This window comes from Toxotes jaculatrix, chromosome 16 (assembly GCF_017976425.1).
Source record: "Toxotes jaculatrix isolate fToxJac2 chromosome 16, fToxJac2.pri, whole genome shotgun sequence".
Lineage (NCBI taxonomy): Eukaryota > Metazoa > Chordata > Actinopteri > Toxotidae > Toxotes > Toxotes jaculatrix.
The window spans coordinates 16,193,315-16,337,493 of record NC_054409.1 but is presented as its reverse complement, the minus strand read 5'-3'; the positions used below and the strand labels follow the sequence as shown (position 1 = coordinate 16,337,493).

Sequence of the window (144,179 nt, the reverse complement as noted above, 5' to 3'; positions counted from 1 at the left end):
AAACACAAACACACATGGACACACACACATACATTTGCAGACTTAGGTACAAAATGTACAAGTAGAGATGCATTCGAAGAAGCATTGGCTACTTGCACATGCATACAGTAAATCCTCAATGCCAAATCATGCCCTCACATATTAGGGCATAAATAAATGCTAGGGATGTCATGATAACAGAAATTTGTTAGTTGGTACCAATACCATCAAAATTCGACAAGTCTCAGAACCAAATTCGGTACCACAGCACACACACACACCCCACCATATAGTCATGTTAACCTAAACAAGATAACGTTAGACTTTGTAAACGTTGTGTGTGGAGCAATGCTACAGTAGATGCCAGGTGTCGCAATTCACAAGCAAAACATCATTTTGACGACATGTTGTTAATATAAAGTTAAAAACTGTGTATGGATCCATGTGTCTGTCTTTGAGGTGTTGTCTGCACTGGCCCCTGATGAGCTGCAGCATCAATTTGGTACCGGTGTATCAGTTCTCGTGACATACCAAATACACACACAAGCACATGACCACATGTGCACGCCTAAAAATGCAGATGCACAAAAGTTCACACATTTACACACACATATACACAGGGCCAGAGCGCCTAGTTATCTTGGAGGGAGTCTTGACGTAATGTGGGCCTAATGTAGAGTGACATTTGTGATGTCAGATTCTTTGCACCACCGGCTGGGTAGTTAATGGCCATTAGAGGCTGCACAGTAGCTCCGATTGGTGTAGGAGGACAACGTGACCCAGTGTGTGTGTATATGTGTGTGTGCCAGTGACACCTTCATGTGATGGATAGTTGAAACAGTGACCCACCCAAACCAGACATGGACCGTGTCAGACGTGTTTATCCCAGAATCTTCTAAATCTTTTCTACACTTGTAAACCCACCTTACAGGACAGTGTTTATGCCTGACCATATTCTCAACCATCCACTCACTCCAGCTTTCTGGCCACATCAACACATTTACTGAGTTAACCATCCATGAATGTCTACATATCAGACCATGACCCAACAGTTAAGCCCGGCGCCGGGGCCCCTGTGTGCCGCACACGGAGCAGGCCCATCCAACCGTGGCCAAGGTGGGCCCCAGCCACTGGCCTGGGCCAGACACAATGGGCAGGTCCGATGGTTTTGAAATGATATCTATTACTGCTAGTGACAGCAGTCCCGGACAGCATGCTTTGATGCTCCTACAGACTGACAAGCCGAGCAGAGTGACGCTGATGGCTGTGGGCACAAATCAGAATCGCTTTACTGCATCTGCAGCACCCCGGCGCCGCTACGCTCTCCCTAACCCCAGCCCCAAACCTCTGCCCTGCTCTATCCCCCCCAATCTGAGGGTGAGAAGTAGGGAGGAAAATCAAGGTAGGTAGGGAAGCAAGAGAAAGAAACAGAGTGTGAGGTGCACAAAACACAGCATATGCATTTGTGAGTTATCAGTCGGTCCTGAAATTCTCAGCAATCTGTCCCCATCACCATCTATATCACTATATCCTCTTTCACCTAAATGTCACTGCCCTTCTTCATCCAGCACATCTGTCACTCCTGTGTTGTTTTTTTTATTTTCTCTCTCAGAGACTTTGTAGGTCTTACTTTTGACTGAGTTTGTTTTTGAAGATGGAACAAGTGAACAAAGACAGAGATTTAGGAGGGAGGCGGAATGAGTTAAAAATGCAAGCGTAAAGAAAACAAAAGAAAGAACAAAGACAGAATTGTCAAGACATGGAGCAAACTTCTTAATACTTCCAATGAGCCATGCTACTGGAATGGATCACCCACTGGGGAAAAGAAACTAGTTAATTCAGGATGTGTTGACATTTCTTTGGCTTCATGCACCTCCTTTTCCACCTTTAACTGAAAACATCTTGTGCCGCAAAATAAGGCTGATCTCCTCTAAAACATAGGCTTAACTTTACAAATTGATTCAGGAATCTAGTTTTAAAGATTGAAACAATTAGACAAAAAGAATCCTATGTCCTGAAGCATGTTAAAAGATGTATTCTAGACAATCCACTGATGTTTGTGGTCTTTCTATTGTTGCTACTGTACTTACTTCCTGCCAACATACAGTTCATCTATATCTTTAGCAACACACATATATTATGTATGTCATGTATCATGTACAGGTTGCCCACTGGTTCTGTCTGAAATCTCATCAGTTAAGTGATGCTGTGGTCCCAAGATCTGAGGTCTGATCTGAGGTAACACGATAAACAATGACACACAAACAAGCACACCACTAAAAACATAAATGCATGTCTGTGATTTAAAGTGCGCATGCCACACAAACACACATACACATAAACACTGGCAAACACAGCTCAAGAGAAACACAACGGTGAGTGAATGCAGGCGATGAGGCCACAGTGGTGTCTGACTGTGTATCTGTGTGTCAAACACACTTCCCAGCATCTGAGCACCAGCACACGGCTCCTCAGAGGGATAAAGGAGAGGTAGTGGTGCCCACTCAGCTGAAAGGCCTCTGGCCACCATGCCAGCACAATCTCTTCAGCACTTCGGGACCCCCATCGCTCGCTGCATCTCCCTTTGCCTCTCTGCCTCTCGCCTCTCCCCCAACCCGCGTTTATTTCTGTCAGCTTCCATATTCTTGTCTTCACAGCGTGTTTGCCCGTACGCACAAGACATTTCTAGTCCGTGCAGACGAGGCGCTGCCGCCGACTGTGGGGACCCCTGGTAAGATGGTAAACAGGCACACCAGCTTCTGCTAGCAGGCTCCCCAGTTGCACTCGGGGCCTGGGGACATGTTGGAGTCAGACCTTCCCCTTATTCTTATTCTCTACAGGGACGATCAGTGGGCCTGTTAAGGCCCTGGTATGACACCGCCTGTCCCATATGATACACCAACACAGGCACTTGGCTCTTCCCCTGCGGTTGTACGGCCTCCATATGCGCACATCACTACAATGAGGGTCCTTCAGTGAAGGCCCCAGCTTTCCTGATATTGGGGTTATTATCTGGAAAGATTGTTGCCAGTGGACAGCAACAAAAGGTCAAAGGAGCATTCACTGATCATGGCCGTGATAAACACTACAGGAAAATAAAAGAGTAGCGTTTTTGTGGGTTAGAGCACTACATTGTCATATATTAATGCAAACACTGAAATTTATTAAAAGTAAATCTGTGGTTAAACATTGTGAGGGGGTTCTGTCATGAGTGTTCCCTATGTTACAGGGATGAAGAAGAAAACATACATTCATTGACCTCTGAGCATAATAGAATGTGTAGATTGTTTTTCCTCTTACCTCGGCCCTTAAGAAAACTGAGTGAAAACATTCCATACAAAATGGGACATAATTATGATAACATACTTATTTGTAGCACTTCAAATGCTTAGATCTCCAACCGAATTTAATGTCAAGAAAATCATTTGTAGCAAAATCCTATTTTTACTGGCCTGGGATGTATTATCAAATTAGCATTGCCAAACCAACATCACTGACAAAAATGAGAGATCAATTGTGTGAAAATGTCGTTAAACCTGAGAGAACACCTTTAATGACAAATTTTCCCATCTTTAATTCAAAGCCATTAACTAACCAAAATACTAATGTGACCGTCATCAGTATCATGCATAATTTCTTTTTAAACTGAATCACCCTCAATTAAATCAGAGAAACAGCCCAGCTCAGAATCCCTGCTTAAATATTAAAAAAAAATGTACTCTTTAACATGAGCAGTTCTCTCATGTTTAACTCTAACTACCAGAGAGAGCAACTCTCACTGTGATTCAGGGTCATACAGAAACTCAGCAGCCTCAGCTTGAGGTTGTCATGACCTATTAAGGCTGCTGTTAATTAGGAGAGACCTGAGTTCAATCCTGTAACGAATCACTGAGGTCAAAGCTCTAAGCGGCAGTAAGCATAATGAACATATGAATCATATAGGAGTCAAAAGGAGGAAATACTGAGGAGGGGTGGGAGAGAGGAGAGTGATAAAAAAAAAAGGTGGCCAGTGTAAGCAGGTAGGTTGGATTGCATGAAAAACAAAAGAAAGAAAATGCTGCCAAACAAAATGAAAAACTGAAATAGACTGAAAAAGTCACAGGGATCAGATCTATAATCTAAATCTTTTCCATCCTATCCTGCCCCTTCAGTGGGTTGTTCAACCCATCCAACTTCCTGTAGTCTGTATAGTTTCCTCAAGGATCTTTTCTGATGGACGTGCTGGAGCCAGAAGGTCCATTTATCTGCCCTTTAATGAGATGAGCAGGAGGGACGGCTTCAGGAATTGATAGCTGACATTCTTGTAGGTCTCCTCCTGCTCCTACCTCTGTACAGCAGTTAGGGGAGGTGAAGGCCATATATAATGACCATCCCCAGTGTACTGATTTACAGTGCTGACCCTCGGCACGCCCCAACTGTGAAAACAATACTCTCTACACAGTGCAATGAAGGAACATACAACAGAACCCAGGAACTGTAGCAGCCATTTCTGTGGCCAATGGATAAGAAAAGATGCAGACATCCAAAATTGCTACTGAGACAGATTGTTTGTGTTCAGTTAAACACAGTCAGACTCATTTTTACTTTCCTAACACCAATTAGACCAAACTAAGTTTTTGCACAGTAAAAATAAATAAATAAAATGATCAAAATCTGAGTTTACTGCAGTGAAATCCTAAAAGTTGCACGTGAAAAGGCTGAACAAAAATCTGATTGGAAAGTCTGACTTCTTTATGGATCAATAAAGGCTGATGGAAACAGTTTTTCAAACAAACTGGCATAGTCTAAACCCCTTGTGGCCCAAGGGTAAAGGTTCTGTCCATGAACTACAGTGACCGGCAGTTTGCATCTGGCTGGAATCCTTTGTAGTATGTCATTCCCCATCTCGCTCTCCCATCATTTTCTGTTGTCTTGCTACTGTCTGCTCTCGGATAAAGGTATAAAAAGCCTAAAATTAATAAAATAATAAATCTTAATAAATTTTAAAAAGCACAGCATGAAGAGGCAACAGACAAAAACACAGCATAGAGTGTTTGGACAGAAGAATATAGAGGAGTTGTCCCTTCCGGAAAAAAATTTGGATTTTTTAAATTTTGCACAAGATTTGGATGGAAATATAACTACAGATCCTGACATATCCAAAAACTTACACCTACAGGTTCAAAATCAAATTTGAGAATGAAAGAAAGAAATAAGTTCTCTTGAGTCAATTATCAGTGTACAGGGTCACTGCTGGCCATATGCATGAAACAGTCAATTAAATAGAAACACAATTGTGAAAATAGGTGACAGAGATACAAAAATACTGACTGAAAGAGAAACACAAGCCTTCTAAAATGAAAGAACTTTTTGTTTAAGACTTTACTGCAAATTTGTTGGTCCTGTTACAGCATGGCAGAGGGACTCAAGTTGTGTCCCTTATTCATAAGGCCCGAATGTGGACCTCCACAGCCTCCCCACAGCCAGTGTTTTCTGGCAGGTCATAAAAGATAACTGCGTTGCGTGGGCTTTTTAAGAGTTAGCCAACGAGTGCTCCAGGGTGGTCAAAGGGACTTAATGTGTGTTTACCATGACACAGAGACAGTGAGACTATACCTAACCGCCCAGACAGCAGATAAGACATCAGTCTACCCCACCTCTCCAATTTAGGGAAGAAGGGAAGGATGGAAGAAGAGGAGGGGTGGTTTGAGGAATGCGAGTTGGTTGCACCATTCACTGTGCAGTAGTTTGAGGCTGCACGCACCATAACTATCCACTGAACAGAGTGTGTGTGTGTGTGTGTATGTGTGTATACTTATGTGTGCATGTGTTTCTGTGTGTGTGTGTGTGTGTGTGTGTGTGTGTGTGTGTGTGTGTGTGTGTGTGTGTGTATGTGTGTATGTGTGTATACTTATGTGTGCATGTGTTTCTGTGTGTGTGTGTGGGCTATGTCAGGCCCAGACCCAGCAATCTACAGGGAGTCGTTGCCCTATAGCCCCAGTCCTGCTATAACTTCATTAGGTGTATGTGGAGGTAATGGCACAGTGGTCCAGGAGCTCGTAACATGGAGCCAGAGGCCCATCGGCTGCCCGCCAGCCCAGGCCACACAGATACTGCACTGGTATGCTGTATAAGCTCTGGTTATATGGGCAGAATTAGCGTTTAGTGAGAAGCCACTGTAATTTAATATGATACTGTGCTTATAACTTGAAGTGAGTGGAATTTTTGAACAACATGGGGATTAAATAAGTAGATTAATTCTCACCAGACATATATAATTTTGCTGGGTAATGTGAATAAAGACTTAGGGCAAATGTAGACCGAAGAAAGTAATTGATTCTAAACTCGAAGACAATCCATATCTTTCACACCACTGATGTAATAAAGCTGGTCCAAATTCTGCTGACAGTCAGATTGTGGTTACTACTTTGTTGGAGTCAATGAGAGACTGAGCAAAAATTTGCTGCTTCTTCAAAAATAATATATTAAACTCCAGGATAAAGCAACATAATCTTAAAATGTTGCACCCCAAGGTGTAACAATCGATTCCAAGTGGAAAGGATTAAATTGCATTATGTCATTGTCTGTAGCCTATTGTTTGGTTAGTTGTCACTCACCTTTGGAGCCAGCCAGCTGAACACAAAGTCAGAAAAGAAGTTTCTATATACCAGGGATGTATAGAAATTGTAAAGTTATAGACAGACTGTAGATTTTACATAGAAATGAGAAAGTTTCGTTTTTCTCTTTTTATTTTTTAAATCTCTGTCTTTTTAAAATTCTTTTATTTTAACCCACAATCTTCCTGACTCCTGGTTTTCTGATTTTTTTTAATTCAATGTCATGAGAACAAAACTTTAAAAATGCTTCTTAATATCATATGTAAAGCATGAACCGGCACTTTGCTGCTAATGCAAATGAACATTCAGTGTAGACTGAGAACTGACAGGGCTCATTCACCACAAACTACGTGTCGTTTCTGGTTTGTTCTGTAGACTAAAAGGTACAGCTCATCTGAATAATCAGCCTGGTCACTGACAGACACACACGCACACACAGAGTGATTGAGTTGCACATCCCATTTCCCAAGCAAGCCTCTGTTTATTTATTTGCTATATGTCTGAACTTGCCGGTCTTGATGTTGTTGTGTTGTAAGTGAGTCAGAAAGGGGCCCTTTATTAAATCACTGGGCTTTCTTGCTGGAGTGAGACTATCCCACAGATCTATGGTAATACACAACCTGGGGTGGAGGACAATTCCATTAGTGGAGGACAGGGGCTGGGGCTGATAGCGCTACAGATAGGGCCCCCTCCTTTCTACAATACCTCTTGGCTGACTGGCCGTCAGCCTCTTTAGCCTGAAGTTTTATAGAGCTAATCAGTGCTGTTTGCACAAGTCGGTATAAATCTACCCCCTGCACCTGAGGGGTAGATATAGAACAATGTATTGTCATCATTATTCAAATACCTAGCTCCTGAGAAGATGTGTATCATAGAGAGAATGTAGCAAGATAACTGACAGAAGGGAAATGTTGCCTTTTTCTTCATTGTTTTGGCCCTTTGTTCCTATTGCTTATAACAACATTGTACTCACCAAGTTAATCGCTAAGATCTGGGAAGGCAGCAACATCGCTGGTGAGCATTCAAAGGGTCATAGGGGTGTTGAGCAAACTCCCAGGTTAATCACGGCCTATTTGGAAGAGAAAACAAAGGCAAATAGTAAAAGTATTACCCAATATGTCCACTGCAAACATTCATCTCAATTTACAGACCGACACCCTGGTTCAGCTTTACCTTAGTTGTGTGACACAGTTATATTCAGTGAGGGATTACTAATGCTATTTCGGGTGTTCTCACTTTTGGTTTTACCTCTAAATGAAGTGGATAAATTTTAGCTTGTTTACAGCTTATCTGATCATTTGAATGCACATGTTTCTTGCCCAGTTGGACATAGGGACATTGCCATGTTCCCAGACCCCAGCAGGCACATTTGTATGTACAATAACCAGTAGAAATGATGGGCAAAAGTATGAAAATAAGACTTAAGTTGCAACAAGTCATAATTTTCCTTATTTATTATCAATAATGCACTGTAAGACAGGCACAGTATATACTGTATATGCTGTTTAGAAGCACTCCCAGCACACTACTTTAAATAAGTAAAATTTAGTTTACATTTTTTAACTGACCTTTGCAAAGTTAGGCCAAATGAATGAGCAAGAATAGGCCAGGCTTTGGTAAAGCCTGCGATGAAAGCCCACCACTCTTGTTTTTATTGTCCACTCTCCACCAGGCGGAGTGTTGTGGGAACTCTAGAGAGTTGTTGCTGCTGTTTGATCACACCATGGGAGTCTGACCTGTCACTAAGTGGTGGCAAACATGGCCCACACACAGAGCAGTGAGCGGCTATGCATGTGTATGTGCGTATGTGTTTCCCACACACAGCGCCACATACCTCACTAGAGGAGGCAGGTCACAACGTGTCAGAGTGTTGAGGATCCATAATGGCCATTTAGCCTTCAACAGCTAATATCAGCACTGCTGATTTACAAGGAATTGGGCTGTTTGGTCGCCGGACTAAGGAGCTGCTTTTATTGGACCTGTTTGACATTAGCTGGTAAAAACATCAAGCACAAAACATAAATATATGTACTTGTCATATACAAAATCATTTTTAAAAATAGAAAAAAAAATGTTTATGCATAAGCTGTTCCAAGAACCAGATGTCATACCAGCATGTACCATACAAGCTTCCATATTAACTAGCATGGCACTGGCTCTGGTAACCAGCTGTTTGCAGCCAGGCAGAGTGACAAGGGACCGGAGGGAGCCACTGAAACTCCAGGGACCATGACAGTAGCGTGGTGACAAGTGACGACGATGCCCTCCCTCATGCATGTGTCCCCACACCGCACAGGACAGCACCCTCAGCAACAAGACAAGACGGAGATCACGCACCATGCTAGGCTAATAGCCACGATATGCTCTGCTGAAGTCAACTCTGATAGAGAGCTGGCTCTGTGATCACTGCTGATAGGGGAACAATGTGACTCGTAGATGTCAGATTGCATATACGGAAATGGCGACTTCACTTGTCTGCTGAATGGTTTGTGTATCCAGCAATGAAAACTTGAAAAGAAATTTCAAAAACTCCAGACTTAGATAAATAAGGATCAGTAATTACTTAAGATTGGTGGTCTGCAGGATTTGACCTCAGATTCACTTTCACCATGTAGTGTTGGGAAGTCTCACACTGGTGTTAATGGAGACTGTGTTTGGTGTTTGTTAAGATCTATTGCAGAGGCATTGTGTAAACAACATGTGCATGAAGGTTGTGAGTACACACACAGATGTATAAAATTTCCATTTTGGCTTTTAAAGCTTAGAGTCTTTGCACACAAACATACACACTCTCTATTTGCCCCTGTGACCAACTGGAGACCAGAGAGACATTGACATGACCCAGATAATAGGCCCAAAGTCTTGCCTCCACAATTTGATCAATTTGCAGTTTCCTCACAATCGCAGCCACTGCGCTGTCCCCCGCAGCTACTGCGTAGCCCCCCACGCCCAGCCATGCAGACACATCACTGCTCGCCACAGAAAGATGCTCTGCCTTTCTCCCCTTTTCCCCCCAAATCACTGCTAAGCCTGCGTGATGCCTGCTGCCGGGACACAAACGTGCTCTTGCTCCTGTCATTTCTAAGCAAGCACAGACAGGAGGGAAAAAGGCTGACAGTTTGTCTTGTACCATATGCCACGTGGCAGCAAAGCCTAACTGATATGGCCGGAGTTTGGGCCACAGCCAAGGGCTCTTTTTTTTCTATCTATTTTATTCTCTTCTTCCTTGCATGTGCCTGTGTCTTGGGCAGAAATGTGAAACAAAATCACTGTCTGGCCCTCACCAGGCTGGATTTACTGTCATGGGCCCAGCCAGTGCAGGGAGCTGCTTTGATCGTTATTTGTGCAATATTTCAGACAGTACTCACGATAGGCCTGTGGAAGCCACTGATCGCTGATATATCCTCTCTCCAGCTCATGTGAAATTTGCTAGGCTGAGGAGACTCCAAGAAAATACAACACTTTTTCCAAAAGAAAAAAAATGTTCTGAAGTAACAATCCCCTCATTCTCTTTGCCTCAAGACATGTTAGTCTTAAGTAAAGCCTTTCAACCACGGTTTCACCTGTGGGGTCTTTCCATACACAGTACGAGGACTGGAATTTGAGCACGGTTGTTAACAGTTTAGAATTTACTTGTGTGGTAGGCTTAGGGAAGGCAAATTTGTTGCTTGTGACGTTTTTAACCCTTGAGGAGGAGCACTGCTTTGATCATTTTCTTCAGAGTAGAAAGACAGGTCAGAGACCCTCAGGCCATCAACAAATTTCTGAAAACTAAAATTGTTGTTTGTTCACAGCCGCCAGGAGTACGGCAAATAAATGCATGTGAGTAAGTGAGTGTGTTGCTTTGTCTGCTGAAATTGTGGGAAATTACCAAAGTGAATATGATAGTCTGCTTTGTGTTCAGGAGAAAAAGAGACAGAATTGTGCTTTCTCACTGTGAAAGGATTATGCGGAAGAGGCATGACCAGAAACAGGTGGGGTGATGAATGACACCATCATCATCCTCAGAACTGATGATCTGAGTTTGACGTCTGACTGCGAGAGAAGTTAAACATGTTCAGCATTTTTTTTTTCCAAATTATGAAAACATCTTAGACCTCACTCAATGTGTTTAAACACACTATAACTGTTATGATGAAAATTTGAAATTCCTTGTCCAGTTCATGCTGTTGTCAGCAAATTATCTATTGTGTAACAGAACACAGAATCTAAATTTGACCAGTATAATGAACATTGGTTTACAGTATGTCTTGCAAACATTGGTGCAGGAGTTTTGATACAGTACAATTTGAATAAATTTGCACGGAAGACATGATGACAGCTATTCTCAGGGCTGAATTCAGCACATTCTAAGAAACAGAAATGTATAGCTTTTATACTACTTTACCATTATCATTCTGAAAAAAATAAGCCTGTGAATTTCTGTTATAGATGATAATTTTCTGTCTGTAAAGGGGGCCAAACGTTCACTCTGATGATGATCCAAACAGTGTTTCCACTGAGAAACCAGCTTTAGTGTGATGCTGCTTTCAGTCAACACTTCACCGATGTGTCATCCCTCACAGCAGCTAAACCTGAAACTGGGACAAAATGGTCACCATTTTCGCTCCAATGGTTCCCTTCCCGCCTTTGCCGAGGCTGGTGCAAGAAGGCAGGAGGAAGCCAGGAGTTGATGAAAGAAATGACAGGTGAGTGACAGATTCCTTGAGGAGCAAGGGGTGGGAGGTATGGGGGGGCAGCAGAAGCGTGCTAGCCAGCGAGCGGCGGCGTAGTGCCACAGGTAAAGAGATGCCAAGGTGGAAGATTGACGCACCTTGATGGCACTGGCAGGCAGATGTGACACAGGTGAAGGGCAGAGTTGGGACGCCCTCCAGGCTCCTCACAGCTGCTTCTTTGCCCCTGTCAGACAGATGCACTGAGAAGCAGCCTTACACTGCAAACAACGCAATCATGTGTGTTCATTTGCGCAATCATGTTCACACTCAGTTTTGCTTGGCCAAGAAGACTTGGAGCAAAAGAACAAGTCTAATTCCAGCTCTCCTGATTGTTCTTCAGTAACTGAATTATTCATTTCTTAATTCAATACTTTATCAGAAATCTCACTGAATACCAAGACACTCATATAGTTGCTGTCTTGGTAGCAAACTTTGGCTTTTTGATTGCATGAAGGCCTCACTCTGTGTGACCTTTCAGTATACACATTGAGAAATTACGAGATTCATAAACTCACCCAAAATTATTGGCTACTGACCAGCTTCTACTATCACTTGTTTCTCTAGCCCCTCCTTACTTCCATCCTTACTCCATAACAGGTGCCTGATGAACCTATTGGCCGTGTCACTCTCTCTTCCCCTTCTAAATGTCCATCCTCTCTTCCTTCTACACCCATTCTAATTAAATTTTATGTTCATTTAATTCCAGATAACCCTAACATTAGCAGTGGATTCTAGCCATCTTCCTTCTTCTGAATTAAGTAATGTGGAGCCAGGGTAGACATCTGTGGGTGATGCTGTGCAAATAAAGTATTTCCTTTGGCTTGACAACATCTTATCTTTGTTTTTGTAAACCACTGAGAACGTAGGCGACATGTGAAAAATACTACAATTTCCCCTGCAGCATATCATGGGTATCAATTTGCAGCATCATACCACAATGCCAGTAAAAAACAGTAGATTATAATCATTGGGGGGAAACACATTTTATCTATTAGTTCATGGCAGGAAAAAAAAAATATGTAGACTACACATTAGCATGTCTGAAGAGAGATGGTAACAGAAAGGCAAATGAAAGTAGAGGTAACACAGCTGAACAGTGTTAAAGCAATAGTTTGGCATTTTGACACTACTCTTGTCTACATGCTAAATGTGAAGCTACAGCCAGAGGTCAGTTAGCTTAGCTTAACATAAAAACTAAAGCTCACTGAATAACATGCCACTTTGTTTAATTTGTTTAAAAAAAAAAAAAGAAAGAAAAATGTGGTTTTATGGAGGTTTATTAGTATAGTATAGTTTTTTGTTTCTGCACTTGCTTATTTACCATCATCTTTGTTCCAAAAGTATTAACTGAGGGACTGTTACTGAACAACTTAAGCCTACCAGCCAAAACAGTGATTTATTAATATATAATCCAAAATGAACTTATTTAAAGAAAAACACACAACGCAATGAATGAAACTGCCTAAACAATAGATGGCATCTGAATGGCATCTAAAAACAATAATGCTTTTCTCTATGCAGATGAAATATAAATTAATCAGAAGTGTGATATTTTATTCAGGGGGCCTCAGTAGCAAGAGGGGCACCCATCTGTCTCTCATCTCTCTAGTCAGCCATGTCATGTGGGACTGAAGTGAAAGAGAGCCTCTCTGATTGTCTGCCACCCAGCTCTTTGCTGCTGCTCAGTGTCACTGCCACTCACCCGCCGTTCTGATGTGTTCGTTCCTCTCCACCTCCATTAACGTCACTCTTGGTCAACACGCTCGCAAATGGAAAGCTGTACAGGCCTCCGAAATAGGGAAAAGGGAAACGCTTCATTTATGTTTTAGGTGTACATGGACACTTGAAAGGCAGAACAAGAGTGATATATTTTTTTATTTCCTTAAGTAGGCCTGCATTAACGAAAATGTCTCTGAATTTCAGCTACGAAATGTTATTCACGTACCCTGAGGAACTAGTCTACAACTAGAATGTCCTCCAGTTGTTGTCCTCGTAGGCTAGCTTAGGGCCCACTGTCAGTGAATGGAGATGTTTCAAGCAGACTGAGTGACGAGGTGCATAAGAGGTCAGCATTCTAAAGGGGCGACCAATCGGATCATGACCCATGAGGGACAGATATGGGCAAGGGATTTAGCCTCAAAGGTCGCACTGGGGTCAAGGAGTGTCTTGCATTCCAGACTCCTAATCCTCTCCCTGCAGTCTGGAACGCCGGCCTTCACTGCCCCATACATGCATGCCCACACACAAACATGTACAACTCTCACATACTTAGTGTCGAGTCTGTGTGCCCCATGTGCCAATGAGCACAGGTTGTGGTGATAGATTGGATAAAGAGACTTAAAATAAATGTATACCTCCCAGCCCCAAGCCCTCCTCCTCCTTCTCTGCCTTAAGCAGAGAAACCGTGGGCTTTGGGTGCCCTCTCCACTCAGTTCCCTGACCTTCCACTTATCCACCCACCTCCTACCGGGCCATCAAGTTTCCCCCATGCTGAGACACCGGAGTGCCGGGGATGTGGGTAATTTGTCAGGGCAACCCCCCCCTTTTCATGCTTGTGTGTGTGTCAGCAGGCAAGCATGTGTATGCACCAGGGGCTTTCTCCGGGAATCTCTCAGACCATGTCGCCAGTCCAGGCGGTCCCAGACAAGTCAGTGTCAGTGGCTGCGTAAGCAGTGCTCATGCTAGAAGCTGTGTATTGGAAGCTGGGGCATCCTGGTCTCGGCAATTTGAGCCATCCATCAGCCCGATGTGACGTGCATGCCACCCAACACTGTGCAGCATTTGTGCTCCCCTCCCCTTAAGACTTATACATTACATGGACAGACACAGTATACAATGGAGACTATACACCCCAGATGATTTTGGAAGCTGAACCTGTTGACATTTACACTGCAAATCCCACCACACACTCAAAGCGCACAAACCAAGTGACAAAATTGCTCAGTCTGTGACCTGGAGAGCACACAACACAGCGGTTTGAGTGCAGCTAAGCACACCAGGCATCAGCCACCTACTGTTTGTGTTGGAGTGACCCCCCTGCTGGGCCTTCATTTGTACCACCCACCCCCCCAGCTTCCTATCCCACTACACTATACCAAACACAGCCAAATAAAACACAGGCAAACATAATGTAGCAGCATGTCAGTGGTGGGCCCTGGAGCAAGGCTGAAACATGAACCACTCTGTACCAGCCATTAGGACAAGAGTAAACGCAGCTACAATTTCTTCTTAGCCATCCAGCCCTTATGTTGTCCAGTGCAGAGCCCGCGAGTGTGTGCCAGCAGCAGATTGAGTGATGTATCCTGTGTGGCTGTGGTGCGCACAGTGGGCCAGAGAGAAGTCCCAGCAGGGGACTGCTTCTCCCCTGGCCCCCAGGCCACTGCACTTCATCAATCTCTCCACTGGGAAAGGCCTGCCACTGGATCACAAGGGTTTCACACACACAGTTGCATTCACTCAGAGAGAGGAAGCAAAAGCAGACAAACCGAGGTATACATAATCCAAGGAATATGGGTGAGTGTTTAGGAAATTAGTTTATGTATTTTCTAACACAGATTCAGACATTTTTTTTATTCAGGTCAACAACCATCAAGGTGTCATCTTATCAGTTATCAAAACTGTTTTAAATAGTCTAAAAAAAGCTTTAACTTACATATTTTTTGTCACAGTGATTTAATAAATAATTTGTTAAACACAAATCTTTCTTAACTCAAGAGAGCCAATAAGTGACAGCTGACAGACTACGAGGCATGTTTTCTGTTCTTGGGTATGACACTTGCCTCCATAATTAAAAATCCGGGTACAAATATAAAGTTTATAAAATATTTAAACACATATTCCGAACAAAAGGACACGAAGGAGATCTGAGGAGATTTGTACAGTTAATGTTTTGTTTTGGGGGTTTTTTTTCTTAGACTGATGTGGTGTCAGTTTTCCCACAGTTGGTCGGAGGGCCCATGCTAAGAGAAAGGGTGTGGTTAGAGAATTCTGGCGCTGGATCCCATAATTGGCTGGAATGACAATGATGAGGTGAGAGGTGATAGCTGCTGTGTTCAGGCCTAACTCTTCTCACGGTAAGATGTACTTTTGTCGTCTAGCAGCACTGAAAAAAAACCCAAAACACTCCAGTCATCAATATAGCGGTCATGTCCCACATGACACTAACGCAATAAATGAAAAAGAATCAAGAGACATTTAAAATGTGGTCTGGTTGTTTTGTCATCACTTGTTTTGCTTCAGTGGGAGGATTTCTGTCTGCCTAAGTGCGGGGGACCTCACTGCCTCTGCCTTGGAGACAGAGTTAAAAGGAAGCATGAACACACACAGGCACATGTAAACCCACATGCTCTGGCACAGTTCCTGACCTCAGTTGGGGGCCTGGTGAACAGATTCAGTGAAGGTGAGAAATAGCTAGCCTCTCCTTGTGTTGATGATGACTCCAAAACTTGAGAAACATGTAGGGAATTTCTCATGCCTCAGCGGGAAGCAGGGAACCCCTCTCACTCGTTCACTGAGCCCTCTCCGTTCTACACAGATAGATTTAGAAGACATGTTAGGCCAGTGAAAACCCTCTGGATCTGAATCTAAGGTAGAAATTGTGTACTGTGTGCTTGTCATATAAGAAGAGGGTACTTAAAATGTGTTTCTAAATTAAAAAAAAAAAAGATTAAGTTTATAGCTGAACATTATATGAGGTTGACACATACTGAGCAATAGGTGGAAATTGTTAGTAGAATCAATTCTACTACTATGGTAGTAGAATCTATGGAAGATTTTTTCAGCTAAACAAGCATTTAAGAGTTGAATCATTGCATTGTCAAGTCAAGAGGAAGCTGTGGAAGGAAAGACTGAAAGAATGAAGGAGCAAAACGGAACAAGAGCCAGAGCGGGTGAGGAGAGTTAGTTTACAGTGCAATCAGCATTAAGGAAATTGGTTTGCACTAGCGCTGCGAGTGGAGAGAGGTGATTGATGCTAAGCTAGGCTAGCGGGAAGGAAGTAGAGAAATTAGCAGCAGGCCAGGGCACTGAGAGCTGTCAACTACTTCCTGGTCAATCTGGGGTGTGAAGTATGCATCTGCTGCCAACCCTCATGTACCACTTGCACTGGTGCAGATTTGCACATGGACATGCACATATTTGAAAATACTATACACACATACATGGCAGGAATTTTGCATTGAGTATGACCACATGCATTTAGAGCATTACATGACCACGAAACCTGAGTACAACCTGTCTCTTCCAACCTGAAACTCGAGTAGAATATTTTGATTTAAGAGTGACTTAACACCAAGGACCTGTATCTTAATGTGACAACTGTGAGCATAAGCATGCTGGGAAGCGCACATACTTTGACATACAAACACAGACATAAATTCATGCACAGGCACACACGCTCACATAAAACACCAATTTCTGACTACTTTCAATCACAAAGAGACCACACGACCCCTTTCTGGATCTAGGCTCACTTGCCTCTGCACACAAGCCTTCAACAAGACATCACAACAACACAGCACAGTCTCCGGGGCACTGTGTCAAAACTTGGCTCCATGCATGCCAAGAGTGCAGCCACATCAAGCCCCTGACAATAGCAGTAGTAGTGTACATGCAGTGTAATTAAGCAAGGCAACAGAGGACAGGCACAGAGGAGGAGAAGACACAAAGATGCCCTTGATGCTTGGGTGTCGGCACTGACAGCATTTCCTCTGACAGCTTCATCTCATCGGCCACCACAGAAGCCCTTACGTCTCCTGACATGTGCTTTACTCATCCCTGCCCTGCTTCTCTGTTCTCTCAACATGACGGGAAAGAAGGGATGGTAGGAGGGAGAGTTGGAGATGGATGGAGGGATTTTATGATGGCCTGTGCTTGTTTGTATCAGAGGTCAAAAAGAAAAAGAGTCCATGGACATACTTGTCGCTGGCCTACAGTGGGGCTGAGAAAGGACCCTGTTCAAAAATAATGAACCAGTTAATTGTCATATACCTCTTTATTGAACTTCTGTTAGTGTTTACAAAGTTGATGCAATTTTATACTTTAATTTTACTTAAAGCCAATACTACAGAACAGAGAGATGATATGGGAAACAGTACTGTATGCACACGTGGAGATGTTACAGTGTTCATCTGTTAGATTGGAGGGAGACTTGAGAGGGTGAGCTTAACCAAATTAAAAAAAAAAAAAAAAAGACAAAAAATGGAGGGGTTTTTTTTGTTTGTTTTTGTTTTTTGTTTTCTTTGGAATTCAGAGAACTTACCCTTTAAAGAAAGACAGAGAGACAGAGAGAGACTAACACACCAAAAGAGAGATGACCATTTTACAGAAGCTCATCTTTTACAAAGCACTCCATTCCTCTCAGGCAGGATTGAGTTAACGTCCCTTCCCTCCCTCTCACCCTCTCATCCCTCCCCTGCCCCTCCCGTTTCTCAGTGACTTGCTGGCTTGATTTATCTGATGGAAGGAATTCTGCACAGGGCTCTGGCTCTGGTGGTATCCCTATACTGTAACCTTTTCCCCCCACCAGATGTTCCTCTCTCAAAACACGGTAATGTTCATCCCCAAATCCCCGTACAAACATATCAAGTGGTCACTACATGTTTATTCGGGCCATGACCGACAGAAGTGACAGGGACAGCGACATGAGTGTTGGGGGTTGGAGAGCAGACAAGGAGGACAAGGAAGGGAGAAGCAGGCAGACAGACAGACAGACAGAGATGTCAGACATATGCTCTCGCCAGCTGATGACACCAGGATGACCTGGAGGAGTAAGGGGAGATCAGGGGCAGAAGGGGGTTGATAACTCCCACAAATGTTGTAACGGGTGATACTTTGAGTTCAGCAGTTTGCTGGGATCTGAGTGCCTGTGCTGATTTATTGTATCCTTACCTTTTTACACAGAATTTTCCTTTTACATGCTTTTTTGATTCAGTGCTGAGCGTTTCAATAAGTGTTGCAGAAGGCTTTTAGTGGAGCTGCTGTAAAACCAGCTTTTATAAGGGACAAGGGCTTGACATGCTGGATAGTTATGATTGTAAATATGTAAATTAGAGGTCCAAAATAATTTAAGAAAATCCCATTTCTGCAAATTCAAGGTTTTAAATTTGTGTCACTTTAATTCTTAAGATCCTGAATTGAATAATTTTTATTTTAATGATAAACATAGATTGAATTTTAAAAAATGTTCTTCTACCTGACCTGAGTTCTGCTACCTGACACAAACTCTGTGGGTCCCATATTACTGACAAAGTTCCCACTTTCTTGTTCAATTGTCTGCATTAATGTCTGTCATAAATTGCAATTAAATATACAATTTATCAGTGTCAGAGAGAGAGTAAAAAAGCAAAACTATAGCTTCAAATCTTGTCTCAGGTGTGGAGCCTAAATTTGGATGCACCAACTGGATTAAGCCAGTCAGGTCTTAAAGACAATAATACAAGCCTGGTTTAGGCCTCAATTTTAGGCCCAGCAGTAGCATGCTTCACACAGTAATTGTGCAAATGTATGTGCTTATATTTCTGTGTATATATGTGTTCCCTTTATAAGGAAAGCAACATCACCAACAAGAGAGGGGATGAGTAGGAAAGAGAGAGAAAGGGAGAGGGATGATGATGATGATGACAATCCTGATGATGATGATGGGGGGTAAGCTATGTCAAGGCCCTGACAGCTTTGACCGCCTCAGCCAATATTTGTCACTTTCAGCGTGCATGAATTCTTGATTTGATGTGCCTTAATTGATTCAGCTCTGCCTGGCACTGTCTGTCTGCCTGCGCCCCCCCCGCCCCCCCCCCCCCCCCTCCACCCCACCCTCCACCCCACCCTCACTCGCTCCCCATTTTCTCTCTCCATCTATCTCTCTTTCTATTTATCTTTTTGTTTCTCTATCTCTCCATCTATCTAATATCACAGGGAATATGGAGTCTAGACAGACTAAGATGAATGGATTGGAGGAGGAAGAACAGCCAGTGATGCTGCCCTCCCTGTGACCTCGTCCATGACACAATGAGCCCCAAATGCCAGACATGACGGAGGATCAAGTGCTTCAAAGTAAGCCAGGCAGAGATAAAACCCAACAGGCCCCTTGGATGATGAACGAGTTTTGTAGCAGGAAAAAGCCATCGTGTAGCTACCATGACACCTGGGCTTTGCCGCAGAGGCCCAACACGTCGCATCATGTAGCTCAAGGAGGAAAAAGAGAAATGAACCATCCATGAGCTTAGTTGAATGCTAGGATTGAATCACTGCCTTGAGCCAGTATTGAGTGTATAAGCAGTATTAAATTGTCAAGATTTAGATTTGTAGTAGGACGTGTGTTTACTATACAGATATTTAGCAACACAAGCATGTAATAATGACCACTCTGCATTGATTTTTTTTTCTTCATTCAGTTTTTTTAATAATCAGTTTTTTTAGGTGTTTAGTTCCCAATTTGGATTTAAAATATCCCTATCAGCTCTATGTGCCCTGTTACCATGGTGTTCAGACCAAGGTTAACCATTCTATGTTTCTCACAATGTGTCTTTTTTCAGGCCTGCGTTGTTGCTGGGCACATTTACCTTGGTTATTCTCAAATAATCCATGACCACTACAGAGAGAAACACAGCCAAAATTGATTTCCTCTTCCTTTATTGCAATGGCAGAAGTATGCAAGGTTTGAGTGGTTCCCACTAGAAGTGATGCCCTCCTCCTCTTCATAGCCTTGGACCAAATGAATGGTGAGAGAGCGAGTGGGACCAACAAAAACTTGTTTTGTAAACACCTCACTCTGCCTGTGTGTATGTGTGCGTGTGTCAGAGGGGGTGGCGATGGTCATAGACTGTTTCAATGACAAACAAGAAAAAATCTTGGAAAACCTCATCACGTTGAAGTATTGCAAAAAAAAAAAAAAAACAACTGATGAGGATTACTTGGGGCGCAAGGTACTTCAGAAAACATAGTGTAAGTGCTTTATACAGCACAACATCCACCTATTGTACGTGTTTTGAAAGCTGGTAAACTTCCCATAAGACACTTTGAACAGAGGGAAACATGCTCAGCCTTCCTAAGTGAGAGCTGCATCATCCACGTAGAACAAAAAAAGCTAATAAATGTGAAGATGCTCTCATGCTTTTTACAGAAAACATAATTCTACTTTATCTGCTGGTTCACATTGGGTCTATTCAAGTAATGTGAGATACCTTTAATCTCAAGCCACGGTCCCCTGTTTTATGATGAGTTGTGGGTAACACTCAAGTGGAGAAATAGAGAGAGAAGCACTTTCTTTACAATAAAGCACAGAAAGCCAGTGCTGAACCTGTCAGCTTGAAATTTAAATGCATACTTGACTGCTTTTTAAGTGTGTGCCACTGATATCCTGCCATTATGTTAAGGCTTCTTTGAGGAGTGGTAAAAGCCTGAGAAAAACTTCTTTCAGGCAAAGATCAGGAAGGTGTAATCGCAAAGGAACAAGTTGTAGTTTTATTTTAAAAAAAAGACCATCTTGTGTTCCAGCCCTTCTCTCCTCCAACCCCCGCGCATTATGTTGCTGTGCTGATGTCACATTAATTATGCTGATCATAAACTGCCTTTGTTTGTCCCTCGCTCCCTCCCGTCAGTCATCCCTCTGCAGGGATGAGCAGAAGTCACACTAAAAGCCATCTTTCCCATGTTTTCTGCATTTTCAGGTCGTTCTGCAGATAACGCCAGTCCCACTGGAGGCCAAGGCGACTCCTCTTTTCCTTCGCACTCCAGTATATTAATTGCTTTTTAATGTTTCCCTTCTCTCCCGAAAGTTGTTGCATACCAACAAATCAACAACAATAAGGTTCTTTTTGCTGTTGCGGGCCACAGCCAAGACTAAAAGGGTACAGTCACTGAATAATCCATGCAGGGTGCATTGGAATGAAGGCTTCAAGCTGGTAACAGAGGAGATGTAACAGGAGGCCATTTGGCTTTCTTTCTGCTTTGTCCCAAGTGTCCTGTGCTCCCAGCTGTGCACATGTTACAGAATGGGACTTTGGTGCGAGCGAGAATGGGAAGATGTAACACTGATCCAACTAATCCAGCTAACCCAATTACGCATTATGACATGCCCTCTCCCTCTTGAGCCACAACTTCAGGCAAAATTAGAGTTTTTAGCATTCATTATTAATCTACATGTTTATAAAAAAATACGCCCCCGTTTCTGCATAGCCTTTTAGACAAAGTGTAACAACCCATTATGTCTGAATCTCAGAGAAATAGATCATACCATATGCTGATAAACATTATATTTTAAACAAGAAAACGGGGAAAAGTTTAATGTTTTATGAAACATTTTACTGTGCAACATGTTTCAGTTGTGTGCTAAACCATATTTAAACAAAAAAGTTATAGCAAAAAAAGTACATGGTGTACATGGTGTGATAGTGTGGGACTAGGTTTATTGTTTAATTTTGAAATGTTACCTGAGAATGGTCTGCTGTTTGACAGAAGCAGTCACTCCTCTGGGAAATGTTTGCTAAAATATGTCTGCCTTAAAACTATTGAGATTGACGATTGAGATTGAGAAAAAAAAAGAAGTCTAGTAACAAATTATGTGATTAATTAATTTGTTGCAGGCTTAAGCAGCCCTTTGAAATTTCTCCTCAGTAGCCTGCAGTAGAAATGAGAGCTCTCACTGCTTAATCTCCTAACCTACAACTTGCCTCTGTAACATGATTCTTGCTCATAACATACAAGGGAAACACAGGCGGAGGTAATCAGACATACTTCCAATTTTATAATATGAAAGAGGTCATAACTTTACTATAAGATTAGCAGACTTACTGTAACTAATGACATTACACATTCAACAGTATCTGTGATTTGTTTAGGATACTTGGCTCCTACTTTACTTGGTACAAGTGCGTCTTTGTCATACTGAAATTCAATTCCCTGACATTGCAACGGTAGATTACAGTTTAGATGGTATATTTATTTTTTGTTCTTGATGTTTATTTTTCCTTCCTAGTAACAGAGAATATTTTTAATGATGTAGCTGATTGATGGAAAACCAGTCAGAAGAGTGTAGCTTTAGTAGCTGAAAAAAAGTCTTTAAAATCACCAAACGTAAGAGCTGAGAAATTGATCCTTTGTAGTAAATTTTAGCACAAATCATTGCTGAGTGTATTGTCATGTATTAGTTCTGTATTGTGCACATGGTACTATTTTGGCTTTTGGTTTCCATACAACTCTTTCTGTAACACTAAGCAGTAACTGTGAGTACACACTTCTATGAAATAGAAAACAAAAGTACAATTTGTTTGGAAACACACTAGCCAAAGCAGCAACATTGCGTTGAGTGAGGAACGCACGGGGTGCAAGGGGGGTCATCAGCGAGTGTTTGGAGCTTGAGTTACAGGGCCAGCATCTGCCATCCGGCCATCAGGCCCTCATATCCATCACTGGCCAATGGCATGGTGCAGCCCGGCGTTTGTAAAAACACCCAGAGGAAATGGAGTCTCTGGGCCAGACAAGAATAAAATTAGCTTGATGACTAAGTTCCTCCTCAGGTCCCAGCGGGAATAGAACTCTGCCATTTGTTTTCATTACTTCCCTTGGCTGTAGAAGGGAGGACGACGTGTGTGTGACTGTGTTTGTGTGCATGTATGTTTGGCGTAGCGGCTGCATGTGTATGTCTGCATCTGCTTCCATCCCTGCGAGAAAAAAAAAAGTACTGCACAAAAATGGCCATTTTGTCATTTCCAGTACTGTATGGGTTTAATCAAACATATTCACTCGTAAACACTCCATTTTATTTCCAAACCTCCTTCTGTATATAATATTTGTGCTCAGTCTGTAGAGGTGACATTACTGTTTGGAATTGTTCCACCACCCCTCATGGCATACAATATTGGCTTTGGTCGTTTTATTGCATTTGCCTCTAGAATATCTAATAAACACACTAAGGTTATAAAAATTGATTTGCTCGCAAATGTGTTTTCATTCATTACCAATGCTATGACCTAAGCCAAGTTTTGCTGAACTAAATGCGCAACCAGCTTATTTTGGGCGGTTGATATTAATGCCAAAAAGCAAAAGCATAATATACTTTGCCACTTGTAGCCAATGATCAAGTTATGAAATTCATAGAATAAAAAAAAAAATTCCATACATCTCCAGTGTACACACCCTTACATTCTCAGCATATAATCAGTTAGGCTTTAAAAGATTATTCAGCTTGCAAATAATGAGACAGTTCTGCTCGTGCAAGTAATAAAGATCACTGAAGCAGAATAAAGAGCAAATTAAAGCAAGGTAAAGAGCAAAATATGATAGAGACAAAGTATGTTAAATAAAAAGCTATACTATGAATACTAGGTGAACCGTCATAAATGTCTGTATTTCTGATAATGTATACAGTATACATTTAAATCTCTAATTCAAGCAATTATAGAAATATTTGCTGATAAATACAGTGTCTATTAAACAGTAATTGGCAGCTAAACAGCAACCTGTGCTATTTTAGTATCCCCGTATGCTCACGGAGCAGAATGATTGGCCTTGTTTGTACTATAGAAGTACAAAATAGAATCAGAGAGAAAGCAAGGAAGTGGAAGCCCTTCTCTTTTGTAAATGCAGAGACAAACCTCAACACACAGAAATAATGTCAGCCATATTTACTGCTGTCAAGCTGTGAGTGCACTGCCGAACTTCAATCTGAACAAATTCATTTCTCTACTTTGACGACATTTTGTCTTGGTACATTCTCTCTTTTACACACACACACAAACACACATACAACTCTCAGATTAGTTCCAGCTTTTACCCAGGGTGCCTGTTAAAGCTGAAGTGAAGACATCTTGTACTTCTTTAAAGCATGTAGCATTAACACCTTTGCCCCCTGTGTAAACCCTGAGTGCTGATCCACAGCAAAGAGTGAGACGTACGCAGCTCTTTGGGATGCAGCAGTGGGCGACCCTGTGTGCAAACGTTACTACAGCACAGCACAGAGCAGCACTTTTCAGTCAAAGCTCCAAAGGAAGGAAGGAATCAGCAAAGGGGATATAGGAGGTGATGGAGAAAATGAAAGTGTGTGGATATGTGCATGCATGTGGGAGAAGGGCTGACTACACAGGCCAGGAGGCTGTGAAGCAGAGGCCTTGAACCAGAGGTGTGAACAGAGAGATCCGCTAACACATTTGGTACATAACTACTAATTTTTCAGTTTTCAGTTTGCCAAAGCTTCTATCCATTTCTGTCTTCTTCATGTGTAGGCTGAATTTGTTTTTACCAAGTGGGATCATTAAAGAGTCATTTCACCCAAATCATACCCACTTCTTACTTAATTTTAGTGGTATGTAGCCATGAAGTCAGTTTTTATTTGCCCACTTTTTAGTCTATGAGATATCTCTCTCTACCCCAAAACAATGGAATTTTCACTGGAATTACTTTCTGGAAAAACAAAAACAGGCTCTGTCCTGTAAAATGGATATCCAAAATGTCAATTTTTTATGAGCTAAGAATATCAGTCCTGTTTATATCTTTGTGATCAGTTCATTAAGTTTAAGATGAGGGAGAATTTTCCTAACCTATAAAGAAAACTTGATCAGAAACTCAATTCAAAGTCACCTAACAACATATAGATACATGGTTTTTACTGGCCAGCGACTATTAAAACTGTTGACAGTATCCTGAGTAACAGGGAGGATGACACAGTATTGCTGATTTTTTAAAATGTCATTTTTTAATGCTTTGAACAACGCAAATGAAATTCTATTCACCTTCATGTCTTGGGGTAGCAGTGAAAATAAGAGAGATGGATGTCTCAAACCTGCCAAATAAAGCCAAACTATCCACACGGTTTGTCATTTGGTTGATCAGTTTGCATGTATATTTACATATGCAGACTGACCATAGCATAATGGTCCATTTAAATAATTTAAATGTACATTTATAGGAAGACAGAGAGAACACAGATCTCGGAAGAATTACTCCACTTCCCAGAACCACTGTTGGCTGAAGGGGGGGAAGTGATTTTCTCTAATGTATCTCTGTGTTGTGTCTTTGTCCTCCTACGATTGGCCTGCACACCAACAGTTAGGGGTCCTGCAAAACGTGGGTCAAGGCAAGTGCGTGTGCGTCTGTCAGACAACAAGAAAGAGAGAGAGAGCAGGGGAAAGAGAGTTAGCCAGTGACAAGGAAGTCAAATAAAGGGAAGAAAGGCTCCATTTCCCCAGCTAAATGTACCCCAGGGAGGCGTAAGGGAGGGAGAGAGAGCAAGAAAGAGAGAAAGGTTATGAACCGACAATACTCCTGCAAGGCTCCAGATTTACAGCTACCAAGCCCTAAGAGCTCTGCCATGCTTATTTCTACAGCCAGTTAAAACAAATTGCAGCCATGTTTCAATCACCCACATCCTCTTCTTGCTCATCCGCTCTGGCTGGGCTTTTGGCTGCTGTGTTATTTCTCTCTCAATTACTTCTGAATAAATACTTTCCTCTAGTGAGGCAATCTTCATCCACTGGAAAGTCCCCACATGCTGTACGTACACCCACACTCTCCCCAACCCCAAGTACTCTCTCTGCTCCCTTCTTTTCTTCCTATGTCAACTCAATCTTGGACCCAGAGTGATGTAAAGAGGAAATGGAAGCTGTTTTGAGAAGCTGTTGGCGGTTTTGATTTTGTTTACTTTCATTTTGTCATCATTGTGCAACTTTTATTCTTGGAAACTAACAGGTTGGTTTGAATTATCTGCAGCTCTTCTTTCAAAAGAAGAAGAAAAAAAAAAGCAGCCGCTGCAAAACATGCAGTTAGTTCCACACTGAGTGAAATCTCTGACGTATGGAGGCATGAATGAGAGCACATAAAACGAATAAATACTCCCTCTTTTGTATGTTTGATTGCAAGTAGTGGTAGAAGCGTTTCGTAACCTGATACGCTGTTTGATTTGGGCTCAAATGAGAGAGAGCAACGTCGGGCAGAAGGAGCAGGGTGGGGGTAGAGGATGGTTGGGGGCAGGTATGGGGTCACAAGAGTGTCTTTTTCATGTTGCAGATTAGAAGCAGATGTCGGTGGGATTACACCGCCAGTGTCATCACTCACCCCACAGCCCCACCTCCATCCATACATACTCATAGCACATACACTCACACATGGAAAGGGTAAGAAAAGTTTCATAGTGCTCTCAACAGTCCATGCAGTTACAGGGCGAGCGAGCAGCATCAGTGACTAATGTGGTGCCACAGCTAAATTATCCTACTTCGGAGAAAAGTGAATTGTATGAAAACATATTGAGCATGGAGGTCTGATTCTTGAACATCGATTCCTGAAGAAATCCTTCAATTGAACATGTCCTTCAGATAAATCAGTCAAATCAATTCAAAAGCATGAATAAAAGACATACACACATGCTAGTACACACGGATATGAGACCACTGAAAAGCATTTGCTGGAATGTGATTTACATGGAAGTGTTTAACCACCAAATACTGACTTATTGCTTCTCTAAAGTTAATCTTAATCTAGATTTGTACAGTTTTTGTTGCTTTTTTCCTGGTGGATCAGTTTGAAATATTGCCAGGGCTGAATGGATTTCATTACTACTCCGACACAGCATGGAAAAAATAAAGCCTTCTTTTTTTATTCCTCTGGGAGGACTGAGTCTGGCACGAAAGACAGGAATCTAGTTCATGAATGAAAGGATCCAAATTCGCCAAACTAAATACATACTGGATCCATTTTTTAATGAAAGACTCCAACTAAACCAAACACTTGCTCCTTGAATGACACTAAAAAATTAATTCTAATTTCTTATAACGGTGATCAATTGTCCATGGTCATATTGGCAGAGGAAAGAGTTTTCACAGAGCGTCCAGCCACCAATCAGCATTTAATGAAATGGTTTGCGCTGGCAACTTTGACAACTTGGTTTGTGTGGCCTTCAAAACAGAAGTCTGAAAAAAATGGTACCCTCTGATGATTATATATTGCTCTGATGATAACTGTAACACTGTATGCACATCCCTCTCTCAGTTCTCTACATCTTTAATCTCATGTCCACAAACCCACCCCCACCACTGACTTCAGCACCATGCACCCCCCAGGGCCTTGAAGTGGTTCTGGTCTGGAAGATAAATGATGTGACTGAGGAAGCTCTACAGAGAGCTTACTGGAGCACCTCTAAAGACTGATGTAGAGAACTGATAGGTTCTAAGCTTGAGATAGTTGGAACCACCAAATATGTGTGTGTGAGCATATTACACAAGAGTATACATGTACAAATATGAGGAAATATGTGTATGTTCACCAAGCCTCTTAGCATGGCATTAACAGGCATGGTCTGCTTGGTCTTAGCTGTTTGATGTCTGCAAAGTGGTGTTCTGTGTTGCTGGTGCAGAGGACTGGAGCCTGGAGGATCCATAAGAGATAGCTGTGAGGGAAAAGAACTGAAACCCACAGTGCTTATTGTTCCTGACAGGAGCCACACTGAGGCTGTGAGTACGGTCACAGCTGCTGAGAACATCGACACATCAAGATCTGGCTTTGTTATTTTGACCACTGCAATGGGCTTGTGAAGCCTGGCAGCCTTTTTCTGGCGGAGGTCAGGGGCCTTGACCGGATGTCAAAGGTAACTATGGATCAACTATGACTGTAGGCATTCATAAAAGATTTGCAGTCATGTGAATATGGGAACAGCTTAGCTTTGAGGAGAGATGGTTTGCTATATTCATGTTTAGGCCTCTGGGAAGGAGATCTAGAAAGAGAAAGGGGAACATGCGTATCTGTCTACAATATGTTTACTTAAAATCGCTATAAAACTCCTCACCACAGTGTAAATGTCTCTCACTGACTGTTAATGGTTCAGACTCATGGGCTTAATCTGTGATCCTCATGCGCTTTAGGACCCAAAGTCCAGTTATAAATATTAAAGGTGTTTGATATGATCACAGGAGCTCAGATCAGGCTGGTGAGATGATGATTAAGATCTAATCTGTAAACTCCAAACAGTACTAGATAATGTGTTTGGACCATTAGTCCCTACTAAGAGTTACAACTGTCACTATGTCCATGCATGGTGTTAATAGGCTTAATGTAAGGATTTCAGACAACAGTTCTTAAGGACCACTGATAGACCAATGATGCCACAAGTATCATTACAGTTAGACTTATTTCATTTTGTTGTTGTTGTTGTTGTTGTAATTAGTTATATAACTGATGATGGTAGCAACAGGGTAAATTCTAAAATATAGAGTAGATTTCCGTCTACTTGTATCCATCAAAAATACTTGTAAGTTCATCATTCCAAACAGTCACATACACAAAGAAAAATCACAAGAATATACCATATTTCCAGGGGTTTTATCAGGAAGAGGACACGGAAGCTTATAAAGTGGACTTGATATGTGCCTGTGTGTGTGTTCTGAGATCACAAAGTGTGGACAGTAGAGGCTCCAGTCAGAGTCTAAAGATGGGAGGAGGTTTTGAGGTGCTGGTGTTGTAGCAGACAGACTGGTGGAGATTAAAGTACTTTAGATAGACAGGAGTTCAAAAGACAGCAACATGGCAGATATTTGTTTTGTTTTTTTTCTGAGAGGAAGTCTGAAGATTGGCAACCATAGCAGCACAAACTTACATCTCAACAAACTATTCAGCCAAAAAAGTTTATTTTAGATTGCATAATTTCATTCATACCATGTACTACTTCAGTTATCATTTTTATGCTTTGAAAGTTAAATATGTTAATTTACTAGAATAATTTATATATTTACTGGAACAATCGCACCTTCAAGGTCTACAGGACAGAGGGTGTTGTAGTTGTATGCTGCACAGACGGTAAAGCCTGTTGTGGAACATTTGTGGTTTGTGATGTTAGGCTTTAAAAATAAAATTTGATTTGACCCCATGGTCTGTTCAGAAAATTTAGATTTTGGAACTCTGTGACAAAGATTTCGGAAGTAAATATCAGAAGCTCCTGTATCTATTCCTGGCAAGATGTGTCTAAAGCCCTGGCATCAAATCGACCCTGTGTTCTTGTACCTCTTTATCTTTTTCTTTTCAATAACAGATGTTAAAACACTTCAACCAACATAGAGTGTTACTCACAGGACACTAGTAGAATAATGGCAAAAAACAGAGACATTAGAGGCACGAGACACAACCTAAATGCTGCTTGTCATGACCTATATTTAGTTTCAAAGGGTAACTCTGTCTCCTCTTATCTGCTCCACTACATGGTGACTGCATGCAAGCCTTGAGTGCTTTCTGAGAACAGCCCTAGAGCCCCAAGAGCCTACTCTTGAGTGACTATCTCCATGCTCTTGACCCAGTAGTACAGCATGCAGATAGCCTTAACTATGGTAACTGATGCACAGAGACAAATTTCATCTCTTCAAAACTCCTGTTGAAACTCTTCACAAGGTTCTGTTTTTCAAGTGGTTTGTTTTGGCTTCTGTTGATATTTGGATCAGGATCAATTAAGAAAAAGTGAGCACAAAATATACAGCTCAAAAAAAAAAAAAAAGTTCTACAGAAAAGAGTTTACAAAATGTACAAAAATTTGAAACAAAAAGCCAAACACAATTTATCTAACATTTCCATCAGTGATCAGATGCATCCTTGAATAACCCATATATTTAGACACTAGACACTACTGTGACTGGCTAGTGTGACTGTCCATGATGACAGGACACTATTAAACGACATTGTGTCATCATTGGCATCAGCATCTCTGTGTAATGTTAATGCTTCCACTATATTATTTCAGGGGGGCATAACACCAGGAAACCCTACTCTCCACTGAAAACGTGCCAAACATGCACATCTTGCAAGGTTTATGCATCATCCAAGTATCATATGATACTTGGATGATGCATGAACTATGAATGATACTTTAACCCTATGACTGAGGCTGCAGGAGATAGAAATTTTTGTGTTGTTACTTTTCTTATTTGTGTGATTTATTTTTACTCATTTCAGGAATGCTCATGCAGCAACATATTCTCCTCACCTGTCTATTGTGTGGGAAGAGAACAATATGAGCCTTGTGTTACTCAGTGTGAATGGGAAGCTACATGTCACTACATGCAAGTATCATCAAATATGAACTTATATCAAGAAGGTTTTAGTTTGACATGGAGTAATGATTTGGGGACAAACCAATCACATGCTCCAGCAACCAGCCCTGACAGCAGTTTTTGTTTCTGCAAAGTACAGCTTAAGTCCATTTATTTATGTTTAATTTCTCATCATTGCCTTGACCTGCACCCATATTGTGGATTTATATCTCAAATCTGCTCCCTCTGACCTACAATTAACCTTAATGAAATCAGGAAGATGCACTCTTTTGTGTTTCTATACTTCTCTTGAGTGTGCGTGAGCGTGCACAAGCATGCATGTATGTTTTTCCACATCCTCTCCCTCCCCACTCTTTTCATTTTTATCTCCTCCATGTTACTTTTCAGCAATTGAAATCAAGGTAATGACTGGGCAAGGAAAAAGAATGTTCTTTCAATAGATAATTAGGGAGATTGGTTTACCAGGGCCACTCAAAGCCTATTCAAATGCAGGGCTGAGGCCAGGCCTTGTTGTCTGCTGAGCCCAAAAGGCTCCCAAGAGAGGCATTCGCCTTGGCTTCATTTCTCAGAGCAGGTGCCTGGCAGGTAGTCAATGGAGACGGCCAGTTGAGATATATAAGAGACCCATCCCCCTGGACAAGAGGTCAACATCACAGGTCAGGGGTCATGAGCAGAGGTCACAAGGTCAATGTTTAGCACACAGGACTGGCCAGATGACTGAAAGTGCATCCTGGACAGCCAGCTATCAGTTCTATGACTGGATGTGAGTCGGAAGTGAAGGAACTACCGCTGATGACTGACAGCTACCTTTTCTTTCATCTTTGTCTAAATAGATTATCTGAATTCAGCTAATGACACACTAAATTAAAAGACAACACACCTCACAGGCTTCAGCTGCCCACTCAACATTCTTCATTAGCCAAATTCAGCTACTTACTGTTTGTGTCCAGTCAAAAATTCTTCTACTTTGTCTTGTAATTTCCCTTTTTACATTTGAACTATGATGTATAAAATAAGAATTTATCAAACAGCTCACAAGCTCACAAGGATAAAAAAAAATGCAGTGGCTTTTCTTGTTTCGGTTAATTGTCTTGTGACCTTGATTTAGTCTTACTGTATAACTCATAAAAGTTATACAATTTATAGTGTTTTTTTATTAATTAAACTTTTTAACAATATTTTGCATAAACTCAAGTGCACCCAGAATTGATTGATTCTAACCATCCTTGGCATTCCCATGGATTTTCTCATCATAACATCAGCACCGACAGCTTCACTGGACCATTATTATTTTACATTAGATGGAGACTGGTGGTCCCAGTTCACAAATAAATATGCTTAGAATTCCTTCCCATCAGAAGGGCGGTGCAGGATTAGAGGTCAGAGGTGATGTGCACTCTAATTTCTAATTAAATCTCAGTGTGGAAAAGTGATCTGTCATTGCCCATAGGCTACTATTGACAAGGGCTCAGCTACCACGGCTTCACACGTAAAGGGATCAACCCCCCTGTACCTTCATACCCTTACCAGTCACCGCCCCTGGACTCCAGCCACCTTGGGCTCCCTGGCGGCACCCCAAGGGAAACACTATATAAATGTCAATGTACTGAGAAACTGCTACTGAAGGAGCCACAGCCATCATACAAGGGGAAAGAACATGGAGTCCTACAGCAGTTTTTTTTTTCTCTCTGTCACTCTAGTGGTGGTTCCTGGAAATGCAGGAGTGATTTAGGGTCAGATCTTCTTACATAGCAGTGGACCTGAGCTTCTGTGATATGTAACTGAAACTCTGTTGGGTTGGCAAAATGTGCACACCCAATCTCTGCTGGGTGTGCATGCACCCATCCACATGTAAGGGAATGATTACAGAAGTTATTACAGTATACATACAAATCTCAGCTCTAAGCCTATGTTGTAGACACTGTTCAGGTATCTACAACCCATTCTTCATTAGCATTTGTGGCAATAGGCAAAGCAACATATTCAATATGCATGTCAATTTTTCGTTCTCTAATCAAATAGAAAGCCTGTGAAGTAAATATCTATTTTCTTACAGCCTGGCTGTTTACAACATGAGGGACCGGCTATATAAACAGTGTGTGGCAAATGAGGAATTTCTCTTAACATATCGGCCTGGCCAGCATATGCTAGATATAGGAAACCCATAGCGTCAGTGGCTCCATATTGGCTGCAGAGGTCAAAGGCTAGGGAAGGTCAAAGGTGTCATCCTCCTTTCTCATCATGAAGTGCATTAACATCTTCTCCCTGTCCCGTCTTATCCAGATGGCTGACCAGGCCACAGGACAGATGCCCCATTTTAAAATATCTCTGGGATCCAAAACGCACCATCGAGAATAAATATGGCTCCATCTTTAAGACATCATATTTCAAAGGAATATGGATATGGATACGGGTGGATGTAGGGTGCATAAACCCAGGTTGTGTTAAGCATGCCTTAATTGATTCTCTGTCCTGTTGCAACAGCTTGCTCTTCTTAGTTTGTGTTGTCACTATTTCACTTTTCATTTATTTAAAGAAGACAGTATTAGAAGGAAAAGTGATAGATTTGAGACTTCATGCAATATGTGAAAAATCATTAGATTTAGATAGACATACCAAACATCCCACATTTGTGATGCTTAGTACTCAGAAAGAAGTGTGCTTTTTTCCAACATTACGTATTTTTTCCCAATAGTAAACTAAACTTAAACATAAAAGAATGAAAAAAAATGTTGAGCTTTACCAAAGTCATCACATAATGAACAAATGTTGGACATTTTTCAACTACCGCACCACTGTTGAAATCAGCAGACTAATTAGACCAGGTTGTTGCTATTGGCACCAGACCACAATCCATGATCAGAAAAAGACAAGAAAACAGGCCCAGACCTTACCAGGAGGAAGTGACCTCAGTTGTGTTGCTAAGTAATTAAATCACAGGGTCTTGGAGTGCATATATGGCATTCTTCCACATTTTGTGTGAATATGTCACATGATAGCCAAACCCACATGATTAATGTTGTAGAAAAGTTGGCTGATTGGTTGCTTTAAAAACTGCCATAAAAATGTCGACGTGTGTGATAATTTTTCTCCGGATTTCTCAAAGTTAGTCAATCATCAAAACTCATCATTCACTGTCCCGGTCCAACCAATCAGCAAAGTTCATACGCAGACGATCCCACCTCTCAGAGACCGTCATTATTTTTACAGAACCAAAACCCTTCCAGGCATGCTCGCAGTCAAACGGATGGAACGTGTCCAAGCCAAACCGACCAAGGCACCCTGCCGAGAGCTTTGGGTTGGCTCTTAAGCAGCTTCTAAGTCACAGACACGCATTTATGCTTGCAGAGAGCAGCAATGACTCATACACACTTTCTCATACACACATCTAAACACACACACAAACATATACGGCACGTTACCCTGCCCGGAGACCTCTGACTTGAACCTGCTGCTCTCACTCAGCAACACATAAATCACTGGGCTCTCAGCAGCACTGCTGGCCCTCAGTGCCATGCTGAACTTGACTCCACGGGAATAAAAGTCAGTAACTGGATACAAAAACTAATCCAGGCCAGAGACAATTGCTGGCCTACAGAGGCCCTGGAGGTGCTGATACCCCGCTGTAACGGTATGCCGTCTCTGTCACGAGACCTTTGACTTCTGCACTAAGGCGACACAGGCCTGCAAGGTGCTACTGGTCAGAGAACAGAGGAACAGAGAAACAGGGGGAATAAGTGAGGACACGAGAGAATGGGGGTGATGAAAACATAACCTGCCAGGTCGCGTTCACTCTCAGTCTCGCCATCTGTTTCTCTAAATACGTCAACTCCCCCAGCCCTCTCTCTGTTGTCAGGTATAATGGAGAAGTTACACATCTAAAAGACTAAAAGGCTTTATTTCACATTTTGTTGTTTTATGCCCCCACTTTCTCTCTCACATTCACACTGGTAGAAAAACAAGCACTGCATCTGCACAATTTTTAAGTAGTGTACACTTTAAATAGCAGCAACATCATGTTACAATTATATATGGGCCTGAAACATTGCACAGTCTACAGACAATAGTGTGTGCAGTATTTGTTCTGTTGAGATTTAGTGAACAGTATTATGTTTCTGGGACACTGGACTACACTGTTGAGCCTTCTGGAGGTGTTGCCTAATTGAACCATGTACTGATGAAGAACAGCATCCATTTGATAACCCCAATTGCTCACAGTGATTAATGAAAGACAGAGAAGGTAGGAAATGAATGACGCCTTCGTTATGGTCCTGGAGATTTATGAGGCTACATTGAAATACAAAACTTCATTTGGACTTCTCAGTTTCTTTTTGTTGCCCTGTTAGTCGAGTTAAGCTATTGACAAGCCAGCATGGCAAAGTCCTAAAAAACACCCTGCTGTAAATAATCCAGCAGCCTGTCCTGTAATGTGGCAACCTCCCACACCACTCCCTTACTGTCTAAACTGCACTCCAGCAGCGTGCTCCATTCCAGCCCCCAGTCCCAGCTACAGGCCTGACACCAGCTCCAGCAATACAGGAATGCCTCTGTACTCTTCTGTCCTGATAGAGTGGCCACTGTTTCACTCTGATAACATCAGGCACCAGGGCCTGCGCAGCCACAGGGCTCCAAGACACACTTTTATGACTTAAGTATCTGGGACTGATATCTGCAGCCATCAGCTCAATACACCCTCATCACATACTTACACAGACACTCAGACATTCTCTCTCTGTCTCTCACAAACACATACACACACATGCATGTGCACACGTACACACAACTTCTGCCTCTCCTAATTCTTGTGCAGACCACTACACATACCTTCACAATCGAACTTCTACGTTTTGTGGACAAATTTAATCTTCAGTCAAGTTGTACTTCATTAGCCCCAAACTGCAAAATGATCCCTAATCCAAACCACTTAAACTTAACCTAGTAACTTAAATTTAATCACCAACCTCACTTCAACTCTAATGACTAACTGTAATACCAGACCTAATGCTAAATTTAAACCCAGTAACCCTAAACCTAACTCAGAGACTCAAAAAAATAAACAAAATAAAAATGTCTTTCTCCTTTCACCTTCATCTTATCATTGTAAAGATGTTTGGTCCTCATATAGATAACATATAAGAGTGCATGCAAATACAAAGACACACACAAGTTGACTAGTCTAAATCAAACAGACTTTAAACTGATCGTGTACCGGAGCCACATCACTGCCAGACACAGACAAAAACAGCAGGAATTCACCTGATAACACTGACTTTACTAAACAATGTCCTTCTGATTAGAATCCATGCTGAATGAATTACAATCAAATAATTAACTTCTTCATCCACTGTTACTTTATGCGATATTTAGGTACCATTATCTTTACCTTTTTATTTATAAGGATCAAGAATGGACCTCCACTCCACTATTGAAATCTGTGGATGTGTGGGACTGATCAGTAGTACTGAACAGCCTGTGCCAGCCTTCATTTGACGATCTGCTCTGGGGCAAACCAGCTTGATGTGGATGACATTTAACTACCTTCCTCTTGACTGTTAGTACTTCAGTGATCATAAGATGATGAAAACAATGCATTACCTGGATGTATGAGCCTTTTTAGGTACATACATAGCACATGATGGGATTTCCAGATGCATAGTGTGCTGGCAGTCATATACTTGTTACTGTTAAGCATCCAGATAGAGACCGAAGATAAAAGTCAGAATCTAAAGATTATAAAGTGACTGTATTCGGAGAAAATGGACTTCATACAACAGCTGCCATAAGAATGTCCATAAAGATAAGTCTGAACTTTCATCTTGTATACAATTCTGACAAGTTTATTGTATGAATGTAATTTTAGAATAGGCTCAGCTTTTAGGGATACAGACAGATAAAAGAACATTTGATAAGATAAAATAAAAAGTTCTGTGTTTAAAAACTAAGCATTCTTACAGCCATACTATAACTTGTCTTGTAAAACTGATGCATCCAGTCAATGAAAAATGTAACCTTAACCACCACTTTCACTACCGTCAGAGTGTAAAGACACCACAGATAGCCTTTACTCCTCTCTGACCCAAGAAAAGACAGTGTGTGCCTTTTGATGGACAGCCCCACTTCACTCTTTCACATTGATGGTCAGTCACACAAACAAAAAGAGGGATGAGATGAGTTTCTCAGGGGAGTGAGGATAATAAAATCAGGGTGTCTGTGTGTCCTGAGTGGGGGCCATATTTGATGCTCTAAGAGAATGAAGGTCTTTGGCGGCCCAGCCTGGCAGTCTTTTAGCTAAAGCAAGCAGATTTCTTTGAAGCCTGGCCACCTTGGCTGAAGAGCCATTACTCCCAGGCTTTTCTATACATTAACCATGCTACAGCAGCACAAGTGCATTACAGGCTGCCGCCCCAGCAGGGCCCAATTGTACTCCCTCTTGTTAAATATTACCCCAACAGAGCTTTTGATTTTATTTTCATTTTTTTCTCCCCATGCCGCTTATCCTGCTCCCCTCCCCCGATCAGATTAGGATCGATTGCTGCGTGGCAGAGCTGGCCCAGACATGAGGACCAGAACAACGCTACAGCGTGATTGTGCTCCTCAGGCCCCGCCTTGGAGACTATTCAGGCGACTAAATAGAATGATTTGCCCTTAGATGTCAAATTTCCTCCGAGACAAGGATGTCAATACCAATTAGATTGTCTGCAGTTGCCTTAGTTACGCCAGCCTGCCCCACACCACCACCACCGCTGCCGCCACTCCAACCTCCTTCCCTCTAAAGATACACTCACTCTCTTTTAACATCTCACTCACATCTCTGTTTTTTTGTAGGCAGAGTGGTGGTCTCGGCACCAAGCCTTTAGCCTCAAATCAGTTTTATGACTGGCGCTGTGCAGACATTAGGCTAACTCCATTAGCCTCTCTGAAGGAGATGGCCTGAGGGGATACTGAGGGGCCAAGACGGGACTGGGTGTGTGTGTGTGTGTGTGTGTGTGTGTGTGTGTGTGTGTGTGTGTGTGTGTGTGTGTGTGTGTGTGTGTGTGTGTGTGTGTGTGTGTGTGTGTGTGTGTGTGTGTATGCATCTGTGTGCGCGTGTGGTGAAAGGGTGAAGGGGTAACATTGTCTTACAGAGTCTTTTGGCATCTCCTTAAAGGTCACTGTCTGCTGGTCTGAGGAGGCAAAAGCCCACTGGAGCAAGAACATAAACAAGAAAGAGAAGTGGGCAGAAAATGGATTAATGAACAAATGTAATTAGGAGAAAGGGAGGATGGAGAGAGTGGGAGAGAGGACTCTGTCTCCACTTAGTACCATGGCTCCTGCAGGCGCTTAAGTGCTAACATGACAAACAGATGTGGCCATGGCTGGCCAGACAGAGGGCTGCACACTCTCTTACACACGCACACACTCAGGCATACAAATACACCTATGAGTACGAATACACATACCCACAACAAATGGACCTCAAGCTCACAGCACATTTGTGACTTTGTATAAATAATATTGTAATCTTCTGTATTACGTATGACAAATTACTAATGACAAAAATGTTCAAAAATGTGACAGGATAGATAAATAAACATTTGATAAACATATCTGACAAAACAAAGATAAGCTAGCATCAATGATGATGCCACATACAATTGTGTAAGCAAGAAATTCGGTAGCACCTAAGCCAAAACTGTTTCAGTATGTACAGTCAAAAACAAAACAAATTCTTATGGGATCATTACAGATAGCTTCAGAAAAAAAAAGATATGCAGCTTGTTTTCTGTTTCAAAAAACTAATAATACATATGAGGGTCCAAGCTAAAAAGTAGCCATAAGTAACAGATGCCATGTTTTCGAAGTGTAGGAAAACTTTCAGACAATTCAGGAACAGATTAGCACCTTTGACCTTACTTTTTTTTTTCAATGTTTGATCCATCGGGTCTGTTCTCTGATAAGATGTCTGTGTTCTTTACTCACCAGTTACTGCTTCAAGTGTCTCTGAAGTCACCTTGTAAAGACTTCAGCATAAAACTGCTGCAGATGCCTTATTAGAAGCATATAATTTCCCTCTGTTTGGTTTACATTGTTATTGCTACAGGAATATGAAACCTTATACTTTCTCTTCCAGGTTTCAATTAGCATCTACAGACACCATTAACTACTGCAATTGACCAAATCAATACCTTCCCAGAAAGCATCCAAATCAGCTAAAGATAAAGTAATCAGCTCTGTTTTCAGGTTTCTGCCGTTACTTACATTTAACCGTAAAAAGGAGGAGACCTAGTTTACAATAATTTAAACATTACCTACTGTTATGAGGTTTCAAGCAATGTTCTTCAATGTGAATCACTGGCTGAAATGTCTGAGATACACAGGAAAAATGACTGCACCATTTGTAATACAACCCACTATTCTAAAGGTTATGCACATTCTTTCCCTCAGTTGTATGTCAAAGGCACACTGCACACAACCAGCGGACACTGGCAAACTAATGTGAGCCATAACCAGGGTTGGGAATCTCCTTCTTTCAATACCTTTTCCCTTTTCTACTCCTCTCTTCCGAGGGCACACAACACTAGGCAATGTATTCAGCGGTGAGGAATGGAAACAGGACTTGCATTTTGAAGTTGGTTTAACCTTGCAGTGACACCTATTGCAAATGCTTTGAAATGGTTGAGAAGAATCGTTTCCGCATGGTGGGATCTGCAATTAGGCGGCACATCTGCACCAGCAGCAATACTCCAGCATCCCCTCAACCTCCAAATCTAGCATTCTCTGAGCTTGGTGTTGGTTGGCAGCCAACACAAACAGTTTGTACTGCATAACTGTGAATAATTTTATGAGATGGATTTCAACTGGACAATTAGATGGGTTTCAACTGTGAATATTTCAAGAGCGCCATGTACTTCACTTTCCAATCAATAAGAAAAGGGACAGATCGAGAGAGCAAGAGAGACATGCATACAAGTCACAGAACAGGAGGAGCAAAGGGTTGAGCAAAGTGAAGAGGCAGAGAGGGATAAACAGAGAGAACGATGAAAGAAGGGGAGGAGAGATAGTGACAGCCATGAGACAGAAATTTACAACCAGATCATCAATTAACCACTCCAATCACAATGGATCAAGCCATTAAATGTGCATTTTCTTCTAAACGACCTCCTGACTGACAACGACTACAGATCATGAGCTTGTATTGATGGCTGCTGGAACACGCTGCAGTCCCCAAGTCTGAGAAGTTCACTGTTTGTCAGTTGATTCGGCACATGAGGCCAGGAACAAAACAAATGTCTGCGCTCTCAGCTTACGTACGTCTCATTAAATGCAGCCCAGTTATTTCAAGATACAAGACTAATGTCTGGTGCTCTCAGGTTGGCATGTTTACCTTGCTCTCGTTTTTCTTGTGCTGAATAAGCACAGAATGTGACCATTAAATGTATTGCTGATGAAGAGACAAGGGGAGGGAAACATCAATATTAAAGTGAACCAGAGTTACGGCCAGCTGTAGCACCTGACAGGCTAACCCTGGATGACATCATCACCAGGTTAAAAAAGGATATGCTATGAATTTACACTCATTAACCCTGTGAGCCCGCACGTATCATATATGATACCCACATTTCTGGGACTCATTGCATCACCATCAAGCATAAACTTTGCATTTAACCCTTTTAGATGAACTCTTATGCTCGTATACTGACTCCTGGTAGACACTCCTCACTTTTCTAAATGTTTTGACATGTGTGATACAAACAAAAAATATACTTAGAATTTTTTTTTTTTAATTTTTTTTTTTTACATTTTGTCAAAGGGACAAATAAAGAGTTCATATTTGAAAAATTAGAATTTTCTGACCATTCTTTCATAGTTCAGGTCTCACAGGGTTAAGTTATGAGTATAAGTATGTGACTTAACAATATTATACTTATTTACATCAGAATCCACTGATGTTCTGGGAGATAAAAATGGGGGAAAAAATAACTATTCACTTTCCCATTATCACAATTAGTCTCTGTGGGAAAAAAAAAAAAAAGAAAGAAACGTGAAACAAAAAGACTTCAGGACATGGCATACTCCATAAAATCCTACTTTCAGCACCTCTGAAATTAGACCTAAAGTCCCCCCAGAGGGGCTATTAGACGACAAATCCCCGCCATTGACCAGGTTCTGCCCTCTGCTTGCTCATGACTAACATCCCAACCTCTTTGAAGTCCCTCGCCACAATAACACCAGCACCACTTCCTCTCCTCCAGAGAGACAAAATGTAGAGTTACTGCTTTTAGGACACCAGAAAAATAGCAGGAGAAGGTTTAAGAGAGGAAAGGGGACCTACAACATTCAAAATAAGCCAGATGTTTGCATCCTGTACTAACGTGGAGACATGCGCTTGCCGTGGGCCTGCATTAATGAAGGTAGAGATCTATCTTGGGGGGGGGGGGGGGGGGGGGGGGGGGGGGGTGATAGGCAAGGGGATACTGTGTGATAGGCCATGGCACATGCACACACTCACCCGGTCACATGTGCTAGCAATAAGTTAGCCTCGCTGCCACTCTGGTCAGACAAACAGATGGAACAGGGCTGAGGCACTTTTGCTGAGAAGGAAAATAGAATAAAAAGCCTGAGAGAAAAGAAGTATATCCTGCAGAAATGCTGCTTTTAGATTAAATTGTGGCACATTTGTTAATTCTAAAAGCAGCAAAGAAGATTTCTATTTTTTCTTAGTGAAACTAATGAACATCAAACTTAAATTTTAACTTAAAAATGTTGTTGTAAGTTGCTCTACAACTTCTGTAGCTGGTGATATGACACAAATTTTTATATTGTTAATATAATTAACCTAACTTAAAAATATGCATATATATATATATAGAGTATTTTGTATCACTGTATATTATTTTATCTTGGCTCTAATACGTTTGGTTTATATAATGCAGCACTTTGAACTGTTAATTTTAACTTTTAATTAGAGTTAAAAAAAAAACATTAAATAAAATTAAAAATTCCTTTAGTAATAAAACCTTCTAATACTGTAGAACTGTATATATATATTTTAAATGTCCAGTAGTTAATTTTATGATGCCGTCGTACACATTGACACTGTGTGCCTTCAGGTATCATTAACACAGTGCTCACTGAGAACCTATACTCTCATTTTTGTCTGGTGGAGCAGTACAATGACAGGTACTTCTAAGTTAATATTTAACTGACTAAGATATCTTTAAAAAGGAGAGCATATTAAATCATAATGCTATTTTCTTGGACATTAATAATGCCAATTCAAAATTCATTGTGCTATTTGACTAAAAGAAGAAGAGGAAAAAAAAGAGAATGTGTGCCATCTCAGCAAAAGAAGTGTTCCACTTCATCCAAAACAAAGCTTCACTCCAGCACTTTATTTCGTGTTTCAGTATTCCATTAATATACTCTCTGTGTTATTATCACATCTTGTTGATACAGCTATTCACTGTGACAAAATGACAGGACAATTTTCATGTCATTCATAAGCTGTAGGTATTATTTGGACAATAAGCAATCAGCTTTATGTACTAGAGTTGAATGCCATTATTGTGTTGATCTCTTAATTGACTTTATGGATGACATACATACTTGTCTGCCTGCATGCCTGTCTTTCTGTATGACTCTCTGCCTTTTTTAAACCTGCTGATAAATTATCAGACGGCTTTCTGCAAAGTTCAAGTCACCGAGGCGTGAAGATGGTGATTGCTGAGCTGCTCTCGGAGGAGGTTTTGTTTGGCTGTATATTTTGATTATTTCGCAGTGGATAGCAGGACATTCCAGAGACACTTTAGAGCAGTTACAGATCAGTGTACAGAAGATACAAAGCACACATTGCAGTGTGACTCATCTCCATCAACGCAGTATTGCTCCTGGGCATTCATCAAAGCATGCGGAGTATACAGTGTGTCAAAGCTCTCCACATTTCAAACTGAAAAGCAACTTACGTCAACAGTGAAGAAACAACTGCTTGTAGATATTAGCATTTCAAAAAGAGAGAAGAGAGAACCGTACGATAAGAGAAGAGAGGAAAGGGGGAGAGAGTGAGGGTGTATGGAAATGTAAGGATTGCATGGAATGCTCTTGCGCGAACTGTAAATGAACCCCGAAAACCCCACTCTCCACCTGACAAAAGCTGTTCTTTGCCCTGACACACAACCACAAAAAGGTTGCAGCCAGCATGCGAGAATGCCATGTTAAGATCACAATTACCTCTCTCTTGGCTTTAAAAATAAATATTTCCATCCCGTGAGAAGCTGAGGAAATATTATAAAATCCAATAATTAAGGATCTTTATATAGTCAATATCTTATCATCCTGCTTTCTATGATTTTCTCAAGGGAAAGAGGGAATATTTGCAACCATGATACCAGAGACATACACTAAGGCCTCATAAGGGAAGCGTTGACAATTTGAGATTGAGTGTGTGCTTATTTTGGGGGAAAAAAAAACAAGAGAACAAAGATATCACCCAAGAACAAAGACATAAAATGACTCTTTTGGGATATTCCTCACAATAACCTAGTTTTTTATTCTGAGTTTGAACTTAATGACCCAAACACGCAGCAAAAAAAGAAAAAAAAAAAAAAGTTGAACTTGTTCCATATTTTGTGACAGTCTGACAACTTCATGTTTAACACCTCTGTAATGTGTAACCACATTGTTGGCTTTCTGATCTCTCCTCGGCTGTCATCAGTGACACACATCACATTAAAACTGTGACTGAACTGAGGTAATGATAACCACAGCAGCATGGTTAGAATGGTATTTGAGCAGCCTAATGCCCTGTTTGTTTTCCTATGTGCTCTCCCACTGGTGCTCTCAAACCAGTGAGAGTGTGTTGAGTGTTGCGATTGGTGTGTTTTTGTCTGTGTGTGCTTGTGCATGTTTAGAGACACTCCCTCTCCTAAGCTGGGCAGGTCTTTTTCTCCCTCTCTCTCTGTGTCTCTCTCCCTCCATTCAGTCACTCACTTTCCTTCACTCGCTCTTTTCTTTCCCTTTTTACTTCCCCTCTTTATGTCTGCTTGTTTCCTCCTCCTCTTTTCTTCTCCCTCTCTCCTCCCACAGGGGCTGTATGCATTCCTGCCAGGAGGGGCGGAGGTGTCTGTGATCCGGCCTCGATAAGGACCAGGCCTCCCCTCCACGCCACCCTCCCTCGTGTTCGCCCTCACCCCCTCCCTGGGAAAATGGGTGCACCCTCCTCCCTGGCAGGGCACCGGCTCCCCTTTGAGTGTGCTGCCAGCCGTGGCAGCAGAGACTTAACATGATTTGTTTGTCTGCTGCTGCGTGTTTGCACCAAACCCTAGCGCCAACCCCCCATTACTCCTGTCGGAGATCCAGAGGGCTGGTTAGCTGGTACAGATCTGGAGTGAGGTTGCTGGAGGCGGGGGGCGAAGGGTTAAAGGGGTGTTAAAGAGGGTGAGGTAGGGAAGGTGGGGGATGTAGGGAGAGATCAGGGTTAAAATGAGTCTGGAATATGATCCACGGGCTGGAAACATTCAACATTTCTCAAAAGTAAGTCTGGCTGCTGCAGTGGGCTGGATTCCGCATATATGAGACAACAGGAAAGCATGCGTTCACACACAAACACACAAAAAAGTTTTTCACTAATCAGTCAGTTTGCATTCGTAAAGACTGAGGGTTTTCCCATTTTTCCTTTTTTTCTCTGGTGTTTTGTAATTGGCTTGCTTCCTGGTGCAGTGGCGGACAGCAGGCACAGCAGCGGCTGCCCAGTCGGCCCATTGATCTTTCATCAGCCCATAGAGTTAAAGCTGAAGGCATGAGGGAGAGGCTGGAGAGGCAGCCCCTCTTTTTATGGCAGCCCGCTGGAGCCTGCCTAGGATTGTTCCCTGTTTCCTCAGATTGTTTTTCATTTAGTCAGGGTGCAGCACTGTGCCGCTCTGAGGAGGTGAGGTGGAGTGTCGCAGACATTTAGGGGAGCACGTAACAGCTACAGCCTGGGTAGGTGGATACAATGGTACAGCAGGGCTTGTTTGCTGATAACATTTTAGTTTCTGTGTGTGACAGTGTGTGTTTGAGTTTTTGGTTTTGTGTTACAATGATTGTATGGGTTAGGTGACATCGCTACAGTATGTTTCTCCCTGCTCCAAAAGCACAGATTAAATGACCTATAGGCCTACAATTAGAAAGGTGTTGGTGGCAGTTGATCTGTAGTCTAACAAGTGATTACTATAAGATGTCCATTCACCTGATAAGCGAACGAGTTTGAAGAGTTTCATGGTGTGTAACAGACTAAAGCCAGAGATAGTGCTCATATATGTGTATTTTTGGGCGGAGAGTATATTGTAGAAATCAGCTTTTTTTCTTGTTTAAAATACTGGCATTGTACTCAGAGGACAAACAGCAGCACTACTAATTTAGTGGAAGAGATACATTAAACTCTTACACTTGGTAATATTTCTCCACGGACTCCCAGACTATTAATCAAAACCGTTTTACATTTAGAAAACGTATCAAGAGCTCTTAACGTTAATCAGATTTCACTTAAGGGACTAAAATTACCTTTATCAATTTGCATGAAAGCCATTGTAGTGGTCAAGACATCCATGTGATATCCAATCAGAGGGTCTAATCAGTATGTGGGTGTGGTCCGTTGTATCCCCAGCAGTATTCCATTGATCTGAGCTCCGGCACTGAGCTGCAGCAGTTGTGCAGGCCCTGAACTTGGTCATCTAACTGATATGTGATATTAGCATCCTTCTTCGAGGCAGCTCCACGGGGATCTGGTCAGAGAGAAAGAGAGAGCGAAAGAAGAAAAAAACAGACTTCAGATCAGCAGATCAATTTTCACTGGACCTTGAATATTTCATGTAGGGAGTCTTGCAGCAGACACATAGATGAGCTAAACAACTGGCCAACAACCATGTCCAGTCACAAACATACACCTGATTGTGCATGTTTACAAATACACGCACACACGCAGCCTGATCACACAAATTTGTACTTACTGGTACAAAATTAATGCCATGTTTTCCATCCTTATTTTATATACAAATTAGTGAGGACCATGTTTCCTCATTCAGGAAGCAAAGGAAATTAATCCATGACCCAAATGCTGCACCAACATTAAACAGAAAAAAATGATGCTAACCATAACCCCAAATACTGAAACAGTTAGATGGAAAAACTAATTCACTGTGTAATGCTACAAAAAAAAGGTGGCTGTTGTTTGTAGTGGATGACAAGAACATTTCCGTGAGAAGATGTTGCACAGGCAGGTACACGCACACACACACACAGACATTACACACACACACTTTACCCAAAGGGCTAGGTTAGGGGAATCATGTCTGGATCATGTTTCTAGTCCCAGCGAACATGTGGTCGATATAAGGCTGTGACACTGACTAAGCCCTGGTCCTAGAAGTGGACACAAAGGGCAACATGCTCAAAGAGTCCATTTCTATGTACAGAAGAGAGATACCTGTGTCCTTAAGTGAAATTATTTGTTCAATTGTATATTTTATGTATATTGTATTCTTTCGATATATCTTTTGTCATTTGACTCCTACTAATTGGCGCAAGATCCTAAAAGTTTGGAACATAAATGTCAGATAATTCTAAGGTAAAACTTAAATTATGCCCCATGTAAAATGGACAGTAAATCTATCCAGAGTATCAGTAGTAACAATGCAACGGGACGACTTGCTCTTGCAGCAATAACCCACACCTGACCCCTAAACCTTCACCCACAGAAAGGATGTTGTTTCACCGACTGTCTTCAAATACTTTCCTCTCGGAAAGACATCAGTGAAACCAGAGCTTGTCAGGCCCTGTATTTGTTTATTAAGTATTCTCTTGGACTGGCTTACTCCCAAGATGGCTGTAACTGAGAGATTTGTTCATGTAGGCATTAGGGCTGGCTATCAGTGGTGAATTATTTATTGAAAAAAATCTCCCCTTCCTTGACGGATGAGAGAATATGTAGGGCTGCTCACTGACTCTGCCATATATTAGAGGAATGATGAAAACATTGTTAAGCACTGCACACTGACACTAAATTTAGAGGAAAAAAACTGGACAAAATCTGTAGCAATGATAATTGCTAAAATACTGAGAGTGAAAATTGGTTGTAGAAATACATTGACATGGCCTGAAGAAAAAAAAATCGTCAGTGTGTCTCCCACAAAGCATCAGTTGTCTAGTATTTGAATATTCAGAGAAAATAATCAGATTTAACACATAGATTTTAATGACAAGAACTGACTAGTATGCAATTAAATGTATAATAGTAAAATATTAAAGTTCTCTAACTCTTTCTGTCATGTCCTGTGCCCTTCCATACAGCTCATTATTTCAAAAATCTCCCAAAGCTGTGTCAGCACTGTGTCAGTGCCTTCTTAAAATGTATGAATAATTTTTATACTTGCTATCCTCCAGAAAAACTATGATAAATTTCAATGTTTTCACTCCCACTGACAGGAACGCCAGGGATTCCACAGGGAAGAAGCAGTGCAACACGTGTGCTGATGGGACCCGTAGCCCCTATTTTTGGCCACAATTAAAAAGAAAAAAAAGGCACAAAATCAGACAACTAGAAAATTTGGTTATCATTGATATCCCTCCTGCCATATTTAAATCACAAATGATTTGTTCAAATCAGAATAAATCACATTTGGTAATTTTCTCTGCCCGCTTTATTATGTTAGTTTTTGTAGTCTGAAAGAAAGAGAGACAGACAGAGGGGCCTGGCTATTGTCATTCAATGGCCGAGCCATTTTGGAAATCACTGCTCTCGATTTGCCCCCGCTGCCTCCCTCTCTGTATTCCCTTATGGCTGCACTAGATGGGAGGCTTCCTTTTATAATTTCCAAGTTGCACATACGCCACCACCTCCTCCTCCCTCCTTCTCAGAATAACATACACATGTCAAAGGCTGAGTTACATGATTGAACGAGTCAGTGATAGAAGTAAAAAACAAGAAGGGGGGGAGGACTTTTTTGAATTTATCCATTAACTTTCAGTAGAGAGCAGGAAGCATTTATATTGATAAATCTATTAAACGCTTATTTAAAAATTCACAACAAAATACAAGTTGGTACCTCCCAGGATAATTTACAGTTGTAGACATCCACATATCGGTATTTAAGCTAAAAGCTCCTCCACTACCAGAAGGGACTAATAATCGTGACCTATGCCTGCTCACTCAGCAAATAATCAATCATGCTTATTCGGTGTGTTCAAACTGGGATTTTGCTTTGGAATAAAGGAAACTCAAGGCAAACCATTGTCTTACATATGGACGAGCATGTTTTATTATGTAATGTTCAGGGAATGCTATCAGAAATAAACTGTTTTGTGGGATATAGTGCTAGTCATGGTGGAATATAGAGGCTTTTGTGAGCCTCGGACCTAATTTGAATAAAATCACTCTGGCCCTGTGACCCAGGCTCATCTAAACACTCTCACACTGTCACACAAAGAGCCACTAAAAGGGGGCCCGTGACCCATTTTGTGTCTTGGCCCATTTTTCAAGAATAAAGTATTAGGCAAACGTTGCTATCAGTGAGTCAGCATCATCGTTGGGAAAAAGAAAAGAAAAAACAAAACAAAACAAAACCCCAGAGACCAGAGAAAAAGTGCAGTGTAGAGACGTTAAACAGATTAGCAACACAAGACAACTGAAAAAAATAAAATAAAATAGAAAACTCTGCGTAAAATCTGAGATATTCATGGAAGAGCTAAGTATGTGGATGCTGACAGTATTTAATTTGTAGGAATCAAGCAGAACCTCCACACTGCCAGTCGAACACCAAGGGAGCTTATTCTCATCAATAGGGCATGAAATTCACTGGCTGACCACTGGACACCCTGCCTGTTTTGAGGCCAACAAAGTGACCAGTGAAGTGATGTGCTAGTATCAGTGAGTGTGCATGTAAATTGTGTGTGTGTGCGTGTGTGTGTGTGTGTGTGTGTGTGTGTGTGCGTGTGTGCGTGTGTGTGTGTGTGTGTGTGTGTGTGTGTGTGAGAGAGAGAGAGAGAGATAGAGGGAGTGAAAAAGAAGGCGAGGGAGAGAATAAGATGAACATGTGCATGTGACTGGGAGATAAAAATAGAGGTTGAGTTTGTGTATATTTTTACGTGTGTGTTTGTCCTTGCAATGGAGAAGAGCTTTTGGGGAGCAAGTTTCTAATTTAACCTCATGTGAAATGGTATTAAACATCTTGTCACCTTAAAATCAGATGACAGAGAAATTTTAAATTGTGTGCTGCAGTTCTTGTTCATATCCTGTTGAATGTTACAAATATTTTGTCTCTATTTTCACTCTTAAATCAAATCTCAGAATCTGGCTTCTTTGTATTTTCAGAGCTATTCTCATCCCTCTGTAGGTAGCAGGGAGTATTTTCACTACCATGCTCTTGTTTTGAAAAAGAAGTATACAAATTTTAATAAATCCATCATTAATGAATCAGAACTTGAAATTTGATCTTATAAGGGATCCTGTCCACACACGCATAAAAACCCACCTAACAAAAGTGTAACTTGTTGAAACCTAGCCTTCAATAACTGCTGTTATCTGCATGTGAAAAGCCACCAGGTGATTTCACACAAGTGATGATATGAAGGAGAAATTACAGACATATCTACCTTGTGATATGGTGCCAAAAAAGGGCTGTAGAGAATTCTGGAGGACAAGGTTGAAAATCGAGATCTCCAAGCGGATTACCATGGAGGAATGGAGTAGTGATGACACTGTTTCTGCTTTAATGTGATAAATTGTTTTCACCAGGACAAGAAGTTGAGGTGCAGACCTACACACGCACCTTACTTCAGGAAAATGAGAGAAAGGAATATCTTAAGGATACTTCAACATGTTGTAACAACCATACATAGTCATTAAAGCAGAGTTTCTAATCCTATAGGTGGACAACCCTCATCAGTTATGAGAAGGAACGCAGCAGCAGGTAAAGTAGGGGTCAAAAGAAGTTGGTCTAGTCCATGTGTGTACAGCTTATTTATGATGTAGGTCGCGCAGAGACATTACAGTCGTCTTTTTCAAATTTATGCTTGTGTAGTACATGAGATACTGTTGTAATTAAGCTTTCTAAATTATCTGAGCTTAAAGTACATCCTTAAATAAATAAATATCCATAGCTGCCTTCCGCTTAAACAAGCTGTCCTGTCGCAAGTTCAAAAGCTCTGGAAGGTTTGTGGAGAGAAATAACCGTGACTCCTCTTCTTATTACAAATCTCCCTGAGCAGCCTCCCAGGAGTGTCCCGAACCCGCAGTCATGACATCAAACGCTCGTCAGTATTTACATGACCGGGAAGTGTCCGGAGAAGTGTGTGTAAATGGCTGAAAAAAGGATGACCAAGCAGAGCCAGCCCTCGCTGCTGCAGCACATGGCTGCCGGACGCGTCTTGCCCTTAGCGTGGAGTTTGTGCGCCAGGCGCCGAGGAGAATAATCTGTTTACAGTGTGCGCGTTGATGGTCATTTTTTATGATGTTGTTTAATCCACAGTGGAGGAGGGGGGTGAGTGGGCTGTCTAGCAGAGCCCCAGACAAGCTGGCTCCAGTGGCCATCTCTGTAGGCTACAGGCTTCTCTATTTGAGCAGAGAGACAGGTGTAAATCTCTCCTGCGATCTTTACTCTGCACTCTGCGCGACACTCACCTGAAGGTAAATAAATGGTTTATGGCCACGTAAATGAGCCACTTCTCTCATCTTGTGGGCATGTGCACAGAAAGAGAACACCCCGAGGGTAGTTCTCATTGTCATGCATTGAATTGTACAGGGGGAAAAAACAAAACAAACATGGGCAATATAAATGTGAATGTTAAAAGTCTGGGCAATACAAAATAAACTATTTAATATAAAAACAAGAAAAGAGAATATTAAATCACGTGATTAATATTAAATAACTAAATCTGATAGATTGATAGATTTACTGGAAATTTACCTAACCAAAAGTTCTTTACAATACACTTAAAAATATTACAAGCTTTTTCTCACAGTTAAAAAACTTAAGTAAAGTTTGCAGTCGCCTACATTTTTAAAACTCTTATTTATTCATCTAAAACTGAGAGGTGTGATGTGTAGACTTTAACATGACTGTGACTTGTAACACGAAGAAAAATATGCCGCATTTGGAGTGAATGTTATCAGTAATATTTACCCCACTGCATATACATTTACTGCGGGGGTGTCTGGGTATCTGTGTGAATACTCGCGGGCGCAAAATATTTTTTGATACCCAAAGGTGATCTCAGTTCTCCAGGATCACATTGCCACATTGTCATGCGGCACCCCACGTCACGCAAAGTGTGTGTGTTTGTAGTGAGAAAGCAAGAGAGAGGGGGGCTATTATACCAAAGTTCTACAAAGTAGGTCTGTGCCACTCTTGATTAGGGATTGTTCCCAAAAGATGGTTGCAGACATGAGATAATGAGGTCCTGTGATAACGCTGGTCTCCTTTAAGTTTTTCCCATGAATCGAGACTGTCGCCAGTCCACAAAACGACACTGTGCATCGGCACCACGCTACTCACTTCTCATTTGTCGAGCACAAAAGCTGATCCACCCCAAATCCGCGCTAACAAACCAGGGGCCGGGGGCAAATCATAAAATGTTCAATCATATTCACTTCTCCACTAATTAACTGGAATCCCACCTTATTCTTAAATACAGTGACCAATTAAACTGCCATGTATGCCAAAGGTCTCTGGGGCCACATTCGGTCGCCAGGAACATTTGTGAAGGTCTGTGGCTTCACAATAGGCAATGGATCTTATTAGGTGGATGACCTCAGTGAGGAAAGGTTACAGGCTTTTTCACTGCCCTCGGTTGGAAAACTAAGGTGTTTCCTAATCGGATTTTAATTGGTTGGTTGGGTGGTTGGTGCTTGTGTCCCCTCCGTGTGCGCACTGGGATGAATCTGGTGTTTGTATTTCAGCGCGATTCCACGCAAATGGAAATCATGGTACCACGCTGATAGATGCAGTGATACAATCTACATTTATAAATCAGTCTTATTTTCTAAACTCTTATTTCAACGTGATATTTCTCGTGCAGAGGTTAATTCAACAGGTGTTTACAGCATCCACTGTAGGATTTCAAAAATTTGTTTTGTGCGTCATTTTACACACTTTTAACTGCATCCTCACAGGGCTGCAAACTCTTTGTGGAAATAGCCTGTTTGTCCCACTTTCAAAAGTTACTGCGGACTAAAACGAAGTTATGAATGCGGCCACAACCACAAATGACCATCAAACTAACACTTAGCTCCCAGTGAACGGGGCACAGCCACATTTTTTCCCTCGGAAAACATGCTTGGGCTACTTTTTGCAACAGCCTCTTCGTGCTTATTCGAGGTTAGTGTAGAATCCTATAAGTTAAGCCAGCCAGGTTCAGCTTACGTTCAAATGCTCCCCATCATTACGCCAAAAAATGTCTTTATGCAAAACATCTGTAGGGACTTCAGCAAATGAAAGCACGGCTCCTGACCGCATCCTACTTATTTTGATTTTCATGTGGTTTTCGTGTATTGTCTGACTTCGTAAATACGGCCAGTCTCATATTTCAAATGTCACAAGTCTCTGACGACTTGCAATTTGAACATGAAAAAGCAGCAAAGGCAAACAGCTTGTAAAAGAAAAAAAGGAAAGAAAAAAGGTGGCTCCAAAGCTGCCTAACTTGAGTCACATGTAACTCACAATAGATCTAAAGAAAGAACATTTTTTATTCCACCTATGCGGATATAGCTCAATGCAGACTATAAGATGGTGAGCTGGTAGTTTTATGTCAAACCTAATAGACCATTAGGGTAAATGGTAGAACAGTAGACTTTTCAATTCATGTACCCCAGACACACGCTCATATCTGTGTGCACCAAGCCAGATAAACCTGTTGACGCACAAAACCAGTGGCTACATTACACATCACAAGGCAAAGAGACAACTTAATCTGTCTCCAGTGTAAGCACAAAGTAAATTCAAACATTATTGAAATGAGCCTATTCAAATTCTGACCTTAGTCCAAGATAGAAAATTCCAGTCCTGCTACCACGGATGGGCAGAAGACATTTGTTTTCGGAGTTGCAAAATAAAATAATACTTTTACTTTGAAACAAAGTGTTTGCGAAGAAACAGTAGTGATTTACTCTTAAAATATATTAAGCATTTTTAAAATATTAATATAGGCAAAGCATGAATAGAATTAAACATTTTTATGTTGTTCTGATTCAGAAAAGAAATACCTGATCAAGGTGGGGAAAAAAATTAATCTCTCTCCAAACAACTCAATGTGAGGCTTCATACCCAGAGGAGTTTTCCGCAAACATTTACAAAGCATAATGGCTTCAACAGTTCATAGAAGGATCCATCCTTTGCACAGAGAAGCATGTGGGAGATTCAATTGACCGCAGTCAACTTCGCCGCCGCTTGAGCTTGCCGCATACACTTCAAATTGTTGTTCTCGCTACTGACAAAACCGTTAATTCACCCAGAAACGGGAGGTCAAGTTTCAGCAGGAGTAGAGAGGATAAAAAAAAGTAGCCGACAAGTTACAGGAACATTTGTGTCAGACCGCAAAGGTTTCTAAACGTAAAAAACTTCCATGTGCCCTGAACTCTCCTAAAATATTCACCGGGCGTCATAAAACTTTTAACACCTGTTGCTTGTATTTATCAGTGAGCTTGAAAAAAAAAAACGAAAGAAAGAAAAGAAATCAGAAGACCAAGTATGAGCGTTACCAGCAGATGAGACAAATGAGGCAGGTAAGTTGAGATTTGTAATATTTAAAAATGTGGATTTCCCTCAAAAACATTCAAAAAATGTGTTTTTTCCCCGTTAAATTGAAGTAGTGAGGAGAATCTGACAACAAGCTGAGAATTTGACTGTTGTCATGAAAGAAGAAGCTATTTTTGTCTGTCAGAATAAAAATTCACCTATAATCATATTTAAGAGTGCAAATACTGTAAATACGAGGTTTTCTGTATTTAAAAGAAAACGTGATATTTAAAAATAATAATAATGTGTGATACAAACTGATTGTTGTTGTACAGGGAAAGTAGAATTTCACTTAGTCCCCAAATTTTCTGAACTGACTGAAATAATTATTTTACCTCTTAATAAACTTCAGTGGGTGTTTTTACCACTGTATTAAAAAGTGACTAAACATGTAACAACAAATGTTTGTTACACAAGTCTTTGCCGTTTTAATTCTTTAGCTGTTGCTTCACCTAAACCGAGTAAAACACAAAAACCATAGTGGGATGAGGTTCAGCGAAATCCACACTGAAAAGGGTGGATTATGGGCTCAGGCCTGCACACAGCACCTGTGGGGAGTGGCTGGAGAATCCTCTTCAAAATAACCCAGAAAACTTATCTCAGCAGGTCTGCAACGAGGTTCAACAGGAAAAATGAAAGGCTACCTGGGGCACAAATCCAGAAAGGCCTGGCTTTACCTTGAGGGGCACTGACACCTAAGTGAGTTTTTACAAGCTCATTTAGGGATGGGGTGTACTGCTGTTTATGTAGCATAACTGTGCTGCAAAATTCCTTAACTGCATTTAAGGAGCTCCCTTGTTGCCGCAGTCCCAGCTGTAATGTGGTATATCTGTGAGCATAAGTATGATGCCTGAAACCGCCTTCTTTCCTATTGAATGTCCATCATAGTAGTCACCATGGATTTACTTTAAAGATTGGTATTGCACTTGATCCATTTACCTCAATCACCACTCTTGGTAACAAACTCTCTGATTGTGGGGCAGAAAGACATTAAAGACATGTATTCAACCGTCCCGTCAGTGGAAATCAGTGCTGGTTTCTTTTACCCAGCCTTTCAGACTGCATGGCACTTGCTTTTCCGCCTATGGTTTTCCATTTCAAAGCCCTCTGTCTCCATGTAAATACCAAAACACAGTAATCCAATCTGACCCCATTGCAAATTTTCCAGAAACTATTGGGGGGTAGTGGGGTTGACATGAGCCACACACTTATCCCACTTAACCTCCAGAGAGAAGCCACCCTAACCCCTGAGCCCAAGATTCCCTTGGTGGAGGAATGCACTGCTTTATGCCACTCTCCTCTTAAAAGCACCGGGTCTTGAGGTTGGGCTCAATGGCAAAACCTTGTAACTTCGTGAGACTGTAAAGTCAAAGCAGCATAAAGTCTATGCTGACGGTGGGGAAGCTAAATAGACAGCAGATACCCACATTAGGGCACCTCCCTGCCCACTGCACTCTGCAAACCTAAATCCTTTTTGATTCAAAACCAAAACAGTCCCCTAAATGATGCCTCTCATGAACGTAAAGGGAATATATTTATATTGTGCTAACTTGATGACAAATAACCTGAGGATTTTTCTGTTTCCCATTTGCTATTGTTTGCTTTTTAGCATGCAAAACTGGTTTCAGTAAGATTCTCACTGCTCAGAATATAAGGGGAAAGATGCTTATCTTCCATGTTGGCGAGTGGTGGCATGTAAGGCAAGCTAAAGACTTCTGACACATGGTCCACATCTGAGGCATTTACCACGAGCATCTTGATCACACAGCTTGTAGCTGCAGAGAAAGCCTGGCGGCTGTTTATGGGGCTGAGCAGACAAATCCCCTGCATTATGCTCTACAGGTGATGCATGCCACTAGACTGGTTTGTTCTAACAGTGCTGCGTACAATCTACCTTTGAAAGGCAGCTGTTCAGTCCATACTCTATTCTACAGCAACAGGCGATAATGAGCATAGCTTGTTTTACGTGAATAGGAACGATTAGGCAGGTGTTTAGTGGGATTCTGGCCTGACAATGCAAAACATAAACTCTTATGATTTCACACCTAAATATTATTTTACAAAATACCTTAATGCATGTGATCTAATGCAGATTTAAAATAACTGTCCCCATCACATATTAAGTCACATTTCAGGTCTAACTTCTGATCATGCGTGATGGTACAGTTTTAAATTATCACATGAATTCATGACTGTGACACTGATTTCATTTTACTTGTTGACAGTCAATTTATGAATGAATCAGCTTGTTCTTTAAACTTTGTGTCAGGTCCCTTTCTGTGGTTTACAGAGATTAAGATCAGGACCTTTTAGCATCAATATTGCCTTATTTAGATAATGAATCAAAAGCTAAACATGCCATTTTTCACATTTCAATCTGCTCCTCCTTAACTATGTGGTACTAAGTTAAAAGTTATGAGCTTGCGTCACTGCTGATGAACAACCTCAATCGAGGGAGCAAATGTCTCCCCAGCACACAACCATTTTCCTTGTCAATCTGTAGTCAATGGGCTGCCATCAATAAGCACATCCCCTAATTAACTAAAATTGTTTTTCATCAATACCTATAACTTGCCAGTGCAGGAATTGATGAGAGCAAGGGTTGACTTGACTAAAAAAACGCTTGACAGGAACAATTCATCAACAGGTAAAGACTTTATCATTCCCGCAGCCAATTGACTAAAACATGTGTGTGATTCGGAAAAGTGCATTTTACAATCTGCACCCTTTTGGGGCAACATAGCCTCAATGGATCAATTTTAGCCCCACCTATATCTTTGAGGTAAATGGTTTGCATTTAGAAAGTCATTACGCTGTCAATTGAACATCTCCCCCCTTCACTTTATGTTGAGATGCCCATAACGAAGTTTGGAGTCATTATAGTTGTTGAATATACTAATCTTGTGATGTTTCCTTTCCCTATCATGTTGTGTTAGGGCTGATGACTCTCACCAGACAATCTCCTCCATTCAGGAGCGGTGCCACCAAGTCTGTCCTTGCTTATCATTAACAATCTGCAAATAAACAGGACAGCATACATTACATCACTTGCAGCTCCGTGATCAATTCCAGGAATGTCTTTGAAGCTTTGCTTAATGAACCTACACAGTATAGCTGCTGTGTGTAGTCAGGTCACTGGGACTTCATTACCTATGACCTTAATGCAGTTTTTCTTCATTGATAATATTGGAAGGTTAAATGGTAGTAAGACTATTCAATAAAAACACATGGTGGTTGCAGATGGAATTAATGTTACTGCAAAACCATGTGAAAGGAACTGCTTTTCCACCTAAATGCTATGTCTCGTAGTCTTAAAGCACATTCTTTGAGTCTAACTCCTGAAGATTGAGAGGACTGCACTGCATGATGCTTTTACATATCAGACAGGTTTAAAACGCTAGCTGTCCCCTTGCACTGTCAGAAGTCACCCACCCACGTGGAGTGAGAAATTTTAGAGCCTGTCCAGTCAAATACACTCCCCCTGATGATTTTGATATGCATGATCTCTGTAGATGTATAAAAGGGAAGCGCTGACAAAGTTGGCTTCATCAATCAGTAGTGTCAGCTCAGACCTTTTTATAGCCTCTTGGAGTCCCTGAGAGCCCTAACCCTGTAAAAGTTTATATAGTGTATTGACCATTCTCTACTTGCTTAGCTAATGAAGCCAGCTTGGCCACAGAGACTGAAAGGCTGCCGTCGTGTCAACACTGCTTCCTATTTGATGACACCTTCTGCTAAATTGAAATGTGCTGCTAATGGGGGTGAGTGTTTAAAGAAGAATAAGCCCCAGTAATTGACACAGACCTGACCCCACTCACACAAAGAGAAGGGTGGAAGGCCCCACGTAGGCTGGTGGAAAGAAGGACCTTTGCTTTGGGGCTTATTACATGTAAAGGTTTAGCTACCAGCTTTAGCTACTAGAGCTCTGCAAGATTTAGATTCAGTCAGATGCTGCTGTGGCTTATCAACAGCTATTACATTTGTTTTCTCTAGCAAATCAATAACATGCAACACATAGGCCGAAAATCCTCGTGTCTCCCCTGGGTAATATACTGTATATGCATGCAGACCACTCCACTTTACACTCATGCACACACATATACACATATACAGACACACACACACAGGTGTTACAGGGGCAGTTCTGTAAGACAACACCTCCTCATCTAGCCAAATCTAAGATGAAGAGGCCACTGTGACACCTATAACTCACATCATGATAGACAACAATTGAGCTGCACTGAGCAAAACCTGCATAACATGTCAGCAGTGGTTTCTCTCTAACGCTTGCATGCATGAGTATTCAGTTGAAGTTAATGCCTCTGGAGGCTCCCAATATGAGCCCTAGGGCATTTACTGACTATTTCAAGTTCCAAGCTTCGAAACGATGCGTGATGCAGGTTTCCATAAACAGTGTGCAACAAGTACATCACACGTCTTACTATTAAAAATAACAGACAGCGTCTTGACTACTTTGCCGATATATTAATATTGGAGGCGTGGTGCAGAAATACTGGACGGAGCATGTTGTCATGATTCAGTGCGGGCCTATTGCTTCTTTTGTGACAATTCGCTCTGCATGGACGCCCTCAAGGACTTTGAGATCCACCACCGCTTTGGTCTCCGCCTGGATCGACGGAGACAGACAATTGACTGAGAATTGATGGTCAATGTTTATCCAAGGTGGCTGACTGGCCACTGCTCTCTAGTTTACTTGTGAATTTGTGGTTAAATAGCATTTTAAAGAGCACTAGCCTGGGTTTTGTTTGGGGTGCACAGCTTTTTAGACGCTTTGCAGTGAGGGAATATTATTTCTCCCAGCAGTGAGCCACTGCACACTTGTACTTAGCGTTTCAGTTAAAGTCTGTTGGCTTTATTCATGTTCTCGGCTTAAACCGTAATAATTATGTGACTGATTGTTGCTAAGACCTGCAGAGGCTTCAGTATCATAACAGATAATAAGAAACTTGAATGTGACAACAGTAGTATACGTTGCAAAACCGAAAACTCTTGCTCAGATAAAAATGAAAAAAATATATATATAACCTTTCATTATCAATAACAACTACCTCGCGCAGTCTGTGCAACTGTCACTTTATAGACCGGGACTAAAATTGAATTGTTTCCCAGAGGCAGTTGTGCCAGGAAAGCCTGCTATATTTAACAACACAATTGAATGGTATTATTCAAAACATAGACATTTTGATGCAAGAATTGATAAGGAGAAAGCACCAGCGAGCACATCCTCACTCACAGATTCTGCCTTTCTGCTTGTTTGCGTGCAAAACTTGTGGTGTGGGCTTTAATTCAAGTCAACTTAGAAAATGCTTTATCAAGTCAAAGTGAAAACATCCACCACCAGTTTAAGACCGTTTGCCATTCGTCCAAAAAGGCTTCAGTAGTATAAGATGCGAAATACTTTTCCACACAACATTCAGAATAGACTCTCTCTCTAAAACACGGACTCAAATCCGAATTTAGGCTGGAGAAGAAAAGTGGGAATGAAGAGCCAATAGCAGAGTGTATGCCGAGGTGACAATTTAAGAAATTTTTATAAATAAACCTTACGTCCACAAGCATTCTGGAAGAAATTCAATAAACCAATAGGCTATAAATATCATAATAAACAATTACTGAGGGTTACAGCGGCGTCCTAACATTGTTATTAACATTATATGAACTTATCATCGAGCGCCTCATCCCGTCATCCGGTCATATTTTCCTGAGCTATGATTTCAAAGGAGGATGTTACGGGAAATGTTGGCTACTCGGCTGATTTTCGGCGCTGTTAAATCCCTGGAAAAAAACATCAGTAGACCGCCAACTGAATACTTTTAAAACATGAAATAAATATAATTGTGAATGAATCAAATTGTATTCGCGACATTCAAAGTATGACAGGACGACTGTGCAATGGGACAGAGAAGGAAGTCAGCAGCCCAACAGATCACAACATCTCGCCGACAAAAGGGAGCCGGTTCCCCGGCTGGGCTTGTCTGCTCTCTCTCTCGCCTCTCGCTGGGGCTCACAGACCGACCGATAGCGCAACTTCTATAACGATGTTGACATATTCACACAACACTGACTCAGGCAGGGTGGTGTTTCACGGCAAAGTCCTTTTGAGTTTCCAAACACCTTTTTATAAGTCTGAAGTCTGTCCCCTCCACCCGACCTGTTAAAACCACGCCTACGCGGCCACACAATTGGTCCGAAAGCGTCAAAGAGCCAATCAAACGGAGCGCTGCTACTCGTAACATGCGGCACATCCATACAGTATGAAGCCCTATGGGCCACAGAGGCGCTAGGAAAATCACGGAGCTGGGACCTTACCACCTCTCACTCTCTCTCTCTGGCCGTCAGCGGACTCCTTTCTCTGCACACGTCTTTCTCTGAAATGTGTGTGTGCGTGAAAGAGAGAGGAGGAATAAAGTGTGTGTGTGCGTGTGAGGGTGCATGTCCGGAGCAAGTAAAGGCAGGGGGATTATTCGGCGCTATCGAAATATTTCAACACGTCGCCCTCGCTGCAGGACTGAAGCCAATAAGAAGGAACGCATTTTAACAGGAATGCCGATATTGTAAACAGCAGCAGAAGAGAAAGAATGCACTGCAGTCAATTAAGTGACTCACCCGAGTTGGTTTAATTCGACTAATGTCCGCAAGCCAGCGAGACACAGAAAGGTGTCCGATGCGCGTCAACCTCTGAAGAAAATCGGTCTCGCAGCACTCTTGAAGATTAATGGAGAACATTTTCACATTTCTCTGTACAGAGTTTTGATCAAAATTCAGCAAAGGACTGTAGAGATTTCCCAGCAACTTGTGAAAAAAAGTGGATGCTTATTTCTGTAGAGCTGAAAGCGGAATTTCCAAAGCTTTGCAACTTCAGATTTTTTTTTTCTTCTTTTTTTATTTTGTCTTCACTTGCTCCTCTTGTACGCAGGCTTCTTCGGTGGTAGAAATATTGTTTCACATCCAACCAGTCGTCTACATTTGTTGCCTGCACTTGGATGAACTTCCTGATGAGAGATCCAGTCATACAGGGATCAAGTATGGCATATCATCCGTTTATACCTCACCGGGGTCCGGAATTTGCCATGAGTGCAATGCTGGGTCACCAGCCTCCTTTCTTCCCGGCCCTGGCTCTCCCTCCCAGCGGCTCCCTCTCTCTACCGGGCGCCCTGGGAAAGCCGATCATGGACCAGCTGATGGGAGCCGCGGAGACCGGCCTCCACTTCTCTTCGCTGGGGCATCAAGCTGCGGCCGCCCACCTCAGGCCTCTCAAGACTCTGGAGCCTGAGGAGGAGGTGGAGGACGATCCTAAAGTTCACCTGGAAGCCAAGGAGCTTTGGGAACTCTTCCACAAGAGAGGCACTGAGATGGTGATCACAAAATCCGGAAGGTGAAATAGATTTTTGTGTCTGAGTGTGTGTGTTCATCCTAAAAATATAATATACTATCCGATATGCAGAAGCCCGTTGTGCATAATGATAAGTAATGATGAAGGATACATAGATACATAATGGTATTTATTTAAGCACATGCCACTTGGAATGAGGTATATCTCTATAGTTCATCTGGATAACATCTTTATTGCATGTAACGCTCTCGAGCCTTGCTCTTAGTTCAGTTTGAATGAATTAAACTCACATTACAGCACGACTGTCCCACAAATGTCACACACATACGAGTTTTTTTTACATAACGACATGTTTGCCTTACAAAATAAAACATGTCCCAAAAATAATATGTAGATATATATGTATATATATTTAGCTCGATAGAAAGAAAAAAGTGAGATAAAGCTGTGAGTTCCGGTGTGTTCATACAGCCTGCAAAGTCAGAGGTGGCAAACTGTTTACAACAATGTGTGTGATGATGGGAAATTAGTTTTTAGCTCTAATATTATTTTGTAAAATAAAAAGTGTTCAGGTCTGTAGCTGCTGTATTGTTATTAATAAGCATTAAATTACAGCAGAATTCAACTTAGTGGATCCATACAAATTTCCTGATATTATGCTTTTTTGCTTGTTCAGATTGTGTTGATTTTCATGCCGGGTTTGTGAAAACTTTACGTTGCCGGATTAATCGACTGAATTGTCATTTCTAAGTGTGAGGAGCTCTCACTAAATTATTTTCGTCATCACCACAGTGACAGTATACAAAGATGGCTGCTGTGTCTGCGTGCAGGCCTTCAAGGCAATGAAAACACCATCCACACAGCTTTAACGTGTTGACTTATATCCTAATTGGACGTAATAGAGGAGGAACGCATTTCTGTACAGTTCATACACACTTTTTAGGCTGACTTATCTTTGTAACATAAATTGAGAGCAGGCTGTAGGTTACAGGGCTGAACTTTTTAAACTGATACAACACACTTTAAGATCGTGTCAAGATGAAAACCGTACACTTGCGTGTGCGTAAAAATATTACAATGTGTTGTTTAAATTGTTGAATAGTTTTCCTAGAGTTTTATTTGCCACCACATCAGTGCTTATCATTTGTTTCTGTTTTGTTTGGGGTTTTTTTCTTTGTCATAGGCGGATGTTTCCTCCGTTCAAAGTGAGGTGCACTGGTCTGGACAAGAAGGCCAAATATATTCTGTTGATGGATATAGTTGCAGCCGACGACTGCAGGTACAAATTTCATAACTCCCGTTGGATGGTGGCAGGGAAGGCCGACCCCGAAATGCCAAAGAGGATGTACATTCACCCGGACAGTCCGGCTACTGGTGAACAGTGGATGTCAAAAGTCGTCAATTTTCACAAACTCAAGCTGACAAATAACATCTCCGACAAGCATGGATTTGTAAGTTCAACTAATGTATGTCAATTTTCCTATTTATCAACTTACCCTTTTCGTACCCACACCTGTTAATAATTTACATTTTGATGTTTTTATTTGCATTTTATTTTATTTAAGCACAGGAAGTGCCATGAGGCTGAAGATTTATTTTTAGGAAGTCCTGACTAAGATAGTATACCATTAAGATTTTTTAAAAATCACATATATCGTTATAATGAGAAAGCCTTTTTCTAGAACTGCATATGTATATTTATTATAATTATTAATCAAGACAATTAAGCCTGTATCCGTCTAGACATCCCTGGATCTAGCCATATTGTGTAAAGACTTTACTGCAGTGATTGAATATGCCACCAAAAATTATTCCCGTGATGTTTTTAAAATTATTTTCATTTTTTGTCAATACAGAATTATTTATTAGATTTAATTCTTCCTAATGATTTGACGCGTTATTTATAACCTAGCTTAGCGTTTTGAGAAAATGTACAATGTAAGGGTGTGTTCTGTAACAACGATCATAAATGTAAGGATAATATAAATATCGCGCTAATTTTTTCCATTGTATTTATTTTTGTCTCCTTTTTGTGGTTGTGTGTTTGCAGACCATTCTTAACTCGATGCACAAATATCAGCCACGATTTCACATCGTGAGGGCCAACGATATTCTCAAACTCCCGTACAGTACCTTCAGGACTTACGTTTTTCCTGAAACGGATTTCATTGCCGTGACTGCTTATCAAAATGACAAGGTAAGCACAATTATTGCCCATAGGCTTAACGTTATATGCGGAATATTTCCTAAAATATAGCGCGTGTGTCAATGGCCCTGTCAGACCCGCTTCCCTCTCTGTCTTTCATGCTCTGCACCATTTTGCTGTCATAAAATATGAAAGATGTCATATTTGTTTGAGCCTGTGCGAGCGGAGTATCATAGTGGGGGGTATGGGTGGTGGTGGTTTGGGGGGGGCGATATGGCGAGGAAGTGCCATATTCACCAGCCTGTGGTAGGAAATTAATAATTCCGAGGAATGTTATACAGGTTATCTTCCTTTTATTTAATCACGTGGAAAGGATTTGGCACAGACCCAGACTCTCCCCCTCTCTCGTATTGTGAATGTGTGTGTATGTGTGCCTGTGTTTGCGCGCGTGTGCATGCGCGTGCACGCGTGAAGCTAAAGGGGTTGGGGGTTGAGAAATGAGAAAAAGAAGAAGGGCAACACTGTGCGGTTGAATGGAGAAAAAGAAAAAAAGGAGGGGGGAGCATTTTGGTTGCGTCAGACTGTGCTGTATGGTAACATTTTATTCTCTGTAAGACATAAAAATAATGAAAATCATCTCCTCAGCTCTTTGATATTGTTGGGAAACGATGGCACCACCTCCCCCCTCCCATGTGCAGGGGTAAGACTGCCGGAGATGGAGAGGAAGTGGTGTGGGAGTTTTGCAAAACTTTAAAAAAAGAACAGAAAAAGAAATAGAAATCACTGCCTTGGAAAAACGCGCCAAAATGGGAAGTCCTGTGTTCTGTGTGCGCGATTTGTAGTGTTTTTTTGTTATGTGTCCTTTATCTGTAAAAAACATGTTATTGCAGTGTTATTGTCTCAACCTGTTGAGACAATAACACCTATGTATTGTAAACTTGCAGAAATTAGCTCCAGCTTTGGGACTGTACCTGTAATTTTAAAAAAGAAAATAAAAAAAAAAAACACTAAATGAGAGCACTAGAGGAGATTGCAATCTCGGTTGTTAATATTTACGCTCAATTTTAATCATTTCAGATAACCCAGCTGAAAATTGACCACAATCCATTTGCCAAAGGATTCCGTGACACGGGTAATGGGAGACGGGAAAAGAGGTAAGACAGGGGAGGAAAGGGCATTGCCACAAAAAAAAACGTCAGATGTCTTAAGATTTATACCGAGAGACAGACAGTGATCTCGGTGGATTAATCCCGCGTCATAGCTTCCATATTAACCCGCAGGGAGTCTGGCTGTTCATAGTTTCTAATCAAATACGTTAATGGGCCTGAGTTCACTGTAATGCTCAAGTCCTTTAGTACTGGTGGTATGGAACAGGACCTGGAACAGGGTAACGTTCAGTGCCTTGATGTTTTGAATTATAGGCCACGTTTTGCCAAAACCTTAACTTTTTGAAATATGACTGCGCCTGCATTGAAAATGTTCAACGTGACATGCCAAAATAGATATAGATACACTGGCCTGCTAAAGCAATGGCGCTGTAATGGATTTCATATCCCCCCCTGCCGCATAGGTGAGTCAGTCCTACAGTCGGGAGCTTCATGTTTTCAGGTCTCCAACCCAAATAAGCTCCCATATCATTCATCCTGCTGCAGATATTGTTTCTGACCTGAGAGCTGTGACCACCACGTATAATAACCTGAGTACTCCTGCACAGGAAACAGCTGGCTCTGCAATCCATGCGTTCATACGAGGAGCAGCAGAAAAAGGAAAACGGGGCTTCAGACGACTCCTCTGGAGAGCAGGCTTCCTTTAAGTGCTTCGGCCAGGCCTCGTCCCCTGCCGTGTCTACCGTGGGCCCCCCACACCTGAAAGGTAGGCTGACAGACCCCACACTCAGTCACACAAGTCGTGTGTAAAGTCGTAAAATTTCTATTGTGGCAAGAATTTTTACGAGGTATGTGTAACGTGTAGGGTAAGAGTAAACTTAATTAATGTAAATCAGTTACAGCCAATGAACAGCTTTTAATATTAGCTGATCACTCATATTCAGCCCATGCACAATGTGGGAAAATTGATAGAGCAGTCCTTTGTATTGACTGTCTTACTGAGATTAAATAAAAGCATCACGGGAAAATGAACATGCTCACTAAGTGATGGGACAATTATCTGTCTAGAAGTATAGTAACAGATTTCAGTCTGCTACAAATCACTTTCGGTTTATCTGGAAAAAATGCTGAATAAAAATACATTTTAAAAACTACTGACATGTATTTATGTGCAGTGCTCATTCAAATGTTACTGAAAACAGCTGGAAATAAACATTATAGATGCTTTATTGCTGAGCTGACTCCGTTTATCATGCTGGTCACCAGTGTGGACTCCTAAATACGTGTCCTGCAGGTTTATTTCTTATTCCACCTGTGGAAGCCAACATGGTTGGTTATGGGAGTTATTATTCTTATGATTCACCGATGTGCAGAAAGGCAACTGATATTCTACTCCTCCTTTCTGTGCAGATTTCTGCGACAGTGATGAGGACAGCGACGATGAGAGCAAAGATGGACACATCAAAGATGGTCCGGACTCCAGCAAGATTTCCACGACCACGGAGGACGGGAAGGATCATGAGGCAAGCCCAGCTAAGGGGCATCCCTTTAGCAACAGTGACTCTAGTAGGATCCGCGACAGCGGCCCCAGGACTGAGAAAAGCCAGGCAGATTCACGACAGAGCCCCATCACTGTCATCTCCAGTACCACCCGCTCTGGAGAAGATCTCAAGAGCCCCAGCCTGGACCAGCCCAAAACGGACGAGTGCAGGTCAATGAACAAGGACAGTTTCATGCCTTTGACTGTTCAGACTGACAGCGCGCACATAGGCCACAGCCACTTGCATAATTTTGGATTTCCAACAGGTCTAACAGGACAACAGTTTTTCAATCACTTAGGAAATGCGCACCCGTTTCTCTTGCACCCCAGTCAGTTCAACATGGGAGGTGCGTTCTCAAACATGGCCGCGGGCATGGGGCCACTATTGGCAGCTGTGTCCACAGGAGGGGTGAGCACCATGGACACGACTAGCATGGCATCATCACCGCAAAGCTTGACGGGAGCTCCAGGCCTGCCCTTTCATCTGCAGCAACATGTCTTGGCATCACAGGTAAAACCAGTTTTCTTAGGCTTGGGCCTACTCGCAGCCTTTGAAGCACATGCTGGGTTACATAGTACAGCAGACTGTATAGGCCTTGGAGGCCAGATTTAATGTGTCCGATATGGAAATTCCTTAAATGCTCTCATCTCCTGCATGTGTGAGTTTTTAAACACAGGCGTGAGAAAGAATGAGAATGTGTTTTGCGCGCGCGTTTGTTTATTTTGTTTTATTGCCAGATAGGCTAGTATTCAGATTAAAGCTAGGAAACATTTGACTGACTAGCCTATTAGAGACGGCGTTTTATTACCTTTCTCGTCTAGCTTGGCAGTGTTGTTTTAGATAACTAAACATTCAAGGAAAACAGACTTTGAGAGACAGAGCCCACCTTGCAACAGCTAAAGGTGTTAGGTAATCTTTTTGATATGAGCTCATTAAGTGTGTTTTAGAGCCACAATGCCGAGTATTAAAATGCCTCATTGGCTCAGAGAAGGAAACAAGATTATGTTTTAATAGACAACAAATTTGTCTTCTTCCATTTATTGTCAAAACAAGTGTTACAGCTGCAACTTCTCTTGTTTGACTGCAGCATAAGAAATTAGGAATTTTTATTTGCATTACAAAGTCTTGAACAAGCACCAAAGCTGTTTACATACTGGGTGGTAAAGTTTTGCTGCAGAATATTGTGTTAGAAGCAGATTTGTGGGAGGGAAAAAAACCCTCTGTAAATGGGGGCATTGAGGGCACGACAGACTGATTCTGTGTTGCCTGAATCAGATCAGGGTTGTGGACCAAGTTTTGTTGTCCATAAGATAAGTGTCAGACAGTGTCATTGGCTCTGCAGCGATGCATTACTAACGTTATTATGTGTGACAAAAAAAATCTTTACCGAGAACAGTGAGAGTAAAACACAAGAAATGCCCGAGGCAATATGAGGCTTTACTTTCACGCATTTGTTCCACGATGCAGGAGTCTGGTAAAACTGTTTATCACCGTGCATAGCCGCTCTATTTTCCCCCTTTTCTGTGTGCTTTTATAACTCACCGAAGAGTCAGAACTGTGTGATAGTATTAGGTGTCTGAAACGCCAGCCTTGTGGCTCACACTCAGTCTCTCCGTTTCTCCATAGGGCATTGCCATGTCTCCGTTTGGCAGTTTGTTCCCCTATCCCTACACGTACATGGCAGCAGCTGCGGCAGCCTCGTCCGCTGCCTCCTCATCGGTGCACCGACACCCCTTCCTGAACGCAGTGCGCCCCCGACTCAGGTACAGCCCCTACTCACTCCCAATGACGGTACCGGATAGCACCCTGCTCACCACCGCCATGCCCTCCATGACCGGCAGCGGGACCGAGCTGAAAGGGGACGGCATTGTCCCAGCCAGCCCAGTGTCTGCTGTCACCCTGGATTCTACATCGGAGGTAACCAGTCACTCGTCCACCATATCCTCCGGCTCGGTTTCCATGTCTCCAAAAACTTGCACGGAGAAAGACGCCGCCAACGAGCTGCAGAGCATCCAGCGCCTGGTCAGTGGACTCGACTCAAATCAAGACAGGCCACGGAGCGGGTCCCCCTAGGATTTTTTTCCCCCCCCAAACACACCACCTGCTTCTCATTTCGTTGTTGTCATGAAAAGTGAAAAGTGTTGACGGTGATGAAGACTTTAACAGTAGGGAGATTGTCTCATAGATTCATGCAGGTTTAAAAAAAAAAAAAAAAAAAAAAAAAAACTAAACTAAAAAACATGAACTGTTGGACGTTTTAGTTTCTGAAATGCACTTTGGTTAATACACATCTGATATGTATGTTTTTCTTTTTTTTTTCTCCTCCTCCTTTTTTTCGTTAAACAACACTTTTATCTTGTCATTTGAATACCGTACAAGTATTGAAACTGAAAAGCTGGCATGGGTGTGTCATTCAGATTTAGGAGAAGTTGCTGCTGTGTCCTGTCTCCTAACTTTATTGTACACGAGGAGAAATGTGTTTTAATATGCACTCTGAATTGATTTGACTTATTTGAATTCACTACCGTTTCATCTACCTTTTAAAGACTGCTGTATTTTGTTGTACACAATTAATTGATAGATTGGCCAGATGTTGCATGTCCCCCTAAAACCCCAACGAATGTTATTTTAACACTAAAAATCGAAACGAAAAGTTCAGAAAAATACGCCATTTGATTCGGTTATCATTTTAAAAACTTTTTTTTTTTTCATTCCATTTTAAAAATCAGAATAAGCCCCACTGACATCCATGACTGGTGCTCTGGGACCAAACCATGGCCCAAGCATGCGGAATTCAGCCCAAATGTCCAACAGGCAAAGGGAAGCAGAAAATTTAAGTAAATACTAAAAAAAAATGAAAGGTAGTTATGATTATAGGTGTACATAGGTATATATAAAATATTTATGTAATTATTTCATATTGTTATTGCGTGTAAATACAACGGAGTAGTTTGTTTCTAGGGATCTGTTCTTAATTTATTGTCGATATACCTGTGTAAAGATAGTTTGTGGGCTATTATCCTTCTGTTGCCATCTGCATTTATACCCCTCTTAAAATATGGACTTTATTCCTCCCCCAGATATCCACTGATAGTTATTCACACTCATGTGCCATTGTATTTTCACTTGTTGTCCCCGTGTGTGAAGTGCTACTGTTTAAAATGAATGAAAAAGCGACAACGCACTGCACCAATGGCTTGAAAAAAATATTCTTTTTTTTTTTAAGAAGAAGAGCAAAAGAGGTGTCGTTGAAGTGTGACAAAAGTGGACAATTTTTTTTTCTGTTTTTAAAATAGACTTTGCGAACATGATCGTAAAAGTGCCGCATAATCGAAAATATGAAGGTTTCTTTTGTGTTTCTTAAGTTGTCAGTGGGTTATGTTGTATTGGAGTTATGTCTAGTTTACAACATCAACATCGTGTTCTTGAAAGTTTCAATAAAATATTGAAATGCCATTTCTTTCTTTTTTTTTCTTTTTTTTTTTGTGTGTGTCCCTCGCTTGATCCCATTGTGGATAGGAACAAATTCTGGCTACAGAAATTGTCACATTTACGAATTCAAATTAGCTGATTCAAGACGAAACATCCTTACGTCTTAAATAAATAAATAAATAAATATGCTCTAACAAGCATGCGCTTTCTGCTCGCCTGGAGGTGAGACAAGTCTCTTTGCCCACTTACTCCACTTCAGTAAACTCATGTGGAGAAATCTGCCTAGTCTGTGCTCAGAGAGTGAAAGACCCCCTCAACCCCTAAAAACCACACCTGGGGATTCCTACCTGGACAAGAGGCCACACACTATAACTGACAGGCTTTTTTGTTTGTTTTGTTGTTTTTCTTTTTTATTGGTATGATTGGCGTCAAGTGCAAGGTAGGACACATCTCATATAATGAGTTAAAACCGAAAGTTTACATCGTTATAGTGGAAAGGCGGAGTAGCCTTTTCTTTTTAAATCCTGAAATGTATTTAGAAGTTATGTCTAAACAGAAACTATATTTATGAGGCAAGCTGGTCAGTGTCTCCTTTTAACATGGCTTCTTTTTTTTTTTTTTATCTCATTGACCAAATTGTAATTTGAGGTCACCAAAAGCGGTAGATCATCTCGTGTCCTGAAATGCGTCAGTATAAGCGGTTTAAAAAGTTTTCAGGCAGCTGTGACTGTGTGAGACGACTCAAAACAACTCTGACCCTACTGATGGGCCTTCATCGCCCCACTGAAGAAGCGCTTCTCTGCGCCAGAGTGAGACCTGGAAAGGCTATGTCATCCCTTGATTACCCTGTCTATTGCACCTCGAGTCATGAGTTTATCAACAACCATATCTTTATTTGTATGTTGTCTGGTTAATGTGTAGCGAGCCTGGCGCTAGTGAATAGGTGTAAACATGACACAAGCTGTCTCAATTGGTCTGTCTTATTGCTCACCTGGCGCCTTCGATGGGCATATCTCCCATTTTATTGCACGGAAGGCGACAATGCGTCTGTAATCGTACCGAGATACGACGCCCCCAAGCGGTTACAGCACCGGTTTATTAACCGCACAGCAAAACAAATCAAAGGACAGATCCTGGGTGAGAACTCAATGAGAGGTCAGGGATAAGGACTGTCTGACTTGGTCACGCAGCTACTGTGATTTACCATCGTGTACACGCTGTACGTGGTAAGTAATAAAGAAGTGAGTAAAGAATCTGCTCCATATAATTTAAGGATCAGGGGAAAAAAAACTTGCAAACATATTTAAATTAAAAATCAGTGTGGCTGGTCAACATCCCCGTGAGCTTAACAACCTGATCCCAGAGGCTGAGCCACAGATATTACTGAAATAAGTTATGATCTAAGGCCCTAAAGCCATATCTGAGTGCAGACGAAGAAAAAGAAACTCACTATTCATTTATTAAGAACAAAACGCAGTGTGCGGAAAACGTGTATCCACCGTCATTTTTGTTACAACCGCCCCAACACATGTATTTTATACTGTACAGGAAATTAATTATTATACTATCCAACAATAAATCAAGACAATAGTAGACCTATATGTTTTAAACTCATCTGCACACCTGCACCGAATTTGTTTTTATTATGGCCTCCACTTGCTGCAGATCTGTTATTTTGTTGGATTTTTGAGGCTTCACAGCCGTGACCCTGTTTCTCCACCACGCAGTAGGCGTGTCAGACTAAATAAAATATTAAATTTTTAAAATCCAAAGCCTGCAGCCTCAATTTATGACACGTCTGATGATGGTTGTCAGTGTTTCCTGCACTGGCCTGCACTCCAGAGAGAGGATTTTAAATGTTGGGCTGACCGGTCTAACAGGTTACTTTGACTCGAGTGTGTGTAACAGGTCCGTTGCGCCATCTAGTGGCTAAAACCACGAAGGAGCGAAAAATATTTATTTTTACTACTCCCGTTCCCCTTTCAAACTTCACTGTCTTCTCTGTCGCTGTTAGTTATTGGCCGAACTTCAATTATCAGATTCTGACATTTATACAGAGAAAATAGAAAAAAGCTCTGGTTTTGTGATCAATTTATAACTCCGGAGTTATTCTGTGCAGATTAAAAACATTTCACCAGTAGTATCACTTACAGACTTTGACCATATGCAGTGTATCTTCACAAAATAAATACAACAATTAAACACAGAATCAAACTGGGAAAATGGCGCGGGAGGAAGGGGAGGGGGGATAATGTAGCTTAGGAAAAGTTTTAATTCAACAGAAAAACTCAGTTGTCAGCAGCTGTTGTAAAAATGTAAACACTGCTTGCAGTATGCATCTTGTACTTATTACTACCTCGATAAGTCACTTTTTTTTGCTAAAGAGCAGACTACATGACAACTGTATCTCACTTATTTAAAAACAGAATGCATAAGTTGTGTGAGGTTGAATGGAGAGTGAAACTTCCATCTATTATTAATTTCGTAGATGTTTTCTCCTTCATCAAGGGGCATTCCAAGAATATGTTTCAACATGATTTGAGATGTTTCTGAGTAGATCACAAATTAAATTGGGTTTAGTAGGTGTGTGGGTGTGTATGGAGGAAGTTTAACTCATTGCTTTTTATACGCTGTTAAATATATTTTTAAGTGTTTTGATTTATTAGAAACTGAAATAAGCGAGCAACAGTGCCTTGTAAACACCCCTGACTTAGACTACTTGAGAACAGCTTTCATACCTTGCCTTTGTTGGACGGTAATTACAGCATCATCGTTTTGATTTAATGAATGAAATATACTCCGTAGGTGTCAGGCCTCTTTTAAGAGAGCCAGCAGACTGTTAACAATGTATTGTTCACAATACAATCCTACACACAACAAAAAAAGGGGCTTTGATTTATGCACTTGCTTGTTAAGAACAAACCCTGCTCTTTCAAACGCAACCTTCAACATGCACTCATGCACATATGCTCATGATTGTAAGAAGACCTAAAAATAAAAGCACACTTTTCATTGTTAAAAAAAAAAAAAAAAGGCCAGTACAAATTGTTATTCAATTCCAATTCCACAAAATATTTAAAATAGTCCCACTGGACTTTTTCTAAAGTTATTAAACTCCTCTACATAAACAGTCGCTGCGGGGGTGCCCTGAGGGATGCCAAAATAATTTTGGGTTGCACATTACACTACACTACACCACAAATGAATAGTTTTAACATAAATACAATGCTTTCTGCAGTTTTCTGTCTCCACTATCAGTGACCACCATCTTAGTGGGCTCTCGTAAAGATACCATCTTTGTGTCCATTCTCATGCTCCTCAAAATGCCTGGGAGAAATGACTATGAAGTGACTGTGCCAGTTCTGCAGTCTCATGCAATGCTAGAGCAAAAAAGGAAAGAAGAACTTGCAGATGATACGAACCAAGAAATATGCAGTCAGACAGGTCAAGAGGAATCATGTCATTACTTGTATTGATCTTCCTTTACATGGAACAGTGGTGCATTTTATATTTCAATCTGCTTTGTCTAGTGCTTGAAGGTTATAGGAATAATTTTCATTGCCATGGCAGTTTGCCCTTTTATGATGCGGTAGCGCACTCTAGTGTCCAAAGAATATCACTGCACCAAAAACATCTGTATGAACACAAGGTTTTCAGGGGCTGGACTGAAGTTTGATTAAACAGGGTCAGATTATTATCTACCTGCCACCAAAGAAGAGGAGGACTAGATATGTTCGTGCCTGATTCATTATTCATCATTATTATCATTATTATCATTATTATTTTTGTCCTTTTTCATTTCAACTTTGAAAAGTCAGTATCTGCATACAGAGGACAGCGGTGGAAGGTTTGAAGGTCATCAAACGTCACATCAAACTCACTAATGTACACATACATGCCATTCTCAAGATATTCTAAATTTAACAGCAAAGTTTTTGTTGTTATGGCAAATCCAAATATACTAACAATTTACTGATATAAAATAGTTTGGCAACAACAAAAAAGTCTGGCTCACTTCAGCACTTATTTTAAACTTAAGTTCTTTTACATTATACCTGTTGTGAGTCTTACATTTATTATTATGATTATTACAGTGATTAGAAATGTTGTCAAAGTCTGAACTGTAATTTCATTTCGTTTCAGTACATAGTTTAATGTGCACATGAGAATTTGGGAGAAACGCAATCACTTAATTTGTGAGTGACCTGCAACTTAATCTGCAGACAACAGCAACATTAGACATGGGGTTTATTTTTGATATGCCCTTTCCAAAACATGAAATAGTAAATAATGACATCTAATAGTGTAAAACGATAACCGTGATGTATGAGATACCCGGGGTGTTCAGTGTGTGGTCATGTAAGGTGTTGCCTGAAGAAAAACTGGGAGGCCTGTGCGCCAGGACTAAAGCAACATCAAACAGAAGGTGATAATGGAACTTGTGGGTTCCAAAAAAGTTGTGGAACGAAAGCCTGATTTCTGCCCGTGTGATTGTTGGTTTTAAAGGAACAAGCCCAGAAGGAGTAAATCAGGCTTTGGTGTTGTGAGAAGGTGTAGCTCAAAGTATCACTTCTGAGGATAAAGTTACATTGTTCAGAGGCGTTTGCAGCTCGCTGACATGCCTGCCTGTCAGTCAACAAAATGTTCTCCATTTCTGTTGCTGTCGGCCCTAATTCTACTCCGTCGTGATGAGCTGCCCCGCAGCTGTCGAGGTGTGTCATGGCTTGCCCAAAGACATGATAGTACTGGAACCTGTTTTTGAATTAGTTGTCTGTATCATATTACAAAATATAGAGGGTGATATTTTTTTTCAGCTGTGCCACATGATGTCATTTCTACTCGAAATTATTTGTCAGTAGCCTGTCCACAGGTAGACTTTTTCATAATGGCCCTTCATGGGTTCTGTGCAGCTTTCTGAGTCAATTCACGTCATCCTCTCTTGGTATAATTATCCTTCAGTCCAAAGTCCCCCATTCTTGATACGTATTGCTTCGAAGTGCCAAACGTAGTCAAAAAAAAAAAAAAGACGGCAAAAGCCAGTATTGTTTTTCTTATTGGTTTAAATCTAAGTAATAAAATATTTAAATGTGCCTTTTTAAAAAAATATTTTTCAGACATCTGATCAAACACAATCTGAACCATATGCATACCTCTAAGACATGTTTTCCTGATTGTAAGAGGATTTATTCTACAGTATGTCTTCATGTTTCTACTAGTGGAATTTTTATGTGGATCTCAATGTTCGTTTAAATATCTGATGAATCTGTCAGTTGTGTGGATAATTGTTTACCTGTCTCATTACAAGACCTTTCTCCTTTCACGGAGTGTGCAATAGAAGCACTGAACCAACGAAGTTCCAATAAATTCTACAATAATGAGATAAATAGATAATAGTGTGTTTACCTGATCTTTGCAGACCCTAAAAGCAGACTGCCAGATGTACAAGAAACTGAGCCCACATGTGTGGTATGTCGTGTGAGGCATGTTACATTGTTTGAAAAAGCAAACCCACTGTTACTTCATTGTCTTACGCTAAATGGGCTCTTTACATGCTTTTCACTCATTCAGGTCTCTTAAATAACAACTCAAGTCTAGCCACAGGATCCCTCCTTCTAAGAGAAGAGGTTTAATCTCAACCATCAGCTGGAAGTTTAAATGAGCTGTGGGGAATAGGAGAAGACAGCCAACTCTCCCTTCACAGGCCTAATAGCCTCCACCATCAGCGGCACTTCATACACAACCACTGGCTGGCAGATTAGAAGGAAGGCTCACCACAAACACAGACGGACGCACGCACCAGTAGACACGCTAGCGGATTCAAACTCATATATGCATGTGCCTCTGTTTAAAGTATACAACTGCTCAAATGATAATATATACAAATACATTCACACATGATGATCTTCTTATGGGTAATGCAGCAATCCACCCACCCACACATGCACACACAAACACACACACTTTATTTGGGTGTACGACAGCAGCTTTGGTCATACCACAGTCATTCTGTCTTGTTGAATTGATATCACATTTCCAGGATCTCCACTTTCTGTAAGAGCTTACTGGTTACTTTATACACTCTCATCCATCATTCATCCACAGAAAGGACATTAGGAAAACACACAACCTCTTCGAGCAGCAAAATCAAAGATTACGCATAGTATCGCTTGTTACTGTATTTTAAACACAGGTGGAGCCCTCTATAGGCTTCCGCCACACTCCTCAGTCTTGCAGTGCAGGGAATCTCAAGAGACAGTCCTGGGGCCCACATACTCACTGGTTGTGAGTATGTGGACCCAAGTGTAGGTACAAAGCCCCGACAAAGGGGGAGCCAGACACAAACAAACAGGAAGGCAGAGTGGCTCATTAGACGTACGATTCTACTATGGACCAAACCCCACTGGGGAAAAAAAAAAACAAAACAAAAAACCACTGCAAAACTATTTGGACATAGAATTGTCGAAACTGTTTAAAGCAGCTACAAACAATATTTTTCACAATGGATCATAAGACCGCTTGTCTGCGAGAATGAATATTGGACTTACATTCACCAGGTGGCCACAGACATGACCCTTTGCTAACAAGTGTGACATTTCAAATTAAAAGGTGACAATATGTCAGTTGTTAAACCTTCTGCTGCCCCCAAGTGGCCAAAATATTATTTATTGCAAGTTTAAGATTTATTCACTCTGGCATCTTTGAGTGCTTAGTGTGGGTTTGAAAACCACTACATTCCCACCCTGTGACATTAAGAGATAAAGTGTAAACCTCTGCTGCCTCCCAAGCTGCGAGAGCTGTTCTACCAGAGGTATGGCTGCAGGGCTTATCACTGAAACCCACATCACAGGGAAATATTTGCTGATTTATGTAATTTGATACTTGGAATAGTAATACCACGATACAGGCGTAAGGCTGGTAGATGCAGTGTTACAAAAAAGAAACAGATGCCCGTTTCAACTTCTGTTGCTTTCTCAATTACATCTAAAACAATGAAAACATGGCAAAAAGCAGAGCAAAACCAATAAGGGTTGCTTGCTTTTGTATGAGTACAGTGGGCATGTACAAAGCTAGAACTTAAGTAAAAGATGTAATGAAATAAAACAGACAGCAGCTTAGCAATTAAAAACAAGAGCTTGGGTTAAAAGCCTAATTAAAACTAAAATATCTTCAGTTGCTCAAGGTTGTCATTGCTGGTACAGCTTAAGTATAGTCAGTGGAGGATTTGACTTTAAACTAAATTAGATGACAATTCCAGACCATACAGCTGAATAATGATACACAATATGTGGAGCAAAACATTTAAAAGGTTTTTATGCCTGTGTTTTACAGTTAGAAGCCTCTGGAATAAGAGAGTCTGGAGATTTTGGGAACTATTGTTTTGTTGATGCAAAACACATGTTTACATGTTTGTCAGATGAACTAATTCTTGCTCAACTGCATGAGGAAGCAACATTTTTTTTTGCACAGAAGGTTTTGTTTTTGTGAGTTACTCAGCGTGTACTCTGGGTTTATCACCTTCCTAAAGGCCAAGACATAGGATGTAACCTGTTTAATCTGAGATCCACTCATGTCATATAGTCACAGCACAGGTAATGCGGGTAAAATGATTTGTTATTAGAACTAGATGATTATGGCTGTACCAGCTACAAACAGGCCATCATGAACACTTTTCCCCACAGCTGCCAGTCCAGCTGTCTTAGCTGGATTGTGCCTATAATCCAACTTTGGGCAACTGCTCATTTTATGCCCCAATTTATAACAATAAAATCAACAGACCTCTGCAAATTTGGAGGCAGTATGCCCTGATGGACAACTGGAAGCACCTTACCAGGTCTAGCAGGGTTGAAAACTGCTGTATACACCAGGTTTTGTTCTCTAACACTCCTTTGGTTATTTGGCCCCCTTTTTCCAACCACTTCACTAAATTCTATCACTATGAGGCACCTCATAGCTGCTGCACATTTTTGGGATTGCTTCATACTCATTCTAGCAAGGCATGGCAACCATAAACTGCTTCAGTAAAACTAAGAACTTTCATTTCTTGGTAAGTGTGCAGGCGTCACAGGAATTAGGGCACCAGTTTTGTGCACTCCAGAAATCCAGACATGATTCTCCAAATTGCAAATGGTGTCTTCTCTTGTTCTCCCACTATCTCAAAAAAATTCTCAGTTAGGAGTTTCCTCTGTTACAACTAGTTTTACTATATTAAATTATCTTCCTCTTGCTCCAAAATCACAACAAACTCCTTCTTTTTGAGCTGTCCAAACTGTGCACAGGTCATTCTCTCAATTTTCAACATGGGCTCTTCCTCATCAGAAGCCATTTTGCAAACATTACATTTGCCAACACACAAACACAGTTACACATTTAAGCTTACAATCAAATCACAATCAAAAACTGAATTGCAACCACCCCACACACACATACACAATGCACAAAGAGGCCTCAAACAAGCCATACACAACACATTGTCACCACTGAAGCATATTTATAATCTGACTGTTAAACCCAGAGAGAAAAGAGACCAATGGCACAGTTAATTTAGTGCATATATGGATCTGTAACTAACAACATGCTGTTGTACTCAATATTTATTTCACTGTCTTACCTTTGTGATCATCAGGCTTTAAACCGCTGCCAACCTCCAGATCCTCTGTATGCAGTGAAACAGTACTTCCTCCTCTTGGGAAATTGACCAGAGCTGCAAACCAGAGGGGGTATTTTTCCGTCACTACTAAATTCTTTTCATGTTGAACATCAGTTACAGAATTTATAAACGGATACTACTGAACACACTGAAACACAGTCTTACAGCCTTCCTAGACTTTCCTGTTTTAAATTATTTTGACCACCAGGTGCCCCTAGTGAATACTTCAGGCCTCAAGAAGTTGAGTGATTTTCAACCCACCTGGTGGGAAAGAGTCAGTTCTTCTACAAACAGTTGTTTTTCCCATCACCAACATAAAATATATATATTTTTGCCACTGTTCCACAAGGGAACTATAAAGTACCCTAAGATGGCACAACAGCTGCGTTTATGTTTGATGTGTTGTCTATGTTCAACTTGTGTGGTATTTCCCAACAAATTACCTTCAGCAGGTGTCTGGTTCGTCAAGCAATGAAGGCACAACAAGGTCTTTTCAGAGGTGGAACTGAAACTGATTAATGGATGACAAGAGTTCCAGGGGGGAGAAATGGAGATAAGCATCTGCACTTGTTTATGGCAAAAAAGAAAGGAAACCTGTGCTCAGACCCCTGCTTTTATAGCCCATAGCTCCTCCCACAACAGGAAACACCACTTTATTCAATTAAGTCAAAAAAGTTATGTATCGACTCCTAAACATGTAAATATCATAACTGAACAGTAGTAATCACAGTTGTCACTTCAAACATATTAAACCTACCATAAAAACTGCTTAAAAACTACACTTTTCTTAAAAGACATCATAACCCCCCTGTACCTATCAAACACTTGGTGCATTCCCCCAGGAACACCTCTACAAGAATGTCAAACTGACTTTAGTCTGGTTTGGCAGGCCTTGGGTGTAAAACTGAAGTGGATCATGTGTATCACAAAGGAAAGATAAGAAATTCAGACAAACTGAATTTAATCAGTGATTAAATAAAGTTGTTAAATCTAAAGCGGCGATGTTTTCTGAACAAGGAAAATCCAAAATATGTGTGATGTTTTATTAGCTACACCTCACAAACTCCACCATCCACAGGTCTCAATATCAACCAGTACAGTACATGTTACAGGCATTTTATTGCCAGTTAGATATCATGATGTTGGTTGTGGGTGCATCTTACTTAGTTTAGGAGCTGCAAGTAACTTCAAGGCAGCAAGTTACTTGGGGAAATGGCTTTCTATCTTGTTTGTTGCATTTAAATTCTGTCTTCCTCTTACTACCACTCTCTGGTCTTACTTAGCCTCACTGTCTGCTCTCTAAGACGTTTACCCACTTTCTTCTTTTACAGCACTGCCTACATTTGCAGGGATTAATTCAGGTCTCATGCATGTTTGCCACAGCAGTGCAATGAAGTCAATAAATAAGTGTATCTTTACATGTATGGTGCATAAGAACTTTGTTAATGATTATATCAGCTTTAACTCTGAGAAACTTTCAACTATAACTGATATGACTAACAAAGTGTGAAAGAGCTTATTTTTTTTATTTCCTGTGAAGAAAATTTACATTCTTGTACATACCTATGTGTATTAAGGAAGCCCAAAGGCCGATGTACTGTTAATACTTCTCATTTTCAGATTGTATTCTATTTAAGCATTAGCAGGGCTTAGTTTTTATCTATAGTGTATTTCATCCCTTTTGTCAGCCTGAATGTTACTTACCTAAACACATCGGAGACACAAAACGAGGCAATGGAAATACCTACTTCATAATTTCTGCATTTGAACATGTCAGAGTTGAAGGTGCTTTGACCTCAGTGAAGTGAGACATGATGGCCCACAGGCCCCCAGGGTCTGTGAATGTGGCCATGACTGGAGCAGACCACACCACAGGATACCCATGCTCATTACCTCGGCTTTGTAGGTGGCTGAGCGTCTGTGTCTGTGCTGGAGTCGATGTCAGTGTCACAGTTTGAATACACGTTTGTTTTCTGGAAGCCCCTGCTGTTTTTTGTTTGTCTGTTTGTTTTAAATCATCAGAGTATTAATGCAGTGTATCATCCATCAAGTTTGAGGATATATGTCACAGACCGTTTTGTAACCCAGACTTCACTTAACTGTGTATATGGCCACAAGTCCTCAAGGTTTTCGTTTGTGTTTATGTTTTTTTGCTTACTAGCACAACAGCTCATCTTCCTGGTGCCAACAGGAAAAAATTGTTCATTTTATGTGATAATATAAATGAAACAAAGGTTAAAACAACATTAAATACATACAGAAAGACACACATAAAACACATAATTTACTAATCATCTTTTTTTTTTTTTAAAGAAAAAAACACACAGAACTGGTCAGTAATATAACCAGAGGCACTACAACATACACATAACTGCCTAGTCTACAAATGCAACATTTCTTTTTCATGAGTTCAGAAAACTCTTGCTGGTATTTCACAGTTACTGTGAACTATTGAAAATTTTCACTAGAGGGCACCAGAGTACATGACATGCAGTATGAAACCCACACATACCTTCTGTGCTTCACTTTAATGAGTAGCCAACATGTCAAGTTGAACTAGATCCAGATGTGCTAGAATTGTATTGATTTTAATCACTTAATTCTCCAATATACCAAAATGTGATCTTGTTGTGGAGAAGTTTTGAGCGCTGTTGATCAAACTGTTTTTGACTGTGATTTTTTTTCCTAAAATAAATATCTTTGTCACTTCATATTTTAGTAAACATTTCCATGAAAAATTCCATGTTTCTCTAAACTCTGACCACTGAAATCTACCCTATAGCTGCACAGTTCCACCAAGACTTTTTGGGGGGAGGAGGATGATTGTGGAGGTAGCCCAGGGAAACAGGGCGGTGGAGTGTGGTGGTGGTGGTGGTGGGGGGCGTTGATCAGGAAGTTGGAATGTGGGTCCCTGTGTGCTATGTGATTGTTAGCAGAAACGTGTCAGCCCCCAAGCCCACCGCCGCCACCACCTCTGAGCCCGCAGCCCAGCTCAGGTTGGAAAGTGGAGCTGTGTACGTGAATATGTGTGTGTATCTGCATACACACGATATACCTCTTAGCCCTGCATCGTCATGGAGGCCCAGATACCTTATCATTGCCTTTTCTAGTGGAACAAGGGTAAACTCACTCACGAGGTAGAGGGTAAGGGTGGTGGCGGGGGGGATAAAAAGACAGCCAAAGACTCTGGGTGGAGGGCAGACCACAGGCCCATGTGTGGCCATGGAGGGTGAAACCATACTGGATTAGGAAGGAGTTTATAACTCTCCATCTTTATATAGAGAAACAAAGGAGGATGGTGGTGGCTGAGTGGGAGTGTGCACGCTACTCACCAACAAATGAGGCATCAATCGGTATACATCACTTTCCAGTCATTATTATGACCTAACCTGCAGGTTTCTAATGTCTTTCTTTCTTTCTAACTTCTTTTCCAGTCTTTAAGTTTAAGCCGTGTAATGCTGTCAGTTCCTATAAGAAGGGCTATAATTTCAAACACAAAATTAAATGTCACATTTTATTTTGTATAATACTGCTGTCTTTAGAATTTAGTTTCTGCTTCTCTATCATCTTGTAACATTTGTCTGCTCATTCGACAAAGGAATGTTTGCTGAATATACGAACAGCTGAGTGCTACGCATTCATAAGAACGTTATCCACACAAGGATGAGTCATAATATTCCTTTGTTTATGCTTTAGAAATTCTTTATAAAATCCACCCTCTGATTGTGTCATACCCATTAAATCTGTGTATCTCAAATGAAAACCCATTGCAAGTAGGAAAAAAGTGCCTCTTTGTGTAAATAGTCCTGAATGTGAACACGATAGCTTAACCTGAAGAGACATAAATGGGTATATTAACATCAGATTCATACTTATTTTACCAAATTAGGGTATTAGTCTTTAATAGTTCCACCTGGAAAAGATTTGGCTGAAAAACTTGCTGTCTCTGCAGCTTTTGTTTTCCTTCTCTCCCTCTTTCCTCGTTCCTGTTCTCTGGCTCGGCTCCTGAGAGCCAAACCATGGATGGGTTTTCAGCCACAAACCTCACAGCTGGTCTTTGGTGCAGAGCATCTGGCCAGACTCCCCTCCCTGATCCAGGAGTCCTGGCTGGACTGGTGGTTAGCCACACCAACGCTTTCACCTGCCTGTCTGCTGAAGTCTCACCGGGCTTTAAACGGCTCTAAACAAGTGGTAACATCAGACCACACACTCAATAGTCCTGGACAGCCAGGAGGTAGGGAGCATGTATTTAACCCCTGTGAGTGTGTGTGTGTGTGTGTGTGTGTGTGTGTGTGTGTGTGTGTGTGTGTGTGTGTGTTGCATGCTGAACTTGCACACAATTCCAGCTTAAAATTCACGAGATGACCATTTCTATAGTGGCTCACTTGAACTCCTGCATTCATTTTTTTTTGTTCACCTTTTTTCACCTGGTGCTTCAACCTCACATGTCACTCAAATTTTTTGGCTCCGTGTCATTTGCACCTGGATGAGTGAAATTTGTAGTTTTCAGTCGGGGTTTGACTGTGCCACAAAGTGTGCTTACATCCAGTGGTATGAGCAGGAGCAGCAGTCAGACTGTTTAGATGCAGCTGGTCAGTGTACTGTTGCTTGCTGACTTCTGTGGTTGATGCATTGTGCGTCCTCCAGGCTACATTTAGACTTTATGTTTCAGAGTAAATACTATTTAACTTGCATGGTCACGCAACATGTTGAGACTTTTTTTTTTTTTTTTAGAAGTGAGGGCAGGTTTTGTGTACTTTACAGTAAACATAAACAGGCTTTTTGGGAGGCTCACTGTATTCAACCACAGCAAGGATTTGATTTTTAAAAAATGTAGAAAAGGAAAGTAAAGATTTCCTCTGTGCTTCATTTTGATCAGTTGTGTTGTTTTGCTTTCCATCATCACTCAAATTTCCTCCTACTACATAATAATTTGGTCCTCTGCAGCAATAGACTTTTGACACCGCTCAGCTGCTTTTTCATCCTGAATAAGTGATGAAAAATAAAAATAAAAATGCTGCAGGTTGTTTTTGTTTTTTTGAATTGCCAATTTTTTAAAATCCTGTCAGTAAAAAAAATCTGAATCTGTGAGGGGGCTATTAATATGATATAATATTGTAATAAACTGTAGTTTGTATGTTTACGGTGTAGGTTTAAATTAAGTTAGGTATGTTATTGGCTAAAGTCATTTTCCTTATGTCACATGGACCTCTGTAGTCTCATGAGCCAAATGTTTTTTGTTTCATTTTCAGTTCAGTTTTCATTACACTTTAATTGTATCTGATGTTGTAAAGGTAGTATTTATTACATTATTTACAAAGTCTTGTATCGACTTTTAAAATATTTTTACAAATGCTGTCGTATTGCTGCGTCTTTTCGCCAGTAAACACTGATGCGCAAATAACAGCTTCTTCGTTTCCAGTTTTAATGGCCCACTATTAATGACCTTTTACTTTGCACAGCTTATTTTATTATATCAAACAATCTCAATCGGGTTTGCGTGTTAAAGTCCATAATCGGGCTTTATTAGTCATTCATTAGACTGATACTGAATGGCAACATCATTTAAATTTTAATCGGATTTATTCTAGACCGCTTCTCTAAACGTGCCTTGTTCAGTATTTTTTTTTTCTTTTTAGTATTTGTTTTGTAGTTTGTGGATGTAAATTAGTGGGATAAAATGTGCCATTACATTAGAAAAGACTTCATCTTTATTGCGACATCAAATAATGTATGTGGTTGGATCTTTACTCTTCTTTGGTTATAAATTTTTAAGTATCGCTGAGGGCATTTATAACAGAACAACGTTTCAGTATAAACCCACTTAATTTGGCGTGACTCTTTAAATTCCTCAACATTTGTTCTGTTGTTTGTTTTGCTTGCCAAAATTGCTCAATTCAGCCGCATTTATTTTTGCTTTAATATAACTTTTGTCCAGCTGTTTTGTTTTTTTTTGTTTTTTTTTAAGATCTCGTTAGTTTGCATCTCCTGTTGGAGGCTGCAAGTTAATTGCAGTCTGAGTGAAGCTTTCACGCTGCACCTCCACATCCACGTCATCTGTTTGTGAGGGTTGCCTTTAACTCTTTAAAATGCTCCAAACATTGTACTTCTTGAATTGTTCTTTTTTTCCTTTAACTTGCTCATTAGGCCTTCGATCAATTTACACGTCTTTAATGACCGAGGTTCACCATTGAAGTCTGTTCGCAGTTTCTTAATGAAAGCCAGTGAGCAGGGTTTGTTTTCGTATTTTGCACTTTATACGTTTTCATTTGTTATTCGTGGGCCCAGAACATGTGGACAAACACTCTCTCTCTCTCTCTCTCTCTCTCTCCCAAATGAGTTTTAATACCAATGAGTTAACGGCAACAGCGGAGCAATTAAAAATACCGAGGGTCTGTGTAGGATGGAGCGCGCATCGATGACTGATGGGCTGTGAAAACTTCTTATGAAAACTGACTTGTGGAAATTAATTTGGAGGAATCTCAATCCCAAACTTGTTACAGACTTCTGAGAGGAAGGTTTCAGCTTTATTATACTGACCTTTACACTAGGCTGTACTGACCTTACAGTGCCAGACTGAGGATTTCAGTACGTGAGACACTTTGCGAGAGCCTCTTATCTAAGCATTACTAACTTCTATTATTTAACATCATGCATTTTTTCATTGTTTCGCAGCGCAAACTCAATTTTTTTTATGTCTTCCTTTGTCCTCTGTTTTCCTCTTGTATTTCTGAATCTATATTTATCAACATATTTTTTTTACTAAACAAGTTTATCTTGGGTATCATCGTGTATTAACGCGATAAGACAAATTGTAGCTGCAGCCAATGATCATAGGTGTTCAAGGATCTTTTAGGCCTTTATTCTGGTTATATTAGTACTCTGCACTTTGCACTATTTGCACACATTAGTGCACGATAATAAGAGTGTTCTGTAGCCTCGCCCAGGCTCTGCACAGCTTACGTTACTTGTGTTGATACAGTAATGGAGAAGCATGCCACTGGGAAGCTCTTCAGAGCTCTCTCTCTCTCTCTCTGCTTGTGTGTGTGTACCCTGCAAACACTATTCAGCCTTTGTCTGAGACTGATTTCACAACTTCTTTTGAGTTAGTTGATCTATTTTTAATGACAGACACAGCTCAACATATGTAGTAAAGCTTGGCTTCGGAAACAGTTAATAATTTGTAGTCAAAGTATAGTGTGGCCACCTTTTCAGGAGAAGGTTGTTGGGCAAAAGCTATTATGTAGAAGTTACCTCCTCAGCATCTTGAGATATTTTATCTTAAGACACAGGATAGTTAACTCTCGCAGTTTCTACCAAATGACCTATCAATACTCTCAGTTTCAGTCCAGATTACATTCTGTGATATCTACTCAAAAAGTGGAAGTACTGACAGCGTGCTAACAGACCAACAATCAGCTTATCCCATCTCTCTGTATCACACTGACTGGTGGGGAAAGTGACTCTGTGGGCGTCTGCATAATGAGATAACAGCCTAAACTGTAAATGAGACATTTTTAGTGCGCACACTGCAAAAAATGGCAACTTTGGCAAGTCGTATGATGTAATGCTGCTCCCTTCATTCACTGAAATCAAATATTGATCGAGAGCAAAGTAGAGTCATTCACTAAATTACAGTTCAAGAAAAACACACATAGAAAAAAAAGAAAAAATCAATTTGGAAATTGAAAATGTCGAACGAGCCCACCACAGGGCAGATTACTTGTTGTGTCTGAATGTAAAATTAAAAAGTGTCTTTTTTTTGCAGTGCATGGTTTAGCACGTCTTTGCCGTGATCTATGGTCAGATACATAAGCATCTGTGGTGGTGTATCTAACCACTCTCATTGTAAACGTGGCTCCATACAGTTTGGTTTGAGACCTTTTCGGGCCGAAGATCGCGGCGGTTTGCTGTGATCCTCTAGTGTCAGAATCTGAAGTCCAGTGTCCTGTGAACCGGTTTGCCGTGTGCAGACTAAACCTGCGTGAGGCCATAGGCCTTAGGACAGTTTACATCCACTGCCCCAGGTTTGGTTTTATCCCATGGAGACTCACACATCCAATTCCAATCTATTGGAGTCTCTTTTTTTGTCCTCCCACTCTGAGCCGTGTTGCTCTGTGCCTTGGTCTTTGGGGGGGTAAATAACGGGATAGTTGAAGGTTCATTCATAACATTTAGAGACAACCTGCTTCAGCAAACGGTCCGTTAATTGGCATCGGAAATTGCCCAGGCCTTAAGAGAGCTACAGGCAAAAAGACACATGGTCGATTAATCAATTAATTGTTGCCACTCCATCGGCCATGAGCAGAGACAACATGTTTACCTACAATATCTGCTTATCATATGGTATACTGAGTAATGAACTTTTTTCTACATTGTCTGGAGGCTGAAACTTTGGAGAAGATGAGATTGCCCATAATGGCGCATGAAACGGCAAATATCGAATGGGTTCTCTTTTACCAGACTGGGATTATGGAGGTTTAAAGCGGAAAAATCAGAAGACCTGGGGTGGGGACCTGGAAGGAATTATTATTTGGGGTATAAACCAATGCTATTCCTGCACCGGCTAGCCCCTCAGCCCACCCTCACCCCCCACCCCCCACCCCAGGTCTACGTCGTGGACTCGGCTTCCGCTTCGCACGGTTGGTCATTGATGCGCAGTGGAGGGCTGGAGAGGAGGGAGTGCGCGCGAGAGAGAGGGAGATGTGGAATTGACAAGGCAGAGGACTGGGAGAGAGAGAGAGGAGGGAAGAAGGAGGTGACGGACCTGCTCCTCTGGGACTCGGCTGCAGCTTACGGCTTGGTGCTATCAGCGGGGTCGGCTCACAAAACGGTCTTCAGCTGTAAAATAAGGCACCGAGGAGCGCCTAGAGTGGCTGTCACCGAGCTCCGCGAAGATCTCCACGGTCGCTGCTCAGCTCGTAGGAAATCTGGACTAACTGTGAGAGGAGAGGAGGGGGGAAAGAAAGCAGGATTCATGGAGGTTCTGTGCAGCCTCATCGAGCAAAACGCCTGGATTATCTGATTTGGGACGGGGGCATAGCGCAGTTTAAAGGCGAGAGACGGTGTTTCTCTGTTGTGCCACCGCTGTGTCCAGCTCCAGCCTGCGACGTGTTTTTGTTTTTTAGGTAAGCTGATCCTGCTTTGAACTGGCTACGTGTACTCATTGTTATTGCAATTCATAGCGGTTTACATTGTAGTAAAGGCTACTCTACGCTGAAGGAATCGCTCTCTGCAGAAGTGGCACCGTCTGACTGTAAAGGATTGGGGGCTTTTTTGGAGAGGGGGTCTTCAGTGTGTTTCACTTTGTTCTGGACATCACCATGTTGCCATATAACAATAAAGCTCATGTCTTTTGTTTTGGAGATCGTGAATAGGAAATAGTATTTCTTAAAAGTGAGGAGCCTGTCTCAATGTGCAACCTTGTTCTCCCAAAATAAGACATCACTCTTATAATGTTGCCGATTGTACAGCGCATATTCATCTTATTCAAACGATATATTTGTTAATAACCTAAAATAGATTATATTTGTCACAAGAATCATGGCATAAGCTTCCGGGACTTCAGCTCATTTAAACAATTTAATATAGCTTCAATTATTCATGCTGTTATTTTGAAAGACTTCAATTTGAAATCAACTCGATATGTTAATATATTATTCTTTCCTGTTAAGTCTACACCCTGAGCTGTAGTTAATAGCCGTTAAAGCAGTTAGCACTTTGGAAATGAAAAAACTTTGTGGTCACTTAGTAACAAGGTTTACTCGTCTGTCTGCGCATATAAACTTTCAAAAATCAGTATGTAATAATGTTAATAAGGAGGTCCAGCTCCACACACTGACATATCTGTTTGGGTCTTCCAGCTGGGGCGGTAGTTTTCGGAGCTCCGGTAATGGCGGACCAAGAGGAGACTTTTGGCCTCCAAAACTCTCCCGGTGGCTCGGATTCAAGGGAAGTACAGAGCGATAATAAATCAGAGAAACAGAACGGGACCTCAAGCAAATCCCCATCATCACAGACAACTTACATCCAGCAGGTCAGTATCAGTCAGTGTGTAGGCCTCACTCTCACTGCTTCAGGCTGCAAACCGAGGTCACACTTTCACAGTAAATAAATATTCGTCCGAGTATTAAGTTGTTGCTTTGGATGCTAAAACATTTACACATATCTTAAGACAAATTAAATGTCTGATAATGGGACGGATAAATTCTGTTAGTTTACAAAATATCTCTTTACTCACATATTTAACTTTTCTTGGATCCGATGTTCCAATAAAAAGTAAAATAATGTTTTAAGTTGAGTATAACTGAGTTGCTCCGAGAAACTGATTAGAAAATAAGCATTTTAGGCAAGATTTTATGACTGAATATGAGACTATATTTCTGATAAGCTTTGTAGGAGAAAATGCTCATCGTTAGACACTTACTCTGGCTTATTATATTGGGTTTAGTTTAAATCTGTGTTCTAAGGCCCAACAGGTTTCAGACTGAAGAATGACTGAGTGCAGCCCGATGTTAAGTTATTAAGTAGTTATACAAGGGTAGCATTGACACTGCATATCCTACATAATTTATTGCTTAGCGTTGAATGTGCTGCAACTTTTCTTTTTTTTTTTTTGCATTTTTCTTTTAAATCTAAGATTATTATCTCACTTCAAACCAGTCGTTCATAATTTCACTTTTTGCAGCCGAAGACAGATGTTTTTGTCTCTCAAGGTTTTCAGGCCTGAAAACCTTGAGAGACTGTGAGTAAGATTTAAGTCGGCCCTTTTGCAACAAATCGCTCTGCTATGGACACTGATGTGTTTTATTCTGAAGGGAATGGAGGGAATAAAAGTCTACCTGCACGAGAGGGAACTGTGGATGAAGTTTCACGAGGTGGGGACGGAGATGATCATCACCAAAGCCGGAAGGTAAGATGCCAAACTATAAAAACATTTATCATTATTATGACTGGAAACTAATCACAACAAGAGTTTTATTGGCTGCATGTCTGCTTGTTGATAAGGCTCCACACTCCACTAACGTGTATGGATTATATCTAGCCCTGTTTGTGAGCTAATATGTGGTCTATAGGCCAGATTGGATTTTTTTTTCTTGCGTGGGGGATTTGGAAATATACACTGTGAGGAACCACAGAAAAAACACAGAGCATCTGGTGGACGCTTTAGCGCTCTGCAACACCACGAGTGCATAGCCTACATTTTAGTCTGGGTGGCCCTGTTGGGGAAATGCAATACCATCGACCAATCAGCCTGAGAGCACAAATGGACAAAACTGTCCTCCGGTGTAAAATGCTGCTGAGTATGAGTCTGTTCGACCAAATATTTCCTTGCGTTCAGTGAAATAAACTCATTTTAGGAGCATGTGTTCTTCTATTTTTAATCTATGTATCTGGTGTGTGTGTGTGTGTGTGTGTGTGTGTGTGTGTGTGTGTGTGTGTGTGTGTGTGTGTGTGTGTGTGTGTGTGTGTGTGTGTGTGTGTCTGTGTCTGTGTCTGTGTCTGTGCCTGTGTGTAATTGTATGCAGACACGTCCTGCCTGCAACACTTTTGCATGAAACGTGTTATACAGGGACTGTACATGTGTCTCACTGTCAGCTCCAGCAGCTGCCAAGTGTGAACCTGCATGCATGATGACCGCCGGTGTCTGCTCGTGTCAAATGGTCGGTGGCTCACGTGTGTGAATTACAAATGATGAACATTCATAATTTAACACAGCTACATTTCATTGTGCTCCCCGGCGCAGGCAGAAGGCAGTTGTTTTCTCGCAGCTGCACAAAGTCTCCATTATATTCCCGTCAGTCATTTCACTCGTGTTTTTGGCGTGAAATGATGTTACACAGCTGATCTTCCGCGTCTTCGGCCTTCCCTCTGACTCGTGAGACTGCATAGCCTTACTCACATTTTTTTCCTTCTGCCGTCTGACAGATAGCAAATATCCAAATGATTTACTAAACGCATCCTGTAAAAAAAAAAAAAGGCCCAGAGTGGAAAACATTTCATAATGCGCAGGTCTCACTCAGACCCGCCGCCTTGTCCTGAAAATAGCCTTTACCTTTCCAAACCAAATATAGGCGTTTATCTGAATCTTTAAGCCATCCCACGTGAGCTGGCCGTATACTTTATTTTAGTTTAGTTTAAAAGCTGGGACCATTAAAATGCCATACGTTTTATTTTGAAAATCTTATTTTGTTTCCATTCATAATTTCCTGAGTCAAATTTGGATGTGAATTCTACTGATTTCTACTGCAGAACAGAAAACCATGAAAACACACCGCCGTCTATTTTTGCTTCTTTTTCCACACTTGGACAGAAATATCACACAGCTCCATAAACCGTCCTTTGTCCTTTACAGGCGAATGTTCCCCAGCTTCAAAGTGAAGGTCACGGGACTCAACCCCAAAACTAAATATATTCTCCTGATGGATGTTGTTCCTGCGGACGACCATCGATATAAATTCGCCGACAATAAATGGTATGTAAAATATAATTTTAATAAACGAATTCTCAATCACTTTTTTTTTTACGCGCAGGACATTTGATTATAATGGAGGTTATTGTTTTGGGGGTCGCAGCTACTCCCTCTCTCTGGGGTTTTCTCCAACAGGAAATCTTACATTGTTGTCCTGATGGACGAGAATCGGAAGTAAACCTATTCATTCCCTGAGAATTATGAACTGTGTGTTTTTTAATGGTTGCCAAGAAATGTGGTCAGCAGGGAGAAACGTCCCTGCCGGAGTTGACTTTTCGGTGTTTGATGGATGTTTGATGACTTTTCCTAAAACTGTACCACTCTATACGTGCATTGCAACAAGGCTCTCTTTCACAGTGGAGCACAAACATATTTATTTAGTGTCATGTCGATCTCTCTAACCTTGGTCAGGAATGCCTTGTTTGGGTCAGTGCCTTTCAATGAAGAGACACTTAAAGAGGATAATCACATGCCAATACTGCCGATAATGACCTGTCCAAAGCCTGTCCTGGAACTAATTCTCCTCTTGATTTAACAGTGTTGGAAGATAGTTTCTTCTGGCTCTAATCTGTCCACTGAAAATCCGAAACTGGCCTCTTAAAGTATTATAAATAATACAGTCATTGATCTGTTTAATTTAAAGAAGCTCTAATACAAAGTTTCAAGTAAAAGTAATACTGTACAGCATAATTAACGGATTTTTTTATTTTTAAAAATTTATTTTAGATCGACATGTGTTGATATAAAATGTATTTTTATTATTTTCATTCCATTGTCATTTCCCTCAGCTGATTTTCAAAATTGTAATAATGGGATAATAGCCTACATATAACGAAAAATTGTGTCTAATTAACATTTGGCACCGCGGACACGGTCCACCTCTTCCAGCGTGTGTGCGCCTGGATCGTTGAGAGTTGGCATATGGGTGTCAGTCCAATGTGTTAACAGTGCGACTGTGTTGCTGTGAATCAGGTCTGTGACCGGGAAGGCAGAGCCCGCTATGCCCGGGAGGCTCTACGTTCATCCGGACTCTCCCGCCACAGGGGCGCATTGGATGAGGCAGCTCGTTTCCTTCCAGAAGCTGAAACTGACCAACAACCACCTGGACCCGTTCGGACACGTAGGTGCCTAGGCCTATCATCTATACTATTACACCCTGTCTCTGTCAGTGTAATAATAACCTGGCACTGCATTGATCAGTTTCAATCAAGTTTAGAAATGTTATTTTTCTCGTGGTTTGATGCTTAGTGGCACTTCAAGCAGTGTGGATGCGGCTTTACTCTAAGGCGACTCCCAAATATGAAACAGGACATTACAAACTATCACAGGGAGGCACTGTGGCAGTGTTTCCTAAGTATTATTATTATTATTATTATTATTATTATTATACATGTGTTATTTTTACATTATACTTAAAAAATACACGTTTATTTTAAGTATTAGTTATTAGGTATTTAAATCTTTTGCAATTTAGAATTTAAAGATCACAATCTTAAAAAAAAGAAAAGTTTTAGCTGCGCCCTTACCCTACTTACTTTCCTAAACAGCTGTAATTTTGCGTGATTAGGTGTCATTAAGGCTGAACTTTGTCTGTTAAATTTACTTAAAAAATTCAACGGACCCTAGTTTAAGCTGCTCCTGCACGTCTCCAACATCAGCTCCCATAAACTCACTGCTCTCGTGAAGTTTTGTTGTGTTGTAAAGTTTCTATTAATTTTCGCTGGAGACTTTCTGAATATGCAAAGTTGTATATTCGGTACTAAAACTTAATCACACAAATTGTTTAGTTCATACATTTTTGCTACTTTCTAATTTAAAATAGTTTGCTGTTTAATTTTATCATCTTTCAATTTTCCTCTATTTTTGCATTTTTTTTCTAATACAAATTAGATTTTTTTGCGTCTGCTCTGGGGTTTTGAGAAAGGATTTTGGTTTAGAAAATTTACAGACAAGAAATAAGAAAAGAGTTTGGGGAGTTTTGTTGAAACTATGGTTGAAGGTGTTGTAAAGAACAAACATTTAGTAAATAGATCTAAGGATTTATCTTTCAAAATGCATTAAAAATCTTTTTACACATTTTCTGTCAGAAAAAATGTTATGACATTTTTAAATCTCACAAAAATATGGACTTTATAAATCTCTTAAAGGAATTATGTTTCCCATATTTTGTTCAATTCTTTGACTTCAAAATGCAATAAAGATTGGTGAAAAGGACAGAAAATGGGACTTTTTAAATCAAATGATGTTCTTAAAACATGATTTCTGAAAAATGCAATAGGACGCTAATTTTTCCCTACATAGAGTTTTGTTTTCAAGAAACAGCTAAGTGAATAAAGACCTTGGCAAAGGGAGTTTGTTTTAAATGTGCTCTCAAATGATGTTTTCTTTAATGATGTACAATAGACATCATAAATGATCCTTTGGGCCTAATTTGCACACAGTAAAAACAAAGTAGTACAAAAAATGTTCTAATGAGGCTCCATTACATGAAGCTGCTTTTTGGAGAAAACCCAAATTTCAAATATTAATAACAGAATCATCATTTGAATTTAGACTCTTTTCATCCTGCCAGCCTTGACGGCAAAGTAAAATAACATGTTTGTTATAGCAGCATCCTGGAACCTTTTTGTTGCTCTGGTTTATTATAGCACCCCCTAGATGCATTAAAGTTGCAGACCTCCTGGATGCCTGCTTTCATAAGTGAAGGGGAGCAGTTGGACACTTCTTAGCAAAAAGGAAAGAGGCAATTTAACCCCTCCCACATCCCCCTTACCAGTGAGGGACTGCATGGTGCCCATTTCCTAACTTTAACTCCTCATTACTCAATATCTGGCCCCAGGCTTTTGTGATTCCTGTCTTACCCAAAACAGAAAACACAAACATCACTTACTTCATCAACGTGTTTTCGGGCTACAAACAAGCCTGTTGGCGGCAGGTTTTCCATAAAATTTTGAGTTGATGGGTGCATTGAGGCCTAATTAGATGTCTTGTTGTAGAAACGGAATAGTCACACAATTAGCTTTCTTACTAACAGGCCCAAGGAAAAAAAAACAATCATGACGCTGGCTGAAGGCACATCAATAGCAGCCCTGTTTTAAAGGACAGAGGTTAAATTAGAAGGAAAAACATTAGAAAGAGAACTCAGTTGAGGTTATTAAAAGTATTCCGCAAATGTTAATTAGGGGTGTAAAACTGAATAAGGTTCAACGAGAGAAAAGTTGTTTATTTGAGTTGTTGCAAATATATGTCATCAAGAAGCAGCAGGAATGAAAACCTAGTCTTATATTTAAATCTTATAGTAATTAACTATTACATGTATTCCAGTCATCATGCCCACTGAACACAGATTAACAATTATCTTGATGTCTACGTGTACTTTAAGCAGTGTTCCTTCTTTTATACTCATCTGTTTCAGTGGCTCTGAATCTAAAATGAGAGTTACCAAAGCAAAAAAATACATATGTGTATTCTTACACACACACACACACACACACACACAAAAGTCCAAAAAGCCACTATCTATCCACATGGCACCTATAGTGATTGTTGCCTTGCCAAAGCCCAGCTGGTGAAATGAAACTGGAGCTCAGTTGGAATGTGAGCAGTGTTGTAAATTTTGGGTTAAAGTGCATTTTTGATTGGTTGCAGTGGTTCCTGGCTCGCCCTCTTTTGTGCTGGGAGACAGCACCATGGGATTCATAAATGAAATGCTGGTGGCTGGCCAGAAATCTACTCCATCAGCTTGTTGGTCCAGCTGGTTGAAATAACTTGTAGATGATTTATAATTACTAGCAGTGAGACATGAGACCAAAACATATTGCTGATGTAGATTGGAACAGTTCGGGACAGGCCCACAGCAGACGTTTTTCTCTAGAAATGTCTGGTAATTAGACACATGTCAGCGGACTGAGCAGGGCCGAGCTCACAGCTCAGGACCGTTGCGAAGGAGTCTGATAGGAAACAAGGGAAGCTAAGCCCCATCAGTGCTTGTGTACAGGGTTAATTGCGCAGACTTTTTTTTTTTTAATTCAGATTAATCGTATTTCAGCCAGTTTAAGTGCAACCTAGTTTTTCAAAAATTATTCTCATATACAACTTATTTGCAAACGCAAATACATTTTGTAAGAAACTGAAAATGCCAGTATTTTATGTATTGATCCTTGTCTTAAGGTAAAGGTTCGTCTCTCCACACAGTTGATGTTACTTACAGTTGGGGTATGGTTGAGGATAATGTGGTTTAATATAGCAGTTGTAGAAAGTAACAAAGCACATTTACTAAAGCACTGTACTAAAGTACAGTTTTGAGCTGTTTTTATTTTGAGTACTTTTAATTTCATGCCACTTTATACTTTTTATTCCGCTGCATTATATACAGAAATACTGCACTTTTTAATACATTACATTTATTAGACATTTACTGTATAGGGACTGGAGAAGTTAGTTTGTACTTTTCAATTTACAACACTGGTGATCAGCGGTTGGTTTAAATGCGTTTCATCTTAAAATTCAGCTTACAGCTTAACCCATTGCTAATAATAATCCAACAGTTTAAACATACTACTCTGGAGGGGAACATTCTCCTTAATTTTTAATACATTCATTAAGCAGTCAGCGTATGAGTATTTGTAGATAAATAATACTTTGACTGCAGAACTTTTACTTGTAAGGAAGTATCTTTCTGAATACTTCTTAAAGCACTCCAGTAATGCTGTGGTCTCATTGTTAAGGATTAAAGTAAGCAAATTGGTGTTGTTTTCTTGAATTTCTAAAAATCATTTGTTTTTGTCTCAGGTTTCATACCAAGCTGCAGCTTTCGCTTTGATCTTGCTCTCAACTCTGAGAATATTTCTCAGTGTTATTCATCTCCCCCCTCACTTTGCTCCTGCACTCGTCTCCCTGTCTTCCCACACATGTTTTGGCCAGGAGGGCGGAGTGTGAGGATCGCACTGTTTATATTTGAATGGCAGTGTGCGATGAGCAGTAGATGATGGTGTACAAAGCCTGGTAATCCCGAGGCTCGGGGAAACTCTCTGATGTGGTGGAACTTGAAAGCAAAGGGCAGCGGCACGAGACCCAAAGTGATCCCTCACTATCATTAAATACTATCATCCAGAGGCTGGCGGGGGCGGGAGGGGGGGTTACAGAGATACTGAGACCCAAGCAGGGCAGCGGCTGGGCCAGGGAGACGAGGCGTGTGCTGGGGGCCCCAGTGGGTGGTCTAGAGCTACATCCCTACCCCCACAACCCCCCTACTAACACACATACTGGACTTTGGGAACCCACAGTCAGTGGACCATACTATTTTCCAGGGTGAAATATACACTTAAAAATTTCCATGCAACTTCTAACGTGTCTCAGTGGCAGACATTTTTAGCTTCTAAAGCCGTGTTGTGTGGTGAACGACGTGTGTGTATTGATGGGCTTGTTGTTGTGGTGTGTCCCAATCTTGGATGTATCTCTGCAGACCTCAAGTAAACCAGCAACGAATGCATGCATGGGAAAATGTTTTGTTTAACCTACTTTTTCTCTGCACTGTGTTCAGATTGTTTTGAAAAGCTCTTTCATAAAAAGTTAAAGCCTCTTTTATGAACCAAACAGAATGAAAGTGCTGCTTGATAGCTCATTTGTGCAGTGACATAACTTTACCGCACAGTGGCCAATACAATCCCACTCCTAAATATGAAAATCAAAACAAAGTTATTAGGAATACAACAGCAAGATTTTACTTTTTTTTTTTCAGTCTCGGACTCACTTTTTGATAAAATTGTTCTCAAGTATGCATCCCTAAATCCCTTTATTGCAAATGGTTTTGTTTTATATTGTAAAATTTGTAAAAGCTGATTTTCCATTTGCAAGTCAGGGTTAGGGTTAGAACCCTGACCCACTCTGTACCACATCAGTAACTTCCATTAAATCATCTTGCATCTCCAAGTTGCATCTCAGGCAGTTGTAACACATTTTTACCCAGTTTCTGCCCATTGCAAAAACCTATTGTACCATGAAATGAGATCAAGTTCAACTGGAAATGAATAATGGATGACTATTGTATCATCTATGTAGGCCTCTATGGTTCACTCGGCTCTAAGAAAGGACTTGGGGTTATGTCTGTGTAATACTCCAGGATTCCCCCACAGGTACTGGAGGTCAGGGCGATCCCTTGTCTCCTCTCATGCTGGCAGTGAAAGGCAGGTACAAAAACAACTTCTGAGATAACAGATAAGAGGAATGCCTATGGGACAGAAAGGTGGGGGTAGCTGGGTGTAAAAAGGAAAGGGGGGAGTTGAGAGGAGGGGAAGAAAGAAAAAAATAGCCCTGTTTTTTAATCTTTAAATGTAAGCCGATCTGGTGAAAATAAAAACCATTAGATTTCCTCGAGCCTGATGACCATGACCCCCTGTTCCGTCAAAACAATTAGACTTAAGGCGCACGGATGAGAGGGCCTCAAAAGAGAAGTTCAAGGCTCAAGTTCAGCTGTGTGGGCCGCGTCTTAATGTCGCCAAGCTAGCCACTGGTAGTAGTGATCACTTAGCACAGACTACGTTAGTCAGCTTAGAGGGGCAATAAGGGAGAGGACATGCTTTTATCAGTCTATTACTGTTCTGGGATTGCTCATCTACTTGTATGACTGTTACCGTGGTAACAACAGGGCAATATAGTGAATTAGTCCCCTGCACAAAGTTGTATTTCAGTTTTTAAGATGAAATAGAACAAGTTCTTTATTTCTTTAAATGAGCAGAAAGGTAGGAGCAGTCCTTCTACCAAAAACAAAATAACTGTGCAGGTCCCAGTTTGAACTTTAATTTTTATCTTTGGTCAAAAATGTAATTTGTTCAAAAAACATATAGTTATGCAGTTTTTGACTGAAAGGGTTAAGGTTAATTTGACTTATTGAGATTATGTGATGTTAACGGATTTTATTTATTTATTTATTTAGTTTGCTTTTAGTGTCTGAATTCATGCAAAATTCATCTCAATAAATTTCTCTGTTCTCTGTTAATCATTGTCTTTGTACTCAACCATGTCTTGTATACAGTATGTTTGCTTTTCACGTTGGTACTTGTTATAATGGAAAAGTACCGGAACTGAGCACTGAGATGTTTTTGCGAGATCTTGGCCTATGGGCTTTGCGGTGTCTAGATCTTAAATGCAAATATAGAAAATATGATCATCAACAACTGTAACTTCCAATAAGAGATATGATGCATGTCGTCAAAACAAGGTTTGAGGGGATACATAAGGGTTTCGTTTGTGTGTGTGTGTGTGTATTTCATTCTTAAACTTCTCCACACAGCTCTAAAACATTGACAAAGTAACTGAGCTTCACTTTTTCAATCTTCTACACCGAGCAGGCCCGAAGAAAAAGTTATTGTGTGTAGTTATTGCTGTGACTCCTGGCTTTTTTTTTTTTTTTAAACAAACTTTGTTGTGACAACATGCATTCAAGTATCTAACACTAATCTAACACGTTTTCTTTGCTGTAGATCATTTTAAATTCGATGCACAAGTACCAGCCGAGGATCCACATTGTGAAGGCGGATGAAAATAACGGCTTTGGCTCCAAAAACACGGCCTTCTGCACTCACGTCTTCCCCGAGACCGCCTTCATCGCGGTCACATCCTATCAAAACCATAAGGTAAGTCCTTCATGGGCTACTCTAGGATTTTGTTTTGTGTTGTTTTTACTGCAGTCTGAGACAGTAAACAGGCTGCTTTAAATGCAAGGCGTATTTTATGAGGCGATTTAATTTTCACAATGTTTCATGGAAGGCAAAGGGAAAACAGCAGACATACAAACAGGACTATTGCACTTTTTAAAACAGGCCGATACAAATGTAGTTTAGGCCTGTAAAGGTCTGACTTCTCTCACAAATCATAAAAACAAAATAATTAATCCTGTCACACAAACAAGACTCCGTTTGAATTTTTGCCCATTTTCTGTGGGGCTCCTTGCGGCAGATTGGATCTGCAGGTTGCAGGAGGAGAGGCAAAGAAAGTTACGGTTCTCTGTGAGGTTAAAGTAAAGCCTTGTCACTGTCAGCTGAAAATCTCTGATACCACACTGAGTCACTGACAGACGAGGGAAAGCTGCAGATAGACTAGACGACGTCTGACCTCAAGAGACTTTTTCCAAGTTACAGACCTACAACACTTTGTATAGTGAGACAAGCTGCTGATAAACCGGATACTCCTCTGGCGAATAATAATAATAATAATAATGATAATAATAATAATAATAATAATAACAACAACAACAACAACAACAACAACAACAACAATAATAATAATAATAATAATAATAATAATAATAATAATAATAATAAGTTGATCTTATTTTGCGAAACATTTTAAAATAGTTATTATTGTGTATTTGTTCTTTAGTGAAAATGTGGTGCTGTTAAGTTTTACAGTGTTAGAAAAGCAGCGGATGTTATATTAACTTGATTAACATTACTGGATTATGTCTAATCTATTATAATCTGTAATTTATCTAATATATTTAAATCTCATTTATTTGTCCAAATTGTTCTTTGCGTGTTGGAGATAGATGCGCAACATAAAGCTGCAGGTTACAAACTGCTTTATTTCTTTTTAAGTAAATAAATAAATAAATAAAACAGAATAAAATAAAACGGCAAATGTTGATTAAAAATAAATATACTGATTTTTTTTTTCTTTTTTAGTTTGACAGTGCAATAACCTGTAACGTTACTGAATAGTAAATAAATATTTAATTTTCTATTACTGTTTTCCAGGTTGTTAAATCTGAAATCCTGGAAGCTTTTCTCGGGTTTTGGAAAAGAAAAGCCTCTAATAACATTTAAGGAAAGTTAAATGTATCTGAATTCTCGAGCCTCACAGTTGTTTATCACTTGAATTGGTCTTGAAATAAAACTCAGTATTGACTCTGTCCAAATTTCTGGGCGGGAAAAAAAAATCTCGGGATTGCATATATCTGTAAACAGCGTCTGTTTAACATCATTTAACCGTGTAGGCCTATATGTTTTTAGTTTGGGGAATATGGGAGAAAGGGGGCGAAAGCTCATAATGTCCCCGCAGCCAATCCGAAGTCTCCGCGCTTCTGGGAACAGGAAGCGCAAATGACCGACATTCTGTAGAAACCATTCATTATTTCTCAAACATGTTATTGGGGGCTGAGACCGTAACCCCGGGCTAATTATTGGGGCTTTCCAGACCTGCAGAAAAACAAGTATTTCTGATTTCCAGGCGCGTTACCACAACTGTCTAATCAAACAGTCTCACATCTGCTAAAGCAATCTGAGCTGCAGGCATGTGTCCAATTCACCTGTTAGACTCTCAGCTAACGAAAATGCTCAGTGTTTGGTTTCAAGTCTTTCCTGTCACAGCTGTAATTAAAACATTTTTTCAAACTGTGTTTTGTGAAGTAATATTTTCCTGAGAATTTTGTCAAACTGAAAAAAAAGATGAATCCAGGTCACATATTTAATGAATCTTATTTTAAGTACTTCATTTCTTTAAGCTAAAACAGTGCAAAGCATCTGGCAATATGTTTATATAGGCCTCAGTTATTTTAATGAGCATAGTTTGGACACACTCTTTGAAGTTGTGAATGAATTTAGCCCAATTGTCCTGAGTCTATTCCTAAATTGCTTTTAACAGAATTCATATTCTCTGCTGTGATTGTTTCCATCCTCTGAGCCCAGTCAGTAGGAGAACTCACATGTGTTTTGCAAAATACATTACTTCTTTTTCTGTAAACTGAACTCAGGCTATCACTTTGGAATGGGTAATTATTTGTCTAGCTGCATTTCTTCCTGGAACGCTTGCAGAGGGTAAAGAGAGTGCAGCGGGGGCTCTGAACTTTTTATTCCAAACTTTCACAAAGATGAAACAATATGCAAATCCTCTGCCAGGCTGCGTGCATTAACGAGACGCTAGCAAAGTGTCACACGGGAGATTTTACAAGGTTTGGTGAAAGTGTCAGCCAGCGTGCAGACAAACCTCCAGTCTTGTCAGAAAGCTGGAAGCACACGAGAGCTGCCAACTAATTACCTGCCAGAAACCACTGCTCATGAGAGGGATATCCCTGGATTGGGTTTAACCTCTTTGGGATTCACTCACTGTTTCGGGGCGGCTCTCCAAACAAATTCGGCGCTTTTGTTGTTTGACACTGGAGAAGACAATTTTAACAAAACACAAAGTTGTATAATAAATCATAATATTTGCATCTGTCAAGCATGCGCCAACTATCTACTAAACCAGAGACCATCAAATGTAACATTATAAATTGTGCAATGAAAATATGTCTTACTGTGACATGCGTTTATTGAATTGTTTAGCTTAGGATCCCTAAAAGCATCTTAGGTTTCGAGAACTATGATCTATTGTTTCATTCTCTTGGGTGACTTGTAAGCAGTTTGTTGCATCCAAAAAAACTTCAAAACTCAGCTCCACAAAAACATGTTGTAATACTGTCATCATAAAAGCCTCAAGCTGAATAGGACTTGTCGATTGTGAGAGCCTAGTGTATAGTAAATTGTTGCATTTAAATAGCTGCTCTTTTAGGACTAAAATATTGATACAAGTGTGTGTGTGTTCCTTTTTAATGGGGCCATACAACTTTTTAAAATACTGCATAGCTGAAGATCTTGTAATGACGCAGAACAACCTGCACAATAAAATACTTTTTATTATATGTTGTATGTTACTAATGTCATGTGCGTTTGCTCTTTCAGATAACCCAGCTGAAGATAGAGAACAACCCATTTGCAAAAGGTTTTCGTGGAAGTGATGATATGGAACTGCACCGGATGTCCAGAATGCAAAGGTAGCTACAGAAATGTTTTTATGCAAGTTTTTTTTAAAAAGGCCTCTTGTTCATTTTTGGAGTATGTGCATATCCATAATGTAACAGTAATTTATTTCTTTAATTGATCCCCGGCCCTAATACATGGAAATGCTGACATAAACTCAGTGATGTCAAATGAGTAGATAAATGTTACCGCAATTAGGGAGGCATTACTGACAACCCGGTCACACTGTCACTTAACAAGCCCCACTTTAATCCTTCAATCACCCCAGCGCAAGCCAGTTATGAGTGTTATTTTCTGTGATGTAAGTGTAGTTCTTGATCTTCAGCCAGTTTTCATGCTGAAGACTTTTATGGCTGATCTGGCAGAACCTCTGAAACACAACTGCAACATCTCCTTTCCTCACAGCTCTTTCTACCAGGATGTTCCAACTGCCTATGTATCTGCTGTGTGTGTGTGTGTGTGTGTGTTCATGCATGTGTGCTGAACTGGTGGTATCGCTCGGTCCGACAGCCAAGGCAGTACACGACCACATTGCTCTTTCTCTCTGTTATTCAGTCCAGATGAGGGATGGAGTCCATACCGCGTGGAAAACACTTTTTCAAAGGACAAAATCTGGTTTTGAAACTCACAGCCCCCCACCCCTCCACCCCCAACCCCCTTTGGGCAGCCAAAACAGACGTGTGTTTTCAAATGTAGAAATCCCAAATCATACCAAACTGGAAAAGCTGTTTGGCGTTCCCGCAAGGTGCTAAAATTCTGCTTCCTTCCCATAACCTTCCTTCTGAGCCACAGAATAAAGGTCTTTGTAATTAAGCGTTTCAGATTAATGTCATGATTTGTGCTGCAGAGAAAAATCCCTGGACAGTGGTTTGATTTCTATACTTTCAAGTAGTTTTTAAAAACAGCAGGCTTGATTGTATCAGACACACGTTAAGTTCCTTTAAGTAGGTGCGTGCCACAAGATAATACGACGTTTTAAGTGAAATGCATTTCACCTATCAAAACTTGCAAATATATAGAGCTTGGTGAGAGTCCAAGCCACACGATCAATCTTACATGCCATTGTCCAATCCTGCCAAGTACAGTAAGCTATGCACGTCTGCTCTTGGTTACAATTTTGAAGGGAGAGCTTATTGCAAAACCAGGTCACTGTTTCAGCTGAAGCAATCCCTGAAATCAAAGAAGCAAAAGTAGCAAAATGATCTATTGATGGATCCTGTGGATTAATAGGGGTGAAATACATGCTGGCATTTTCACTGGAAAGGGTTTTTCCCAGAGGAGTGTCTCTCTGTGTGTCCTGAGTCTGTGTGAGAACGTACACATGGGGAATGTAGTTTTCTTTGAGAACAAATTGTAGAATTTAAGGAAAAGTGCAGGATTAAACCACTAATTTTGTTGTTTTTGTATTAAACTGTTCACAGCAAGTTCAGTCTTTGACATGCACAACAACAGATGATGATGTGTAATGATATTTCAGGTCAGTTCCAAGTAATTACTAACAACTGTAACTGTATGTGTGTGTGTCTGTCTGGACATAGCACCAAGGAGTATCCAGTAGTGCCTCGCAGTACAGTGCGACAGAGGGTGGGCTCCAGCCAGAGCCCGTTCAGCGGGGAGGTCCAGGGCATGGGCACCCCGAGCACCCTGAGCTCCCAGTACTCCCACTGTGAGAACGGGGTCACAAGCACCTCACAGGACATGCTGCCTCAGTCGGGCTCCTACCCACTGCCACACGAGCACAGCCAGGAGTACCACTGCATCAAGAGGAAAGGTAGGAGACTCTACTCTAGAAGGCTGAAATCAGTGATGGTGTGTAAGGGATTTTGTTAAATATGGGAGACACTGATGCATAAAGAAGATGACAGATCGACTCTTCACAGCAGCCAGTGTCCATATCTACTGCTGTTAATGCCCTTTAAGGATGCTATTATTAAGCTGCCCTCTAATCTGGTACAAACTTTACAGTTACCTTCTTTATATAAAGACGCTCTCCATATGAATATTTTTTCACTTAGTTTTTAACTGTTTTTATTTAGATTTTATACAAAATTGTGTTGAATGTGTATTTATTTTTTTAAGAAACAGCACAAACTGCTCACATTTAATTCAAATGTACAATGTACTCAAAAATACATGTGGTCTCCTGCCTGATAGTTTTTTTTAATGCTGCCTTATGTTTATATATGGTTTTTACAAGTTAAATGAAGCCAAATTTACTTGAACGTTATGCGTTTAATTACAAAGCATGTAAATGTATTTGTTTTTAGAATAATCACTTACATAGTAGTAGAATAGAAGAAATTAATCATTTATTTTGGTGTTAATAAACAAAATGAAAAGACAATAATTCCAACAACATTCCAAAAAGGTTTGTCAAAGTTAGTGACATGGAGTGACTTTACATTTTTTGATGTTACATAACTGAAAGATAACAACTGAGTAACACTGTTTTTAACTCCCACAGTGGAGGATGACTGTCACTCAGGTGAGCACAGCTATAAGAAAGCCTACCTAGAGAGCTCGTCCAGTGAGGAGGACCATTACTACCGTCCTGTTGGTTACGCCCAGAGCCTCGGCCTGGCCGGCGGGCCCTACCGCAGTGAATCTAGCCAGCGACAGGCCTGTATGTACGCCAGCGCATCACAGGGAGCTGAGCCTGTTCCCAGTTTGGAGGATATCAGCTGCAACACTTGGGCCAGCGTTTCACCCTATGGGAGTTGCTCTGTCACCACCATGCAGCCAATGGAGCGGCTGCCATACCAGCACTTCTCCGCTCACTTCACCTCAGGGTCTCTGGTGTCCAGACTTGGCGGAGTTGGGGGCCACGCCTCACCGCAGCTAGGTGACGGCCACCACGCAGCCATGTACCAGAGCTCCATGACCCACCAGACTCTGGGCCGCCAGTGCAGTCCTGGGGCTGGGATCCAGTCGCCGACAGCCAGCCTACAGGGAAACGAGTACCTCTACACACACGGCATCCCACGTACATTATCGCCACACCAGTACCACACTGTACATAGTGTCAGCATCATGCCAGAGTGGAACGAGAACAGCTAAAAGAGTTTTTTTCACCCTCAACAGATGAAAATATTAAAAGGAAAAAACAAAAAAGGACCAAAATGAGGCAGGGTTTTCGATGAATTTATATTTATATTTTTAGAGATGCTGTTCATCTTAATAATATCAGTGTTGTTTCACTGACAGCAGTGGATATTGGTGAGGTGGTGTTGACTAGGAGAGCGAGCATCTTATCACTTAATCTGTTGTGATAGCATCTGCACTTAAAAGAAACTTACATAAAAATGAACAAAGAGGAGCTGGAACCAGAACTTAAGCAAAGATTTCTCGCGTGCAGACAAATAGAACGCAGTGGAAATACAGACACAGATCAGAAGAAGAAAAATACTTCAGATGCTTTGCCACCAGTCCCCTGGTTGATTGTGTCTTCGTGCAGTGGTGTTTTTTGGATGTCAATGTTTCAGAGACAAGGGAATATGTTTTCATCATTTTTTTAGTACAAAACTCTTCTTTTGTACTCATGTCCCAAATTTGTGTAAAAAGAAAGAAAAAAAGGACGTTGTCTTCTGTCACATTAGCCTGAGTTCTCCTTTTCTTTTAAGTTTTTGTAGTTAACAACTTACTTTATAGTAAAATTGCTATAAGTTTTTTTTTTTAATAAATAAGCAAATGGGAGCTTTTGTTGTGGCTCTTTGGTGAATTTGCTTGCTCTGAAATTTGTTGGAAGGGTTATTTGGTTTCCTGCTGCTGGATTCATTTACATGAACGTCAAAAATTTAATCTTAATGCCACAAAACAGAAACATGAGAGTAGAAGTCTAAAGCAGGACAGCACTTCATTTCAATAAGTTTTTCATGCACAGACTCTGTGGGTAGACGCCCTTCTTGCAGACAGTGTTATAAACATTAAAGAGTACTGTATTTGTGGATTTTTAACCTAGAGCTTATTTTCCCAGTTATTACCATCACAATCAAAGATTTACAATAATAAGCTAATACACATAATAATAATCAGTTTGCAGGGTGCACTGCACTCCAGTGTAGTAACACAACCACACTGCCATTTCACAATGTGGACATTCCAGCAATACAACACTTTGAAGTTGTTGCAACGAAATATTGTCTAGTTCCCCCATTATGGAAGAACTGGCACAAGACTGGGTGCAAAAAAATAGTAAAGCTGGAAGTATGTAAGCTGTCATAAGAACACCAAATGAATGGTGTTCAATATCCCTGTCCACTAATCAAAATTTTACACTAACAATGAAGCTAATTACTGGTGGATATATGAGTTAATCAGACCTCTAATCATCAGGTGGACAGAAACACAAAACCAAATGAACGTATATTTCTCTCTTTGTCTATTGTATGTGTAAATAAGCAATGTGTTGCACACATTACAACTTTATAAGGTGATAATATGTCAGGCTGTGGGTTTGTCACCTTGTTGTGGAGTTCCTCTGCCCCCAAGTGGCCAAAATAACCTTAATCAATAAAGAGTATGTAAAATCTGCAATTTTATACCTCATTCTAATTTTCTTATCCACAAGAAAAAAAGTAATTTAAACTGAAGTCATCATACAGTAGGAAACAGCAATAATACAAAAGAGAAAACATTCCAGTTGGCACCTAAATAAAATGTGTCATGACTTTTTACAAATTATGTTGCAAGAACAAGGAAGACATGGTTTTAACTCTAAATGTGACATTGAGGGGAAAGAAACTGCTTATTATTTATTTGGATTGTAGCCTGACAGTAACCATTAGTATACAGAAATGTTGGTCATCCTTTGTGGGGAAATGACTGTTGCTCTGGATCATTTAGGTCTTTGCATCTAAAACACCATACAAATTTTGCCCTCTTTCTGACATAACAGCCCTACAATTTTTTGAAGATTTGTTTTTTTTTTAAAATCTGTGTATAAGCTCTGGTTGTGTGTTTCATGCAGTCTCATGTTGTACCCAGTGAATGTGTGTGCTCTCATATTTTCAGTATTAATCCTCAAAATGGCACTTCTCTAACAATCAAACTAAATCAACATGTAAATTTGGACACCTGTAGCATTTGGACACCACATAGAATGTAAATTTGAAAAAGCAAACAAAAGTTACTCTATACACGTTGTAAAGAAAAGGTCAGTTTCACTATACAAATGAGTGTATGTTAGAGGTATGTTTTACATGTGGACAAAGGCTAATTTTTAAAATGCTTGTAGTCGATAGAATGTTGTCAATAGTATTTATTTTTCAATTATGTAAATCAACCTGCTTCTGCATGTATCAAAGATAGAAGGTCCAGTTTCTTTTTTTATAGCCGTTTTTTTATGATTGTTTATAGGATTTTCTAATCATACTTATATAGAAAACAGGAGATTACTAGACAGCTGTCAAAAAGTATCAAAATAAGTTTGAAACACATGAATAACTTTGTAAATAAACATGTACATAACAGAATACCTGCAATAAATTTAAAAACATTAGCACATCGTTCTTTTGTCTCTTCTTGATTAATGTTTTTTTTCTGCCATAAAAAGGTTATTTTCATTATTTTTCAGTGGACTTGGACCCTCGTGGACTCTAATAGCTTAGTCGCACCTGTGTGGGTGAGACAAATCATATTTGATATGAACTGGACAGTTTGTATTTGTGAATCAAACATTGTTTGCCTGTGACAGACGTGAATTAACATCATTTTAGATTCACTTGCTGACAGCAAGTAATTGCAGCCTAGCATTCCTCTACTCCTTAGATAATCCACGAGATTAAGTGTCTGCAGTCTGGACAACCGCCCTACCCTGTACTCCTGAAGAGCTACCACCCCTGATAAATCTCTTGGTCGTGCATGTCTGTGTTAGTGTGTTAAACCCAATGTTAGAGTAAATAACAACTGCTGCACTCATTTCTGAATCATATTTGAGGGTGGCTGTGGCTCAGGTGGTACAGCGGGTTGTCCATTGATTGCACGGTTGGTGATTCGATCCACCGCTCCTCTTGTCCACATGCCAAAGTGTCCCTGGGCAAAACCAAGGACACTAAGATGTGTCACTTGTAATTAAATAAGATTCTTTGGATAGAAGTGTCTGCCAAATGTGTAAAAATCTAAATGTTGTATTTCTGGCCTAGCTGTGGTCACTGACTGCATCATTCTTTCACTTTCAGCCAAGTGATCAAAGCACATATTTATACCAGGGAGTTACTGTTCGTACTGCGGCAACATTGACATCTGATTCTGACTGGCTTCAATTCAGAAGTGCATTCATTCTCTTGCTGGTTCAAACTGTTTCATTAAGTTCAGAACAAAACTAGGACCACACAACCACTGTTTGTAAGGGGAATGGCTGAGCCACCAACTATTTGCAACAGTTATGATATGAAACAAGATTGTTTCTGTCGTTTAATACGTTTTTTACAAGGAGGTAATGTACTGTGTGTCACGGCTGAGCTGACAACAGAGCTCTAACTCTCCACTGTGGACAATGGTGATTCATAAAAGCAATTTTAAAGCTTTGGTATTAAAGTTACATCCATATATGTGCTCAACACCCCTAGTGGCCACAAGTGCAATATGCTAAAAAAGAAAATCTTCCCACAAAGAGCAGCAGTTGTCTCATGCTGTGATCAGATGAGATATCGGAAATTTATCTGCAGTGTGAAGTCTTTTCCAATTATGTCAAATCAGCTGTCTTTTGTGGAAAAAGGTCTATTGTGTAAAAATTCAGGGGTAAAACTCCGTTTTACCCCTGCCTACATCAAGGGCAGAGTGGAGAGGAGGAGGAGGCTTTTCTGGTCAGGACGGCTTCTATCACCTCTGAGGAGGATGTTCTGTCGCTTGGGTGACACAGAGATCAGCCCTGCAGCTGCAGGTGCGTCAAACTTGTTTATCCCCCCGGCAAGAAAACCTAACATACATACAAAGGACAAGCAACAACACCTTCGTGTCAAACCTGCAACACACAGAGCCAGGTTCTCAGGCTGTGGGCACCTGAGGTGGAAGGTGGGTTGTATTTTAAAATATCCTATAGTAGCCCACAACAAGGTTGCACAGCGGATTTTTTTTTTAAAATAGAAGTGGTGTCATGTAATATACTGTATGTACAGTAGTAGACGAAGTATGAGACTGAATCAGCTCCTTTATCTTGGCTCTGTTTATGGACATTTTCACACAGTGCAGAAAGACTTGTGAAAGTGAATATGAATAATGTAAGGTGAGTCACAGAAAATGACTAACCCTACATTGTCCATTTCCCTTTCCGCTTATTACTTGACCCTCACAGTCTTTTGGTTTCTCTTCTATTTGTCTTTCACTGTCTCTACCCATCCATCTGCCTCTTCATCTCCTTTACTCCCCGTGATCCTTTTCCCAATCCCTCCAACCACCCCTCCACTCTCCCTCTCTACCACCCCATGGCCAAACACACTGACCTAGACTCCCCAGCCTGCTTTGATGTGAGCGATGTGACCCCTGCGCTCCAGATGCCCCTACACCGCCAGTCTTATCCTCTCTGAGAGCCGGCACAGCCCACAGAGAGGGCCAGTCATTAACCTCGTACAACCCGGGCCTCCCATCCACTGCTTAAACACATGATGTATCACAACACCCACCCCCATGCATCCCCCTCAGATTCACCCAAACATGCATGTGTGGGCGAGGGCCGATGATGCAATAGGCTCTTTAAACATTTAAAGAACAGGTCAGCTTTTCAAAGGGAGGAGCTGGAACCTTTGGCCACTGCTTCAGTTATCATGGTCAGCAGTTGAAAGTCTGGTGATATGTCAGAAGGAAAACAAATGAATGTCTAATGAATGGAAAGCCTGGATGATGAATGAAACTTCACACTGGTACATTGCTGGTTTATTTGGATTATAAGTGTATATCTTTGCCATACCTGGACTGATAGGGTTAGATAGGACAGAAAGAAGCAATGTTTTTTTCTACTAACTGATTGAATATGATGAAGTGGAAGAAAAATTGGCATTTTAGGAGAACTGTTTATGACAATATGTCGACAGTTAAGTGAGAACAAGTGCAAGTGAACGGCAAGGAAATCCTTATAACTACATCAAGAATCTTTCAGTAAATCCTACATAGTTTTGTTTCTTCAGCAGAAAGAAAATTAAAACAAGTCATCTCAGAGTAATGATGAGTCATGGCCTCAGTCAACCTTAAATCTGAAACCTAAACAAATCATAGTCTGGGTGCCCCACATGACAAAAGAGAAGAGTGCAAGAACAAGAGCATTCCTAGGGCCAGAAAAACGAGGGAGGGGGATTACTTTATTAAGATGTACTGAAACACAGATCACCACAGATGGATGAGTGCTTCGCACAAAGAGGGGTTTCAGAGAATCAAATCCATCTCTTGCAGGAGTCACAAACATCTGTTTGAAAAGTCAAACTGTTGCAACTTTAGGTCTTTCATTAGAAAGTGGGAGCCCCCCTTCAAAAGCCTTCAGACAACAGGCTAAGACATCACTGTCATTGGGATCTGTCTAAGCTTAAAAAGACTAAAGGAGGAAGGGACAAAGAGGTGAGCTCTCCTAATAACCACAGGATTGTGATTCTCCATGCAGTTCTAATAAAGAGGCGCCAGGCTCGGCCTCAATCGACAGAGCATCTGGGCTGTCCTCATAAGGAGGCAAATGCTAATATTGCTCTTGCTGGAAGATAAAATAAAGTCTAGCGCACACTGACACATTCCCAGGGCAGATGTTTGATGCCTGGCCTGAGGCTTGTAACGGGATGGTAGTGGAGGTCGGTCTGGAATTAGGAGAGCCCTCCATCAGATAACACATTTTCTGGTTCATGTAAAGACATCCACCATATCAACGGAGACATGCATCACCATGATGGGAAATCTGCATCTGCGCACAGCAGACAGTTTTTGCCTCCACAGTCGGGTTGGGACAGGAGCGCTGAAATGGGAGCACAGACCCCTCCATCTCCCACCATTCAGTCTTTCAGCACCACTCCTGGCCAGAGTATTTGGAAGAGAGAAGGAGGAGAAGGGGGAGGGCAGGGAGCGTCCTCTGGGGCAGGCAGACAGGGATGGTGCAGTGTTGACAGGGTGAGAACCAGACAGTGTCTCAGAGCTAGAAAGTGGTGTAAAAGCTGTTAAGCTGTGTCCAATACGGTAGCAGAGTAACTTTGAAGTTATGTACACTTATGTAAACTGCACTCTGTGTTAAATCTCATAACGACTGGTCTGCTCACAACAAAATGCATTTTCCCGCAGGATGATAATTGTTATATGCTGTGGCCAGAAACACAAGGGAAGGACCCAAATGCAGACACTCTAGGCACACTGATTAGTGACAGTGTTTTTTAATTCAACACAAAATCACTGGCAGAAAGTCAGTGAGGCCAGGAAATCAAAACTCGTGTTCATGTAGGGTAAAAAAAATAAAAGGCAATCCTGCTCAACTCTGGCAGGGATACAGGTACAAACTCGGGCATGACAACAGGAACAGACTCAGTCACAAACACGCGGACAGACAAACTGAAAAAGAGACAGGGGAGCAACAAGACTTTATATACACTGGGGTAAATTGGCAACAGGTGATTCACATTAGGGTGAGGCAGGCAATCAACAAAGGCAGGAAACCAGACAAAGACAAGTACTAGAAAATAGACTAGAAATAGGGTTTGATAATGAAACTGGAAATACCAAAACTCAAGAAATCAAAACAAGAGTAACGTGTCTTCAACATAAAGCAAGAAATGCAAAACAAAATCAGGAGTCAGTAGCAGAACTTGAAAATACAGAACCAAACAAGAGTCCACAAATGGACCATAAGGAGTTTAATAAAATCCAAAAAGACCTCAAAAACTAAAAATGTTTGCATTTCTAATCAGCACAAATCATTTATGATCCTCCTCTGATCCACGCTCTCATGGAGATCTAGTCCATATAGTGCAGCATTGTAAATGCTTAGGAATTGGATTAACTAGACAAAATAAAACCTCAAAAACAAACATTTAAACTTATTTTTTTTATACCAGGATAAATTTTGTTTTTCCATGACCTGAGGAGGACAGGTTTACGGTAATATGCACCCTACTACTGAACTGAACTGCAAAGCAAATTTAAGTTAAAGCCATTAATTATTCTGAGGGACTTAAAAGTTCCGCTTTCTGACATTTTTAATAATAAAACTAACAACATGGCATAGTTTTGAGACCAAAACACTATAAAACAGATATGAGGACAGAAAGGAAAGAGAAGAGAAGGAACAGAGTCTCATTTCACTTTCATCTGAAAAGGTTGTCATCTGACAAGAAACAGATTATGGCACTGTTGAGAAAAATTGTTTTTATCGTGTAAAAGAATACTGAGAAACTCTGTGTGATTCTGGGCCAAATCAATTTACAGATGTCTTTCCATGACAGGTAAATTATGACTGTGCAACAGTTCTTATCCCAAAAGCCAATTCAGCTGAGTGAAATATTGTGCTGTACCAACCACACTATCCAGTTTGGTGCAAAGAACACAGATCTGTTCATCAATTATACATTTGCATCTTGGTGGAGACACTTTTTAATCATAGCCTGCATTAATCAGGATTTGATTTTAACATTATGTTTTCATCAAACAAAAAGGATTTTGTTTGATTCTGTCTGGCAATGGCAGACCATTTTTAACCAAAAAGCTGCTTTCAACTTCAGCTCTACATGGAAGATAACCAAGAGTGAGTGAAATTATAGCATTTGCTCAGTAAAGCCATCATATCAGATTTGAATGGATGGTTAACATTGCAGAAGTCCCATCCATCCTTGTCATGGAGAGACTGGGCAGGGTAGAACATAAGCATTTCAATGTCAAAGCTGGGCCCAGCTGGAAAATGGCCTCCAGCTTTCTCATCATTAGAGCTGATAAGGCACTGTGGCCAGGCTCCCTCCATTCCTCGCTCAGTCTGTGGGAATTACAGGTACAGAATGTAGGTAGACAGCAATCTTTTCTCTCTTCCACCTGGGTAGTAGTTTCCCCATATGGAACACATTAAGACTTGTGTCAGTACTTTGAGATCTTGAGCATGCTGGACTGTTTCAGTATAAACATCTCTATCTGCTTTGTCCTGGGAAGATCTCTACCATGCAGCTGCAGGTTACTTTGTTGTCACACAAAACAGAACAGATATAAAACACTAAACGGTTATTATAGATAATAATAGTAATAAAAGAGCAATAAAATGACAGAGAAGTCTTCTGACAGTCAATCAGAAACTTGGAATAGTTTAAATGTTTTTTATGTTTGAAATGACTACAAAAGGACCTTAAGGGATAATTCAATTTATTACAACTATTCAGCTAATTTTTCAGTTTTGACCTAATGTCAGTTCTTCCTTCAAGATATATGATTTCTCATTAAACTGTTACTTTGTTGAGTACAATTTTATCATAACCAAAACTATAAAAATGACATCCACATTGCAATAAAATGGAATTAAATTTGACTGATTGACTTTAATTGATTGTCCAAATGTGTTAAAAATGGTCTGTCCAATTTTTAATTAGTTATGTATCATATAGTTGTTTGTTTTCTGTGTCTAATAGTCTCTTGACCACAAGAAGAGGAGTAGCTTTCATACAGGCAGCTAATTAGAATTAAAACATTGCAATAAACAAGTAAACAAAGGTTAGCTAAGTGTAAAATGTTGTTTCAGCTTCTGAAAAGAATATTATATTTGAATAAACTCTACTGAGTTAATTTAGATGCGACAGATGGCCGCATTGTAAATGTTCAAATTGACTGGAGATCGTGGTGAAACAAGGTCGCGTGAACACCTGATCACACCTAATCCAATACCAGCAGGACATAGTGGGCGTAAATAATCTGGTCATACAAAGCTGTCGATTGAGCAGCGTTGCGACAAGAGTGTACCACGCCCTCATACAAAAACTGTGCCGCATATAATGCACCACCTATGAGAGACCTCTGCTGTGATCGCAGCCATGGCGCCATAGGAATACTCAACAGGGAGCTCTGTAACTGCTGGGAGATCAATACCATGCCCACAGAGTAACTGAACCCAAGGGTAGTGAGGCAGCAGTCCTGCCTGACTCCTCTGTGCCTTCAGAGACAATGTGCCAACACAGCAGGTCAATACGTCTAGAGGCAGCAGTATGGGGCCATCAAATTTTGGGACAGCAAGTTGACTCATCATGCGTGCCACAACCAGTCTCTCAAGTCAACTGGTGAAACTGGCAACTTAAAACTGTGTTAAATCTCTCACATAGCTAATTGTCTTTTACCAAAATTTAGAAAGTTATGTTTCTAAAACAGAGACATTTGTTTTGATCATTTGTTGGTCAATTGACTACGAACTACTTCACAATAAAATACTATTGATCTAAATTCTTCAACATGATTATGTTGTCTTTTATAATGTTAACAATGTAACTATTACATTACAAGGTGAGAGGAATGGTTGAGTCTCTTATGGGATTACTACAGTTTCAACCTCTGGAAACATAAAAAGAGCTGACTTGAGCGGAGAATATCAGAGATATCGGCTCTTTCTATTAACACCAGTTCCAGATCAATAAATGTTATTCTCTTGAGGCACTCTTAGCTGTTTGTGGCAAGGTATTGATCTGCCTAAATGCAGGTGTCTGCATGTTGCTCTTGGAGAGACACTGTGGCCTGTCTGTGTGCCAATACAACCCCAACCCCCCCAACCCCTTTTGCCCTTTGCCTTCACTCCCCGTTCCTCTCTCTCTCTCTCGCCACTCAGGCTAAGCAGCCAGCGTAGCACCACCACAGAGGCCAATGTGTGACTTGATGCCATCAATAAAACCATCATCTGAGATGGACTTCCATCGCGCCCCGCACAGTTAGTCAGGCCCTTTGCAATGAATCACCTTGATAGAGGCAGACCCTTGAGGAGACAAACACTCAATATCTCACCAGTAGGTTTTCTTGGATCCATACCGGTTCATGTTTCTGCTTTTTTTTCCTGTTTATTTCGGCTTTGAAATCTAGGTCTTCAGGGTTCTGGGTTAGTCAGCAACCAACAGCACTCACAGGATAAAGGCAGAGTGGGTTTGAAAAGTATGAAGGTTTAAAGTGTGCAGTGGATGAATGACAGGTAAAAGTCGAGCAGAGATGACTCCCTCTGAAGTGAAACTTAAAAAAAAAATTGCTAGAGAAGTTATTGCAAGAGAAATATCTGAAAACTGGAACAGTTTTGAAGTTGTAGAGCTGCTGTAAAGCTGGAGGCAAAGGTGCATTGCAGGATAACTGAGTGTTGCAGATTACCAAGCTTTTTGTGTCTGTGAATCAGCTGTTCTGTTTTTATCTTAGCCCTGACAGGTTGTTTGGTTTTTGTAACAGCTTATTATCTACACGTGAAAAAGGTCACACTTTTGTAAATGTGTGTGTGTGTGTGTGTGTGTGACAGAGAGAGAGAGGGAGGCTGGGAGAGGCTGCAATATCATGTAGGTGGTCTTCTTCTTTCTCACACTTGAAAAACAAACTGGCCCTTTGGACCTTTGGAAAGATCAAACTCTGATCTATGAAATATCAATTTCTCCCGCACTTCTGCAGGATCAAGCATCAAGATGCTACTTAAACAATTTTGCAATTTAGATTTAGTTTTGTAGTTTAAACCAAGTGAGGCCCAGTTTTCTTTCTGTCACAGAATATTGAAATCAAATTGGGAACAAATCAGCATCTCTTTTGTTGCCATTAGAGTTCATTTGCATGTTGAAAGCTTTGTTTAATGGTTAGCACTTGACAGATGACAGTAACAGTATGGAAGACACCCCATGGTCACATATCTTAACAGAGGTCTTTATCTCAACAGATGGAAAGGACACTAAATGGCTAAACTGACTGATAGGACAACAGACAGACACCAGTCATGATAGTCAAGTCTTTAAATGCTGCACACAAACGTAACTGTAATCTCTAAGTGTCATTTAGATTATTCTAGTCTGGTCTTGGTGATATATGAGCCACTAGTTTTCACGCTGCAAGTGACCAAAGAAGTAACCACTGAAGTCTTTTGGAAGAAATTTGAAAAACGAAGTGCTGCAAATGTAGAATCTGGTGATTTAAGAAGACAGTTACTGCCATTAAAGCCTTGGACAAGGTATGATGTTACAGAAATTCCCGTCATAGTCACTGCTCTCTCTATGTATACTCTTGCTGGTGTAGTTTATACAATCTTTTTTTTCTCTCCTTCCAAGATCCGCACTGAAGGTAACCTACTTCTGCAGTGTTTGGGCTCTCAGGGAGAGAACTGCTACTCCCGGCGCTGGTCCAGAATGTGGCTGAGATGGATGAGTGTATGAAGCACTCTCTCTTTATTCTCTCTATGAGGCTCGCACTGAGCCACGCAGTGTGTGTGTGTGTCTCTGTGTGTGTGTGAGTGCACTGGCTATATAAACTCACCCAGAGGGACCCCAGGCTTGGAGGAGATAAAGACCTCTCCTAAAATGTAAACACTCTCTGAAGTGGCGAGCGGGGCAGCTGTAGTTGCACACACACACATTTGGAGAAATGCAGTCCCAAGGTCAAGGTTAAGCGGTACACCCTTTCAAAGCTCACTTTCCCTCTTGACCCTCCGTCTTGCTGTTGGATCTGTTCTGAAGTTTGGGCACTGAAACATGGGCCACTTTGACAAAAGAAAAACAGTGAGAGTGTGCAAAGGGCTGTTGCTACAGAACATGTGGTACTGCTGGCTTTAATATGACACACAAAAAGTCTCATTTAGGTCCAAGATTGTTGCACTCTGAGTGCAAAACATCAAAGAAACAATGAAGCAGACATTTATGGTCTGAAAATGAATAAATATGTAATTTAGCTGCAGGCAGATTAGGTGAAGAAATGTGGGGATCAATCAAATTACTAATTTGATTTTAAAAATAGTAGCAGGATTGTTGGAAGACAGGTGAAGATTAAGCTGGTGAGTTGGGCTTTAAGCACAAATGGAAAACTGAGCTCATGGACAATATCATTCTTCTAAGCATCCCTTAAACACAACAAACCAAATGGCTTTGCACTCAAAGATTTCATCACAACATGAGAAAATAAACAGGTCAGGCTTTAAATTAAGTCCAAATCCAACACACTGTAATACAGATTAATTTGCCTGTATGGCTCTGTGCATGGTCAGCTGACATTCAACTGCATGTACAATAATAATTTAATGAAATACACGAGAGGCAAAATTATTTAAATGTCATGAAATCATTATGTTGCATGCAAATCCAAAGTCAGTAATCTGTGTCATCTCACAGGCATACTCCAGAGTAAAGCATCATGGAAACATTTAGTACAATGTCTGATTACAAGTGTCTAAACAGAACTGTACACCTTAATACACAAATACACACAATAATACTCACACAGAACTTCCAGTGGTGTGTAGGTGTGTTATTACCAGGGTGATGTTTGTGTGTACAAAGGATAACACACTTAACAAGTACTTAACAAAGTACCTTCTGCTCAGTGAGAGCGCTGTGAAAAATGAGGGGGGCTGGCAAGAATTGCTGGTAATCTTTGCTTGAGTCCATCTTTATTATCTTGGTCAATGGACAGAAGTGGATCCTGAAGTAAAAATACCCAAGCCTGCTTCTCATCAATGTGATGCTCTTATCTGACATTTGAAATACATTCAGCAGGATGAGCGCGTACATGATGAATGGAGCCATGGCTGAGACGTGTCTACTGAATTTATACACGGTTATGTGTAAAATATATCACATGCCTTTTGTAGTTTAACTTTCCCAGTCATTTTCTTAATATGTCTGAATTTGACATTATAATCATTCAAGTTGCCTGGAAACTATGGATTCAGCTTCTTGGATATTTTGCTGATAGAACTGATAAATCACAGAATGGAGAAATTTGCAGAAAGTTGTGCTTCATTTGTATTCAAAGCCAGTAGATTATAAACACTGTGGGCTCCAAAGGCCTTAAAGTCGGATTTTAGAGGTGTCAGTGTAGTATGGCAAAGAATATTATGTTTGCCTAAACTTTTAACATTTAATTTACATTACAAATGACAGTGTCATTGCCGTAATTTACTACATACTTTTTAAATCCTGATCAAGGAGAAAGAAAATGTTAAGATACTACATTCCAGTCAGCCTGTCTGCTAGCTCAGTTGTCTTGACAGTGTAGTGTTGTGTTACAAAAATGAAACAACTGGCTTGAAGACAACAGGAAATTAAATGTTTTAAATTGCACGAAATTCAGGCTGGAGACAATTTTATCACTTCTAAATTTAATAAAAATGCTTCACATACCCAGCTTTGATGATGGTGTTTGAAAGTCTACATAGTGCATTTCTTTTCTTCCTAGGGATGTTTTTCACTTCATGGTGCTTTACAAAGGGACAGACACAAATGGGGTCAAGACATACGTAAAAGTTTGTGACTGACAGACAAAGTGAAAGGGTTAATGGGAACAACCATCTCCATCTTTGAAGTGCAACAGATATCAGTCCAGCACAGGGAGGAGACAAGGGGGAGCATTAGCTGTGTTTCAGAATGACAAAGTGAGAAATTGCAGCTCACAGTCTACAATAGTTCCACTCTAGTGAGCTATTGATTTTGTCCTCAGTTTTTCTAAGGCTCTGGACACTCTGCCGCCTTTGGTGGCACTCTTCCGTCCTCCTCTGGGATGCAGGATGAAAGGACACCGCCACTGAACAAGTAACTCAAATGTGTGGCAAATCATTCAGGGAAACACCTCCAGAGATGGCTGTCCTTGTTTTTAAACTGAGACAATAGTCCTCTTTGTTTGCTGCCCCATACCCAAGCTGCTTAGGGATGCAAACACTTGCTTGGAGTCGGTCAAGTGCAAAGAGAAAGAGATGAGGACCTGAAAACAAATAGGGCTGGAGGGAGGAAAATGAAAAATGCAATAAGTGCACCTTGTATATCCACACACACCAAGAGGAGTCAGTGACATGCAAAGAACTTTCTGTAACAAAAGGCCCTTCAGATGCCTGAATGTTAAAATACTCAAAGAAGTTTTAGTTTATTAGTAGTTTACATGTATAGTATATAAAACTTTTTTCCCACTGAATTTTTCCCACTAAAATGCAGGAGTATAAAGGAATGCAGTTGGTGTGAAGTTTAGATCACATATTGTTCTTGAGTCAGTGTATTAACAAGACAGAAATGCATTCACAGGTGCCATCACGACAACAGAACAACCCCATAAAACTTTGGGTTTATCATCAAATTCGTCAAATATCAAAGTGGTTCCTGCTAAACCTGTTTTACAGAAGACAAATTGACAAATGACTTAGTACCTTCCCTTGTAGCAGCGATTGTTGTTATTTAATTCTCCAGAGCTAAATTCATTTTCCCTGAAGTGTTTCAATTATTTTATTAGAGTGTCTGTACATTAAGATGTCAAGGATAGCTTAAATTTAAAGGGGGAATAATCAATCACAAACAGCAAGCATCATCAGTTTTCAACGCTACATCGATACAGCAGAATGGCAGCAGGAGCAGTGAGGGGGCATTAAGGCACCAGGCAAGCAGACGGACGGGCGGCAGATAAAGAGGACTCTATTAGTCTCGGCTCATTGTGCCACTCTGATTTCTTTCTACTTCCTAATTGGCTGGCTTCTGTAGGCTTGGACGGCCATATTTCAGTTTAAAGGAGAAGGCTCCGTGGGTCACGGGAATAAAGGGCCCCATTTGACAGGTCAGCAGGCTGATGTCTACAGCATAGTCTTAGGGCAAAGGTCAAACTAACATCAAGATAGGCCGTGGCAGTGTGGGTCAGCTCCTACACCGGAGAGCCCAATAAGTAAGTCAGCAGACTGACTGGAATGTTGTATCTTAGCATTTTTACCAGGGAAAAAACCTCTTGGTGTGAGCCGCAGTTTTGACTCATGGTATTTGATTTCTGCGGAAAGATTCAGATACTGTGCAGTTTAGATTTTAACTTGAATATTTTAGAAAAGTCATGCCCATTGCCAATAATGGACACAATATTCAATTACTGCGCATGAGATTTACAAGTTTTTTTAACAGCAAAGTACAACAAAAATAACTAAAGTAATCCAATTATGAGTAATCCATGAATTGCAGTAGTCAGAGGGCTTAAGTAACTGACAACAGTCTTTAGGAGGGATTTGGTTTGTACAACAGATCACATTGGAATCAGCACCCTCCTAACTCAATTAGCATTAACGTTCACCTCCAGGAGATGAGTAGCCTGAAAACATGCACATTTGCTCGCGCGCATACACACACATATACATGTGCGCACACACACACAAGCGCAGGACAGTCTGCCTGGCACCAGACAGCAGTGTACGGCCAAATGAGATGTGTGAGAGCCCCCTGCTGCCAAGAGGCGGACAGGAAGAAGAAACAAACCCTCTCTAATGGAGACATGACATGCTCGCCGGGGCGGAAACTCAAACAAACGATTAATGGGCCATGGAGCCTTCAGTACAGCAGCAAAATACCCTCCACTGCTCCCCCTGTCTGTACTCCCTCGCTCTCGCTCTGTCCCATGTTGGCAGAGGGGCCGACATGTCAAGGCCCAGGCCTCTACCCCGAGGCGACATATTTCTGCCACCCCCTCACCCTAATTCTACTGAGATCCCTGAGCCAAAGTGAGTGAACAACAGAACATCAGTATGGTTAATATCTCAGAAGAACCTCATGCACCAAAGAAGTGAGATTTAGCAGGAGGTCAGCCTAACCCCTGCAAGTACAGTATATTTACTGTCCCCCGTCTGTTGCTATTCTGTGTTTTAAGTTTCACATCAAGAGTTTCTTAAAATCAGTGGCAGGCAAATAGCCAACTTATCAGTTATGAGCTGGGTTGTTTCAAGAAGCAAGAGACAGAAAGGTTCTGTCCCTGTCTAGACAAGACGAGAGTCCTGTGATCATGTCATCTGGTAAAAAGAGGAGCTCAGCCCTCTTTGGCCCCCACTGGAGACGGTGACTAAACAACGGTGGCGCAGCATCAAAAGTGAGACAGCAGGGCCTGGGAAAAGATAGAGAGCAAAATCCACACAGAGGTGCACATCCCCCAAAAGAGCCCGTGCAAAACCAGCCACAAGCAATGCGGAGGGTATTGATAATACTAATAAAAAAATAATAATAATAATAATAACAAAATAGGTTTTTGTTTTTTAAAAAAAGGTTTTTGTATAAACTTAATCTTTTAGAGTTCAACTTATCAAATGGGAACGTAATACAGCAGCAGAGTACAAATAAAAGTTTTTTTACTTGATCTAATTTATCTCCCTCTCCAAACTTTGAGACTTTATAGACATAAACTAGTAGTATTTCATCACAAAGTTAGTTAGCTAGTTGGGGGATGAGTGAGTCCAGTAAATCATACAACATGAGGGTCTCTTCCATTTTCAAGGGGCTAGACCAGTAGCTGGTGCCATCTGCTCCTTTGTCTTCCCTTCCATCTCCTCAAACACTCTAGCTCAGCAAAGAGTAGCAAAAGTAGAGGGGAAGAAGGGAAGCCCCTTATGTTCATGTGTTTTGATTAGCAGGTAATGATCTTTGATCTAATGCGCTGACTGGGAAAGTGCGGCTCCCATTGAAATCCGGTGGATGCTTGGCCGACCTGGAGCCAGTGTCACTTCTCGTTAGGGCCTGCAGCTCCATGACCTCCCCATTGCCAGTCCCAGCCCCCTCCTCGCAGCATGAGCACCCTGCGTAATGATATCAATAGCAGCAGGGGTGCAATGAATACAAATCCGCGTGCAGAATGTTTGGACAAGAATTCACTCCCAGCCCTCCCTCCTCCCGCCGCCCCACTCACCACCGTTCAACCTCTCTCCCCCACACAAAGGGCTAGGTTAGGCTGTAATCTGGATGGTTGATTTCACACAAAATGGTTGGCTACTGCAAAGAACAAATGCCCCCTGCTGTTTGGTCATAACTGTATATGTTTCAAAATGTACTAGATTGATGTCTGTCTTTACATCCTGACCACGAAAGTTAACCACACTGGGCTTAAAAATCAGCGTGTGAAAATGTGTGTGATTGCAGTGAATTGTTTAAAATTATTCATGCATGCAACTAAAACCATTCAAGCTGCAAAGTATATGATAATTACTGTTACATGCTTAATTGAAAGAAAACAAAACTCAGTTGTCCATTTGCATGAAATAGGGCAGTTCATAGAAATCTTCAATTAGAAATATTGTTTGCTTCACACTGTCTCATATAAAATATATTTTTCCTAAAATACCAAAGACATTTAGTATCTGTACTTCATAGAGATCATGTAGATCATAAGTTGGTTATGGCCTCACTGCAGCAACACATATTTATATTACTGTATTCCATATCATAAAACATACAACATTAAGTGGACAGTGAAAAAGTAAACCACAACTAAGTTCTGTGACCAGGCACACAGCCGTCCCTTATCGAACACTCTGCTCAGTGTTGGACCTGGCATGGCAGCCACCTGATTTCCGTCTCTGGTATTGACACAGCCGTTTAAAGCAGCCTGGCCACCAGTGCCCATAACAAAGGTATGTTCATGGAACCAGCCAATGAACGCCTCAGTTAAATCAGGGAGGAAAGAACCAATGCATTTCTTTTCTGAATTAACAAGACTGGAAAAGCTATAAAATCCCTGCTATGAGACCTGTTTATTATCAATTACTGCGCCACAATGCAGCCGCACTGTGAACTTAACATACATGTGCTGCAGCCATGTGCCTCCCTGCAAAGATCGCTCACCATGTGCACATGCCCAGTGCACACAGAGTCCTCTCTTCTTCACTCGCCTGGTTCATTAATGCTGTCTGAACACACTTCTGCTGCTTTCTACAAAGCTCTCGGTTACATGATTCAGTGTTTAATGTGCTGTGAAATGGACCAGAGTCAAAAACAATGTCTAATCTTAGTTTTAATTATCAGTTTGGAAGAAAGGCTAAATGAAGCAGGGAAATGATCCTTAAAGGGCAAACCTCAGTGGTTGCTGAACAACACAGAATCGTAAAAGGGCTAAAAGTCTTCGGTCAAATTGTGGTGGTTTTAAATTTTGGTGTAAATTATAAGTAAAAGTTCTTGTCTAAAAAAGTAAATACATGCAAATTCATCTGCCCTATGCCAAACCGGTGTGTACAAAATACTACACAACAAGTGTAACAGCCAGTAGTTGTTGACTGTAGCCTCATAGAAAATATAAGTGCTTGCTTTGCCAGACAGTTTTGTTTCTGTAGTGTTACTATGTTTGTGATGGGTCAGTTTTCTCCCTTCTTATATCAGGTAAGGAGCAAAAAGCACATGGTAAGAGATGACACAACACTGCTCACGTGAGCAGGTTGGAGACTCCGTCGCCACTCTTTAATTAAAGCGTGGTTTAGATTATCTTGTAGTACAGAAACAGCTGGCACGAGTGTGGGCGTCTCCGTATCTGAGGCGTGCACAGTTTGCCACAGTTTGACAGAAGTTACATAGCTTGTGGTCTGTCATCACCGGGGATGACACTGTTTAAAATCTGTTAATTGTAAACACACAAGTGCTCATGCTGTCAATCTGTGGTGTAGGAGGCAAATTAATAGCTTCTCGCAGGAAATGGAGCTTGTTGTGCCTCAGCTGCCTTCTAAAATGCCCTGTGTGAAAATATATTTCTGGTCAACATTTTGTAGGAGATTACATTACGGATTTATTAATAAATTCGTGATTTATTGATAGAAATACATTTTTTTTTAACAAAGTTTGCTAGATTTATCAGAGGTTCAGATTTTAGATCTATATTTAAGGAGTTATACAATAGTCAAGAAGACCACAGATCACTTAGATGTGGATTATGTTGAATATTTTATTATGTAATGTATAGTCACAAAAAAAAATGGTGACATTTACACCGGTGTGAGGAGCCTCATCTCCACTGACTCAACACTCACAGTTTTTTGTCTCAAAAGCTTTTTATTCAAGTACATCTAAAATGCATTAGCATTAATGTGACTACAGGAAATTAAATTTTTATGTGTACATGAAGAGGCTTCCTGGGGTCAAACATCTTTTGTCATACAGTGTCTAGATTGTCTCAGCATAGTTATTCCTGCACAGATTTTTCTGACAATACACTCAACACATCCAGATTATTTTCTCATAACAACATGTCCTTCTAATGTTTGATAACGTAATGAAAAGTGAAATGGCCTCCAACTACATCCAGACTAAATGAGAGGAAAGATTAAGATAAATAGCTACATCTGGCTCTCACTTGAAACTCTAAAGGAAGTCAAGATAACCAAGGAGGGTCTGGTTATTCATCAACATCCAGACATGTGCCCGTACACAACTGTAACAGCTTAGAAAAACAGACACAGACAGACGGAAACTCACCAGCCATGCACACTCGAAAGCAGCACCTGACTATGGGCCCTGTTTTTTTTTTTTTTAAAAAAACAGAGTTTTACTGTAGAAGAGCAGTAGGAAAAGCGATGAATTGACAGCTGGGCCAGGAGGGCACCTGGTTAATGTCACCTATCATCCAGACCCTTAGTGCCCCACACATCCCCTTGCATCCCTCTCTCTTTTTCTCTCCACTCCTTTCTCAAGGGAGCAACTTTTCCTCCAGATCCTGACTGACATAAACCCCAGAGCCTCAGACCCCAAACAGAATTTGCAGCAGACCCCGGGCTGCTTGTCTTCTGTCTGCTTCATCTATCTCTTTTTTCCACGATTTCCATCCCTTTAACCATCGCTCCCTTTGTTCTTGCAGTCGATCGATGCGCCATAACTCAACTTGCCTCTGGTGTTTGATGTCTGAGCTCTGGATATCATTTCAACCATTTTCGTAGAACCAGTGAACCACACTGATAATACCATGTCTCACGAACACAGGCGAGCAAATCGTATGTGCATGCACATACACAGATGCTGACACACACACACACACATACAGAATGCAATATACACATGCTAATAAAAAAGATTGAAGGATAATGTGGGTGAAAAAAAAGAGACTGTGGTAAGTCTTCATATACAGTAAACCTGAAAACAGGCTGAAATGTCAAAAGTTTTAACTTTCTGCGCTAAGTATGAACTTTGCATAGGAAAACATGGAGCATTCTATAGATAGCAAAGAAAGGAAAATGGTTGAATAATCAGTTATTCCAGGACAATCAGGATTAAGTGAAAGCTTATTTTAATAGTAAGCTCACATTATCTAATAGTCAGTGCATTGCTCAAGGGCACGGCAGCAGTGAGCAATAAGGAAAGCACAAATACTGCTCAGCAAGACCAACATTTTGATTCTGAACCTGACTCCCGTGACTGAAGTTTAAAATTTTCTTCACTAGCCCAAACATTAAAAATGACTAACTACACCTAATGTGAGCAGTAGGGGAAATGGTGGGTCTATAAGCCACACTGATGGAGAAATGTGCGCAAATTTTCACAAAAATACAGAACAATTATCCTGCATTATTTCTAATTTTAAGGAATGTTTTCAGGGTGTGTGTCAAGCACGCAAAGCTGAAAAAAAAAACCTTCAGACTGTTTCTTCAAAAGAACTCCAACTGTGAGAACAGCAACCTTGAGTTATTTAAGACGGGATTTTCTGAAAAAAGAAAAAAACATACATCACAACGGGTGTGGCAAAGCTCTCACTGACCTGTAACATATTTTCCTGATTACACAACAGCGATGAAAAGAAGAGATACCCCACTCGACTGACAGGTATATCACACCTGTTAATATTTGTCATTTTCAGCTGTATGGAGAATCAAGTGGTCCCAATATTTTGTGCCATCTGATTATTTTTAACCAATTTATAAAGTTATTAATATCCATGTTAGAATAATTTAGTGTTGAGTGAATAATTTAATGTTTTAATAATTATTTTTCTTGAGGGTTTTTAAAGTTTAATCATAACTTAACAATTATTTGTCAACCACTGCAGTTGCATTTTGGCACATTGCTTGTGCCATACTTTTATGTCACACTGAAGTAAAAGCCAGATGACATGTTGTGGGCAGACAGTGTCTGCAATACGCTAAGAGAGTGTCGCTAATGTAGCAAGTAGTGACTCTGAACTTTAGCCAACCAACGGTGTTGGACTTTTCAGCTCACAGGAGGAGATATCTGTTAGACAAACGCCAGGAACTGGGTTGTGAGCTGGTTTCTGATAGCATCCAGAGCATCAACCAATATCATTCTGCAAAAGAGGTTTGAGCAGCTGCGGCATCTTCAGAGCAACAATCATAAATAATGATAAATGTCAAACTGCGGGTGCTGTGGGGATTTACAGAGGTCATTGCTAAACTTGGGAAAAAACTGACATTCTCTTCATTCAATAGGAAAGAAAAGTTGTCACATCCACATTCAAATATAGCATTGCTCTTGTGGGGTTTTTTTGGGGGGGTTTGTTTTGCTTTGTTTTGTTTTTCTTTGTTTTTAATTCTCACAGCAATTAAGGACTTCCACAAGGCAGATTAGTTGGCTGCAACAATTCAGTTTGCTTACACTAGCACGCTTACAATCACATTTGCTCTGTGTGGAAAACCATAAACCAAACACACTAAAGAACAATTAAATACAAGGTGTAATTTGATTGAAATCAATAATCTATACAACTCCTACCTCAGCTCTCTTGTCTTGAAGCAGGCTGACTTACCAAACCGTAGAACTGAGAGATCTGATTTGACCTATCATGTCATGAGATAGAGGAGTGTGTTCAGGTGCAATGAGCTGGGAGGGAGAGCAGTTGTCATGTTCCCTAACGTGTAGCAGGATGTATTGCTGGCAGAAGCAGCAGGGGAGATCCAGAGTCTCTCCTGAACACTCACAGCCTCATGAAAGAATGATGGTTGATTACCTGCAGGAGATGAGCTACGCAGGCCCTCCAGAGTCACAGGATAGCACTTCAGCTACGCTGCTAAAGATGACTGAGAAAGGAGGAAGGAGAAAATCCATCTTTGTCCTGTTTGTTGATTTTTTTTTTTCTAAATTTCACCCAGAAAATAAGATCTTTCACATTTAATGAACTTATTCTAATTTTGTGATTTGATTTAAAACATAATTTCACATTTTCATAGTTATTCCCTGTGCATATATGCACTCTATTTGTTTTTGACAGTAATTTCTAAAACAAATGTGCTACAAACAACAGATTTGACCTAATATACAGGATGAGAGCCATCAAATGATATGACCAAAAATCAAAAGCTGTTTTTGAAAGGACGACAACCTTCACAGCTCAGATTTTGTTTCAGTCAGCAAATTCTGGACCTCATTCATGAGCTTACACATAACTACAAATGCCTGAAACTGTTAATGCTACACTGAGCTTTACTTTACCAAACTTTATTACCTGTTTACCATCAGCACCTGTCAAGACTCTGACCTGACGCTAGCTTTGTCTGTTGAAAAATACAATCAAGTCACATTTTCTTTGGAAATTCGTCCTCAGACTTCCCTGGCGATTCCCTTTTCAGTGCCACAGTCCCGCTCTCTGGGAGAACAAGGTCCAGATGGCTTGGGGGCCACGTCAGTTTCCCCCCACTGGCCACTCTGCTTATCGGCAAGTTCACTTCACTTCAAGGAACCACTGACAGCTCTGTTAATTAGCACCTTTAGCCATTTTTTCCCAGACACCGACAACACTAAGATATTCATGTGTCTATTAATTCTTATCCCCTTCCCACATCTTCAACTTGTTGGCCGATTTATCTTTTATTTGATATTCTGTGATGTAAAAATACCACAACAGGAGAATCTGACCGTAATTTTTTTCTAAATATATATAACAGCATATTTCTAGTTTCTAGTTAGAATTAAATTAATGAGTTGCTTAAAAAGATCAGCAGGAACAAATTTAAAATCATCATGTGCAATAAAAGTGTAATTACAAAAAGGGAAATCAGAGATGGAGAACTGATGTTTGATGATACAATGTTTTTTCCTCCCCCAGCACACAGCAACATTTGTGCAACTCAGTTTCATAGCAAACTTGAAGTGAACTTTCCATTACCTCCTGATGTTGTTCTAATCTCCACAATAAAGGAAAAATTGACAAAGCCATGGCAACACTTTGCAGGACAGTTTTCATTTTGACCGCTTTATTGTCAGTATCATCAATGATGTGATGATGTGATCATCACAGTGTTGAATACTAACAGTGATACGATACAGACAATAATAAGATTTAAAAAAAAGAGAGAGACATTATAAATCTATCGTCTCATCATTATTATTGCCACTGCCACCATCTGCACTGCACCACTAAACAAAAGATCCAAAATCTGGCAGACTGCTTTGTCTGAAACTGAAAGCCATAAGACACAGTTCACAGCAAAGTGGCATCAGTCCAGGGTCAGTCCCGGGCCCTTGGCCTCTACCCTTACCGGAACTGATTTCCTGACCTGCTGGTCATTTGTCCGAAGCGCAGGTTCGACCCTGGACAGCCAGCAGAGGAGGAAAATCAGCCCGGAGCTTTGATCTGCTGTTACCACAGATTGGGAGTAATGAAAGTGCCCCTGCTAAATTACAGTGGGGTTCAAAAGACTAATAAATAATCATGTCCACCAGTTACAGGTGACTGGTACAGATCTAGGTCACATTGTGTAATTAGAGCGCAAAGACTACTAATGAATCAATAGATGTTATTAAATCTATCACAACAATCCAGCAGTAACACTCATACTGCTTCAAACTGGAATAAATATTTTATCCAACTTGAGAAAAGAGCATTTCTTTTCAGTGAAACAATAGCAAGATCATTTTGTGTCTGTGATCTGCTCGTTTTTCTTTAGTTATTGAGGAATGGTTTAGTTCATTAAGACTCTGGGTCCTCTTGACAGTGAGTGGCCCTAAATGAATTTGGCATTTTATATAAAAGATAAATAAAAAGAGCTGGTCGTGGGTCTAATCCTCCTGTGTGTTTGAAGTGGTCATTTGGGGGCGGGACAAAAGGTGTTGATTGATAGCCACTTGGCCTATAGGGCCGGCTGAGCTTCCTCCAGAAGGTCACGTCCTGTCTGGCCTCTGTCCACTGCACACATCCACAACATATCCGGGGTCTCGGCCCTCCAAACTGGCTGACGCACACACACACATACACACATTCAAACTCTGTACCCCCTCGGCGCCACGCTGCGGTGGTGGTCAGGGCCTTGCGTGCCATCCAGGGTCTGGTGTGAGGGGGAAGGCAGGAAACAGGAGGGAGAGAGAGATGGGAAAATAGTCCTCAACCAATCACAAGCCTCAATTCTCCTTATGGAAAAGGTTACAGCACTCGCCCTCCCCCCTCTCCAGTCACTTTAACTGTAATTTTAGGTCATTCTGCCTTTCACAGCTACATGACTCAACACACCAGATGTAAAGCATATAACCTGTTAGCTCTGCACCTGGCTGTATATATACATGTGTATAGGTATATACATACATATATAGGTACATATACACACACACACATATATATATAATGTAAGCATTCAAGGGACAATCTACAATCACTCAACCCTCACTCAACGTTACTGAAAAGTGGTGGCCACTTTTCAAAGATGCTGTATATTGTTAACTTTGAGTGATCCCTGATGAATGGCTCTTTACACAAACTTTTCCACACTGGCCAGTTCTGACATTACAGTCGTTTCAAACCCGTTCACAAACATCCAGAACTCAAACCTCGATGGGAGGCCCAGAGTAGCTTGCTGGCCTTCAGGCTTCTCTGTCTGCAAGGACAATGGCTATAGCTCCATCTTTTGGTCAGTAAGTTAAGTGCAGCAGCAGATAAGGATGTATGAAATGGCTTTTCTTTGGGCTTACACTTAAAAAAAAAAAAAAACCTGAAATATAGTTATTTAATAGAGAAATATAGTTATTTTTTAGTTATTTAATAGAAAAAATACTACAAGAAAGAACCATTTAAAACATTCTTGAAACATTGCATGAAAGTAAAGCAAAGTATAGAAGTGGTTTTATTTAATGATAAAAAAAGAAAAGGTTGGATTATGTGGCCACAGTTATGCATCAAAAGCTTTTATCAGCAAGAGGAAATATGATGATTACAGCTGTTTGTATATGTAAGGTTATGAAATTGATTTTTTTTAACTCTTTCTATGTAACCTTTTTGCTACAGTTGATTATAATATGCAAAATTAGAGCAACGGAAATGTTTGTCATCAATGTGTTTTACTCTATTTTTTGCGTTATTTATTAGTGTTCATCACTGTGAATGAAATAAAACTGTTTTGCATAAATCTTTTGCTAATAACAATAAATAATAAAATGTGCTTAGAGTTTCTAAAGCATCCTGAAACGCTGGTTAAACAAGACTAAATAAAACAAGTGTTTAGCATGGTAATTTTCTCAAGGGCTCTGTCCTAACAAGCTTAACATCTTGTTATCCAGGGTTTGTCTCGAGCGTTCTACTACTTCAGCGTCCAGTGATTATTTTGATTTTCTGTGTCTCTCTGATCCTGGAGAAGACAAATGAAGTGAGTAACCACAGAGAGACAGAGCGCTCACAGAGGGTGAAAAGAGAGTCTGGGAAAACATTCCTTAGACAAGGAAAGGAGAGAAGAGTTTTAAAAAAAAAAGGAGAAAAGAAAAAAGAAAAGAAAACAAGGAGCAACGGAAAGATGTGGCAATAACATTTTTCAATATCCTCAGTCTTGTATAACATCAAACAAAATTTTATAACCCAGATTAGAATTTACTGAAATTGCTCAAGTATAATTCACTAAAAATAAAGATGAATAAAAAGAATCTCATAAGTCAAGTCTTTTTTTCTTTTTTTCTTTTTTGGTATAACACTTTCACTGCTGTAATACAAATGCATGAACTAACAGTGATTGCAGCTCTGTACAATCAGAGGTTTGACATTGTACATCATCACACTTAGTCCAAATGTGCATATTGAAATGAGTACAGCGATTTTAGCTCAGCTTTACACCAAAATCCCATTAACCCCAAGGTACTGTCACGATATGGTCTTAGCAAAACACATCTCTGTTCTCGCTGTTTATCAATAATGTAAAACAGATGGGAGAGAGAGGAGACAAATAAGGCATAGAAAGGAATGAGGAGAGCTAAATGTGACAAAATTGTAGAAATTGTGTTTGGTGTGAAATTGAATTGATTGGTATAAGAAGTGGTGCAGTACGTGTGAAAATGTGGTGGAAAGAGATGTATTAAAAGTGCTTGGTAAGGCCAAGGGTTGCTGTAGGAAGCCAGGGTCAGATCTGTGCCAGAGAGGGGTGGAAGGTGTTGACTAGATGCAAACGAGTTGGCCTCATCGAGGAGCGACAGTGAAGCTGATAACCCACTTTCCACCCACCCGGAGAGGACCTCTTTATAAGGGCTTTCTGCAGGGGCCCCAGGCACCTGAACATCCCCAAAAATAACCCTCTCTGAGTCCAATGGGCTGTGGCTCTATGCCAACACATTTCCACCTAACAGCACAACACACAGCAGTCTCTCCTCATTCATACAAACAAATTCTCTTGTTTAATGTAGGTAATTATGGATTAATTATTTGGATTAGAAAAAGGAAGAATTTTGATTTTGAAATCTGTAAATGTGACATTTTACGTGTTTTAAATAGATTTTTTTTTTGCAACTTTAATGAGACTTTGTTGAACTCTGCCCTTTAGTTGCATATTTCACCAAATTTACCACATATACATTCATATGCAATTCCAGCGATGTTTCCATTTTTCCACACGCATGAAATCCCAACAACTTCTATTTTCAGTGTTTGTGGTCACTATGACACAAAACAGGAGAGAGTGTGGGAAGAAGCTGAGGGTGATTTAAAAAAAAAAGAAAAAGAGGTGCAAAACAGAAAAAAAGGGGGGCCTTTGCGTGCCGACTGTATTTCACTTTCATGGCACACAGGCAAGCAGCGGAAACACTGTCTCGCAGTTTGCTTTAGACGTAATAGTCCCTGCTGAAAAGCCTCTTTCCTTTCACAGAGGGTGCACCCAGATTTACAGCTCGACAGCAGCAACAGATCATAGCAGAGACACGGCTTCCTTGGCCATGAAAGATGTTCTTTACATTACAATTGGCAGGTTGTGGTTTCAGGCAGCATGTTTTTTCCTGTTTGATCAGAAAGCAAAGGGTTGGATACTGGGAAATTTAAGAGGTGGATTATTATAAGACAGCAGAGAAGTTACGTCAAACATCTGTGAATTTTAGATAATCTTAAATTGTCCCTGACACTTTCAAATCCACAGGAAGTCGCTGACATGTTAAAATGATCATTACTGCGGTGTTGATAAAATGCTTTCTTGGCATTTCAACCTTTTACTAAACATCACAAAGTAATGATAACAAATGAGAAGTCACACAGTTAGAGGGCAGGTCAAGCAGTGCACATGTAGCTTGTTTAGCCAGGTTTGGGGCATGCTGGGGGTCAGAATTTTCCCAATTATCAGGAATTATGCATACAAATTTGTACATTCATCAAACATACCAGGTAAGTTTTGGAAAAGGAAGTTTTTTAATAGACATAGTTTTTCTATACAGCATATGCTGACAAACTCAAGATGTAGATAGCGTCTCAAAAAGTGTATTTTCAACCGCAGTGGGTTCACATCTTAACTGCCACTTCTGAACCTCAGCTTGTCACACTTCATCACAGAAAATTTTGAAATTTTCAAAGGACTTCAGATCATTGTGATCATTTTCCCAGTCTGGTTCCTATTCAGTTTACTGTAAATGGCCTGCAGCCCACACAACCCCAACAGACATTTTTATTTCTAATTAGGAAGTTTCTGGCCCGAGACAGTCCCAGTGACTGTAGTCCTTCCCTTGTGATCAAGCTAATTTAAGGTTCCCTTTAAGCGTCTGCATGGCAGGTTGTTCCAAACATCTTCATGAGCTGCCTGTTTCCAAAACAAAGCCACAGCACTGTAATTACAATATGACAATAAACCAAGCTAACCAGCGTTTGACCCGACAACATCTCAGCTCCACCCAGTCTGAGAAAGCAGCACTGTGCGACCTTCAGGAAAACAAAAACAAAAGAAAATACCATTGATGATTTTCAACCGCTAATGAGTTGTCAGCAGTTTTCTACATAGGAGAACGAAAACTGCTGATGTGAGAGCAGCCAGTGTCAGTCATGTTGGCCCCTGTCATTCCTCAAGTGGCCTTTTGCCTCGTAAGCGATAGCCTGAGAAAGGGTAGCAATCTTATCGTCAGAGGGAGCATACAGAGAGGAGAGGAGAGGAGAGCCAGACTGCTCAGGAAAGAATAAGAGACAACACACACACATATCTGCAAACAGATAAGAGGTTTGATAATGGCTTCAGATTAATGAGATAACTATGGGGGGGCTCAACCATACTACTTCTTACATTGATTTTTCAGTCCTTCAGGCAGCCGCTGGTTATAATTAAATATAAGCAAAAAAAAAATCAACTTGCAGAAACCTGAAAGGTTCTAGCAGTGCAGTTGCACGCAGAGGCTGTTTTGAAATGTACCCTTCTTAGTGCGCTCAAGGACGCGCTGCCAAATTTTAAGAGTCAGCTCATGAGCAATGCTGTCAGAAAATCAGACCTAAAAATACAAAGCAGACATGGATGATTGAGAAGAGTAATAAAAATGTGGTTGGTTCTTGGATGAAAAAGGCAGCCATGTGTGAAAACTGTGAAGCTGGAGCGTTCTTTATAGCAGCAACGGAAAGGAACTGAAACCAGTGGGTCAGTCAAGGGGGCACGGTAAAAGTTGCTTGGCAAAACAGAGTCTACAAAAAGTTTAAACAGATTTGTAATAAATGAACTAAAAATGTATAAATTCATATGTTAAAAAAAAAAAAAAGAATCTAAGACTGTAGACAGTGGTCAGACAATGTCTTCTACCACTGTATACACACATAGGTAACTACTGCCCAGCATTTCTATCCCACTGTTGCGAGAGCAGCAGTACTCTGATGCTCAGGCTCTTCAGCATATCTCAAGTGGATGCTGTGTCAGTCCTGGGAACCCTAAACAAAGATAAAGCTGCTGTTCCTGATGATTGGAGAGCTGCTGTAGCACTAGAGAGCGCTGGGACGGGGAGAGGGGCCATCAGATAGACAAGGGCGGGTGAGAGATGGTTTCACAGAGGACGGGATATGAGGTAAAGGCAGTCTGTAGCTCGGTATCTCTGCACGAGGATTAACTGATATCGTAGGCAATATAACCTCCTTCACTCCAGCTTGTTCTGGTCCCAGATAGTTCAGGGACAGACAGTACAAATGCTCTATCTGGATGTTATTTCCCAGATAACTTTTTATAGCTAGCCCCAAAGTATGCTCAGGTGTGTATTTCAACATTCAGCTGATATACAAGCCCCCCACCGCCTCCTTCACTCACAGAAAGGCCAACAGACTCATGAGGATTAGAATTAATCAAGTGGAAATTTGTGTTTTGTGATAAAGTCAAACATTTTCTTTACGCCTCTTGTTTCAGTCTCATAATAAATTCTTTACTATTGCTTGGTTAATAAGTAGTGTTCCTGATTAAAATATATATTTGCTATACATGTGTGCTCAATTATTTTTGTATTTTGTTTTTGTTTTATCGGTAGCAAAGTAAAAAAAAATGTATGAATAATACTTCAAAAAATTAATATATACACTCAACTGCAAAGTAAACTGAAACTTTATCCATTTTACCCCCTAGATAGTCTAGCTGGTGTGTTTTATGAATGGCTGTTATTTGGAAGATCCCACTTCCATAAATTATGACAGTGCTCTGGTTTGTGTCCTGTGACAGTCTCCATGGTGACTCTGCTGTGTTTGGAGCAAATGCATTACCCACCTACCACCCATTTTCTTCCATCTTTAGCAGCAGTCACACAGACGACTGGAAGCCACAAATCTTCATGGAAGAGCCTCAGCCCACGAGTAACTGCAGCCATGAATAACCTATGATAGCATGAACGCATATCATCAAAAAACAGTCAGCAATCTAACCACATCCAGATGGACTGAGCCACTTGTCTCTTACATTTTCGTTGGTGTAGTGCAGCTCTTTCCTCTGAGGCTGCTGTGCATGTGGTCATGTTTTGCACCTTCTCAGCAGCTGAAGAAATAAGAGAATTCTCCTTTGCTGGATGATCGACTGCTGTATCTGCTGCAGGAAATAAATTACATGATCATTTGACGTGTAGCCAGAGAACGCAGTCGAATGTGATGCTTCTCAGATGTGAGACAACCAGCCCAATATTGAAAAACTCATTGGACCGGGCGCAATGGGTGAGACAACACGTCCCCTTCCAGAAGTTAAAACCACCTGGACCTGTTCAGACACGTAGGTGCCAAGGCCTATCATCTATACTATGGAACCATTTGCAATATGTGTCTGTGAGAATGTAGCAATAACCTGGCACTACACTGATCGAAGTACAGAAATGCTGTTATTTTTGTGTGGTTTGTTGCTGATCATTTCCGGGATGATTGTTTTCCACATTTAATTTTCTGTGCATTTGTATGAAAATCACCTAGAAAATTTAAAACTCGGACAAAGTAGCTTCAAGACTCACACAGGGCTGAATCTACGCTAAAAAAAATATCACAGGGAGAGACATTGTGCAAGCGTTTCCTAAGAATGAAAATTAGACTTAAGTGTTGTTGTTGTGCTATAAACTTACCGATCTCATGAAGTTTTAGTTGTTTTGTAAAGTTCCCTGACTGGACTTTCATTACAGTAGCAACAAAATCTACAAAAGAACATCAGACAGCGACCACACCACCCCTGATAATATAACCCCGTTTAATTGAGCTGTATTGTCATCCCACATGTAGCTGGACTTTCTCAGATGTGGTTGTTTGTTGGATCGACATGTAACTGACTGCAAACGGAGACGTAACACAGAATACTGCCTTATTCACATTTGTATTTGGCCATCAGTTAATAATGTGAATAGAAATATTTCATTAATCAAATTCTACTGTGCCAAACAGGCTTAAAAGAAGAAAATCCAGTTCATTCTTTTACTTACTCTGTGACAAATACAGAGTTCGGTAATGAAGGGAAATGATGAAGTGCATCATCTCTAGATATGCTTTCCTCAACTCTTCTTCTCCTTCAATGCACAATCAAACAAGGTACCATGAAACTCTTGAGGCGAATTAGAACAAAACAGGTATTCATCACTCAGTCCCTCGTGGTGCCCTTGATCTGCAGTCTCTCACAGAATCATCCCTCTGTGATCGTTCTCCCTCTCCATCCTCCTCACAGTCTCTTCTTCATCTTGCCCTTCTTTTGTCCGCCCCGTCCAAACCCTGACTTCTTAACTTCTCCAAGCCATTGTTTGTTCTTAGAACGGAGCTTCTGCAGCCCGCCACTCTGCAGGAACTGGTGCTTCTGCTTTTTCTTGCGCTGCTTCAGGATCTGCTCGCGCGTCTTCAGCTCCGAGCGCACGTTGCGGCCACCAGGCGTCTTCTGAGGTCCAGCGGGACTCTGGAAGTTAGGGCCGCGACGGCCACGACCACGGCCGCGACCTGACAGACAGATGACACAGGAAGGAAGATGAAGAAAAAAAATTCAACTTTTAGGTTTTGATATTTGTTGTGAAGTATTTAAGTTGTGACTGAAGCTTCTCTTCTACCTCCTGATGGCCTCCTCCCTCCTCCTCCTCCCGTTTCTCCATCTGAGCCAGATCCTGCGTCATCCACCTTGTATTTTTTCTTCCACTCCTCGTAACTGTCACATCGTTAAGGTCAGACAAACTGTCAACAATACAGCTAAATATTCCCAAGCGTGAGAGAGAATAGCAGTAGCAACAGTAAATAAGGACACAAAGAGCCATTGTGTTGGAAGGATACAAGTTCTTCTTGTTCTTCTTGTTACTGATGACCTGACCACCATCTGTTTTGATCTTCTTCTTCTGGTCTTCCTTGCCTGTGTCCTTCACGAAGCGCTTCCTCTTACGATCCCTACAAATGACAGCGAGACAATAAATTACGGTGTGGAATGGAAAAATCAGAATCGGGAAGAGGAGGAGCGAAACAGATTTAGAGATTTTAGAGTGAATTTTAAATTTTCACCATTTCATTATTTTTTTGTGCTGGTTTAAATGCTCTCCTTCGTCTCCCATGAGGTCCAGGACCGCCGAGGAGGCCTGCTGTTCAAAAGCACTGCCATCTCCGCCGAGACTTAACCTAGTACCACACAGAACACGAGTCACAGGTCAGAACACACAGATAATATATTTTAATCATGTCTGATTTGACATGTTTTAATGCCTCACCCTCTCTCAGAGTTGAAGTCTTTGGGTCTGTAGGGGATGTAATACTCCTCATCTTTACCAGTCTGTCTGCTTTTCTTCTTCTTTGGCCGTTCCTCCTCATTTTCCTGCAGGCCTCTTCTTTTTACACCTACCACTGCAGAGAACACCCCCTGGTGGAAACATGAAGAACTTACACTTGTACACGGTTTTATAGTGGCATTTAAAGCTCTGTGTACAAATTGAGGAAGTGCAACAGTGCAACACATATAGCAGAGATGCTGCTCTGTCTTTTTAAAGTTTGTAAACAACATCAAGTTCTTTGACTTATGAGATAGCAAATGGAATATTTTGTGGTTTTTGAGATGTGGAAGGACAAAATGCCATGTGAAGACATCCACTTGAGCTTTAACAAATTGTGATTATTAAAACTTGATTTTTTTTTCTCTATTTTCTGACATTTTAAAAACAAAATGATTGATTGAGTAAATAATCAGATTAAATAATAATTATCTGTAAATTATCTTTAGTCACTGCCCTTTTCACATAGTATGGATAATTAGTTCCACTTTATTCATACTTGAATGTGAGACAGTGGTAAATGACATTTCTTCCACCTGCTGACCAACAAACTAGACGCTGATCACCTTTGGTAGAGGACAATGCAAAAGGACACTTCAGCGTTCAGGCTACATCTTATCCATTAGACATTAGAGTGTCTTACCTTTAGAGTGTCCTCGTCCTTGCCTGTAGTGTTTGTGAAGTCATCCTCAGCGGTGGTGGGGTTGACGGGCTGATGCAGGCTGCTCTCTGCAGCTAGGTCCTCTCTCTGTTTGCTGAATTTGTCCACCAACCGTGTGTCCTTGGAGCGTTTGGCCCGCATCACCTCACTGGCCGGTGTCTTACTGTTGGAGTTGATTTCAAAGATAGTCTAGAAAAATATGAAAGGAAAATGTTTTTTTACTATACGGTTAGCAGGAAATTGAAGTACTACAGACATCAGCATTATTACCTACTGTAACTCACCGATTTGGATTTATAGCTCTTGATGGCATCAACTATTTGAAGGCGCTCCAGTTCCATTTTCTCCAAACCTGACCCTAAAACAAGATCGATTCCATGTTATTAGCAGCTACTGTCTGAACGTCATCATCACTGTTCTCTTCACAGTTCATCCTCCCCCAAAACTGACCTAGTAAAGGATGGACAGCCATGTTGGACAGATCTGTGTTTTTGACCCGCCGGATGGACTCTGTTGAGGGGTTTGGTCGGGACTTGAGGTACTGTTTGTAGGCGTTCTCTGAGACACGATGCAGGTTTTGCAAGTCCAGCGACTTTTCGTGAGCCGTAACAAGATGAGAGCCTTCATCATCCAGGATGCTCTGAGGGACCCGACCAAACACACCATCTGAATCTGAAGGAAAAGGGAGTTAGCAATAAACAGGACAGTGATAAATAAAGCATACTTTTACAATTCTACCCGCAGACTCAGATGTGCAGTACATCAATCCAAGAGTTAACTCCTCAGTTCAATACCTGGCCAGAGGTCAGCAAAACCTACCTTTGGCGTGTTCAGGTGTGGCAAACTGGACAGGTCTTCCAAGGAAGAGGTGAAGGTCATAGACAAAAGGCATTTCGTCTGGACAAACCATACTGTAAGCTGTGCCACTGCGACCAGCACGTCCCACACGGCCTGATGGGAATAATTATAATGTATCACATCAGCCTAATCATTTCCTCCACTAAATTAAATTAAGGACAAATCCAGATATGAATTCTCTGTATAAGCCACTCACCAACTCTATGCAAGAAGAGCTTGGCCTTAGAGGGGAAGTTGTAGTTGATGACATTGTCCAGCAGAGGGATGTCTATACCACGAGCAGCAACATCAGTCACAAGCAGCACCATTGCTTTCCGAAGCGCAAATTTCCCTATGTTGATCTTTCTGGCAGTCTGATCGAGGGCACTGTAGATGTAGGCACAATCCAAACCTTCTGAAGAAAGCAGCTAGAGATCAGAATAAAAGAAGTTAAAAAATAATGAGGGGATTTTTAAAATTGGATTCACCGAGGACAAATATACAGAGAGAGAGAGATGCAACTGAATTATTCTCCTGTTCGTAACTCACCTCCCTGAGGTATTCCACGTGGTGTTTGGTGGCTACAAAGATAACTGTCTGCTCCTGAGGCTTCACTACATTCCTCAGAAGATGAAGCAGCATTGCTGGCTTGTCGTCCACGCGCAGATGGAAAAATGACAGCTGATGAAAGACAAAAGAAATGAAAACATTTTGGAAGATGCTGTTTCCAACTGTCATTACATAAACAGGAGTCCAAAGAGTCAGCCCCCTGCCACATCAGCTGTGGAAGGCGCCAAGAGCACAATTCTGCAGTTAGATGTTAGTATAATTTATTCCTATGAGGTACATCAGAAATGTACCATCCCATATTAGATATATCAAAACTAGACTATTTTTATTTTATTTTTTAAATTAAAATAAAAACCATGCTCCCCAAGCAAGAAAGCCAAGTCCTGTCTTTACCTTAATCTGATCACTGAGCTTAGAATCCACATCCAAACGAATCAGGACTGGTTCTGTCAGCCCTGGAAAAACGTTAACCGAGTTAGCCTGGGCCTTAAGCACCAACATGAAGACAATTCAAAAACCTTGTCAATCACGACACATGCATGCACAACAAGAACTGACAGTAAACAGGATGAAAAATGTAAAGCTGATCTTACCAGCTCTGGCAAACTCCACCAGCATTTTGGGCAGAGTGGCAGAGAACAGCAGAGTCTGTCTGGTGTCCGGAAGCCTCCGGATGATCTCCTGAAGCTGCTCAGCAAAACCCATTTCAAACAACCTGAGCGGAGGAGAAGCACAGATACATTAAGACATACATTCAAGTGAACCCAAGCTTCGTCATGAAAATATGACAAATTTAAATGCACGGTTACATTTCTCACCTGTCAGCCTCATCAAACACCACGTACTCCACACTCTGCAACTTCAGGTTCATCTCTGTGACAACGTGCATGAGTCGACCAGGGGTACCGATGATTCTGGGGTAAAAGGACAGAGATCGGGATTTCAAGATACACTATATGGACTGGGGACAAACAAGATTAATAGTCTGCACTACAACAAAATACTCACATGTCAGGGTTTTCGTGAAGAGCAGCAAACTGGTCATCCATTCTGGAAAAGAGCAGAGGTATTTACTGCACATTCATTCCAGATTTACAAGACAACTGTGCAACAGAAACTGTGAACTACCAGCACCAGACAACTGTGGAGTCTCGTACCTGTCTCCACCGAGGATCAAGGCAGTCTTGAGACCGGTGAATTTTCCCAACTGTAACGCAAAGCATTATTAATTCAACTACAAAGATTTAATGAACCCAGAAAACTTTTAGCTGCACAATACATCAGCCACCTTGAACTCCTACATGAACAAGCACAATAAGCACTCATCAGTCTGCTCAGTCTGACCTCTTTTGTGAACTTCATGGTCTGCAGCGCCAACTCTCTGGTGGGGGTCAGGATGAGGGCCCTGGCTCCTGTTTGAGCTTGTGGGGCCTTCAGCTTCTCAAACATAGGAACCAGGAAGGCAGCTGTCTTACCACTGCCAGTCCTCGCCATGGCTACTATATCCTTACCATCCAAAATCACTGGGATAGTCTGAATTGGGGAAGAGAAGGATTGGGCATGAAATATTGTCTTTCTAGTGAAAATGTTTGATTACAGGATACTGAAGTGGCCCTGACTTACCTTTCTTTGGATCGGAGTTGGGACTTTGTAACCCTTCTTCATTACCCCTTTATATACAGGGTAACTGAGACCTGAAATCAGATGTAATGATATCAAATAATGTTAGAGACACACTTTACTTATATCGGGGTTTTTTTCCAACTCAAATTGATGTGTACAGGTAGATATCCAACAATGTGTGTAACTAGTGGACATGCAGCCCTGTCAGTACACGCTTACAATCTTCTACATGGCTCTTACCCATGGACTGAAAGCCTCCAGACTTTTTTTTCTTCTTGTTTTGGGCTCTGACCAGCTCCCTGGTGTCAGGCTCCACATCTGACAGGCAGTCCGATGAGGCAGGGAACCGCGGCAGTTTCTTCCCTGGCTGTGAGACCAATGAGAAAACACAACCATAGCTTGTTGACAACATGATCACAGAGGTGCCACATGACGCCTCAAAAGGAAGGTGAGGAAAACAGGAGGGCTGAATATTTGTTTAATGAAAACGTTGTGCAGTGTGCAAGAATTGAATAATTATTCAGGGTGGATGCTCCCAGGGTGCTCCCCGAAAAAAAAAAAAAGGTTTAGCCAAGGTGGTAAGCCACCCTGATCTGGACGCATCTGGTCTCATGATCAGTTGTCATTTTATAGACGAATCAGTAATCTGATTAACTAGAATTGCAATCGGCAGATTAATCAGTAATTAAAATTATTATTAGAGAGTTTAAGAACACATCATAATATTTATATGGCATGTGAAAATTTAAATAAAGCATTTACAGGGGGCATCCGGATTTGAACCGGAGACCTCTTGATCTGCAGTCAAATGCTCTACCACTGAGCTATACCCCCATCTGCGAATCACCCCTCTTTAAAACCGGTCCCGTAACACAACTGATAAACCCACAAGCCTTGTTAATTGACACACAACGTCTCAATAAATCATACGTGATAGTGAGGAGAAGCAGCGGACTGAGTGAGTTGTTTTGAAGTGTTGTATCTTACAGAATCATCGTCCTTAATTTCAGCAGCCACTTCAAAGTCTCCGCTGTCAGAATCAACCTCCGGCTCTCTGTTAGCTGTGTGCCGCCTCTTCTTCGTCAGTTTCTTCTTCCTCTGGGCCATCCTGAAAGCTTTAATGCTCTTTTACGCCTGCGGTCGATAACTTTACTGCGCAGATTACGAGACAAAACAGCTCATGACATCTCAACACACAACAACTCGGTGGGCAGACATGTTGGAAACACGTGTGAGCGTCTTCTTGGTCTTCTTCTTCTTGCTTCCGTTTTGTGCTTGGCACTGCTGGTGTGTCGCGTGAGGGTCAACATCGCCACCTACTGTCACGGAGCGTGATTACATCGGAGGTTGTTAAATTGCTTTTATCTTTACCTCCTCACAGCGCCCTTCAGCCTAGTTTCTGATGTAACAGCATCACTTTTTACTGACAGAGGATACACATTTGATGAACTGTACTTCAAAGCCAATAATGCAGAAGCTAAATTTAACCATGTTACAGAATTTTCCTCTCTGGCTCCTTCCATCTCCTTCTCAGTGCCCACCGCCCGTCCCCACTGTATTATACACAGTAATACAACCCCCAATGCCCGCACATATGTATGTACATGTACATATGTATGTAGCACATACACTCACCGGTGTATGTACAGCATCCTCACCCTGTTGTTTTCTAGGCTGCTAGCATTTCTATGGGTACATTTGAAACGCTGGCCCAGATGTCTCATAGCTAAATCTAAATGAGTCTTAATTACTCCCTAATTTCAGCAGCAATGTCTCCCATGCTGAGATGCCACACGGGCACATGGTCCAGCACTGACTTAATCACAGCAGGTGCACACATCAAACTGAACTCTTTGAAATTATGTACCTGCAGAAAACAGGAACAAGTCAAATCATCTGCAAGTAAATAACATGATGAGCATTATTTGTCTTATTCAATGAAGTGTCTGTAGTGCATGATGTGGCAAAAGGACAGATGGATTGCATGTTCATAACTAAAGCTGATACTTGTCTTGCAGTTCCACTATGATGACTGTGTATTAATATGGCTCAAAACCCACAGAAACAAGGAAGATAATCAGTGAATTTCTTTGTGTTGCATAACTTCACAAAAGTGAGAGCACAGGACATTTTGGGCAGGCAAAGCCTACCCACTCAAGCAACAACTGTCACGCTTATGCGACTGGAATCCTGGAATATGCTACGAGATTTCGCCGTCCTCCTAAAAAAGAACGATTTTAGATCACTGTACAAAAATAAGATGTAGAGACAGAGAATCTCACTGTTGCACTGTGCTAATTTTAGGAATTTGTCCTTAAATGTCATATTTATCACACATGCACTAAACTATCTTAAGTAATTGTTTAAATTCATTCTTCATCAGATAGTGTCATGCTGTTGCTGATGACATAACAAAACAGAGCTTTCTGTCCATTCATAAATGTCTCTCTAAAAGCTTATTCTGAATATCCACACAGCCTTGAATTAAAACTAGTCTTACACAACCAGCTGAATCTGTGAGGGGATCAAACAGGAGATCAAATTTTTCCTGAATTCTCATTTAGATTTTGCATTAAACAGTTTTTGATAAGTAATTTTGTCAAATTTTTGTCCCTTGAAAGTGTCCAGTAATTCATGCCTTTCTTTCTTCTGCACATTGATTATTGAGTAAATGTAAAAGTGACGTGTCCTATATGTGGTTTCATTGAGATGTGTGGGCAGCTGCTGCTCAGGAAAACAGCTGCCCAGGACATCAAAAACCCCACTGATATCAGAGCGTGTTATTCACTTGGAGCCAAAACTGGGAAAAGATCTCAAACATGTTTTTCTTCCTATTTTTAAAAAAACATCTTGTTTGAATAAATAAACATCTGTTTTGAGCACATGGGAATGCACTCATTTTATTAGGTGTATCATTAATGAAAACCAATAAATAAAATTAGATAATAATGCATGTTGTCTGTTGGTCAGCACGTCTTCAGCTTACAGGGACTTTTTGCATTTTGTCATAACTTTCAGTTGTTCATAACAAGCTGCAGTTTAATTTTTTAAATCACCCAGTGGAAATGTGTCCTTTGGATGATAACACTGACACTAATATGGCAGCCAAAACGTGTGCAGCGCTGTTTGAAGTCAGTGGGCTGATGTACAGTAAATAAGTCAACACCATGGCAACAGCCTGGAGCTAATGCCATTCATATTCCCTCACAGAGCCTGGCTGCGGTGGCCTAGAGCCAAATCTGTTCAGGGTGCTGAGAGGGATGCAGGGTTTGCACTCAGTCAATAGGTGATACGAGCCACCTATAGTGGCACCTTTTGTTCTCAAAGGTGATTTAAGTGATAAAGCCTGAGGGGATTAAGATATGAAGCTGGCAGGGATGGGAAAGTTGTGGTGGTTTTGACTTGGCATCCAAATAAACAGGGTGTTGGCATCAGTGTGCTATCAGGTCAGCCTCCAAAGCTCCTGGCAGTGTCTTAATTCGCAATTTCCCCACTACTCTATGTCAGGCCCACATGATCCTGAATCACTGCTTCATCTCCACATGATGTGGTTCAGGCAATTTGTTTTCTGGTGATGCTTATTATTCATGAGACAGAGCTTTTAATGTTTCTGTCCATGCATATCATCAGCTACATTTGAAAGAAAATAGAGTTGCATGTTTTGCATTTCATTGCTGGGAGCATGGCTAAATTACACCCCACCTCATCCCCTGAGAGTCCTGCCATTGATTCCACTAAGCATAAAGACAAGATCTATAAATGACAAACATAAATGGATTTATGAGAACTTAATGTAGACCTCGCTAAGCTGGATGCTGAGCTATAGGGAACTTACAGCAGATTATCTAACCTTTCAAAAATCTGTGGTGTCAGTTGTGTCAGTGGTGACATGGTTTCAGTTAATGCACAAATATGCTGCTTCACCAAGGAGTCAGAGACTAAATGGGCACTAAATGAAAGTCATTAGAGAAACAGATGTCAGCATGTCTCAGGTTGGATTTTTATAAAGATGTTCTCCAGCAGAGTGTGTGTGTAGCAGATGCTGCCTCTAAGCCTTGGAGATTGAAGGGAATGTTTAAATTAAGAGATTATTGAGCTGATGGTTTGTAAAGCTAAGCCTTTAAATGGGGGTAGCAGTTAAATATTCTTCCACCCTATCTGTGTCGATTTAATTATTTATCAACCGCTCTTTAAAAAGCTGGCCATGGGTTCAGTGGACCTTTTAAAAATAGTCCAAACATCCAATTAGTGTTGAGAGTGATGTGCTGCAGCATATCAGGCAGGCATGTCCCTCCAGCAAGCCTTCAAATTCTGGTTTGATTTTCCATGCCAGACACTGTACATCCACAGGGCAAATTAATCTCCGAAATCTGATAACAGCTCCTCAAAAAGTTTGAAATGGCTGTACGAGAGGAAATATCAGCTTTGGAGTTGCATTCCGTGAAATGATTACATCCTAATTGTGAAATGTGAGATTTGCTGTGAAAACTGCTGCTGTATTTTGTGTTAGAAAACAACACAAAGAGACAAAGTACCATCCATAATCCAAACCAAGGTCTTTGTGTTGATTTTTAAAAAATATCAGAAACAAATCCACAAACATTTTCTCAGCGAGGTTGTGCACAAAACCTTATAATTACTCCTTACCGATGAGCCTGCAGAATATGCCTTTGGCTCAGCAACCAGTGTGCATCATGCAGTCGTGAGTAACCTGGTAAGGA

General features: G+C 40.9%; 3 protein-coding genes and 1 non-coding gene across 6 annotated transcripts; 2 read left to right on the top strand and 2 right to left on the bottom strand.

Annotated features, from left to right (window-relative positions):
- Positions 1-59,396: 59,396 nt before the first annotated feature.
- On the top strand, positions 59,397-68,540 carry tbx3a (T-box transcription factor 3a). 2 transcript variants are annotated; one of them, XM_041059809.1, is made up of 7 exons: positions 59,397-60,444; positions 61,586-61,853; positions 62,453-62,599; positions 63,626-63,702; positions 64,263-64,420; positions 65,065-65,705; positions 66,822-68,540. In XM_041059809.1, the coding sequence occupies exons 1-7, from the start codon at positions 60,053-60,055 to the stop codon at positions 67,266-67,268; spliced, it is 2,130 nt and encodes a 709-aa protein (XP_040915743.1). In that variant the 5' UTR covers positions 59,397-60,052; the 3' UTR covers positions 67,269-68,540. The 2 variants fall into 2 exon arrangements, with proteins under 2 accessions (XP_040915743.1, XP_040915742.1); XM_041059808.1 differs by having other exon boundaries at positions 61,586-61,868.
- An 18,626-nt stretch (positions 68,541-87,166) lies between these two features.
- Positions 87,167-103,596, top strand: tbx5a (T-box transcription factor 5a). 2 transcript variants are annotated; one of them, XM_041059161.1, is made up of 8 exons: positions 87,167-87,310; positions 88,092-88,186; positions 89,630-89,749; positions 90,719-90,866; positions 97,228-97,380; positions 100,462-100,553; positions 102,078-102,310; positions 103,004-103,596. In XM_041059161.1, exons 1-8 carry the CDS (start codon positions 87,167-87,169, stop codon positions 103,594-103,596), a joined length of 1,578 nt encoding a protein of 525 aa, XP_040915095.1. The 2 variants fall into 2 exon arrangements, with proteins under 2 accessions (XP_040915095.1, XP_040915094.1); XM_041059160.1 differs by having other exon boundaries at positions 87,167-87,328.
- Positions 103,597-134,209: 30,613 nt separating this feature from the next.
- Positions 134,210-140,698, bottom strand: ddx54 (DEAD (Asp-Glu-Ala-Asp) box polypeptide 54). Its single transcript, XM_041059628.1, has 20 exons — positions 140,446-140,698; positions 139,699-139,825; positions 139,459-139,529; positions 139,180-139,368; positions 138,993-139,042; positions 138,844-138,885; positions 138,654-138,749; positions 138,429-138,550; positions 138,229-138,290; positions 137,815-137,946; positions 137,483-137,693; positions 137,248-137,379; positions 136,879-137,100; positions 136,713-136,786; positions 136,411-136,617; positions 135,711-135,859; positions 135,508-135,621; positions 135,286-135,396; positions 135,069-135,163; positions 134,210-134,961 (listed from the first exon to the last, which is right to left on the bottom strand). The coding sequence occupies exons 1-20, from the start codon at positions 140,563-140,565 to the stop codon at positions 134,693-134,695; spliced, it is 2,595 nt and encodes an 864-aa protein (XP_040915562.1). The 5' UTR covers positions 140,566-140,698; the 3' UTR covers positions 134,210-134,692.
- Positions 140,221-140,292, bottom strand: trnac-gca. The gene has a single exon. It is a non-coding gene; the product is annotated as a tRNA-Cys (tRNA).
- Positions 140,699-144,179: the final 3,481 nt, after the last annotated feature.

Coding starts and splice junctions, on each gene's coding strand:
- tbx3a (XM_041059808.1), top strand. CDS start 60,053: ATGAACTTCCTGATGAGAGATCCAGTCATACAGGGATCAAGTATGGCA. Junction 64,421..65,064: donor GGGCCCCCCACACCTGAAAG/GTAGGCTGACAG, acceptor CTTTCTGTGCAG/ATTTCTGCGACAGTGATGAG. Junction 65,706..66,821: donor AACATGTCTTGGCATCACAG/GTAAAACCAGTT, acceptor GTTTCTCCATAG/GGCATTGCCATGTCTCCGTT.
- tbx5a (XM_041059160.1), top strand. CDS start 87,167: ATGGCGGACCAAGAGGAGACTTTTGGCCTCCAAAACTCTCCCGGTGGC. Junction 88,187..89,629: donor ATCATCACCAAAGCCGGAAG/GTAAGATGCCAA, acceptor TGTCCTTTACAG/GCGAATGTTCCCCAGCTTCA. Junction 97,381..100,461: donor CATCCTATCAAAACCATAAG/GTAAGTCCTTCA, acceptor TTGCTCTTTCAG/ATAACCCAGCTGAAGATAGA.
- ddx54 (XM_041059628.1), bottom strand. CDS start 140,565: ATGGCCCAGAGGAAGAAGAAACTGACGAAGAAGAGGCGGCACACAGCT. Junction 137,947..138,228: donor AGCTCAGTGATCAGATTAAG/GTAAAGACAGGA, acceptor GTCTTTCATCAG/CTGTCATTTTTCCATCTGCG. Junction 135,622..135,710: donor GACTTCAACTCTGAGAGAGG/GTGAGGCATTAA, acceptor GTGTGGTACTAG/GTTAAGTCTCGGCGGAGATG.